The 144,179-nt window shown below is 44.1% G+C and overlaps 4 protein-coding genes across 5 annotated transcripts; 3 read left to right on the top strand and 1 right to left on the bottom strand.

Annotated features, from left to right (window-relative positions):
• Positions 1-26,844: 26,844 nt before the first annotated feature.
• On the top strand, positions 26,845-105,577 carry LOC124043227 (tubulointerstitial nephritis antigen-like). Of its 2 annotated transcripts, none has more exons than XM_046361561.1 (12): positions 26,845-27,025; positions 32,778-33,083; positions 43,777-43,843; positions 63,342-63,434; positions 67,257-67,371; positions 73,663-73,789; positions 75,009-75,159; positions 75,445-75,631; positions 80,163-80,208; positions 91,449-91,572; positions 99,930-99,975; positions 100,092-105,577. In XM_046361561.1, the coding sequence occupies exons 2-12, from the start codon at positions 32,780-32,782 to the stop codon at positions 100,248-100,250; spliced, it is 1,419 nt and encodes a 472-aa protein (XP_046217517.1). In that variant the 5' UTR covers positions 26,845-27,025; positions 32,778-32,779; the 3' UTR covers positions 100,251-105,577. The 2 variants fall into 2 exon arrangements, with proteins under 2 accessions (XP_046217517.1, XP_046217516.1); XM_046361560.1 differs by having other exon boundaries at positions 32,773-33,083.
• A 3,492-nt stretch (positions 105,578-109,069) lies between these two features.
• On the bottom strand, positions 109,070-111,490 carry LOC124042711 (lens fiber membrane intrinsic protein-like). The gene is made up of 5 exons (XM_046360805.1): positions 111,274-111,490; positions 110,314-110,528; positions 109,718-109,867; positions 109,488-109,622; positions 109,070-109,168 (listed from the first exon to the last, which is right to left on the bottom strand). The coding sequence occupies exons 2-5, from the start codon at positions 110,486-110,488 to the stop codon at positions 109,104-109,106; spliced, it is 525 nt and encodes a 174-aa protein (XP_046216761.1). The 5' UTR covers positions 110,489-110,528; positions 111,274-111,490; the 3' UTR covers positions 109,070-109,103.
• A 4,521-nt stretch (positions 111,491-116,011) lies between these two features.
• Positions 116,012-128,567, top strand: LOC124043226 (ubiquilin-4-like). Its single transcript, XM_046361559.1, has 11 exons — positions 116,012-116,200; positions 117,369-117,520; positions 117,879-118,033; positions 118,197-118,459; positions 122,130-122,288; positions 122,479-122,704; positions 124,538-124,677; positions 125,762-125,845; positions 125,992-126,107; positions 126,405-126,606; positions 126,703-128,567. Exons 1-11 carry the CDS (start codon positions 116,057-116,059, stop codon positions 126,853-126,855), a joined length of 1,794 nt encoding a protein of 597 aa, XP_046217515.1. The 5' UTR covers positions 116,012-116,056; the 3' UTR covers positions 126,856-128,567.
• A 7,964-nt stretch (positions 128,568-136,531) lies between these two features.
• On the top strand, positions 136,532-143,094 carry LOC124042710 (ras-related protein Rab-25-like). The gene is made up of 5 exons (XM_046360804.1): positions 136,532-136,715; positions 137,650-137,845; positions 141,105-141,298; positions 141,634-141,714; positions 141,856-143,094. The coding sequence occupies exons 1-5, from the start codon at positions 136,661-136,663 to the stop codon at positions 141,981-141,983; spliced, it is 654 nt and encodes a 217-aa protein (XP_046216760.1). The 5' UTR covers positions 136,532-136,660; the 3' UTR covers positions 141,984-143,094.
• The last annotated feature ends 1,085 nt before the right edge of the window (positions 143,095-144,179 follow it).

The raw sequence follows: 144,179 nt of genomic DNA, 5'->3' as shown, positions 1-144,179 counted from the left end.
TTTCAATGATTTGATGAAGTTACCCGTTGGAATAATAACGATATTCAGTGTTTTTATTTTCTAATGCACACCTGATTTGGTTTTTAAAAGTGAAACCATAAAATGCTCACTACTTGTTGAGAATAATTCAATTTACTAATTTATTACTTTTTTTCAATAATGATTTAATTGAATGTTATGCTGTCTCTCATTTGAGTAACGCAGAGTCTTCTTTCTTCTGCCTGCTTTAGCCTATTGATGATGATGATGATGATCAACGATCCTCGTACCATTTTTGGATCAAATCAAACTTTGTTGACTCAGTTTCTAATCTTTCCAGAGTGGACTATGTTATTATCAACCACTTAACATTAACGTCGTAGCTTTATGAAATACCCAATGTACAGTAGGGACCAATTCAAAGACTCCAGAGGTCTACAGATACTTCCTTTCCCTGGATTTATCACATGAATGGCAGGATGTTCATGTATCATCTGGCCAGTGCAGCGTTTCCCCAACTTCAGGCCTCCAGTACACATTTATGTTGTAGCACAGGGACAAACTCACCTCAAGGTTTTGATGATTAGTTGACAAGTTGAATCAGGTGTGCTTGTCTGGGGCCACAACAAAAACGTGTACTGTTGAGGGTACTGGAGGACCGGAGTTGGGAAACACTGTTATAGTGGACGTGTGTGCGTGTTTAACTTCAGCCTGTAATGTAGATAAGTCCATCATTTGCTCCACAGGAATTCTATCCAGATACAGAATGTCTGACTACCAAATGGCACCCTATTCCCTATATCAAGGGTAGTCGACTTCTACCCGTGAGGGCTGGAGCCTGTTGATTGTCTGTTCTACCTGATAATTAATTGCACACACCTGTTGTCCCAGGTCTAAATCAGTCCCACGTATGTATATAGTACAGGTAATTATATGAAAAATAGTACACTTGCCTGCCAAATTATACCAGTATGCTAAATTACAGGGTGATGATAAATTATTTTTTAATTAACAAAAGGTTTATAGTGGTATTGACATGGTTAATCCAGTCAAACGATAAAGCAGCATATCTTCTCAGTCCAGCCCAGCTCTCACTTGATTCAGTTTTGTTTAAGGTCTCTTCATCACTTTGTCCGTCCTATTAACCATACCCCCACATTCTTGGAAGACATATAATAACCTAAAGGTAATGACACAAATGGATGTTTTTGCACTTTGAGCCCAGACCAGACTGTCTCTAGTTACAGTGGAGAGCTACAATACATAGTAGTTTAGCTACAAATGTTATTCTCATATTGTTTTCATTGTCTGTTTGATTTGAGGTCATTTCCTGATTCCTGCTTGTTACCTATTGGGGATAGGGTGGCAGGAAAGGGTGCATGTGCGATGATGTAATTGCTGCGGAATGCAGGGAGTTGGAATGCTAAAGGCATTGTGACTTCAGCTGTGGCAAACCACCACGTGGCAAACCACCACGTGGCAAACCACAACGTAAGGCTTGTCGATGGAACGCTCTCTCGCTCTCCATTTCTCTCTGTCTCCCTCACTCTGTTTCCCAATGCTTTTCTCTCTCTGTCTCTCTGTTTCTCTCGCGCTCTCTCACTGACCACGTTTACATGCGCACAGCATTCTGGATAGTACTTCATACTGTATCATGCTTAAGGTCTAATTCGGGATAAACTGTTTACATGAAACTTATTCCGCTCACGAGTTTCACTGTTTACATGAATAAACATAATATTCCTCATTTAAGTTCATATGGATTAATTGAATTGTAACTGAAATATGGACACAGACTGTAGGGCTGCAACTTCACATGTAGGATAATATCATGTTAACTCCTGCAAAATTTGGCATTTTTTCTCGGAACAGGTGCGGAGAAATGGTATTTCTTTCTTTCAGCATCTCTTATGAAAATGCATGTGTTATCTTTGACATGCAAGTAGACAGTATTTCAACCACATAAAATATGCACCCAAGATTTTGGGCTCCAGAGTGGCGCAGCAGTCTAAGGCACTGCCTCTCAGTGCTAGAGGTGTCACTACAGACCTGGTTCAATTCCAGGCTGTATCACAACCGTCCATAATTGGGAGTCCCATAGGGCAGAGCACAATTGGCCCAGCGTCGTCCGGGTTAGTGCTTGGCCGTGGTAGGCCGTCATTGTAAATAAGAATTGGTTCTTAACTGACTTGCCTAGTTAAATAAAGATTAAATAAACTGGGAGGCTTATCAGAATCATTTTCTCAGCTATTAATCTCCTCAAAACCAGTCAAACTGATGACATTTGGACATTTTGCAGAGGACCTATCTTTACACTGTTTTGAAATTATTGTGTTTTTCACCCAGGTCCCTGAACTAAACAGACAACTTTATCGGTGTTAACTAGATTACAAGTTCATTAATTCTATCAATGTAAGGCATTCTTCTGGTGAGTTCTACTTTATTTAGTTATAAAGGAGAGAAGCTGCATAACATATAGTGGCTTACCAAATGTCAGAAATTATCATATGGACTACCAAATGTCAGAAATGATCATATGGACTACCAAATGTCAGAAATTATCATATGGACTACCAAATGTCAGAAATTATCATATGGACTACCAAATGTCAGAAATTATCATATGGACTACCAAATGTCAGAAATGATCATATGGACTACCAAATGTCAGAAATGATCATTATGGACTACCAAATGTCAGAAATGATCATATGGACTACCAAATGTCAGAAATTATCATATGGACTACCAAATGTCAGAAATGATCATATGGACTACCAAATGTCAGAAATTATCATATGGACTACCAAATTTCAGAAATTATCATTATGGACTACCAAATGTCAGAAATTATAGGCAAAGCATTGTCTAAATTAGGGGTGAAAGTAACCAGTAGGCTATATGGTCCAGTATGGAGTAACAGCAACATAAATTATGGTGGATGAAACTGCACAGGTAGCCTACTTTTTGAAGTGATTTGTTTGACAATCAGATGAAAACATCATCACACAACACCCATGATATGCTAAACTGAGCCTGCGCAGACTGGTAAAATAACAGTAGCCTGAATGGGATAAGATGTTTACATGCCAAAGTAACCCGTCTAAGATCAGAATATCTCATAACCGGGATTACAAGCCTTTTCAGGTAATTGTAAATGGGATATGATGTTTATGTGTCAACTCAAAATCAGAATACTTGAGTATCGCAAATAATAATGGCATATTGGTGTGCATGTAAAGGTGGTAACTGACTGCACAATATGATATTGTATAAACATTGAGTGTCCACTAGAGAGCAGTCTTTCCCAACCCTGTGAGACACTGAACGACATTGCATTGGCAGATTGAGGCAATGAGAGACTCAGTCAGTGGCCCTGTTCACGATACCAAATTCTAAATGTTTTCAAAACGTTTGGCAATGTACACCACAACCATTGTCAGCAAGTTGTCCAAAGCAAGTGTCTGGGGCTTAAACATCTTTTTCTGAGCCCTCAGCACTATCCCGGAGTGTTCTGATATGAGGGTAAGAGGCATGATTGGTGACATGGTATTTTATTTACCAGATGGTCAACCACACTACTTTGTGGTGGCCGCAGGGTATGCATGTCAGGGTAGTTAAGCAGGTATGGACATAGATGAGGTAACACGTTTAGTTAATAATGGTCCCACTGGGCACAAACCTCAAACCATGTTGATTCAACCAATGTGTGCCCAGTGGGGTGCTGTGTTCTACTTTGATGCCAAGGTTGAGCGAGACTGAGTCCATGGATATTTTGTGGAAGAGAGCCTTGAGGTAAACGAATGACCACAGCTACAATTCCCCCAATCTGGAAGTCAAGCTTTATGAATGGGATTAGGTGTGTAGGCCTGGTTCTGTTTAGACAGATGAGTGCTATTGTCTGCAAGGTACCGGCCAAGAGGGAAGCTTAGAAGGCAGCTATTGATTGCATCTCTCATCCTAAATGACATTACTTGCTATGGTGCAGTGTTGATACTCAGTGTTCCCATTCCCAAATGTCAATCACCTCATTGGATTATGCCTCACTTGGCTCCAGTTTTTAACAACAAGGTTAACAACACCGCTCCTGCAGGTCTTTTAGGCACTCTCTAAGTGGCACAGACAGTTCTAGAGAAGTGTTCCTCGATCCTGCTCTTGGGGACACATGATGTGCACTAATACACCAGATTCAACTAATGAATTTATCATCAAGCCTTGAGTAAGTTGAACTAGGGCTGGAACCAAAGCCTGCACAGCCAGATGGTCTCCACAACCAGAATAAATGAAATTGTTGTTGATGGTGAAAACCTTAGGTTGGGCTATATCATTGGCTCACCATTAGGGACCTTTTTACTTGAAGAAACCTTTCCTTATGATGTCATCATTACTCTGTATTGATATTACATTCTGAAACCTTTCCTAATGTCATCATTACTCTGTATTGATATTACATTCTGAAACCTTTCCTAATGTCATCATTACTCTGTATTGATATTACATTCTGAAACCTTTCCTTATGATGTCATCATTACTCTGTATTGATATTACATTCTGAAACCTTTCCTTATGATGTCATCATTACTCTGTATTGATATTACATTCTGAAACCTTTCCTTATGATGTCATCATTACTCTGTATTGATATTACATTCTGAAACCTTGCTTTATGATGTCATCATTACTCTGTATTGATATTACATTCTGAAACCTTTCCTTATGATGTCATCATTACTCTGTATTGATATTACATTCTGAAACCTTTCCTTATGATGTCATCATTACTCTGTATTGATATTACATTCTGAAACATTTCCTTATGATGTCATCATTACTCTGTATTGATATTACATTCTGAAACCTTTCCTTATGACGTCATCATTACTCTGTATTGATATTACATTCTGAAACCTTTCCTAATGTCATCATTACTCTGTATTGATATTACATTCTGAAACCTTTCCTAATGTCATCATTACTCTGTATTGATATTACATTCTGAAACCTTTCCTTATGATGTCATCATTACTCTGTATTGATATTACATTCTGAAACCTTGCTTTATGATGTCATTACTCTGTATTGATATTACATTCTGGAATCTTTCCTTATGATGTCATCATTACTCTGTATTGATATTACATTCTGAAACCTTTCCTTATGATGTCATCATTACTCTGTATTGATATAACATTCTGAAACCTTGCCTTATGATGTCATCATTACTCTGTATTGATATTACATTCTGAAACCTTGCCTTATGATGTCATCATTACTCTGTATTGATATTACATTCTGAAACCTTTCCTTATGATGTCATTATTACTCTGTATTGATATTACATTCTGAAACCTTGCTTTATGATGTCATCATTACTCTGTATTGATATTACATTCTGAAACCTTGCCTTAAGATGTCATAACCTTTTTAGCACCTTTTGTGTTGATCCAGAAAAATGAAAACCAGACATGTTTTATGTTGTAGGTGTGCTATGCAATTGTGTGCATGTGGTGTTTGTGCTCACAATTCCTCAGTGCAGTTTTTTTTACTTTGGCGTGTGATGATTAAAACCCACCAATGCCACCACTATTAGGGAACATCAGGAGGGATGTTATGTCTTTCTCTTGGCTCGCTCCCCTCTTTTGGTTTTCTCTCCTTGAGATACTCTTATCTGAAGAATCCCGGGAATTCTAGACAGAGGGACCATGCAGGAACACGCCTGAGTAGGAATCAAGAATAGCATTGGGGAGGGGGAGAGGTGGGACAGGTGGAGCTGCACAGGTAAGGCTGAACATTTGGACTCCCTTTATTGTGTGTTAACAGTGGGACGGAACAAAAGTCTGCACACCTTCCACTGGTCTACTGAGTCTGAGACATGAGGTATCCTCATTGCTGTACTGACCAGACCTCAATGCCACTTCTTAGTTTTCTACCCATTGATACTTCCCCTTAACCCAATGCTTTCAAAGGCTGAACAAGTTCAAACGTATCGATGGGAAGAATAGCAGGTGCTGTTGCTGAGTATTGATGGCCTCAGCAGGGATCAATGGTATTGACAGGGAGGGCCTTTTAAAGGGAGTTTCAGGGGTGAGATGACTGGTGGGCCAGGGAGATTCAGGAGTAGAGATGACTGGTGGGCCAGGGAGTTTCAGGAGTAGAGATGACTGGTGGGCCAGGGAGATTCAGGAGTAGAGATGACTGGTGGGCCAGGGAGATTCAGGAGTAGAGATGACTGGTGGGCCAGGGAGTTTCAGGAGTAGAGATGACTGGTGGGCCAGGGAGATTCAGGAGTAGAGATGACTGGTGGGCCAGGGAGATTCAGGAGTAGAGATGACTGGTGGGCCAGGGAGATTCAGGAGTAGAGATGACTGGTAGGCCAGGGAGATTCAGGAGTAGAGATGACTGGTGGGCCAGGGAGTTTCAGGAGTAGAGATGAGCCACCACATTCCACTGTTATTGCCTTAATGCAAATGTAGTTGACATATCCTCTCTACATTGGGAATTTGAAGATGAAGGAGGCCTACAGTATTTGGGGGGATTAGGGGGGGGGGGATTATGGTTGAGCCGGGGTGCCGACATGAAGCTAGGGTAAAGGGTTGGGCTATGGCTGACCCGTATGTTCAACCCTAACCCTAACATTGTCCTTAATCCTAATCCCTAAACCTGCTTTTTTGAAGACTGTTATTCAAGATTCAGCCATTTGTTAGCAAAATGTTTTGAGGATTTGATATTTAATATATTTGAAATGTATTTCAAAGGGTGATTATAGACTGAATTTTAAAACATCTCATTTTTAACTTGTGTTAATGCCTCTAGTTCCTATTGAACTTCATTATGCGAAGACTACTGAACACAGGCTTACAGGCCTTTTAGCCTCTCAGTGACTTATTAAACCCCTGTTATACAGCCCCATCTCTTCTCGGTCACACATTAAACCCCTTTTATCAAAAACACCTCACACTACTTTTCAGGAACATTCTGTTTGGAGCTGGTCCCTGACATGGAACATGGCAGTGGATGTTCCACAATCAAACATGTTCAGCCTCAGCCTGCCAGAGTTCCTGACTGTGACACTGCTGGCCTGAAAACAAGGAATGTAGTCTACAGAGCACAACTCCAGCTGCCACCTCTTGAACCCAACTGGGGGGGGGAGCGGAACACAACTCATGGACTGAACCAAGGGATCTAAGATGGGGGAAACACCTCTCATGGATTGAACCAAGGGGTCTAAGATGGGGGTAATAAAACATCCTCAAATGTCCCACTGCTTAGGAACGCAAACACTAAAGAATAGTAAAGTGGTGGGTCATCAAATGTTTGGATGAGAGAGTGTTTGTTGTCTAATTTCTTTTTTATTTGAACAATAAAACATATTTTGCATCTTCAAAGTGGTAGGCATGTTGTGTAAATCAAATGATACAACACCCTTTCCCAAAAAATATATTTTAATTCCAGGTTGTAAGGCAACAAATAGGAAATATGCAAAGGGGGTGAATGCTTTCACAAGCCACTGTATTGGTAAATGGTGCCTTAGCACAAATACTGTAGCAATGTTCACGCAGTGTATTTTATTTACAATATTCATCCCGTGCCCACACACTTTTAATTCTGAAAAGTGAAAGTATACTTGTGAGGATGGTCGCCCTAGTAGTAGTTGTAGGTTTTTATACAGTACCCAAGACCAATCCATGAGTTCATTTGACCATTGGAAAAGAGCTACTGTGTAATTACTGCAATGTGGGTTTGATTGAATTAAGCCCTAAGTTATTATCCAATCTTTCCTGAGATCTAATGTAAAGTCTTCAGTCAGCAGCCTCAGCCATCATACAGTTGTCAGTCAGCAGCCTCAGACATATTAGAAACACTAAGATGATGATGAAAGTGCAAAGCTGGCCTCCTGAGTGGCCCAGCGGTCTAAGGAGCTGCATTGCAGTAGTCGTCTGGGTTAGGGGAGGGTTTGGCCGGGGGGCTTTCCTCCTTGGACATATATATATATGATATTATATTGGTGTTAAGAAGCAGCGAGGCTTGGTGGGTCATGTTTTGGAGGACGCATGACTTGATCTTCGCCTCTCCAGAGACCGTTGGGGAGTTGCAGCGATGAGACACGATCTCAACTACCAATTTGGATATCACGAAATTGGGGAGGAAAAAGGGGGTCAAATTACAAAAAAAGAAAGTGAAAAGCTTGACTTCCTCATTTTTACTCATAATATTTAATTGACTTAGCCTGAGAATTTGAGACATTTTACATACATCACACAGTGGTGCAAGGTAAGTAACAGCCTGTGAGTTATTCAGCCTTCATGACAACATATCTGAGAAAGATTTACAAGATTGAGACATGAGGATGCTCTCAGGAGTCTAGTGGAGTGGCGCTGGATGTTTTGGGCTCCAGTGAGGGGAGGGAGGATGAGTAAATGACAGGTATTGAGCGATGGTGTGACAGACCATCAAGGCTGGGTCAGTCCCTATGGGGATGGAGGAGTGGATGGAGGGAGGAGAGGTCTGGTGTGAGCCACCTGAGACCCACTCTCTCAACACTCATCCAAAGATGAAAGGATGACATCCTTAGGGGCAGGGTGGGTGAGGAGGGTGAAGGAGGAGGAAAGAGGGGGAGGAGACTGTCTTCTTCCTTCCCTGTAGACACACAGAATCACCAGAACATACATGTATCTGGCCACTCCTCTCTGTCATCATAAGAGTTCATTTTTGTCCCTTTCCCTCTTAAAGTTAAAACATCCCTTCTCTCCCCAAAAGGGACCAACCATCTGTCTTGGAGACTCAGTGTTGTGAATTGAATTCAATTTGATTCATGTAGCTCTTTTCCCACATTCAAAGCACTGTACATTACATTGGTGTCCGCAGAAAACGTAGACCGTTTAGTTTGTATTCACTTTGGTTATTGTGGCTGAGTATTATGTTGTTGTGTAATTGCAATATTGCCAAACCCCAAGGCAGTAAGTGCTCTCCCGCTGACAGCGTCAACAAACCATTACCACACACACACATACAGCATCAACCAGTGGTGTAAAAATACTTTAGTAGATTTGTTTTCCTTTACTTTACTATTTATATTTCTGACTACTTTTACTCCACTACATTCCTAAGAAAATAATGTACTTTCTACTCCATACCCAAAAGTACCCGTTACATTTTGAATGCTTAGCAGGACAGGAAAATGGTCTAATTCCATTTACATTTACATTTACATTACATTTAAGTCATTTAGCAGACGCTCTTATCCAGAGCGACTTACAAATTGGTGCATTCACCTTATGACATCCAGTGGAACAGTCACTTTACAATAGTGCATCTAAATCTTAAAGGGGGGGGGTGAGAGGGATTACTTATCCTGTCCTAGGTATTCCTTAAAGAGGTGGGGTTTCAGGTGTCTCCGGAAGGTGGTGATTGACTCCGCTGTCCTGGCGTCGTGAGGGAGTTTGTTCCACCATTGGGGGGCCAGAGCAGCGAACAGTTTTACATTTACATTTAAGTCATTTAGCAGACGCTCTTATCCAGAGCGACTTACATTTTGACTGGGCTGAGCGGGAGCTGTACTTCCTCAGTGGTAGGGAGGCGAGCAGGCCAGAGGTGGATGAACGCAGTGTCCTTGTTTGGGTGTAGGGCCTGATCAGAGCCTGGAGGTACTGAGGTGCCGTTCCCCTCACAGCTCCGTAGGCAAGCACCATGGTCTTGTAGCGGATGCGAGCTTCAACTGGAAGCCAGTGGAGAGAACGGAGGAGCGGGGTGACGTGAGAGAACTTGGGAAGGTTGAACATCAGACGGGCTGCGGCGTTCTGGATGAGTTGAAGGGGTTTAATGGCACAGGCAGGGAGCCCAGCCAACAGCGAGTTGCAGTAATCCAGACGGGAGATGACAAGTGCCTGGATTAGGACCTGCGCCGCTTCCTGTGTGAGGCAGGGTCGTACTCTGCGGATGTTGTAGAGCGTGAACCTACAGGAACGGGCCACCACCTTGATGTTGGTTGAGAACGACAGGGTGTTGTCCAGGATCACGCCAAGGTTCTTAGCGCTTTGGGAGGAGGACACAATGGAGTTGTCAACCGTGATGGCGAGATCATGGAACGGGCAGTCCTTCCCCGGGAGGAAGAGCAGCTCCGTCTTGCCGAGGTTCAGCTTGAGGTGGTGATCCGTCATCCACACTGATATGTCTGCCAGACATGCAGAGATGCGATTCGCCACCTGGTCATCAGAAGGGGGAAAGGAGAAGATTAATTGTGTGTCGTCTGCATAGCAATGATAGGAGAGACCATGTGAGGTTATGACAGAGCCAAGTGACTTGGTGTATAGCGAGAATAGGAGAGGGCCTAGAACAGAGCCCTGGGGGACACCAGTGGTGAGAGCGCGTGGTGAGGAGACAGATTCTCGCCACGCCACCTGGTAGGAGCGACCTGTCAGGTAGGACGCAATCCAAGCGTGGGCCGCGCCGGAGATGCCCAACTTGGAGAGGGTGGAGAGGAGGATCTGATGGTTTACAGTATCGAAGGCAGCCGATAGGTCTAGAAGGATGAGAGCAGAGGAGAGAGAGTTAGCTTTAGCAGTGCGGAGCGCCTCCGTGATACAGAGGAGAGCAGTCTCAGTTGAATGACTAGTCTTGAAACCTGACTGATTTGGATCAAGAAGGTCATTCAGAGAGAGATAGCGGGAGAGCTGGCCAAGGACGGCACATTCAAGAGTTTTGGAGAGAAAAGAAAGAAGGGATACTGGTCTGTAATTGTTGACATCGGAGGGATCGAGTGTAGGTTTTTTCAGAAGGGGTGCAACTCTCGCTCTCTTGAAGACGGAAGGGACGTAGCCAGCGGTCAGGGATGAGTTGATGAGCGAGGTGAGGTAAGGGAGAAGGTCTCCGGAAATGGTCTGGAGAAGAGAGGAGGGGATAGGGTCAAGCGGGCAGGTTGTTGGGCGGCCGGCCGTCACAAGACGCGATAATTCCCACTCTTAAAGATAAATTCCTGTTCATCCCTACTGCATCTTATCTGGCGGACTCACTAAACACAAATGCTTATTTGTAAATGATGTCTGAGCGTTGGAGTGTGCCCCAAACAAAAAAATTGTGCTGTTTGCTTATAAGGAATTTGAAATTATTTTTACTTTCACTTTTGATTCTTTAATTTGAGCAATTACATTTACTTTTGATACTTAAGTATATTTACATGTCAAACCAAATAATGTTTTACTTTTACTCAAGTAGGATTTTACTGGGTGACTTGGGTAGTTTTTCCACCACTGGCATCAACAAAGCTTATTACAACAAAATGAAGGAGCTGCCTGCCATAGAAACTAAGTGTAATCAGAGACTTGAAGACTGAGTGCTGTGATCAAACATGAAGGGAATATCAAACGAGCAGCAGGTCTCTACACGCCAGACAATATATTTTCTGGTACTATAAGTCTGTATTGTACTGCTCTCACAAAACATAGGACAGGAAAATACTTTTAAACACACACAGAATGAACAAATTCATCTCTAGCACCTATCCATTAACAGTACTATAAGGGAAATTCAGAGTGAAAAGATGGAAAGCCTTTATATTTAGTTTGGTCACATTCTACCTTCAACAACTGATGGTTGACCGGCCTTCCAGTCACACTGGTTGAAACGTTTGGACATGTCAAAATGTAGGGATGCTGCTGTTATTGAAGTCTTGTTTGGTACGTTAGAACTATGTTCAGTGTTGCATGAGTTACTCTATGCAGACAAAGAAGTCTGCTTGAATGGGTCTGATTGATAGGGAGAGGTTGGTGTAGCAGGGCAGGTTGTGTGTGTGTGTGTGTGTGTGTGTGTGTGTGTGTGTGTGTGTGTGTGTGTGTGTGTGTGTGTGTGTGTGTGTGTGTGTGTGTGTGTGTGTGTGTGTAGTCCTCCCATTCCCCGTTCTGAGAGATGGTAGAAAGGAGAGTATGAGTCTGCCTGCACTGATATGGCCAATAGAGTCAGACAGACCCAAACATACCTTGAGGGAGTGTGTGTACGGGGCCTGTCTGCCATTGCAGTGTTGGGACAAAAAAACTGTCATCTTTGTTGTTATACAGTAATTTCTATCTCATTCACAAGTCATATTTTTAAAGTCCCTTTAAACATATGCCAAGATAGTGTCACATTGAATCCTATAGACAGATACAGCTGATCTAGGGACATTTTCTCTTTGGCAAAGCAGAGGCTGATTCACACTCACCACTTTGCTACCTCCTCTGTCAGCAAGAAACCAATCTGTGGTTCCTCAATCAATGGGAATAATATGTCAGACATATGAGACGTGAGAGAGGCAAAGGTGACAGAGGATTGTTCTGAGAGAGTTTGCTGAATGTTCTGTGATCTTGTCAGGGTTAGTAGGCTTGAATGAAAGAAATCAGTAAAAGTACTGGTTTTAAACTATTAAGTTGTTCCTCCGTCTTCTGACATATAAGAGGAAAGAGAGGAGAGCCGTGAAGTAAATATCTAACACGTCCTATACAGCACACCTGACACCTTCACTATCTCCGACACCCTCACTATCTGCCCTTTACATGGAGACAGAGCGATAGAGGTGTTTTGTCTATGGCTCTACATCAGCCTGCTATCAAAGCAATGTGTGATTTAATGGATAAGAAAGAGGCAGACTGAAAGATAAAAAGAGAGCGAGTTCATGTTCCTGGCATTATATATTATACACCAGAGGAATGGAGTGCACTATATAGAGACTATGGTGCCATTTGGGACATATAGTCTGTGCTCAAGGACTCCGACTAACCGCACAAACCGGGCTCCAGAGTGGCACAGCGTCTAAGGCACTACATCTCAGTGCTAGAGGCGTCACTACAGACCCTGGTTCGATTCCAGGCTACATCACAACTGGCCGTAATTGGGAGTCCCATAGGGTGGTGCACAATTGGCCCTGCGTCATCCGGGTTAGGGTTTGGCCGGAGTAGGCCATCATTGTAAATAAGAATTTGTTATTAACTGACTTGCCTAGTTGAATGAAGGTTAATAAAAATACATTTATAAAACTACGATTTGTGATGTAAATTGAGTATATAGTATGCTTATTGGTCATAGAATGGATATAGTTAGTATGCCAAAATGTCCCCGATGTCGTACTACATTTGACAAAATAGGAAGTATACAAGCAGTGGACACTATTTCTGTGCTTTTAGGGCCCATAATGCAATTCTTCCAAAAACGGGCGTGGCTTCATATTGTTTTCAGATTTCAAGAAAATTGAGGAAAATATGCAGAGCGGATACAAATTCATTGCTTTAACTAATTATGACAAATGTTACGAAAATGCTGAGCAATGTAATAAAGTAATGACTTTTCAAATAAGTTACCTTACACATTATGTTGGCTGACAATCCTTACAAACCACATCATTACAGCAGTATGTACCGGTATGCTAGCTAGGTATTTTAGCTAAAATGTTAGATTAAATGGCACTGAAGGATAGGGCTGCCGTGCTTCTAGCTCTTAGGAAACTTTGCAATATTTTCTTTTTTTAATGTGTTATTTCTTACATTATTAGCCCAGGAAATGTTTTGTGTTATTACATTCAGCCGGGAAAAACTTTTGGATATCAGAGCAGTAACTCACCAGCATTACCAGCAGTATGACCAGGAATATGACTTTCCAGAATCGGCTCCTTTGTTCATACCCCCCACGGCAATTTAACTGACTCCAGAGGCTGTTCCAAAACACTGCCGGCGGAAAAGAGGTACTCCGAGTGGACTTTTGGTCCGACTCAGGATGCGTGCACACCACTTCCGAGTATATTACTCGCTAATGTTCAGTCTCTGGATAATAAAGTTGACTAGATCAGGGAGAGGATTTCCTTCCAGAGAGACATCATGGATTGTAACATACTCTGTTTCATGGAAACATGGCTCTCTCGGGATATACTGTCTGTGTCCATGCAGCCAGTTGAGTTCTCAGTTCATTGCGCAGACAGGAATAAATGTCTCTTCAGGAAGAAGGGCAGGGGTGTATGTTTCATGATTAACTACTCATGGTGTGATTGTGATAACATGCAGGAAGTCAAGTTATTTTGTTCACCTGATCTAGAATACCTCACAATCAAATGCCGACCGTATTACCTCCCAATATAATTCTCTTGGTTATTTGGTTATTGCCACAGCCGTGTATATTCCTCCTCAAGCCGATACCACAGCGGCCCTCAAAGAACTTCACTGGACTTTATGCAACCTGGAAACCACATATTCTGAGGCAGCAACTTCTGGGATGCCCACAAAACCCTTCCCCGCCAACCCTTTATAATCACTACTTCATTTTGCTCCTCCCTTTCTCTAGGCAGAAACTCAAACAGGAAGTACCTGCACTAAAGACTATTCAACGCTGGTCTGACAAATCAGAATCCATGGTTCAAGATTGTTTCGATCACACAGACTGGGATATGCTCCAGGTAGCTTCCGAGAACAACATAAACTCAGTCACCATATCAGTGTATTCGTCTATCAGGAAGTGCATAGGAGATGTTGTACCCTCTGGGACTATTAAAACCTACCCTAACCAGAAACCATGGATAGATGGCAGCATCACATTTAACCATGGCAAGGTGACTGGGAATATGGTTGAATTCAAATAGTGTAGTTATTCCCTCTATAAGGCAACAAACAGGCAAAACGTCTGTATAATTTCAAAGTGGAGTTGCAATTCAACGGCTCAGACATAAGACGTATGTGACAGGGTCTACAGACAATCACGGACTACAAAGGGAAACCAGCCATGTCCGGACAAGCTAAACACCTTCTTCGCCTGCTTTGAGGAGAACACAGTGCTACAGACGCGGCCCGCTACCAAGGACTGTGGGCTCTCCTTTGCTGTGGCAAACGTGAGTAAGACATTTAAGCATGTTAACCATTGCAAGGCTGCCAGCCAAGACGGCATCCCTAGCCGTGTCCTCAGAGCATGCGCAAACCATCTGGCTGGAGTGTTTACGGACATATTCAATCTCTCCCTATCCCAGGCTGTTGTCCCCACATGCTCAAGATGTCCACCATTGTTCGGGTACCCATTAAAGCAAAGGTAACTGAACAGAATTACTATCGCCCCATAATACTCACTTCTGTCATCATGAAGTATCATATCACCTCTACCTTACCTGACACCCTAGACCAACTTCAATTTGTTTACCGCCCCAATAGATCCACAGACGATGCAATCACCATCACATTGCACATTGCACACTGCCCTATCCCATCTGGATAAGAGGAAAACCTATTTTAGAATTCTGTTCATTGACTATAGCTCAGCATTCAACACCATAGTACTGTATTGTCTTTGGCTATGCCGGATTAAGTGATATGACATGCTATTCAATAAAATAATTACTCCGTAATTAACATTACCTGTTTGAGCTAATCATGTAAATGTAATTAACCTGAGTTGGGCACCACAAAATAATATTTATAGAGCTGTTATCTTCCGAATAAACTCTTAAAGACCTAGTAATATTTTACATCAATAGCAGTCAATATTAATCGTCACCTTAATTCAGTCTCATCTGAAAGTTGTAAATTCTTGTAAATTCTTCACGAACCCTGGCTAACAAGTTGAATCAGCAATACAAAATTGGGTTTAATTATTTATTTACTAAATACGTAACTAATCACACAGAATTACACATACACATATTTAAATCATAACTTGATTACAAATTCCGTCATAAAGGAAAACGTCCGGGAAGACTGAGGAACAAAGGAAGAAGCTGTGCTATCGTAAATACAGTATCTTATGCATTCTAAATTACCACCCATTTGGAAAAGGAAAATGAAATAAATATTTACTCTGAGCTGCATTTCGGTAGGTTGGTGGTAGATGGAAGGCCGTGTTGCCCAACCGAGTCCTTTGAAGAATGTCTCTGCTGGTATATTGAATACGTTGTAGTAATGTCATTGTGTGGTAGACGGGATACTCTGTCTGTTCCTTCCTAACCCTCGTTTGCAGCGGCTGTTGCTAACTCAACGGCTAGGAGGTATCACTTCTGTAGTGAATAAGAGTTCAAAGTTCATACCATTCGCAACCAAAGCTCACGCTGATGTTGGCTTCTTTCTGTAGTTATTATCTGAACCATTCTGACATTGGACCGTTGTCCTCACGTCCTCGGAACAGGAAGTTATATTGTCATCAAGGGCTTACATAGGAAGGGAGAGGAGGGCATGTTTGAAAAGTTTTATAGCCCCTGTCCCTTCACAGGGGCGGGCCACTGATTGAGCAGAGCCCTATCTTATGAAAACCCAATCTCAAATTTTAGAAGCTAAAATCACATTTCATCCCATCAAAAATAATTTCATATTCAAACATTTAAATTGAACAACAATTCCATGTGAATCCGATAACTCTGATGTGTAGACTTTACACCGTAGAGTTTGTCATCTTATCATCGATGATAATGTCTCAGATGACAATCGAACTGACATCATATTCATTAAGTACCACTGCATATGTTCAATTGGTCGGATTACCAGAATATAATTCATTTCCCCACACCTTTTGATGTTCCCAGAATCTCTATGTTAAAACCTGTTATGGATCATGCGCATTTTCGCAGCTTTTTGTTAAAAATCGCGCAACATTTCAGCGCCCTGCTACTCATGCCAGGAATATAGTATATGCATATGATTAGTATGTGTGGATAGAAAACACTCAGACGTTTCTAAAACTGGTTAAATCACGGCTGTGACTATAACAGAACGTGCGTTTCATCGAAAAGCGCAGGGAAATCTGATCACTGAAAACTGGAAAATATATCAATGCGCCACTTGAATGTATTGTTGAAAATAAACCACATTAAATGGGGCCGAGGTTGCAATACCTACAGCTTCCACACGATGTCAACAGTCTTGTCATTTGTCTCGGATTTGTTTCTTGGTCAAACGGACACGAGGCAGCGCATTTCTTCAGGTCTCCGACCGGATGTTTTGGTTGAGAAATATTTGGACATGATATCAGGACGTGGAGCTATTGAATACACATCGCCCCGTGATCATTTTGATAGATTATTAACGTTTACTAATACATAAAGTTGCATTACAAAAGTTTTTCGAAGTGTTTTGTGAAAGTTTATCGTCGACTTCCTTCATTTAAAAAAATGACGTTGCGTTATCAAACTCAGTTTTTTCCTTGATTACACAGTCTTCATAGATCGATATCTATGCTATATATGGACCGATTTAATCGAAAAAAAGACCCAATAGTGATGTTTATGGGACATCTAGGAGTGCCAAGAAAGAAGCTCGTCAAAGGTAATGAATGTTTTATATTTTATTTCTGCGTTTTGGGTAGCGCCGGCTACCGCAAAATCTGTCGTTTTAGGTGACTTTGCAGTATTTTGGGGGTGCATGCTATCAGATAATAGCTTCTCATGCTTTTGCCGAAAAGCATTTTACAAATCTGACTTGGTGGATAGATTCACAACGAGTGTAGCTTTAATTCATTACCTTGAATGTGTGTTTTAATGAAAGTTTGAGTTTTATCAAAAACTATTGGTGGCGCTCTGAATTTCCGCTGATTGATGTTCCTGCATGGGAACTATATTCTGCGTCATCCTTAAGAAGTTTAACCAAAGGGTTTGCAAATGTAACATCAGTAGGGTGGAGAGAGGAAAAAGGGGGGGGAAGAGGTATTTATGACTGTAATAAACCTAACCCCAGACCAACATCATGACAGTACCTTCCAAACTCATCATTAAGCTCAAAGCCCTGGGTCTGAACCCTGCCCTTTGCAACTGGGTCTTGGACTTCTTGATGGGCCGACCCCAGGTGGTGAAGGTAAGAAACAACAACTCCACTTCGCTGATCCTCAACACTGGGGGCCCACAAGGAAGCATGCTCAGCTCCCTCCTGTACTGTCTGTTCACTGTGTGGCCACGCACGCCTCCAATGCAATCATCAAGTTTGCAGATGACACAACAGTAGTATGCCTGATTACCAACAATGATGAGACGACCTACAGGGAGGAAGTGAAGGCCCTGGGAGTGTGGCGCCAAGAAAATAACCTCTCACCCAACGTCAACAAAACAAAGGAGCTGATCGTGGACTTCAGGAAACAGCAGAGAAAGCCCCCTCCCATCCACATTGTCGGTACCGCAGTAGAGAAGGTGGAACGCTTCAAGTTTTTCAGTGTACACATCACTGACAAACCACCCACACAGACAGTGTGGTGAAGAAGGCGTAGCAGCACCTCTTCAACCTCAGGAGGCTGAAAAAATGTGGCTTGGCACCTAAAATCCTCAAACTTTTGCAGATTTACAATTGAGAGCATCCTGTTGGGCTGTATCATCGCCTGGTATGGCAACTGCACCGCAGGGCTCTCCAGAGGGCGGTGGGTGGCATCACCGGGGGTAAACTACCTACTCTCCAGGACACCTACAGCACCCAATGTCACAGGAAGGCCAAAAAGATAATCAAGGACAACAACCTATCATCCAGAAGGCGAGGTCCGTACAGGTGCATCAAAGCTAGGACCGAGAGACTTCTATCTGAAGGTCATCAGACTGTTAAATAGCCATCACTAGCATATTAGAGGCTGCTACCCTATATACATGGACTTGAAATCACTGGCCACTTTAATAATTGGATCACTAGTCACTTTAATAATGTTCACATATTTAGCATATACTGTATTCTATCCTATTCTACTGTATCTTAGTCTATGCCGCACTGACATTGCTCATCCAAATATTTATATATTCTTAATTCCATTCCTTTACTTTAGATTGTGTGTATTGTTAGATACTACTTGTTAGATATTACTGCACTGTTGGAGCTAGAAACATAAGCATTTCGCTACACCCGCAATAACATCTGCTAAACAGTGTACGAGACAAATTCAATTTTGATTTGAGCTACCTAATGTTAGTTGGCTACTAATACATCAAACTTGCCAGTAATTTTAACTATATCCTATCTTTAACTAACTACCCAACATTTATTGACTTGATTATTCCCGTCATGCTTAGCTAAGTGGTATAGTCAATGTGCGTTCTCAATGGACATTCGGGTGTTTTCGTAAATTCGCTCTGATTATCTACTCCGATTTCAGAGCACTCTCGTCTGAGTGTATCAGTACGCAAAATAACTGATGAATTTACCAACGCTCAACTCCCGTTGAATATGGGAGTCAGTACACTTCGGCAAAAAAGCATAATTAAATTGTTGCCAGCAGCACATTTAGTCACCAACGCTCTGGATAACCAGCTCTGCCAGGGCAAGTAAAATTGTCAGAGTGAGGTATTCTCTCATTTGTGTCTGGAAGTAGTTAGCAAGCTAGCTAACGTTAACCAGCTAACTTAACCAGACTGCCCTTGTGAGATCGGAACGCTCGGAACAACCCTTCTCCTCAGCCAGTGTGTCCGAGAGCTAAACGCTCTGAATTTACGAACGCCCAGAGGGGGCTCTGAGTGCACTCTGGCACTCCAGATTGAATTTGGATGCACCCTACTCATCGGCCAGAATGTCCAGTGTGCGCTCTGAACGCTCCGAGAGCGAAACACTCAGAATTTACAATTGGACAATCTGACAATGCTCTGAATTTACAAACGCTCAGAGCACACTCTGGCACAGATAGTATGCTCCATTGTTTATCTACTGACAGCATATGGATCTGACTGGAAGGTCCAAGTTGACGGGAGCCGGCGTGGGCCGTAGTCACTCTGAGTCTGAACACAACCCAACAACATTCCGACTGAACAAAAACAAAACTGAATTCAAAGAAAGGTAAACCGATAAAATAAAAAACGTTTATGTTGAAACTGCAATTTCAACACACAAGGAATGTCCCAACCCACTTTTCTAAATAAACAGTACACTACTAGATACAGTGCCTTGCAGAAGTATTCATTCCCCTTGGCGTTTTTCCTATTTTGTTGCATTACAACCTGTAATTTAAATGTATTTTTATTTGGATTTCATGTAATGGACATAAACAAAATAGTCCAAATTGGTGAAGTGAAATGAAAAAAATTATTTGTTTCAAAAAATGTAAAATGAAAAGAAAAGTGGTGCTTGTATATGTATTCACCCACTTTGCTATAAGATCTGGTGCAACCAATTACCTCCAGAAGTCACATAATTAGTTAAATAACGTCCACTTGTGTGCAAGCTAAGTGTCACATGATCTCAGTATATATAAACCTGTTCTGAAAGGTCACAGAGTCTGCAAAACCACTAAGCAAGGTGAACCACCAAGCAAGCGACACCATGAAGACCAAGGAGCTCTCCAAACAGGTCAGGGACAAAGTTGTGGAGAAGTACAGATCAGGGTTGGGTTATAAAAAAATATCCGAAACTTTGAACATCCCACGGAGCACCATTAAATCCATTATAAATAAATGGAAAGAATATGGCACTACAACAAACCTGCCAAGAGAGGGCCATCCACCAAAACTCACAGACCAGGCAAGGAGGGCATTAATCAGAGAGGCAACAAGGAGACCAAATATAACCGTGAAGGAGCTGCAAAGCTCCACAGCGGAGATTAGAGTATCTGTCCATAGAACCACTATAAGTCATACACTACACAGAGCTGTGGCCAAAAAATGCCATTGCTTAGAGAAAACAATAAGCAAACATGTTTAGTGTTCGCCAAAAGGCAGATGAGACTAAAATTGAGCTTTTTGGTCATCAAGGAAAAAGCAATGCCTGGTGAAAGTCATCTATATCAAGTGTCACATTTTCAACCTGTTCAATGTGTCAGTCATCAGGGGACTATTAAATGATCCATATATCATGAGTTTTGTTTCCAGTGAACACACAGCAGAGTCTCCATCTGGGATTTCCGATCTTGGTGCGTCAAGGCCTGGGAGGTTTACCGCTTTTGGGAGCCGCTCCCATCCCGGGGGAGAAATACAAGGATTGTTTTTGTTCAGTCGCAGTGTTGTTGGGTTGTGTTCAGACTCAGAGTGACTACGGCCCACGCCGGCTCCCGTCAACTTGGACCTTCCAGTTAGATCCATATGCTGCCAGTAGATAAACAATGGAGCATACTATCTGTGTGTGTGTGTGTGTCTGTGCAGTGTGTACAGTATGTATAGGCCCTCTATTGTTGCCATGGCTCTAGTGGCCATGGTTCCCCTTTACTTCTGCTCCTGAGGAGAACGGACAGTCTAATGTTGAGCATCTGGAGGGCCTGGCTCAGACCTGAGTCATTATAGAACAGGCCCAGCCTCTCAACACACACACACACACACACACACACACACACACACACACACACACACACACACACACACACACACACACACACACACACACACACACACACACACACACACACACACACACACACACACAAAACGTCTTGTGAAACATATAGCTCCCTCTTTCACAACTCGTCTTGTTTGTACATTCAGTGATTCCTCCTCGGTTCCTCTGCTGACACATATTTTGTGAATCCCACCAGTCGTGTGACTTCCTCCTCTGATTCAGGGGCCTAATTGGGGGGAGGTTATAGGGGGCCCCTTGGGACACAACCGGGCCCTCACATGTGGCTGCAATCACTCTCCTTTACTGAAAGAATGTCACTACTGTATTGTACTACATTGATGACTCACTGTGACCCCATATTATAGAGAAATGTGAAGTGTGACTGCGTATGAATCAGTGTTCACTGGAAACAAAACTCATGATATATGGATAATTTACTAGTCCACTGATGACTGACTAGTCCCACATGCCTTTTGGAGAACACCAAATGTGTTTGCTTATTTTTTTCTCGAAGCAATGGCTTTTTTTTGGCCACTCTTCCGTAAAGCCCAGCTCTGTGGAGTGTACGACTTATAGTGGTCCTATGGACAGATACTCCAATCTCCTCTGTGGAGTGTACGACTTATAGTGGTCCTATGGACAGATACTCCAATCTCCGCTGTAGAGCTTTGCAGCTCCTTCAGGGTTATATTTGGTCTCCTTGTTGCCTCTCTTATTAATGCCGTCCTTGCCTGGCCCGTGAGTTTTGGTGGGCAGCCCTCCCTTGGCAGGTTTAGTGTAATGCCATATTCTTTCCATTTTTTAATAATGGATTTAATGGTGCTCCGTGGGATGTTCAAAGTTTCGGATTTTGTTTTATAACCCAACCCTGATCTGTACTTCTCCACAACTTTGTCCCTGACCTGTTTGGAGAGCTCCTTGGTCTTCATGGTGCCCCTTGCTTAGTGGTGTTGCAGACTGTGGCCTTTCAGAACAGGTGTATATATACTGAGATCATGTGACACTTAGTTAAATAACGTCCACCTGTGTGCAATCTGTGACTTCTGGGGGTAATTGGTTGCACCAGATCTTATTTAGGGGCTTCATAGCAAAGGGGGTGAATACATATGCAAGCACCACTTTTCCTTTTATTTTGATTTTTATTTAACAAGTATTTTTTTTCATTTCACTTCACCAATTTAGACTATTTTGTTTATGTCCATTACATGAACTCCAAATAAAAATACATTTAAATTACAGGTTGTAATGCAACAAAATAGGAAAAACGCAAAGGGGAATGAATACTTTTGCAAGGCACTGTATCTAGTAGTGTACTGTTTAGAAAATTGGGTTGGGACATTCCTTGTGTGTTGAAATTGCAGTTTCAAACGTTTTTTATTTTATCGGTTTACCCTTCTTTGAATTCAGTTTGTGGCACTGCCTCTAACTTGTGTTAGCACTCTTTCGGGGATAGCCCTCTCCCCCTGCTGTGTGTGGTATTGATTGTGTCTTTAACAATACTTATTGGTTACACTAGGCGGCAACTACGGAAACATCCGTGTGTCTGGAGATCTCTTGCTCTCTCTGATCCTTTGTCACTTCCAATTTATACGGTCTTCACTGACAGACCTCTGCTCCATCCATCTCAAGCTGGGGACAGATTTTGGATCAGTGATGTTTTGGGGTGACGAAGCTACCTAGGAACTACTATAGAGAAGAGATGAAAAGTAAACCATTTAGATAGTATCAGGACCCGGTTACGAACCCAGGTCTCTGGTGAGAGAAATAGTCACTTAGCAAACTGAGCCACGAATAGTGAGCAGAACCCAGAAGATGAGGCAGACACAGCAGTACTTGAGACGGTGTTTTAATAAAGTAAAAGGAAAGTAATTCCAAGAGAACAAGGTGGTAGGTACAGCAGAAAAAAGCCTCAAAAGATAATCAAAAATAAATAAACAAGAACAAAAAACAGAGTACCACAAGAGAGTCCAACTGGAGCAACACATGTTCACAGCATCACTGGGGCTGGGTGTCAACATTCAAACAGAGCAAATAATTGAGGAAAACTAAGGGTTCAAATGCAATCAAGGGAAACGAGGCACAGGTGCAAATAATAACTGGGAACAAGGGAAAACAAAAGGGTCAAAAAGCACAATGGGGGCATCTAGTGTCCAAAACAACCCTGGCCAAATCCTGACAGAACCCCCCCCCCTAGGAACGGCTCCTGACATTCCTACCAGCTTTCTCGGGGTGGAGGGCCCTGAACTGTCGAATGAGGTCAGGGTCCAGTATGTTTTTGGCAGGAACCCAGGAGCGCTCCTCGGGACTGTAGCCTTCCCAGTCCACCAGATACTGCCAGGACCGCTGCACCCGGCGGGATATCCAGTATCCGATGGACGGTATAAGCCAGCTGGCCTCCGATGACACGGAGCGGAGTGGGAGGTCTGCCTGCCGGGACAAGGGGAGAAAAAAACAGGTTTTAATAAGGAAATGTAAAACGTGGGATTATTCTTAAGGGATCTGGGTAAGTGTAGGCGATATGACACGGGGTTCACTCTACTGGCAACCTTAAAGGGACCGGTGTATTTCTGGGACAGCTTGCGAGACTCCACCCGTAGCGGTAAGTTTTTTGCGGAGAGCCAGACTCTCTGGCCTGGGTGCAGAGTAGGCCCGGGACGGCGACGTCTGTTAGCTTGATGTTGGTACCGCTGTGAGGAACGCTGAAGATTAAGATGGGTCTTCCTCCATGTAAGCCGACAGTGTCTGACGAATTTCAAGGCTGAAGGCACTCCGACTTCTACCTCCTGGTCCGGGAACAATTGAGGGGCATAGCCAAACTGACTCTCGTGCGGGGACATACCAGTGGAGGAGGAGCGCAAGGTGTTGTGTGCGTATTCCGCCCAAACAATGAAGGACGACCATGTGGACGGGTTGTTAAGGGCCATACATCGGAGGGTGGTTTCCAGCTCTTGATTCATCCTCTCTGTTTGGCCGTTGGACTCCGGGTGGTACCCTGAAGATAGACTGGCAGAGGCCCCTATGAGTTGGCAGAAGGCCTTCCAAAACCTTGAGGCGAACTGGGGACCTCTTTCGGAAATCATATCTTGAGGAATGTCGAAGACTCGGAACACATGGTTAATTACCAACTCAGCCGTTTCCTTGGCAGAAGGTAACTTAGTCAGGGGGACGAACCTGGCCGCCTTAGAAAACCTGTTGATGATGACTAGGACAGTAGTATTACCATGGGATGGAGGAAGGCCAGTAATAAAGTCCAATGAGATATGGGACCAGTGTCTGTGGGGAACAGGTAAAGGAGTCCTTGAGGACGGAGGTGAGAAGATTTGCCCTGGCAGCACACGGGGCAGGCCTTGACGAAAGTGGCAACTTCTTTTATGGTGGGTCACCAGAACTTTCGCTGGATGAACTCCAAGGTGCGACCTTCGCCCGGGTGACAGGTGAGGCGAGAGGAGTGCCCCCACAGAAGGACCTGGGTCCTCGCTGCCTTGGGGACAAACAACCGATTGGCAGGACCTCCTTTCGGACCCGGTTCGATAGCTTGAGCTCGTCTCACGGTATCCTCAACTTGCCACGAGATCGGGGCCACGATCTTAGCAGCAGGAAGGACAGGCATGTCAGTGTCGTCTCGAATGGCAGGAGCGTAGACTCGGGACAAGGCATCTGGTTTGAGATTCTTCGACCCGGGCAGATAGGTGAGGATAAACTGGAATCGATTGAAGAAAAGAGACCATCGAGCTTGTCTGGAGTTCAACCGCTTCGCCTGCTGGATATACTCCAGATTTTTCACTTGAAACGGGTGAGAAGCCCCATCGAGCCAGTGTCTCCATCCCTTCAATGCCATCTTAACCTCTAGGAGTTCACAATCCCCCACATCGTAGTTCCTCTCGGCCAGGGTAAGCCGGTGTGAGAAGAAAGCGCAAGGGTGGGGCTTCTTGTCTTCTCCCCTCTGAGACAGGACAGCTCCATCACCAACCTCCGATGAGTCTACCTCCACAACAAAAGGTTCATCCGCAGTCGGTAGAGTCAGGATGGGAGCAGAGAGGATGCGCTGCTTGAGTCCTTGGAAGGCCATCTCAGCTAATTTCCCCCACAAAAACCTTGCATTGCCACCCTTGGTTAAAGCTGAGAGAGGGGCTGCCACCAAGCTGAAGTTCTTGATGAACTTGCGGTAAAAGTTTATGAAGCCCAGGAAACGCTGAACTTCCTTAACGGACTTGGGGGTGGGCCAATCCGCTACCGCCCCTACCTTCCTGGAGTCCATTTGGACTCGACCGGGTTCCACTACAAATCCCAGGAATTGTACTCTGGATGAATGGAATTCACATTTTTCCAGCTTAACGTACAAATGGCTGTCTAGTAGGCGTTTGAGTACTTGTCTGACATGCTTTGTGTGTTCTTGAAGGGAGCTCAAAAAGATGAGGATGTCATCCAAGTAAACAAACACGAATATGTTAAGCATATCCCTAAGCACATCGTTTATGAGCGCTTGGAACACAGCCGGGGCGTTGGTCAGGCCGAAGGGCCTCACCAAGTATTCGTAGTGACCAGTAGGCGTGTTCCACTCATCACCGGGTCTGATCCGCACAAGATGGTATGCGTTCTGCAGGTCAAGCTTGGTGAAGACAACTGCTTCCTGGAGCTGCTCAAAGGCTATGGCCATAAGGGGTAGCGGGTAGCGGTTACTGACGGTTATGACATTGAGTCCCCGGTAGTCGATCCAAGGATGTAATCCACCGTTTTTTTTGGCCACAAAGAAAAACCCTGCTCCCGCCGGAGAGGTGGATGGACACATGAGGCCTGCTGCCAGAACGTTGATGTAGGTATCCATAGCAGCTCATTCGGGAGGAGATAGGGAAAAGATCTGACCCCTGGGGGGGGGGCAGGCCTCAAAAGATAATCAAAAATAAATAAACAAGAACAAAAACAGAGTACCACAAGAGAGTCCAACTGGAGCAACATATGTTCACAGCATCACTGGGGCTGGGGGCCAACATTCAAACACAGAGCAAAGAATTGAGGAAAACTAAGGGTTTAAATACAATCAAGGGAAACGAGGCACAGGTGCAAATAATAACTGGGAACAAGGGAAAACAAAAGGGTCAAAAAGCACAATGGGGGCATGTAGTGTCCAAAACCGGAACAACCCTGGCCAAATCCTGACAGATAGTGGACATATTGTAAAGGTGTGTTCATGTTGTCTGGCTACCCAGACTCCTTGGCTGACCAAACGCTACACCATGCCATTGGACATTAGTTTAGCGAACGACAGAGCAGCGGAATAATTTTGTAACAGTAATGCTACTGTTTTTACTGCAGCTGTGCTAACCATGGTACAGGTGAGTCTTTTCAAACCACCCTTTGTCAAGTTTTTCTAGTGACCACTAGGGGGTAGCGAGGTGGTCACTGTGCCAAAGGGAAACAAGTGGATGACCCTGTGATGATGTCACAAATTAAAAAAGCTTAATCACAGGGACAAAATAGAAAGAATGAGCTAAATGGCAGTTGCTTTTGAAAATAACTGTTTTAGGTTTATTCAAGAGAGAGAGAAAATAAGGATTAGGCTAGGAGTCAGAAGGATAGGGCAGAGAGAGAGTGTGAAGGAGGGGGAGGGAGGAGTGGTTTGTTCATACTTAGTGGCTGTACAGTATATATAACTCAGTTGTTTAGCCTGACAGTGCAGTGAATGATAAGAGAGTGAGGGAGAAAGGGAGACAGACTTTCTCGCTGTGTATGAATTACAGAGAAAGCAGCAGAAAATCATTTCATCATTTACAGGACTGGGTTTTTCTATTGGATTACAAACAAGAAGAGAGATTTTCACAGAACACACATACAAGGTAAAATGGATTACCTCTTTCCCTTTCTCTGAGCCAGATCAGACAGGTGCAGGATTCACATCATTATCTAAAAAATGTAACAAACATTTTGGAAGCAGGTTTGATGGTAAACAACTAAATAAATAAAGCTAGTTGGATTTCCTTGGCTATGCTAGTTTTGTTATAATGTGATTGTAATTAGCATTTACTGTGACTAGTTTCAGATATGTTCAGGCTTCCTAATAAGATTCTTAGGAAAGTTTGTTTTCAGAATTAGATTAGTTGTCTAGTTAAATAAAGGGTTAATAAAAAAAAGATTTAAAAACTATGATTTAACCCACATATAATACTACAAAATTAGACTTGATATGTGGAAAATGTCTGAAAGTGTAGTGTACATCTTATGTATTCTAGATACTAAGATTATTGTTAATTTTGTCTTTGGACTGTGTCTCCTGTTTTAAACCAAGGGAGATTTGTGTGACACCTGTAAAATAAATGGTTGCTTTGTTTAGTGTATCCTTGAGTTGAGAATAAAAGTAAACAGAACTCAAGGACTCCATGACACACTCTTAGAACTCTCTAGAAATACCTCACTCCATTGAAATGCTTTTAGACTGATACTGACTGTGAGTGATTGAGTTATCTAGTGGGTTGTGAAGCAATGTTTCAAAGTTCAGCTGATCCTATTTGTCTGTATGTGAAGAGAGGTGAGAGAGAAAAGAGAGTTGGTGTGTGTGTCTATGCGTGTACGTGTGTGGGTGTGTTTGTTTGTCTGGCTGTCTCAGCACAGGTGAATGATACTGCCCAGGTGAGATGAAACCAGGGTGTGTTGTGCTTGTTCAGTGTTCTACCCTCATGACTCCATACAATATGACGCAGACAGGCAGCCGGCAATGGACTCTGGAAGTTGTTGAGCAGCTGGTTCTAGGGCACTGCATCCCTCTGAGTTGCAGTCGTTATGGGTTATAATAACTGTGGAATGTCTATAAGTTGGTTGTGCGATGAGGCTTTTCTGTTACTGTTTCTGTTACTGTGCTGGAGGGATCAACAGCAAGGCTACAGCTGATAACAGTACTGTGCCATTCTGTATGTCTGAGGTGCTAACGTGGAACCAAAGCAAGGCTGACTACAGTACTGTGTCATTCTGTATGTCTGAGGCGCTACCATGGAACCAAAGCAAGGCTGACTACGGTACTGTGTCATTCTGTATGTCTGAGGCGCTACCATGGAACCAAAGCAAGGCTGATGGTGGTGTTGATGATACAATCACACACAATAAGATGTGGCTAAGGGCCATTGTTTGTCCGTCCCATGGCTGTGCAGAGAGTGAGAGTTCACACACCAGCCAAAAAGGTGTGGTCAAGATTCTCTCCATGTCGGAGTGGCATTGACTAAAATACAATAAAATAGAATACAGTATAAACATATGAAATGAGTAAAACAGTATATTCATAAACATTATTAAAGTGACCAGGGATTCTATGTCTATGTACAGTGCCTTTGGAAAGTATTCAGACTCCTTGACTTTTTCCACATTTTGCACATAGAGCCTTATTCTAAAATGTATCAATTAAATTAAAATCCTCAGCAATCTACACACAATACTCTATAATGACAAAGCAAAAACATAAAAAAAAAACATTTTTTGCAAATGAACAACAGGAAAAAGACCTTGTGAAGATGCTCGAGGAAACAGGTACAAAAGTGTCTATATCCACGGTAAAAAGAGTCCTATATTGACATAACCTGAAAGGCCGCTCAGTAAGAAAGAAGCCACTGCTCCAAAACTGCCATAAAAAAATCCAGACTACGGTTTGCAACTGCACATGGGGACAAAGATCGTACTTTTTGGAGAAATGTCCTCTGGTCTGTTAAAACAAAAATAGAACTGTTTGGCCATAATGACCATTGTTATGTTTGGAGTAAAAAGGGGGCGGCTTGCAAGCCGAAGAACATCATCCCAACTGTAAATCACGGGGGTGGCAGCATTATGTTGTGGGGGTGCTTTGCTGCAGGAGGGACTGGTGCACTTCACAAAATAGATGGCTACATGATGAAGGAAAATTATGTGAATATATTGAAGCAACATCATTAGTCAGGAAGTTAAAGCTTGGTCGCAAATGGGGCTTCCAAATGGACAATGACCCCAAGTATACTTCCAAAGTTGTGGCAAAATGTCTTAAGGACAACCAAGTCAAGGTATTGGAGTGGCCATCACAAAGCCCTGACCTCAATCCTATAGAAAGTCTGTGGGCAGAACTGAAAAAGTTTGTGCGAGCAAGGAGGTCTACAGACCTGACTCAGTTACACCAGCTCTGTCTGGAGGAATGGGCCAAAATTCACCCAACTTATTGTGGGAAGCTTGTGGAAGGCTACCTGAAACATTTGACCCAAGTTAAACAATTTAAAGGCAATGTTACCAAATACTAATTGAGTGTATGGGAACGTTTGACCCCATGGAAATGTGATGAAATAAATCAAATCTGAAATAAATAATTCTCTCTACTATTATTTTGATATTTCACATTCTTAAAATAAAGTGGTGATCCTAATTGACCTAAGACATGGAATTTTTACTTGGATTAAATGTCAGGAATTGTGAAAAACTGAGTTAAACTGTATTTGGCTAAGGTGTATGTAAACTTCCGACTTCAACTGTATATATTGTACATGTGTAGAACAGGAAAGAGAGAGGCATGGTCTGTAGGACAGGATAGAGAGGCGTGGTTTGTAGGACATGATAGAGAGAGGCTTGTTTGTAGGACAGGATAGAAAGAGGCCTGGTCTGTAGGACAGGATAGAGAGGGAGGCCTGGTTTGTAGGACAGGATAGAGAGAGGTGTGGTCTGTAGGACATGGTAGAGAGAAAGGTGTGGTTTGTAGGACAAGATAGAGAGAGATGTGTTCTGTAGGACAGAATAGAGAGAGAAGCGTGGTCTGTAGGACAGGATAGAAAGAGACCTGGTCTATAGGACAGGATAGAAAGAGGCCTGGTCTGTAGGACAGGATATAAAGAGGCCTGGTCTGTAGGGCAGGATAAAGAGGGAGGCCTGGTTTGTAGGACAGGATAGAGAGAGGTGTGGTTTGTAGGACAAGATAGAGAGAGATGTGTTCTGTAGGACAGGATAGAGAGAGAGGCGTGGTTTGTAGGACAGGATAGAGAGATGTGTGGTTTGTAGGACAGGATAGAGAGGCCTGGTCTGTAGGACAGGATAGAGAGAGAGGCCTGGTCTGTAGGACAGGATAGAGAGAGAGGCGTGGTTTGTAGGACAGGATAGAGAGCGAGGCGTGGTTTGTAGGACAGGATAGAGAGAGGCGTAGTCTGTGTAGGACAGGATAGAGAGAGAAAGAGGCATGCTCTTTGGGACATTTCCTGAAGATTGACAGATTAGCTCTGACAGACAGCAGGACATTTGTTTCCATGATGACGTGATAGCTTTATATTCTCATGTTGATGATAATAATGTCACAACCCCCCTTTTTGACTGAGCGGAGGTGGAATGTCCCTTTTTTAATAAACAGTGAAGTATTGCATTGAGTGCTATTTTAGTGTGGCCGCATCGAACAACGTATTATGCAAAGAGACCCCAGAGAGCCATATTTATAGCAGGCTTACAGGCTTTATCCCAAATGTCACTCTATTCTCTACATAGTGCACTACTTTTGACCAGGGCTGCACCCTATTCCCTATAAAGTGTACTACTTTTGACCAGAGTGCTATGGTCCCTGGTCAAAAGTAGTGCACTTTATAGGGAAAAGGGTGTCATTTGGGACATTGACACAGTCTAGTAATGTCTCAGACCTGAAACCATTGAAATACAGTGACAGTATTGGGCAGTTCAATCTTTGCAGCTTTACCTTTCTCTTCATCATAGTGAAGTGTAGATTTGCACTGTTCAAATTGAAATACAGTAGAACATTCTGTGAATGCTATAGAGTTCTTTGAAGAGTAGCGTAAGGATTTGTGGAGAGGTCCTTTAAAATCTTGACCTAACCTGTTAAATGTAAACGCCCCTAACCTGTTAGATGTAAACACCCCTAACCTGTTAGATGTAAACGCCCCTAACCTGTTAGATGTAAACGCCCCTAACCTGTTAGATGTAAACGCCCCTAACCTGTTAGATGTAAACGCTCCATTTGAATCTGTTTTGGATATGTGCGATATGTTCCATACTTGTTGATTTATAAACACTTATTACATGAAAAGGTGCTATGTTACTATTCTTACTAGTTATGTTGAAATAATCTAAACCCAAATGACAGGCCTTATTTAAAAAGTTCTGAAACAAGAGGTATTCTGTTGTCTTGAGACCTCTCATAGGAAGCGGTTTAAAGAAATAGGGGACTTTAATCATCCATTGTTACACTAGGTTCACCCTTTACATCAAATCAAATGTATGTTTGTATGTTATTACAGTTAGTTGATCCTTTTGATACACTGTATGACCCTGTTGAAGGATGTGAGTGGATTGTTTCATAAAGGAACCAGATGAACGTAGGTGTTATCACGGGTTGATATTTCAGTCAGAGCCCACTGTCAAGGGAAACCTTGCAGAGTTGGCATGCAGCTCAGGCCTCCTCCTCCTTCTCCTCATCCTCCTCCTTCTCCAGCTTCTCCTCCTTCTCCAGCTTCTCCTCCTTCCATCTTCCTAAGAACTCTCTCCAGCTGTTAAATGACCCACTGAGTGTGACTTTTGGGCTTGCTGTTAGATTTGAATAAATTATCCTACTGTTAGACCTACATATCTCACTTGTTGATCTCTAAGCAGGACTAGGCCTGTCATCTTATTCAAATCAAATTAATTTATATAGCCCTTCGTACATCAGCTGATATCTCAAAGTGCTGTACAGAAACCCAGCCTAAAACCCCAAACAGCAAGCAATGCAGGTGTAGAAGCACGGTGGCTAGGAAAAACTCCCTAGAAAGGCCAGAACCTAGGAATAAACCTAGAGAGGAACCAGGCTATGAGGGGTGGCCAGTCCTCTTCTGGCTGTGCCGGTTGGAGATCATAACAGAACATGGCCAAGATGTTCAAATGTTCATAAATTACCAGCATGGTCAAATAATAATAATCACAGGCAGAACAGTTGAAACTGGAGCTGCAGCACGTCCAGGTGGACTGGGGACAGCAAGGAGTCATCATGCTAGGTAGTCCTGAGGCATGGTCCTAGGGCTCAGGTCCTCCGAGATAAAGAAAGAAAGAGAGAATTAGAGAGAGCATACTTAAATTCACACAGGACACCGGATAAGACAGGAGAAGTACTCCAGATATAACAAACTGACCCTATCCCCCGACACATAAACTACTGCAGCATAAATACTGGAGGCTGAGACAGGAGGGGCCAGGAGACACTGTGGCCCCATCCGATGACACCCCCGGACAGGGCCCAACAGGAAGGATATAACCCCACCCACTTTGCCAAAGCACAGCCTCCACACCACTAGAGCGATATCTTCAACCACCAGCTTACCATCCTGAGACAAGGCCGAGTATAGCCCACAAAGATCTCCGCCACGGCACAACCCAAGGGGGGGGTGCCAACCCAGACAGGAAGATCACATCAGTGACTCAATCCACTCAAGTGACGCACCCCTCCTAGGAACAGCATGAAAGAGCACCAGTAAGCCAGTGACTCAGCCCCTGTAATAGAAAGAATCTATTAGGATTTTGACAAATGTCTGACCTGACACTCTATCAGTGTCTACATAACTTATGACCTGCTCACAGCATCCTAACAGATGTTCTTCTTTGTCCCTTCTGTCAGGGTAGAAATGAAGCTTCTAGCGGCCATAGCAGTGGTGCTCCTCCTGGTGGTGTCGGAGAGTATGGCGGCCAGAGGCACATCCAGGAGGACCAAGAGGGAGCTGATGAGCCCGCTGCACATGGGGGGAATCAGGGACCCGTTTGGGTCGTACTGCGAGCGGAGAGGGGGCTGCTGCCCGGGCCGGGACGACCAGTGTACGGTACCCTACCTGGACACCATCTGTTACTGTGACCTGTTCTGTAACCGAACCATCTCAGACTGCTGCCCTGACTTCTGGGGCCACTGTCTGGGCATCTCACCCCCTTTCATTGGTAAGTGAGAGGGTGTGTGTGGGGAGGTTGTATGGTGTGTGCGTGTGTATGGGCCTGCCACTTAGGATTCAAACAGAAAGGGCCAGTACAGTGGAGACCTGTAGAGTAGCCAAAGTATTCAGGTCCCACACTGAGTGTATGGGACTACTGAATGAATGGCAACTACCAACTGCTAATCCTACGCACAGGCAAAGTTATGTTTCAACTGTCACAGTACATTAGGTAGGAGGTCCCATTGGCCTGTGAAACCTTAGCACACTGTGGTAAAATAAAATGTTTGTCACATGCTTCACAAACAACAGGTGTAGTCTAACAGGGAAGTGCTTACGGACGCTTCCCAAAAATGCAGAAAGAAAAAAAGAGAAATCTTATTTTTCTATTAACTCAAAGAATAAATACACAATGAGTAACGATATCTTGGCTATATACATAGAGGACCAGCACCTAGTCGATGTGCAGGGGTACGAGGTAATTAAGGTAGATGTGTACATATAGGTAGGGATAAAGTGACTAGTTAACAGGATAGACAATAGACAGTAGCAGCAGTGTATGTGATGAGTCAAAAGAGATTAGTGGGTTCACTTTCTCTGCTTTCAAAGTAAAAACATGCTTCACATACACTATAACTCTGCTAGTTGTTGTGGAGGTGTAAAATGTTCTGCTGGCAGCAGGGCCCAACCTGAGAAGAGACCAGGAACAGTAGTCTTCTTATTAGTCTGAGACAGATGGAGGGGGAGGTCAGAGGTCAGGAGAAAGAATGCACACTATGCAGAGAGAGGGAGAGATAGGCGACGGGAACGGGACAGGAAGTAGGGACAGGTCGAGGTAGGTATGTGCTCGCTAGATGACAGGGAGGTTGCGTTTCCCAAAGAGGGACATAAACACACCTTAGCCTGTGGGAGACGGGGGAAAGAGAAAGGAGTGACACCTTCATTTCTCACTCTCTCTACCTCACTTGCTCTTTCCCATCTCTCAGCTCACCTTATCAGACAAACTGTAGGATAAATTCCAAAACCATTTCATTCAAATCATACACTCACCCCCCTTTTGACCTCCTCCTTTTCCACAACAACCAGTGATCCGGGTAAACAGCATCAATGTAACAGTATAGCTTCCGTCCCTCTCCTCGAACCAGGAACCTTCTGCACACATCAACAACAGCCACCCACGAAGCATCGTTACCCATCGCGCCACAAAAGCTGCGGCTCTTGCAGGACAAGGGGAACAATTATTTCAAGGTCTCAGAGCAAGTGACACCACCGATTGAAACGCTATTAGCGCGCACCCCGCTAACTAGCTAGCCATTTCACATCGGTTACACTAGTTCCCACTCCACAGAACCATTAGCTCAAGATAAGAGTTAGGGTTAGATCATCTCTCATAGATCACACTCCACAGAACCATTAGCTCAAGTTAAGGGTTAGGGTTAGGTTTAGGGTTAGGTTCACCTCTCCTAGTGCCCACTCCACAGAACTATTAGCTCAAGTTAAGGGTTAGGGTTAGGTTTAGGGTTAGGTTCACCTCTCCTAGTGCCCACTCCACAGAACTATTAGCTCAAGTTAAGGGTTAGGGTTAGGTTTCGGGTTAGGTTCACCTCTCCTAGTTCCCACTACACAGAACCATTATGGAGTAGTGATGGAGTTAAGAAGAGTTTCTCGATACACTCGTGAGTTAATATACTGTAAGAAACATAATAAACAAATCCCCATCAAAATCCATTCAGTTTAAGCTAGAGATATCTATTTTTTGCATGGGCTGCTTCTCAATGTTGGCCCACCGTATCTGCAGCTATGGCTGTGTTTGTCAGACTATGAGACATCCTGAAAATTGTTCTTCTCACGAAAACGTCTGTAGTATCATGGGACTCGTCTGAAGTCGGTAACGCTGATGTGCCAAGTGTCTGTACTGTGGCGTCTGAAACCGTGTGGGCTACAAATCAATATTTTGCTCTACGTGCCACAGGACTCATCTGAAGGTAACCCATACAAATCAATGGAAGTATGGAGATCGTTTTGTGCCAACAAAAATAAAGGGTGAAATATGTGTCCCCAAAAAATACAATATTTTCTGAGCTTTCTTATGTCTCCTAGATATAGGACAAACACTTCAAAACCTTTTGTTAACTCTCTCACTACACGTCACAGCCAGGGTGTTACTGTTAACTCTCTCACTACACACCTCACAGCCAGGGTGTTACTGTTAACTCTCTCACTACACGTCACAGCCAGGGTGTTACTGTTAACTCTCTCACTACACGTCACAGCCAGGGTGTTACTGTTAACTCTCTCACTACACGTCACAGCCAGGGTGTTACTGTTAACTCTCTCACTACACGTCACAGCCAGGGTGCTACTGTTAACTCTCTCACTACACGTCACAGCCAGGGTGTTACTGTTAACTCTCTCACTACACGTCACAGCCAGGGTGTTACTGTTAACTCTCTCACTACACGTCACAGCCAGGGTGTTACTGTTAACTCTCTCACTACACGTCACAGCCAGGGTGTTACTGTTAACTCTCTCACTACACACCTCACAGCCAGGGTGTTACTGTTAACTCTCTCACTACACCCCTCACAGCCAGGGTGTTACTGTTAACTCTCTCACTACACCCCTCACAGCCAGGGTGTTACTGTTAACTCTCTCACTACACACCTCACAGCCAGGGTGTTACTGTTAACTCTCTCACTACACACCTCACAGCCAGGGGGTTACTGTTAACTCTCTCACTACACACCTCACAGCCAGGGTGTTACTGTTAACTCTCTCACTACACCCCTCACAGCCAGGGTGTTACTGTTAACTCTCTCACTACACACCTCACAGCCAGGGTGTTACTGTTAACTCTCTCACTACACCCCTCACAGCCAGGGTGTTACTGTTAACTCTCTCACTACACACCTCACAGCCAGGGTGTTACTGTTAACTCTCTCACTACACACCTCACAGCCAGGGGGTTACTGTTAACTCTCTCACTACACACCTCACAGCCAGGGTGCTACTGTTAACTCTCTCACTACACACCTCACAGCCAGGGTGTTACTGTTAACTCTCTCACTACACCCCTCACAGCCAGGGTGTTACTGTTAACTCTCTCACTACACACCTCACAGCCAGGGTGCTACTGTTAACTCTCTCACTACACACCTCACAGCCAGGGTGTTACTGTTAACTCTCTCACTACACCCCTCACAGCCAGGGTGTTACTGTTAACTCTCTCACTACACACCTCACAGCCAGGGTGTTACTGTTAACTCTCTCACTACACCCCTCACAGCCAGGGTGTTACTGTTAACTCTCTCACTACACACCTCACAGCCAGGGTGTTACTGTTAACTCTCTCACTACACACCTCACAGCCAGGGTGCTACTGTTAACTCTCTCACTACACCCCTCACAGCCAGGGTGTTACTGTTAACTCTCTCACTACACACCTCACAGCCAGGGTGTTACTGTTAACTCTCTCACTACACACCTCACAGCCAGGGTGTTACTGTTAACTCTCTCACTACACACCTCACAGCCAGGGTGTTACTGTTAACTCTCTCACTACACACCTCACAGCCAGGGTGTTACTGTTAACTCTCTCACTACACCCCTCACAGCCAGGGTGTTACTGTTAACTCTCTCACTACACACCTCACAGCCAGGGTGTTACTGTTAACTCTCTCACTACACACCTCACAGCCAGGGTGTTACTGTTAACTCTCTCACTACACACCTCACAGCCAGGGTGTTACTGTTTATTTCTCTCACTACACACCTCACCGCCAGGGTGTTACTGTTAACTCTCTCACTACACACCTCACAGCCAGGGTGTTACTGTTAACTCTCTCACTACACACCTCACAGCCAGGGTGTTACTGTTAACTCTCTCACTACACACCTCACAGCCAGGGTGTTACTGTTAACTCTCTCATTACACCCCTCACAGCCAGGGTGTTACTGTTAACTCTCTCACTACACACCTCACAGCCAGGGTGTTACTGTTAACTCTCTCACTACACACTCTGTGTGTGGGTGTGTGTTTGTGGACACGTGGGTGCCTGCATGGCTGGTAGCTTGGGTGCATTTCCCTCTCCTGCTGGCGTTTGAGCACGCCCGTGTGCCCCTCATGCCTGCGTGCCTTTGTGTGTCTGTGTGTCTGTGTCTGGAGTGTGTAGTGTCGTGTTAATGGTCCATGGTATCACCATCTTAAAACAATTCCATATGTTAGCCCCCCGCCACCCCAACGGCTTAGGCTTTTAGAGTTAGACAGACAGACAGACAGACAGACAGACAGACAGACAGACAGACAGACAGACAGACAGACAGACAGACAGACAGACAGACAGACAGACAGACAGACAGACAGACAGACAGACAGACAGACAGACAGACAGACAGACAGACAGACAGACAGACAGACAGACAGACAGACAGACAGACAGCTGAAGGAGGAGTAGCTTCTGGAGTGTTACAGTGTTACTACCATAAATCACACAGCAGTCTCCTGCAGGGCCCAACACAGCGTTGGCAACTGAACCTCCTTCTACACAAGGGGAGTGTTAGAGGGAAGAGGTCAGCAGAGATGGTGTAGATATCTGTCCCAGTCAGTGTAGGACTTCAACTGAACATTGGAATGACCCTGTAAACATTTGAAAATGACAAACGACATTGGAAAGGAAATAGTGCTGAGAAAACGTTGAAAAAAGGACCATGAGGTTAATACATGGATTATACGTTTTGATTCAAACTCCATGGAATGTCTAATCCTATACTGAGGAGGTCTAGATGGAATTTAAATTGACCCCACCCTCGGAGGCCACACGGGGGGGGGGGTGGTTTGTCTTTGCCCAGTGAGGGGTGGGATGTGTGAGGTAGAGTGGCGCCCCTGTCCCCTGGAACCCCCTGGAGGTGGCAGGGTTTTCATTAAGTGTGTGTATAATTAAGCTTGTTAAGGCATGATGAGGACCTGTTAGCCCTGGGACACAGAGGACAGAAGCCAACAGGACATTCCAACAGAAGATTACTGCAGCTCAGGGTTCCCCAAACCCCAAATACAATACTACACACCTCACAGCCAGGGTGTTACGGTTAACTCTCTCACTACACACCTCACAGCCAGGGTGTTACGGTTAACTCTCTCACTACACACCTCACAGCCAGGGTGTTACGGTTAACTCTCTCACTACACACCTCACAGCCAGGGTGTTACGGTTAACTCTCTCACTACACACCTCACAGCCAGGGTGTTACGGTTAACTCTCTCACTACACACCTCACAGCCAGGGTGTTACGGTTAACTCTCTCACTACACACCTCACAGCCAGGGTGTTACTACTACACCTCACAGCCAGGGTGTTACTGTTAACTCTCTCACTACACACCTCACAGCCAGGGTGTTACTGTTAACTCTCTCACTACACACCTCACAGCCAGGGTGTTACTGTTAACTCTCTCACTACACACCTCACAGCCAGGGTGTTACTGTTAACTCTCTCACTACACACCTCACACCTGTTAACTCTCTCACTACACACACCTCACAGCCAGGGTGCTACTGTTAACTCTCTCACTACACACCTCACAGCCAGGGTGTTACTGTTAACTCTCTCACTACACACCTCACAGCCAGGGTGTTACTGTTAACTCTCTCACTACACACCTCACAGCCAGGGTGCTACTGTTAACTCTCTCACTACACACCTCACAGCCAGGGTGTTACTGTTAACTCTCTCACTACACACCTCACAGCCAGGGTGTTACTGTTAACTCTCTCACTACACACCTCACAGCCAGGGTGTTACTGTTAACTCTCTCACTACACACCTCACAGCCAGGGTGTTACTGTTAACTCTCTCACTACACACCTCACAGCCAGGGTGCTACTGTTAACTCTCTCACTACACACCTCACAGCCAGGGTGTTACTGTTAACTCTCTCACTACACACCTCACAGCCAGGGTGTTACTGTTAACTCTCTCACTACACACCTCACAGCCAGGGTGTTACTGTTAACTCTCTCATTACACACCTCACAGCCAGGGTGCTACTGTTAACTCTCTCACTACACACCTCACAGCCAGGGTGCTACTGTTAACTCTCTCACTACACACCTCACAGCCAGGGTGCTACTGTTAACTCTCTCACTACACACCTCACAGCCAGGGTGTTACTGTTAACTCTCTCACTACACACCTCACAGCCAGGGTGCTACTGTTAACTCTCTCACTACACACCTCACAGCCAGGGTGCTACTGTTAACTCTCTCACTACACACCTCACAGCCAGGGTGCTACTGTTAACTCTCTCACTACACACCTCACAGCCAGGGTGCTACTGTTAACTCTCTCACTACACACCTCACAGCCAGGGTGCTACTGTTAACTCTCTCACTACACACCTCACAGCCAGGGTGTTACTGTTAACTCTCTCACTACACACCTCACAGCCAGGGTGTTACTGTTAACTCTCTCACAGCCAGGGTGCTACTCACAGCCAGGGTGTTACTGTTAACTCTCTCACTACACACCTCACAGCCAGGGTGCTGTTACTCTCTCACTAACACCTCACAGCCAGGGTGTTACTGTTAACTCTCTCACTACACACCTCACAGCCAGGGTGTTACTGTTAACTCTCTCACTACACACCTCACAGCCAGGGTGTTACTGTTAACTCTCTCACTACACACCTCACAGCCAGGGTGTTACTGTTAACTCTCTCACTACACACCTCACAGCCAGGGTGTTACTGTTAACTCTCTCACTACACACCTCACAGCCAGGGTGTTACTGTTAACTCTCTCACTACACACCTCACAGCCAGGGTGTTACTGTTAACTCTCTCACTACACACCTCACAGCCAGGGTGTTACTGTTAACTCTCTCACTACACACACTCACAGCCAGGGTGTTACTGTTAACTCTCTCACTACACACCTCACAGCCAGGGTGTTACTGTTAACTCTCTCACTACACACCTCACAGCCAGGGTGTTACTGTTAACTCTCTCACTACACTACAGCCAGGGTGTTACTGTTAACACAGCCAGGGTGTTACTGTTAACTCTCTCACTACACACCTCACAGCCAGGGTGCTACTGTTAACTCTCTCACTACACACCTCACAGCCAGGGTGTTACTGTTAACTCTCTCACTACACCCCTCACAGCCAGGGTGTTACTGTTAACTCTCTCACTACACACCTCACAGCCAGGGGGCTACTGTTAACTCTCTCACTACACACCTCACAGCCAGGGTGTTACTGTTAACTCTCTCACTACACACCTCACAGCCAGGGTGCTACTGTTATCTCTCTCACTACACACCTCACAGCCAGGGTGTTACTGTTAACTCTCTCACTACACACCTCACAGCCAGGGTGTTACTGCTAACTCTCTCACTACACACCTCACAGCCAGGGTGTTACTGTTAACTCTCTCACTACACACCTCACAGCCAGGGTGTTACTGTTAACTCACTCACTACACACCTCACAGCCAGGGTGTTACTGTTAACTCTCTCACTACACACCTCACAGCCAGGGTGTTACTGTTAACTCTCTCACTACACACCTCACAGCCAGGGTGTTACTGTTAACTCTCTCACTACACACCTCACAGCCAGGGTGTTACTGCTAACTCTCTCAGTACACACCTCACAGCCAGGGTGTTACTGTTAAATCTCTCAATACACCCCTCATAGCCAGGGTGTTACTGTTAACTCTCTCACTACACACCTCACAGCCAGGGTGTTACCGTTAACTCTCTCACTACACACTCTGTGTGTGGGTGTGTGTTTGTGGACACGTGGGTGACTTTCCCTCTCCTGCTGGCGTTTGAGCATGCCCGTGTGCCCCTCAAGCCTGCGTGCCTTTGTGTGTCTGTAGTGTGGAGTGTGTGTCTGTGTCTGGAATGTAGAGTGTGTGTCTGTGTCTGGAGTGTCTGTGTCTGGAGTGTGTGTCTGTGTCTGGAGTGTAGAGTGTGTGTCTGTGTCTAGAGTGTAGAGGGTGTGTCTGTGTCTGGAGTGTCTGTGTCTGTGTCTGGAGTGTAGAGTGTGTGTCTGTGTCTGGAGTGTCTGTGTCTGGGGTGTAGAGTGTGTGTCTGTATCTGGAGTGTCTGGAGTGTAGAGTGTGTCTGTGTCTGGAGTGTCTGTGTCTGTAGCGAGGAGTGTGTGTCTGTGTCTGGAGTGTGGAGTGTGTGTGTGTGTCTGTCTGGAGTGTGAAGTGTGTGTGTGTCTGTGAAAATGTATCCACTCATTACTAAAATAACATTTTAAAAAGTGTGTGTAGTGTAAAGTGTGTGTCTGTAGTGTCGAGAGTGTGTGGAGTGTGTGTTTGTAGTGCGGAGTGTGTGTGTGTGTGTGTGTAGTGTAGAGTGTGTTTGCAGTGCGGAGTGTGTGTGTATGTGTGTAGTGTAGAGTGTGTGGATGTGTATTGTAGAGTGTGTTTGTGCGTGTAGTGCGGAGTGTGTATTGTAGAGTGTGTGTAGTGTAGAGTGTGTGTGTGTGTGTAGAGTGTGTAGTGTAGAGTGTGTGTGTAGTGTAGAGCGTGTTTGTAGAGTGTGTGTGGAGTGTGTAGTGTAGAGTGTGTGTAGTGTATAGAGTGTGTGTGTGTGTGTGTGTGTGTGTGTGTGTGTGTGTGTGTGTGTGTGTGTGTGTGTGTGTGTGTGTGTGTGTGTGTGTGTGTGTGTGTGTGTGTGTGTGTGTGTGTGTGTGTGTGTGTGTGTAGAGTGTGTAGTGTAGAGTGTGTGGATGTGTATTGTAGAGTGTGTGTGTAGTGTAGAGTGTGTGTGTGTAGTGTAGAGTGTGTGGATGTGTATTGTAGAGTGTGTGTGTGTAGTGTGGAGTGTGTATTGTAGAGTGTGTGTAGTGTAGAGTGTGTGTGTAGTGTAGAGCGTGTTTGTAGAGTGTGTGTGGAGTGTGTAGTGTAGAGTGTGTAGAGTGTGTAGTGTAGAGTGTGTATTGTAGATTGTGTGTAGTGTAGAGTTTGTGGGTAGAGTTTGTGGAGGGTGTAGTGTAGAATGTGTGTGTAGAGTGTGTGTGTAGAGTGTGTGGAGTGTGTATTGTAGAGTGTGTGGAGTGTGTATTGTAGAGTGTGTGGAGTGTGTAGTGTAGTGTGTGTGTGTGTCTGTTTGGAGTGTGAAGTGTGTGTGTGTCTGTGAAAATGTATCCACTCATTACTGTAGATTGTGTGTATTGTAGAGTGTGTGTATTGTAGAGTGTGTGTGGTGTAGAGAGTGTGTAGTGTAGAGTGTGTAGTGTAGTGTAGAGAGTGTGTAGTGTAGAGTGTGTAGTGTAGTGTAGAGTGTGTGTAGTGTAGAGTGTGTGTAGTGTAGAGTGTCGAGTGTGTGTGCAGAGTGTGTGTGTTGAGTGTGTGTGTAGAGTATGTGAAGTGTGTATTGTAGTGTAGAGTGTGTGTCTGTGTGTGACTGGAGTGTGGAGTGTGTGTGTGTGTGTCTGTTTGGAGTGTGAAGTGTGTGTGTGTCTGTGAAAATGTATCCACTCATTACTAAAATATATATTTTTTAAGTGTGTGTAGTGTAGAGTGTGTGTCTGTAGTGTAGAGAGTGTGTGGAGTGTGTGTTTGTAGTGCAGAGTGTGTGTGTGTGTGTGTAGTGTAGAGTGTGTGGATGTGTATTGTAGAGTGTGTGTGTATGTGTAGTGTAGAGTGTGTGGAGTGTGTGTGTGTGTAGTGTAGAGTGTGTGTAGAGTGTGTGTGTCGAGTGTGTGGAGTGTGTATTGTAGATTGTGTGTAGTGTAGTGTAGAGTGTGCGTAGTGTAGAGTGTGCGTAGTGTAGAGTGTGTATTGTAGAGTGTGTAGTGTGTGTAGTGTAGAGTGTGTGTGGAGTGTGTAGTGTAGAGTGTCTGTGTAGAGTGTGTGTGTAGAGTGTGTGTGTAGAGTGTGTGTGTAGAGTGTGTATTGTAGAGTGTGTGTAGTGTAGAGTGTGTGGAGTGTGTAGTGTAGAGGGTGTGTGTAGTGTAGAGTGTGTAGTGTAGATTGTGTGTAGTGTAGAGTGTGCGTAGTGTAGAGTGTGCGTAGTGTAGAGTGTGCGTAGTGTAGAGTGTGTGTAGTGTAGAGTGTGCGTAGTGTAGAGTGTGTGTAGTGTAGAGTGTGCGTAGTGTAGAGTGTGTGTAGTGTAGAGTGTGTGTAGAGTGTGTGTGTCGAGTGTGTGGAGTGTGTATTGTAGATTGTGTGTAGTGTAGAGTGTGCGTAGTGTAGAGTGTGCGTAGTGTAGAGTGTGTGTAGTGTAGAGTGTGCGTAGTGTAGAGTGTGTGTAGTGTAGAGTGTGCGTAGTGTAGAGTGTGTGTAGTGTAGAGTGTGTGTAGAGAGTGTGTGGAGTGTGTATTGTAGAGTGTGTGTAGTGTAGAGAGTGTGTAGTGTAGAGTGTGTAGTGTATAGTGTGTGTGTAGAGTAGAGTGTGTGTAGTGTAGAGTGTGTGTGTAGTGGGTAGTGTAGAGTGTGTGTGTAGTGTAGAGTGTGTAGTGTAGAGAGTGTGTGTAGTGTGTGTGTGTGGAGTGTGCGGTGTAGAGTGTGTGTGTGTAGTGTAGAGTGTGTGTGTGTATACATGGGAGTGTGGTGAGAAGATATAGTGGAGGAATCTGTATGAGTCAGCCTCTCAGATCTTCCGCCACAACTGGACTAAAAAGTTATCATTAATGTGATCCTATCGGCTGTCAGCATCTTTCTGAATTTCCTTCCTTTGTTTCCTTCCAGGCACCTGTGAAAGGAACAGCCACAAATTCCTCTCAGGACAGACATACAAAGAGAACTGCAACTTATGGTACGTGTCTCTAACCTCTTCCTCTCTTTTCTCCCTGTACAGTGCATTCAGAAAGTATTCAGGCCCCTTCATTTCCCCACATTATGTGAGGTTACAGCCTTATTCTAAAATGGATTCAATTTTTTTAAGTCCTCAGAAATCTACATACAATACTCCATAATGAGGAAGCAAAAACAGTTATTTTGTGAAATTTTGCCAAATGTATGAAAAATAAAAAACATAAATACTTATTTAAATAAGTATTCAGACCCTTTGCTATAAGACTCAAAATTGAGCTCAGGTGCATCCGGTTTGAATTGATCATCCTTGAGATGTTTCTTCAACTTGATTGGAGTCCACCTGTGGTAAATTCAATTGATGTGGACATGATTTGGAAAGGCACACACCTGTCTATATAAGGTCCCACAGTTGACAGTGCATGTCAGAGCAAAAACCAAGCCATGAGGTTGAAGTAATTGTCCGTAGAGCTCCGAGACAGCATTAGGTCAAAGTACAGATCTGTGGAAGGGTGAAAAAAAAATCTGCAGCATTGAATGTCCCCAAGAACACAGTGGACCGTCTTGACAAACTGAGCAATCAGGGGAGAAGGGCCTTGGTCAGGGAGGTGACCAAGAACCCGATGACGGAGCTCTAGAGTTCCTCTGTGGAGATGGGAGAACCTTCCAGAAGGACAACCATCTCTGCAGCACTCCACCAATCAGGCCTTTATGGTAGAGTGGCCAGAAGGAAGCCGCTCCTCAGTAAAAGGCACATGACAGCCCGCTTGGAGTTTGCCAAAAGGCATCTAAAGACTCTCAGACCATGAGAAACCAGATTCTCTGGTCTGATGAAACCAAGAATGCCAAGCATCACGTCTGGAGGAAACCTGGCACCATCCCTACGGTGAAGCATGGTGGTGGCATCATGCTGTGGGGATGGTTTTCATTGGCAGGGACTGGGAGACCAGTCAGGAGTGATGAAAAGAGGAATGGATCAAAGTACAGAGAGATTCTTGATGAAAACCTGCTCCAGAGCACTCAGGATCTCAGACTGATGGTTCACCTTCCAACAGGACAACGACCCTAAGCACACAGCCAAGACAACGCAGGAGTGGCTTCGGGACAAGTCTCTGAATGTCTTTCAGTGACCCAGCCAGACTCCGGACTTGAACCCGATCAAACATCTTTGTAGAGACCTGAAAATAGCTTTGCAGCAACGCTCCCCATCCAACCTGACAGCGCTTGAGAGGATCTGCAGAGAAGAATGGGAGAAACTCCCCAAATACAGGTGTGGCAAGTCTGAAGACTCAGTGCTGTAATCGCTGCCAAAGGTGCTTCAACAAAGTACTGACTAAGGGGTCTGAATACTTATGTGATATTTAAGAGTTTTATATGTTATAAATTAGCAACAATTTCTTAAAATCTGTTTTTGCTTCGTCATTATGGGGAATTGTGTGTAGATTGAGGGGATTTTTATTTTATTTTCGAATAAGACTGTAACGTAACAAAATGTGGAAAAGGTCCAGAGGTCTGAGTACTTTCCTAAGACACTGTATATCTCTGTCTCCACCTCTCCCCTCTCACTCCATTTCTTTACGTCTCTCTGTTCAAACAGTGATCACTCCTTCAAACACTTTGATCTGATGACGTGACCTTTCTGGTTGTACCACAGACAGACACACATTATCCATGGAGAGTTTTGGGACCCCTGTCCATTCATTTGGTTTAATGTAGCTGTCGCCTTCATGAGATGAAAGAGTATTGCATCTTATCAAACAAGCAGCAGACGAAAAGCAACCGCTCAATATGGTTGCACATCACCCTGCAAAACAACACTGAGCATTTGGCAACATTGGGAAACATTGCGCAATATTGGGTAACAGTGGACCTTTTGGGGCTAGAGACAGGGGTAGGATGGGTTACCTCTACAAGGGCTAGATGGGAACAACACATTCTTCAAATCCCCAGTGTCTGGCAACTCTCCTCCTCTTCTCCTCCCTTCCTCCATATGTTCCTCTCCTTCTCCTTCTGCTCTCCCAGTGTTGGGGAGTAGTGAACGACATGTAGTAATTCAGAAGCTCAGTGATAGTTATACAGATGGTAATACCGGCTAAACTACAGTAGCATCCCAGTTAGGTTTTAGTTAACTAATACCGGCTAAACTACAGTAGCATCCCAGTTAGGGTTTAGTTAACTATTGCAGGCTAAACTACAGTAGCATCCCAGTTAGGATTTAGTTAACTAATACCGGCTAAACTACAGTAGCATCCCAGTTAGGTTTTAGTTAACTACTACAGGCTAAACTACAGTAGCATCCCAGTTAGGGTTTAGTTAACTAATACCGGCTAAACTACAGTAGCATCCCAGTTAGGTTTTAGTTAACTAATACAGGCTAAACTACAGTAGCATCCCAGTTAGGTTTTAGTTAACTAATACAGGCTAAACTACAGTAGCATCCCAGTTAGGGTTTAGTTAACTAATACCGGCTAAACTACAATAGCATCCCAGTTAGGTTTTAGTTAACTAATACCGGCTAAACTACAGTAGCATCCCAGTTAGGGTTTAGTTAACTAATACCGGCTAAACTACAGTAGCATCCCAGTTAGGTTTTAGTTAACTAATACAGGCTAAACTACAGTAGCATCCCAGTTAGGTTTTAGTTAACTAATACAGGCTAAACTACAGTAGCATCCCAGTTAGGTTTTAGTTAACTAATACAGGCTAAACTACAGTAGCATCCCAGTTAGGGTTTAGTTAACTAATACCGGCTAAACTACAGTAGCATCCCAGTTAGGGTTTAGTTAACTAATACAGGCTAAACTACAGTAGCATCCCAGCTAGGGTTTAGTTAACTAATACAGGCTAAACTACAGTAACACTCCAGCTTGGTTTTAGTTAACTAATACAGGCTAAACTACAGTAACACTCCAGTTAGGTTTTAGTTAACTAATACAGGCTAAACTACAGTAACACTCCAGCTAGGTTTTAGTTAACTAATACCGGCTAAACTACAGTAGCATCCCAGCTAGGGTTTAGTTAATTAATACAGGCTAAACTACAGTATCATCCCAGCTAGGGTTTAGTTAACTAATACAGGCTAAACTACAGTAGCATCCCAGCTAGGGTTTAGTTAACTAATACAGGCTAAACTACAGTAGCATCCCAGCTAGGGTTTAGTTAACTAATACAGGCTAAACTACAGTAGCATCCCAGCTAGGGTTTAGTTAACTAATACAGGCTAAACTACAGTAGCATCCCAGTTAGGGTTTAGTTAACTAATACAGGCTAAACTACAGTCGCATCCCAGCTAGGGTTTAGTTAACTAATACAGGCTAAACTACAGTAACACTCCATTTAGGTTTTAGTTAACTAATACAGGCTAAACTACAGTAACATCCCAGCTAGGATTTCGTTAACCAATATACTGCACAGGCCAAGCCGAGTATGTTCATTCAGACTGGGGCTTCTGTGTTTGATAGGCATTAGAGACCCAATGCTGTATAAACCTTCCAGAAGATAATCACCGCTCAGCTGTGCATTACTCTAACCTGATGCTATAGCAGCACTGGTTGTGTCCTGTTTATCAAAAGTGTTGGAAAAACATGTCAATAATCAACTGACTGAGTTTGAGGTAGTCACCTCATACAAGTACTTGGGAGTATGGCTGGACGGTGCACTGTCCTTCTCTCAGAACATATCAAAGCTACAGGCTAAAGTTAAATCTAAACTTGGTTTCCTCTATCGAAATCGCTCCTCTTTCACCCCAGCTGCCAAACTAACCCTGATTCAGATGACCATCCTACCTGTGCTAGATTATGGAGACATAATATATAGATCGGCAGGTAAGGGTGCTCTCGAGCGGCTAGACGTTCTTACCATTCCGCCATCAGATTTGCCACCAATGCTCCTTATATGACACATCACTGCACACTATACTCCTCTGTAAACTGGTTGATGCTTATTTATAAAACCCTCTTAGGCCTCACTCCCCCCTATCTTAGATATCTACTGCAGCCCTCATCCTCCACATACAACACCCGTTCTGCCAGTCACATTCTGTTAAAGGTCCCCACACATCCCTGGGTCGCTCGTCTTTTCAGTTCGCTGCAGCTAGCGACTGGAACGAGCTACAACAAACACTCAAACTGGACAGATTTATCTCTTCATTCAAATACTCAATCATAGACACTCTTACTGACAGTTGTGACTGCTTTGTGTGATGTATTGTTGTCTCTACCTTCTTGACCTTTGTGCTGTTGACTGTGCCCAATAATGTTTGTACTATGTTTTTTGCTGCTACCATGTTGTGTTGCTACCATGTTGTTGTTAGGTTGTGTTGCTACCCTACTGTTGTTGTCTTAGGTCTCTCTTTATGTAGTGTTGTCTCTCTCTCTCTCTCTCTCTTTATATTGTATTTATTTATTTATTTATTTTAAACCCAGTCCCCCGTCTCCGCAGGAGGCCTTTTGGTAGGCCGTCATTGTAAATAAGAATTTGTTCTTAACTGAAGGTAAAAGAAAAATTAAAATGATGACTTATTCAGGGTTTTGTGCTTGTTTCTAGAAAATATATTTCGATTTGCCAGAGCAGAAATGTAGTTTACCTTATTGATAAATCACTCGAAATAGATCTAAAAAGACCAGAATGAGATATTCCACTAGGTTAAATCTAGAGCATAGACCTAGTGACCTATCTCATTCTAGTCTTTTTGCTTTTGTTTTAGTACCACTCTACTAGTACCTTACTACTACTACTATACTCTGTTCTACTGCAGAATACCTGTAAGTTGGTCTGTGATACAGTATAGGACTGAAGACAATTTGGCTCTTGAATAGCAGCATGACATACAGTTGAAAATGCATTTGGCCCAAGCCCCATATTGTGTGTGTGTGTGTGTGTGTGTGTGTGTGTGTGTGTGTGTGTGTGTGTGTGTGTGTGTGTGTGTGTGTGTGTGTGTGTGTGTGTGTGTGTGTGTGTGTGTGTGTGTGTGTGCGTGTGCGTGTGCGTGTGCATGTGCACGGGTCGCGTGTGCTGGTGTTTTGTGTTGGTGTCTGTGCCAAGCTCTCCAACAGTGTCTCCACACCACCCACTGAGTAAGACGGCTGCAATTAAAGATAATTGGGACAGAAATTCCTCTAACTGCCCAAGTGTGCAGGAACTTTGATCTCCAAAATCATGTCTAGTACACAAATACACCTGATAACCTCTTTCTAACACAAGAATATGGAGAACGACAATGCCCGGCTATCTCATAGACCCCTAACTCTTTGATTTGACTTATACATTGACTTCTTCTCACCTGTAGCTTTTCAATTGGACTAAATAATTGAGTGACCTTCATTATTAGCGTCAGGCTTTTTGTGTTACGAGATGGACTATTCAAGTCCTGATCACTTTTGTATGTATGGTATGGATGGTTTTCCTGTCTGGGGGATGTACAGTAGCTGAATATAACAGAGGAGGTAGTGGGTTGGGGTGAGGGCTCGAGGACAGTTCAAATCAAATAAAAAAATTCAAATCAAATTTGATTTGTCACATACACATGGTGAGCAGATGTTAGTGCGAGTGTAGCGAAATGCTTGTGCTTCTAGTTCCGACAATGCAGTAATAACCAACAAGTAATCTAGCTAACAATTCCAAAACTACTACCTTATAGACACAAGTATAAGGGGATAAAGAATATGTACATAAAGATATATGAATGAGTGATGGTACAGAGCAGCATAGGCAAGATACAGTAGATGGTATCGAGTACAGTATATACATATGAGATGAGTATGTAAACAAAGTAGCATAGTTAAAGTGGCTAGTGATACATGTATTACATAAGGATGCAGTAGATGATATAGAGTACAGTATATACGTATACATATGAGATGAATAATGTAGGGTATGTAAACATTATATTAGGTAGCATTGTTTAAAGTGGCTAGTGATATATTTTACATCATTTCCCATCAATTCCCAATATTAAAGTGGCTGGAGTTGAGTCAGTGTCAGTGTGTTGGCAGCAGCCACTCAATGTTAGTAGTGGCTGTTTAACAGTCTGATGGCCTTGAGATAGAAGCTGTTTTTCAGTCTCTCGGTCCCAGCTTTGATGCACCTGTACTGACCTCACCTTCTGGATGATAGCGGGGTGAACAGGCAGTGGCTCGGGTGGTTTCTGTCCTTGATGATCTTTATGGCCTTCCTATGACATCGGGTGGTATAGGTGTCCTGGAGGGCAGGTAGTTTGCCCCCAGTGATGCGTTGTGCAGACCTCACTACCCTCTGGAGAGCCTTATGGTTGTGGGCGGAGCAGTTGCCGTACCAGGCGGTGATACAGCCCGCCAGGATGCTCTCGATTGTGCATCTGTAGAAGTTTGTGAGTGCTTTTGGTGACAAGCCAAATTTCTTCAGCCTCCTGAGGTTGAAGAGGCGCTGCTGCGCCTTCTTCACGATGCTGTCTGTGTGGGTGGACCAATTCAGTTTGTCTGTGATGTGTACGCCGAGGAACTTAAAACTTACTACCCTCTCCACTACTGTTCCATCGATGTGGATAGGGGGGTGTTCCCTCTGCTGTTTCCTGAAGTCCACAATCATCTCCTTAGTTTTGTTGACGTTGAGTGTGAGGTTATTTTCCTGACACCACACTACGAGGGCCCTCACCTCCTCCCTGTAGGCTGTCTCGTCGTTGTTGGTAATCAAGCCTACCACTGTTGTGTCGTCCGCAAACTTGATGATTGAGTTGGAGGCGTGCGTGGCCACGCAGTTGCGGGTGAACATGGAGTACAGGAGAGGGCTCAGAACGCACCCTTGTGGGGCCCCAGTGTTGAGGATCAGCGGGGTGGAGATGTTGTTGTCTACCCTCACCACCTGGGGGCGGCCCGTCAGGAAGTCCAGTACCCAGTTGCACAGGGCGGGGTCGAGACCCAGGGTCTCGAGCTTGATGACGAGCTTGGAGGGCACTATGGTGTTAAATGCCAAGCTGTAGTCGATGAACAGCATTCTCACATAGGTATTCCTCTTGTCCAGATGGGTTAGGGCAGTGTGCAGTGTGGTTGAGATTGCATTGTCTGTGGACCTATTTGGGCGGTAAGCAAATTGGAGTGGGTCTAGGGTGTCAGGTAGGGTGGAGGTGATATGGTCCTTGACTAGTCTCTCAAAGCACTTCATGATGACGGAAGTGAGTGCTACGGGGCGGTAGTCGTTTAGCTCAGTTACCTTAGCTTTCTTGGGAACAGGAACAATGGTGGCCCTCTTTAAGCATGTGGGAACAACAGACTGGGATAGGGATTGATTAAATATGTCCGTAAACACACCAGCCAGCTGATCTGCGCATGCTCTGAGGGCACGGCTGGGGATGCCGTCTGGGCCTGCAGCCTTGCGAGGGTTGACACGTTTAAATGTTTTCCTCACATCGGCTGCAGTGAAGGAGAGTCCGCATGTTTTAGTTGCGGGCTGTGTCAGTGGCACTGTATTGTCCTCAAAGCGGGCAAAAAAGTTATTTAGTCTGCCTGGGAGCAAGACATCCTGGTCCGTGACAGTGCTGGTTTTCTTTTTGTAATCCGTGATTGACTGTAGACCCTGCCACATACCTCTTGTGTCTGACCCGTTGAATTGAGATTCTACTTTGTCTCTATACTGACGCTTAGCTTGTTTGATTGCCTTGCGGAGGGAATAGTTACACTGTTTGTATTCGGTCATGTTTCCAGTCACCTTGCCCTGGTTAAAAGCAGTGGTTCGCGCTTTCAGTTTCACCCGAATGCTGCCATCAATCCACGTTTTCTGGTTTGGGAATGTTTTAATCGTTGTTATGGGAACGACACCGAATCAGCGTATTCGTCAATGTTGTCGTCTGACGCAATACGGAACATATCCCAGTCCACGTGATGGAAGCAGTCTTGGAGTGTGGAATCAGATTGGTCGGACCAGCGTTGAACAGACCTCAGCGTGGGAGCTTCTTGTTTTAGTTTCTGTCTGTAGGCAGGGATCAACAAAATGGAGTCGTGGTCAGCTTTTCCGAAAGGAGGGGTTCCATGATGAGGGAAGTTAGAATTCCTCACCTATCTGCCAGAACGGTTTCTCACATCCCCGCCATGGATTATTTCTCAGAGAGGGTGTGTGTGTGTGTGTGTGTGTGTGTGTGTGTGTGTGTGTGTGTGTGTGTGTGTGTGTGTGTGTGTGTGTGTGTGTGTGTGTGTGTGTGTGTGTGTGTGTGTGTGTGTGTGTGTGTGTACTGGCGACGCAAAGGTGAGTGTCTGGTTGGCGTCTGCCACAATTCATGTATCCATATCATATTTACTTTCACACACATGCAAAGTATCCTGTGGGTTTTTCTCTAATCCAGTCTAACTCCAGTCTATTCCTACTGACCCCTGATCTGGTCCCTCCTGCAGGCTGAATAGCACACCTGGGCTCAAATACTGTTACACATCTTTCAAAGACTTTGAGTGTTTGCTTTAGCCTGCTTGGAGTGGTGGATGGTTGTGGTAGAGACCTATGGGTCAGATAGGAGCAGAGTTAGTAAAGGGGGAGCCTATAGGCGTCCAGTCTAACCTAATGTGTCTCCCACTCTCTTCCTCTCCTTTGAGAGAGACATTTGGAAGTTTAATAAGCACAGCCATGGTAGAAATAGACCCTGCTTTCAGTACAGCATGGTGCAGCATTTAAAGGAAGAGTTTTCTTATTTTTTTTACAAACAAATATCAATTTTTGGGGAAAATATATGGCATGTTATAGAAGGGTCCTGATGCCTTTTTTGTGATTTCACTTGTTTTTCAAAAAACTTACCCCAAACAGCAAATCAGTTCTTCATCCTCGTTATGTATAATGAGGGCCCTGAAAAACATGAACAAAGGCTCCAATAACACCCAGATACGTCATTTTAAACGGCAAAGCTCTCGGTATAGTGATGCAGGGCTTTAGATGTTGTACACCTAAATGGTGTCATTCCGAACTTTATCCGCAACGTTATATTTCATTTTGTTGCGGCTCGAGCGATAGGTCTGTTCTACAGTTAGTAAAGTATTTGAGTAAATTTGAGTAAATGAGGAAGTGATTTGCTGTTTGGGGCAAGTTTCTGTAAAACAAAGGAAATCCCCAAAAACCTGTCTGGACCCTTCTATAACATAAAAAAATGTAGATTTGTTTGTAAACAATAAAACTTCTCATTTAAGTCTAAACTCCCCTTTAACTGTTAAGTTCAAACAAATGGTCCCACGCAATAAACACCAATCATGTACTCGCATTCAAGCATGAAATCACATGCACACACACACTCCACTACTCTCCCCTCATTTCCCATGCTTGCATATTGTCCTTAACACTCCTACCCGTGGCGGTCGTTACCTTTTAAGATGAGGGAGGCAATAAAAAAATGTATGAGCATGGCCTTATTTCTATTACAGCAAATTGGATGACTGTCATTCATATTCAATTCACCCAGCTCAATGTAACATGGATAGGTTTAGGCTACTACATGATACTCACGTTTTCCCCATCATGAGGTTGCTACAACCTAGCATACGAATGAAGGTTTACAACGTAGGTGCACAGGTCCAGAGACATTTTTGTAATGAAGGTGACAGACATTGACTCATTCAATATCACCTGCACACTCTTGCCTGCATCCAGCTGATCTAGGGTGTAATTATTAGTCCAACAGTTGCAAACGAGAGCTTCTATTGGATATATTCAGATATGTTTATCCCTGTTTCGTTCCGTTTCCTTCCGTTTAAGAAATGTTTTTCATCAGAATTGGCGGAACGAATACTACCCCTGATCTCATGCAAACACAGTTCACTTTCAAAGCAGACACATACGTACTTGTGATGGTTCACATCATTATCAAGTGCCATCACCCTCTAAAAATATATTTTGGTTAGTTATTTTTGCAGTATAGTTCCAATATGATATTGTGAAGTAGCATGTGCATTAACAGTAACAGTAATACCGTATATAGTGCTGTAACTGAACATACTCAGCCTGCAAATGTTTCACCCGGTCGTTTCTCTCAAAAGGCACCAGGTAAATGTGTTTCATAGATACCTGGATGCCTCTTCAAAAGGTGTTGGCAGGCTGATGGATGACACATTGGCAAAGGTGTCATCATTCTCATCAATGGCCTGCTTTCTTTCAGACAGACGTATGTCATTCCTGGCCCTCATCATTTCCACCACTGCCCACTCCTGCTGATCAGTCAGCACACGGCCACCACCATGGGGTGGTAGAACAGAGTATACTGTCAATAGATCATACTGTAAGAATAGTGTAACATGTTTTGTGAATTGACATGCATTACAATATTCATTTACTGTAAATGTAATGGTAAAGCATAGTCCATATCCTGCAGACTTAACGGTTTTCTTGGCGAAATGTCCTCAAATGTTCTAATCTGGCTGCCTCTGCCATGGTAAGGCCTCTGTTAATCACATGGTCGCCGATGATGGCCCAGACTTCATTAGACACAACAGTTCCCTGCTGTCTGCCTCCCTCTCTCTGATGTCCATCTCTTTGACAGGGTCCATGCCCACCTCTCTGACCTCTTTGACAGGGTCCATGCCCACCTCTCTGACCTCTTTGACAGGGTCCATGCCCACCTCTTTGACCTCTTTGACAGGGTCCATGCCCACCTCTTTGACCTCTTTGACAGGGTCGATGCCCACCTCTTTGACCTCTTTGACAGGGTCCATGCCCACCTCTTTGACCTCTTTGACAGGGTCCATGCCCACCTCTCTGACCTCTTTGACAGGGTCTATGCCCACCTCTTTGACCTCTTTGACAGGGTCCATGCCCACCTCTCTGACCTCTTTGACAGGGTCCATGCCCACCTCTCTGACCTCTTTGACAGGGTCCATGCACACCTCTTTGACCTCTTTGACAGGGTCCATGCCCACCTCTCTGACCTCTTTGACAGGGTCCATGCCCACCTCTCTGACTTCTTTGACAGGGTCCATGCCCACCTCTCTGACCTCTTTGACAGGGTCCATGCCCACCTCTCTGACCTCTTTGACAGGGTCCATGCCCACCTCTTTGACCTCTTTGACAGGGTCCATGCCCACCTCTCTGACCTCTTTGACAGGGTCCATGCCCACCTCTCTGACCTCTTTGACAGGGTCCATGCCCACCTCTCTGACCTCTTTGACAGGGTCCATGCCCACCTCTTTGACCTCTTTGACAGGGTTCATGCCCACCTCTTTGACCTCTTTGACAGGGTCCATGCCCACCTCTCTGACCTCTTTGACAGGGTCCATGCCCACCTCTCTGACCTCTTGACAGGGTCCATGCACACCTCCCTTTGATCTGCTCTTTGACAGGGTCCATGCCCACCTGTATCTCTGACCTCTTTGACAGGGTCCATGCCCACATTAGATGTTTATAATTTACTCATCTGACCTCTTTGACAGGGTCCATGCACACCTCTTTGACCTCTTTGACAGGGACCATGCCCACCTCTTTGACCTCTTTGACAGGGTCCATGCCCACCTCTCTGACCTCTTTGACAGGGTCCATGCCCACCTCTTTGACCTCTTTGACAGGGTCCACGCCCACCTCTCTGACGGGCCCCTTGTCCACTAGCTCTTTGATTTCTTTCTCTCCCTTGCTGTCTATCTGCTCCATGTTGAAATAAATTACAAGTGTTCACCACAATTGGGGTTACTACTATGTGAATCCATCAGAAATAACCAGTAGTCATTATGTATGGTTATCATGTATCATACATGTCATTTAGATGTTTATAATTTACAGTAGTCATTATGTATGGTTATCATGTATCATACATGTCATTAGATGTTTATCATTTACAGTAGTCATTATGTATGGTTATCATGTATCATACATGTCATTAGATGTTTATAATTTACAGTAGTCATTATGTATGGTTATCATGTATCATACATGTCATTTAGATGTTTATAATTTACAGTAGTCATTATGTATGGTTATCATGTATCATACATGTCATTAGATGTTTATAATTTACAGTAGTCATTATGTATGGTTATCAGGTATCATACATGTCATTAGATGTTTATAATTTACAGTAGTCATTATGTATGGTTATCATGTATCATACATGTCATTAGATGTTTATAATTTACAGTAGTCATTATGTATGGTTATCATGTATCATACATGTCATTAGATGTTTATAATTTACAGTAGTCATTATGTATGGTTATCATGTATCATACATGTCATTAGATGTTTATAATTTACAGTAGTCATTATGTATGGTTATCATGTATCATACATGTCATTAGATGTTTATAATTTACAGTAGTCATTATGTATGGTTATCATGTATCATACATGTCATTAGATGTTTATAATTTACAAACACACATTTTATTTATGTAGCATATATAGTAGACAAACCAGTTTAAAACCTATACGTTTACCAAACGGTTTAGTGAGTAAGCGCAGTTGGATTATTTTATTGTCAAATGTATTTAAATAAATAAGAAGATAATTATGTTACTGAAAATGTTACTGAGGGATCATGATCTGTTTTCAGTTTTGTACTAAGATATTTTACCACATACTTGTGAAAATAGTACCAAAGTGATAAAAACAGTAACACACAGGGTTTTGGGTGGAGGACAGTACTTCTGTTCCGAGATAACCAAACACTCTCCTTGTCCCTCTCCCTCAGTGTGCCCCCCTCTCCCCTCTGCTCTGGTCAGCCCCAACTGTCCTTATCTCTTCCTCCTCCCCATTGTGATCTCCTTACAACAGTAGGCTACTATATCATAGCAGTCATGGCTGACACTACACTACTAACATGCAGTTCAACATCTGCTTGAGTATCTGCGAAAGCTTTGTCCGTGTGTAACAGTATAGCTTCCGTCCCTCTCCTCGCCCCAACCTGGGCTCGAACCAGGGTCCCTCTGAAACACATCAACAACTGCCTCCCACAAAGCATCGTTACTCATCGCACCACAAAAGCCACAGCGCTTGCAAGGCAAGGGGAACAACTACTTCAAGGTCTCAGAGCGAGTGACGTCACCAATTGAAATGCAATTAGCGCGCACCACCGCTAACTAGCTCGCCATTTCACATCAGTTCCACGTGACACGTGCATCCATTTGTTTTTCAATGTGTAGTGTGTGAAGTGTCTGTGGCACAGCTGGCTAGTGGCATCTTAACTGGGTAGGACAGGCTTATAGTAATTGTTAGAACGGAATGACTGGAATGGTAAAACCATGTGTTTGATACCATTACATTTCAGCCATTATTATGAGACGTCCTACACTCACCAGCCTCCTGTGGTCTGTGAATATCTGCATGTGTGTTTGTTAATGTTTATTTATCTATCACCATGTGTGTTTGTTAATGTTTATTTATCTATCACCATGTGTGTTTGTTAATGTTTATTTATCTATCACCATGTGTGTGAGAAGCGTTCGTGTCTGATAAGTCCAGGCTTTTGTGGTCATGATAGGATCTGCTACGGAGGCTTCGGGTAATTAAGCAGTTGGCCGTGATAATAACTCCTGATTACTCTTTGCCTAGTCGAGGCCATGTCTGTTGCTGACACCTCACTCTTTCAGTAGCTATCTCATTTATTTGGCTCTGTGGTCGTCTTCCTAATGGTTTGGCTGTAGTCGTCTTCCTATTGGTTTGGCTGTAGTCGTCTTCCTATTGGTTTGGCTGTAGTCGTCTTCCTATTGGTTTGGCTGTAGTCGTCTTCCTATTGGTTTGGCTGTAGTCGTCTTCTTATTGGTCTGGCTGTAGTCGTCTTCTTATTGGTCTGGCTGTAGTCGTCTTCTTATTGGTCTGGCTGGGGTCGTCTTCTTATTGATCTGGCTGTAGTCGTCTTCTTATTGATCTGGCTGTAGTCGTCTTCTTATTGATCTGGCTGTAGTCGTCTTCTTATTGATCTGGCTGTAGTCGTCTTCTTATTGATCTGGCTGTAGTCGTCTTCTTATTGATCTGGCTGGTCTGGCTGTAGTCGTCTTCTTATTGGTCTGGCTGTAGTCGTCTTCTTATTGATCTGGCTGTAGTCGTCTTCTTATTGGTCTGGCTGTAGTCGGTCTTCTTCTTATTGGTCTGGCTGGGGTCGTCTTCTTATTGATCTGGCTGTAGTCGTCTTCTTATTGATCTGGCTGTAGTCGTCTTCTTATTGATCTGGCTGTAGTCGTCTTCTTATTGATCTGGCTGTAGTCGTCTTCTTATTGATCTGGCTGTAGTCGTCTTCTTATTGATCTGGCTGTAGTCGTCTTCTTATTGATCTGGCTGTAGTCGTCTTCTTATTGGTCTGGCTGTGGTCGTCTTCTTATTGGTCTGGCTGTAGTCGTCTTCTTATTGATCTGGCTGTAGTCATCTTCTTATTGATCTGGCTGTAGTCGTCTTCTTATTGATCTGGCTGTAGTCGTCTTCTTCTTATTGGTCTGGCTGTAGTCGTCTTCTTATTGATCTGGCTGGCTAGTCGTCTTCTTATTGGTCTGGCTGTAGTCGTCTTCTTATTGATCTGGCTGTAGTCGTCTTCTTATTGGTCTGGCTGTAGTCGTCTTCTTATTGGTCTGGCTGTAGTCGTCTTCTTATTGGTCTGGCTGGTCTGGCTGTAGTCGTCTTCTTATTGGTTTGGCTGTAGTCGTCTTCTTATTGGTCTGGCTGTAGTCGTCTTCTTATTGGTCTGGCTGTAGTCGTCTTCTTATTGGTCTGGCTGTAGTCGTCTTCTTATTGGTCTGGCTGTAGTCGTCTTCTTATTGGTCTGGCTGTAGTCGTCTTCTTATTGGTCTGGCTGTAGTCGTCTTCTTATTGGTCTGGCTGGGGTTGTCTTCTTATTGGTCTGGCTGGGGTCGTCTTCCTATTGGTCTGGCTGTAGTCGTCTTCTTATTGGTCTGGCTGTAGGTCGTCTTCTTATTGGTCTGGCTGGGGTCGTCTTCTTATTGGTCTGGCTGTAGTCGTCTTCCTATTGGTCTGGCTGTAGTCGTCTTCTTATTGGTCTGGCTGTAGTCGTCTTCTTATTGGTCTGGCTGGGGTTGTCTTCTTATTGGTCTGGCTGTAGTCGTCTTCTTTGGTCTGGCTGTATTGGTCTGGCTGTAGTCGTCTTCTTATTTATCTGGCTGGGGTCGTCTTCTTATTGGTCTGGCTGTAGTCATTGGTCTGGCTGGGGTTGTGGGGTTGTCTTCTTATTGGTCTGGCTGTAGTCGTCTTCTTATTGGTCTGGCTGGGGTTGTCTTCTTATTGGTCTGGCTGGGGTCTTTCTTATTGGTCTGGCTGTAGGTCTTCTTATTGGTCTGGCTGTAGTCGTTCTTATTGGTCTGGCTGGGGTCGTCTTCTTATTTATCTGGCTGGGGTCTCTTCTTATTGGTCTGGCTGGGGTCGTCTTCTTATTGGTCTGGCTGGGGTCGTCTTCTTATTGGTCTGGCTGGGGTCGTCTTCTTATTGGTCTGGCTGTAGTCGTCTTCTTATTGGTCTGGCTGTAGTCGTCTTCTTATTGGTCTGGCTGTAGTCGTCTTCTTATTGGTCTGGCTGGGGTCGTCTTCTTATTTATCTGGCTGGGGTCGTCTTCTTATTGGTCTGGCTGGGGTCGTCTTCTTATTGGTCTGGTCTGGTTCATAGTATTTAAGGTTGAGGATAAGAAGTTAAGTCATCATCTTCCTTTAGATAGCACTGTATGTGACCAACCTGTGTGAATATGTCACTCATTATGAATGCATAGATTTTTATAATGAATGTATCAACAAGTCTTCTATTGAACTATGGCTGGCAGGCCCTAAACATATTATACACAGTTGGCTTAAAGAGGTGTTACCATGACAATGTACAGCTACATCACACACTCTTCCATACAGTATGTTATACAGTAGGCCTATCAGATTCTATGGCCCAAATAGCACCCTATTCCCTACATAGTGCACTACTTTTGACCTAGAACTCTACGGACCAATAGTGAACTATATGGGGAATAGCGTGCCATTTGGGGCACAGGGTATTACTTTACTGTACTATGTGTGGCTGCTAGTTATTTCTGGTGGTCTTGGCACACACACACATTCCCACAGCACAACACAGACAGTAGGAATGCTCTATATCAGTGGATCTCAAACATTTTAATGTGGTCATGTTTTAATATCCACCTAAGGAGTCCATTCAGACTGGTCAGTATTCACTCCCCCCTGGTTCCTCCTGACTAAAGATGGATATGTTTCAGTGCTCTGTAGCCTTAAAAGGTATCTTGTTCCTCCCCTTCATTCCCTCTCTCTCCCTCCTTCTGCCCCCCCCCTCTCTCTCCCTCTCTCTCTCTCCTTCTGCCCCCTCTCTCTCTCTCCTTCTGTCGCACCCCCTTCTCTCTCTCTCTCCCTCTCTCTCCCTCCTTCTGCCCCCTCTCTCTCTCTCCCCTCTGTCGCACCCCCCCTCTCTCTCTCCCTCTCTCTCCCTCCTTCTGCCCCCTCTCTCTCTCTCCTTCTGTCGCACCCCCTCCCTCTCTCTCCCTCCTTCTGCCCCCTCTCTCTCTCTCTCTCTCTCTCTCTCTCTCTCTCTCTCTCTCTCTCTCTCTCTCTCTCTCTCTCCTTCTGTCGCACCCCCCCCCCCTCTCTCTCTCTCTCTCTCTCCTTCTGTCGCATCCCCCTCTCTCTCTATCTCTCCCTCTCTCTCTCTCTCTCTCTCTCCTTCTGCCCCTCTCTCTCTCTCCTTCTGTCGCCCCCTCTCTCTCTCTCTCTCTCTCTCTCTCTCTCTCTCTCTCTCTCTCTCTCTCTCTCTCTCTCTCTCTCCCCCTCTATCTCCCTCCTTCTGCCCCCTCTCTCTCCCTCCTTCTGCCCCCTCTCTCTCTCTCCTTCTGTCCCCCCTCTCTCTCCTTCTGCCCTCATCTCTCTCTCTCTCTCTCTCTCTCTCTCTCTCTCTCTCTCTCTCTCTCTCTCTCTCTCTCTCTCTCTCTCTCTCTCTCTCTCTCTCCTTCTGCCCCTCTCTCTCTCTCCTTCTGTCGCACCCTCCTCTCTCTCTCTCTCTCTCTCTCTCTCTCTCTCTCTCTCTCTCTCTCTCTCTCTCTCTCTCTCTCTCTCTCTCTCTCTCTCTCTTGCTCTCTCTCTCCCTCTATCTCCCTCCTTCTGCCCCCTCTCTCTCTCTCTCCTTCTGCCCCCCCTCTCTCTCCTTCTGCCCCCCCCCCTCTCTCTCCTTCTACCATCTCTCTCTCTCTCTCTCTCCTTCGGCCCCCTCTCTCTCTCCTTCTACCCCCTCCCCCTCTCTCTCTCCTTATGCCCCCATCTCCCTCTCTCTCCTTCTACCCCCTTCTCTCTCTCTCCTTCTGTCGAACCCTCCTCTCTCTCTCTCTCTCTCTCTCTCTCTCTCTCTCTCTCTCTCTCTCTCTCTCTCTCTCTCTCTCTCTCTCTCTCTCTCTCTCTCTCTCTCTCTCTCTCTCTCCTCTCCTTCTGCTCCCCCTCTCTCTCTCCTTCTGCCCCCTCTCTCTCTCCTTCTTCCCCCCTCTCTCTCCTTCTACCCCCATCTCTCTCTCTCTCCTTCTGCCCCCCTCTCTCTCCTTCTACTCCCCTCTCTTTCTCTTTCTTTTCCCATTCTCTTTGCCAAGTCTCTTGTTCCACTTGTTCAGTCTCTCTCAGGGAATTAGAGTATACAGCATAGCTTCTTATTTATTTGTTATTCTTCAAACGTTCTCTGTTGACTGTTGGCTTCCTTGTCCCTTTTGTAATTTAGAAAAATGTCTTCACAACAGTGGACAACAATCAGTAAATTACATTGATCACTTGAACTTCAGTGTGTGCAAAACATGAATACACTTCCAGTTATTATAATTAAGCCCTAAAAATGTGTCACCATTAGTCATGAATCTAAAGCAAGTTCTCAGTTCTGACCCCTGTCCATTCTAACTTTACGTCTCCTGTATCCTCCCTCTGCTGCCCTCTTATTTTATCTTCCCCCTCTTTATCTGCCCCTTTCCCTGTCCTTTTTACCTTTCACTCTCTCTGTGTCTCTCTGTGTCTCTCTGTCTCTCTCTGTGTCTCTCTCTGTGTCTCTCTGTGTCTCTCTCTGTGTCTCTCTGTGTCTCGCTCTCCCCCTCCCCTCCTCTACCTCTCTGCTCTCTCCCCTCCCCTCCTCTACCTCTCTGTTCTCTCTCCCTCCCTCCTCTACCTCTCTGTTCTCTCGCCCTCCCCTCCTCTACCTCTCTGCTCTCTCCCCCTCCCCTCCCCTCCCCTACCTCTCTGTTCTCTCCCCCTCCCCTCCCCTCCTCTACCTCTCTGTTCTCTTCCCCTCCCCTCCTCTACCTCTCTGCTCTCTCCCCCTCAACTCCTCTACCTCTCTGCTCTCCCCCTCCCCTCCTCTCTACCTCCCTGCTCTCTCCCCCTCAACTCCTCTCTCTACTCTCTCCCCTCCCCTCCTCTACCTCCCTGCTATCTCCCCCTCAACTACTCTAACTCTCTGCTCTCTCCCCCTCTCCTCCTCTAACTCTCTGCTCTCTCCCCCTCTCCTCCTCTACCTCTGCTCTCTCTCCTCCCCTCCTCTACCTCTCTCTCCCTCTCCCCTCATCTACCTCCCTGCTCTCTCCCCTCCCCTCCTCTACCTCTCTGTTCTCTCTCCCTCCCTCCTCTACCTCTCTGTTCTCTCGCCCTCCCCTCCTCTACCTCTCTGCTCTCTCCCCCTCCCTCCCCTCCCCTACCTCTCTGTTCTCTCCCCCTCCCCTCCCCTCCTCTACCTCTCTGTTCTCTTCCCCTCCCCTCCTCTACCTCTCTGCTCTCTCCCCTCAACTCCTCTACCTCTCTGCTCTCCCCCCCCTCCCCTCCTCTACCTCCCTGCTCTCTCCCCCTCAACTCCTCTCTCTACTCTCTCCCCTCCCCTCCTCTACCTCCCTGCTATCTCCCCCTCAACTACTCTAACTCTCTGCTCTCTCCCCTCTCCTCCTCTAACTCTCTGCTCTCTCCCCCTCTCCTCCTCTACCTCTGCTCTCTCTCCTCCCCTCCTCTACCTCTCTCTCCCTCTCCCCTCATCTACCTCCCTGCTCTCTCCCCCTCAACTCCTCTAACTCTCTGCTCTCTCCCCCTCCTCTACCTCTGTTCTCTCCCCTCCTCTCCCCTCCTCTACCGCTCTGCTCTCTCTCCCCCTCTCCTCTACCTCCCTGCTCTCTCTCCTCTACCTCCCTGCTCTCTCTCCTCCTCCCTTCCTCTAACTCTCTGCTCTCTCCCCTCCCCTCATCTACCTCTCTGCTCTCTCCCCCTCAACTCCTCTACCTCCCTGCTCTCTCTCCCCCTCCCCTCCTCTACCTCTCTGTTCTCTCCCCTTCCCCTCCTCTACCTCCCTGCTCTCTCTCCCCCTCCCCTCCTCTAACTCTCTGCTCTTTCCCCCTCCCCTCCTCTACCTCTGCTCTCCTCCCCTCCTCTACCTCTCTGCTCTCTCCCCCTCCCCTCCTCTACCTCTGCTCTCTCTCCTCCTCTCCTATACCTCCCTGCTCTCTCTCCTCTACCTCCCTGCTCTCTCTCCCCCTCCTCTCCTCTACCTCCCTGCTCTATCTCCTCTACCTCTCTGCTCGTCCCCCCACCCTCCTCTACATCTCTGCTCCCCCCCCCCTCCTCTACCTCCTACAGTACGTGTGGAACAACTGGGCGTTGGGAGTGTGAGCAGCATGCCTGTCTGATAGAGAATGACATGATCCAGGCTGTCAACAGAGGAAATTATGGGTAAGAGCACTTAAACACACACACATGTATGCACATACACACAAACATACCCATGCGCGCTAGTGATGCACGGGGTTGACTTATAACCTGCGGGCGTGTTTACGGTCATGAAATATTGTGTGGATCAAGGGTGAGTGGTTGGGGGCGGGTTGAATAAAGAGTTAACTCTTGTGCAATTTATATCTATAGTCTACTGTGATGTTTTTCTTTCATCATCTGGCATTAATGCGTAAGCCTAAACTTCAGGGCCAAACTCTACGCGTGTCAAATAGTCTACACGCCAATCGCCAAATGCTTTCGGGAACAGGCAGAAAAAGTTAACATCAATCCACAGAGGTATAAAGGACAATGTCAGAGTTGAGTTCAATAAGGGAGACGCTGCTAATTCCACTCTTGAACATAAATATAAGGAAGGCCAGAAAAGTACATTATTTACATTTGGAAGATGCTCTTCTCCAGAGAGTCTTACTAGAGCATTTAGGGTTAAGTGCCTTGCTCAAAGGCACATCGACAGATTTTTTTCACCTAGTCGGCTCGGTGATACGAACCAGCGACCTTTCAGTTACTGGCCAAATGCTCTTAACCGCGAGGCTACCTGCCACCCATGAGTGGTAATAGAGGATGATAGCAGGGCCAGTTATGTTGTATGTGATCAAAATCAAATGTTAATGGTCATATACACATGGTTAGCAGATGTTAATGGTCATATACACATGGTTAGCAGATGTTAATGGTCACATACACATGGTTAGCAGATGTTAATGGTCATATACACATGGTTAGCAGATGTTAATGGTCACATACACATGGTTAGCAGATGTTAATGGTCATATACACATGGTTAGCAGATGTTAATGGTCATATACACATGGTTAGCAGATGTTAATGGTCATATACACATGGTTAGCAGATGTTAATGGTCATATACACATGGTTAGCAGATGTTAATGGTCACATACACATGGTTAGCAGATGTTAATGGTCATATACACATGGTTAGCAGATGTTAATGGTCATATACACATGGTTAGCAGATGTTAATGGTCATATACACATGGTTAGCAGATGTTAATGGTCATATACACATGGTTAGCAGATGTTAATGGTCATATACACATGGTTAGCAGATGTTAATGGTCATATACACATGGTTAGCAGATGTTAGTGGTCATATACACATGGTTAGCAGATGTTAATGGTCACATACACATGGTTAGCAGATGTTAATGGTCACATACACATGGTTAGCAGATGTTAATGGTCATATACACATGGTTAGCAGATGTTAATGGTCATATACACATGGTTAGCAGATGTTAATGGTCACATACACATGGTTAGCAGATGTTAATGGTCATATACACATGGTTAGCAGATGTTAGTGGTCATATACACATGGTTAGCAGATGTTAATGGTCACATACACATGGTTAGCAGATGTTAATGGTCACATACACATGGTTAGCAGATGTTAATGGTCATATACACATGGTTAGCAGATGTTAATGGTCATATACACATGGTTAGCAGATGTTAATGGTCATATACACATGGTTAGCAGATGTTAATGGTCATATACACATGGTTAGCAGATGTTAATGGTCATATACACATGGTTAGCAGATGTTAATGGTCACATACACATGGTTAGCAGATGTTAATGGTCATATACACATGGTTAGCAGATGTTAATGGTCATATACACATGGTTAGCAGATGTTAATGGTCATATACACATGGTTAGCAGATGTTAATGGTCATATACACATGGTTAGCAGATGTTAATGGTCACATACACATGGTTAGCAGATGTTAATGGTCACATACACATGGTTAGCAGATGTTAATGGTCATATACACATGGTTAGCAGATGTTCATGGTCATATACTCATGGTTAGCAGATGTTAATGGTCACATACACATGGTTAGCAGATGTTAGTGGTCATATACACATGGTTAGCAGATGTTAATGGTCACATACACATGGTTAGCAGATGTTAATGGTCACATACACATGGTTAGCAGATGTTAATGGTCATATACACATGGTTAGCAGATGTTAATGGTCATATACACATGGTTAGCAGATGTTAATGGTCATATACACATGGTTAGCAGATGTTAATGGTCATATACACATGGTTAGCAGATGTTAATGGTCATATACACATGGTTAGTAGATGTTAATGGTCATATACACATGGTTAGCAGATGTTAATGGTCACATACACATGGTTAGCAGATGTTAATGGTCATATACACATGGTTAGCAGATGATGGTCATATAGGTCATATACACATGGTTAGCAGATGTTAATGGTCATATACACATGGTTAGCAGATGTTAATGGTCATATACACATGGTTAGCAGATGTTAATGGTCATATACACATGGTTAGCAGATGTTAATGGTCACATACACATGGTTAGCAGATGTTAATGGTCACATACACATGGTTAGCAGATGTTAATGGTCATATACACATGGTTAGCAGATGTTAATGGTCATATACTCATGGTTAGCAGATGTTAATGGTCACATACACATGGTTAGCAGATGTTAATGCAAGTGTAGCGAAATGCTTATGCTTCTAGTTCCAACTGTACAGTAATATCTAGCAATTGATGATTGTGAAGAGCCGTACAAGACGGGGACTTCAAACAGGCCTATGACACATGAAGGGAACTGTAGCCTGTTCAGATGGGTTAAACGGAAACTGAAATCTGCACACTGACTGGAGGTCTATAACCTCTCACACAACCTTAATACTAACTCTTACAGTAAAATGATACACCAATTGTAGGCTACATTTTTACTCAGGAACAAGAGTGGAGAAACATGATTTCTTTCTTTCAGCATCTTGAGAGAATGTGAATGTGCAGTTAGATACCGTATGTAGAGGTGCTGTCTATATCAGCATCATAAAAGCTGATCGTATTTCAACCACAGAAAATATACATCCAAGCAGAACTGAAATCTATCAGAAACATGTTGGGTCGTTTTTACAGCTTTCCTATCTCCTTACAACCAGTCAAACTGATGTCGTTTGGACATTTTGCACAGGAAATCTTTCCCTTAGTTCTATTGGTTGTTGCTACATTCTTTCCCCGGGCCTTACGTCTTGGCTCCCTGAAAGAAGCAGAGATGACAGAGAAAACTTTGCCGATGTCAACTAGATTGAAGCTTTCATTCGATCAATTTATGACATTATTCTAGTGAGCAAGGATGTATTTAGTCTTCTAGGGCAGGATACTGTATACGACAGAAGAGAAGCTGCATGTATCTAATTCTAGACAAGTTGACTAACAAACAGCCTCTCAAAAAATCATTCCACTGTCTGACTGTAGACAACAGTGCATTTTCTATATTAGCTGGTTAGTGTTGGGTGTGGGCCTCAGATTTCCACTTTATCACATATAGTCGGGTGGTTGCAGGTGGGTTATTAGCAATTGCGGGTGGGTGCAGGGGAACAAACAGCTGACCCGTTCACCACTTCCTCAATACTGCCTCTCAAGTCTGCGCAAAGAACTACACGTTGCGTTCCCAATCTTTTGGGGGCGTTCTTGTTCGTAATACATAAAAGGACACTGCAACACTCTGTTGGTGCCGTTTACGTAAACTGTGTGGCTGCCTTAATGCACACACACACACACACACACACACACACACACACACACACACACACACACACACACACACACACACACACACACACACACACACACACACACACACACACACACACACACACACACACACACACACACACACACACACACACACTCACTGTTTGGACTTTCCTCTCCTCTGCGTCCCTAGCTGGCGGGCAGCAAACTACAGCCAGTTCTATGGCATGTCTCTGGACGAGGGCCTGAGGTATCGCCTGGGGACACAGAGGCCCTCCAGGACTATCATGAGCATGAACGAGATGCAGGTGAGAAGACCTGTCTGCTTGGTAGGGAAAGGGTTGGGCTGGGTGACTCATGGGATGCATCTCGAATGGAACACTATTCCCTATATAATGCACTACTTTTACCGGGGCCCATACATGGGATGCAGATATGCTGACACAGCCTTGAGAGAGAGGAACAGTCCAGGCTGCTTTTTAAATTGCGTGTGCATCAAGAAGGACCCATGACATAACATTTTATATAAAGATTCTGCTGGCCTGGCCTGTGTCATTACCAGCTATGGCTACCAGGTGAAGCCTGTTATTGGTTTGTTGATAATTCTTTGTCTGTCTGGATCTTGGAAGCCTACTCTCTGCTATGTGCCATCTTTAGCTTTGTTTACATCTAACCAGACAGATTATGTAAGAGCCTATCAGAGACAGGTTTAGGAGAGAGAGGATGTGGGATAGGATAGGGGTAGAGGATGGGGTAGAGGATAGAGGTGGAGGGGGGGTGGAGGGGATAGGATAGGTGTGGAGGGAAGGATGGGGTGGAGCCATCTCCATTTCAGACAACACAACTGACTGGCCTTCCTCTCTCCCCCTTACCCTTCCCAGCCACCGTCCCCACCTCTCCCCCTACATCCTCCAGACTTAACTCCCCCACTCATCCTCCCTTCAAATTGCTTCTCTCCAATCCCCCACTCCCCCAGCCCAACATGCCCCTACCTGTACCAGGAGCCAGATCTAAGCAGGAGAGCTTATTCATAGATCTCTATGTCTGTTGTCTGTCTCCTAACTCAGTCCCCACACGTCTAACAGTCATACTGGGTAACGGATAGGCCCACTCCTAACTCCCTAACTCACTCCCACTCCACTCCTAAATCCTGGGGGGTTGGAGCCACACACACACATAGATATTAGCGGGGAGGAATGTGAGGAGGACGTATCAGCCGCTGTGCTCTGTCTAAACAAAGATTGAGTTACATGCTAATGCTACACAACGGCAGCGTTACGCATGCCTCCCACCTCCAGACCTGGCCTGTCTACGTCCCAAATTACACCATATTCCCTATACACTGTAGTGCTCTGGTGAAAAGTAGTGCACTATGTAGGGAATAGGGTTCAATTTGGGATGCAACCCTTTTAGTTAGATGACTCATGACACATACAGCAGAACCTCTTGGACTGGTGAGGAATATGTGAGGCAGCATAGAAATTCCCCTTCATGACTTAATGTGATAAGCATTATGATAAGCTTGCTATACCAGGTATTTGTCTGAGGTATTATCATAGTGATTTAATTCTGAAGTTGGAGGCTTCTCCAATGAGTCCATATTTGGCATTTAGATTAATCACATAGTTGCATATTATTTCCAGTGAGAGCAGATATTTTTCCTTCCCCGCTTTCAATGTCTTTGTTACACTGAGGCTGTCTGTTAGTGTAGCTTCCCTCAGTCAGTTCAATCAGTTCTATGTTATCTGTTACACTGAGGCTGTCTGTTAGTGTAGCTTCCCTCAGTCAGTTCAATCAGTTCTATGTTATCTGTTACACTGAGGCTGTCTGTTAGTGTAGCTTCCCTCAGTCAGTTCAATCAGTTCTATGTTATCTGTTACACTGAGGCTGTCTGTTAGTGTAGCTTCCCTCAGTCAGTTCAATCAGTTCTATGTTATCTGTTACACTGAGGCTGTCTGTTAGTGTAGCTTCCCTCAGTCAGTTCAATCAGTTCTATGTTATCTGTTACACTGAGGCTGTCTGTTAGTGTAGCTTCCCTCAGTCAGTTCAATCAGTTCTATGTTATCTGTTACACTGAGGCTGTCTGTTAGTGTAGCTTCCCTCAGTCAGTTCAATCAGTTCTATGTTATCTGTTACACTGAGGCTGTCTGTTAGTGTAGCTTCCCTCAGTCAGTTCAATCAGTTCTATGTTATCTGTTACACTGAGGCTGTCTGTTAGTGTAGCTTCCTCAGTCAGTTCAATCAGTTCTATGTTATCTGTTACACTGAGGCTGTCTGTTAGTGTAGCTTCCTCAGTCAGTTCAATCAGTTCTATGTTATCTGTTACACTGAGGCTGTCTGTTAGTGTAGCTTCCCTCAGTCAGTTCAATCAGTTCTATGTTATCTGTTACACTGAGGCTGTCTGTTAGTGTAGCTTCCCTCAGTCAGTTCAATCAGTTCTATGTTATCTGTTACACTGAGGCTGTCTGTTAGTGTAGCTTCCTCAGTCAGTTCAATCAGTTCTATGTTATCTGTTACACTGAGGCTGTCTGTTAGTGTAGCTTCCCTCAGTCAGTTCAATCAGTTCTATGTTATCTGTTACACTGAGGCTGTCTGTTAGTGTAGCTTCCCTCAGTCAGTTCAATCAGTTCTATGTTATCTGTTACACTGAGGCTGTCTGTTAGTGTAGCTTCCCTCAGTCAGTTCAATCAGTTCTATGTTATCTGTTACACTGAGGCTGTCTGTTAGTGTAGCTTCCCTCAGTCAGTTCAATCAGTTCTATGGTCTGGAGACAGATCAAAGTTTCTGTTTCCATTCTAACTCATTAGGCCAAATGGTACGAATTGTCTGTGAGTAAGTCCTCTATAATAGAATAACTTAACAGACACTCTGATTAGGCCATCTGACTCTATTACATTCATGAATGTTTTATTGTGGATAAATAATCAACGTTGCACGTTCCGTACAAAAGTATCATTAGGAACTTGTTGCTGTTGGTTTGTCAGTCTCCTCTTGCTGTTGGTTTGTCAGTCTCCTCTTGCTGTTGGTTTGTCAGTCTCCTCTTGCTGTTGGTTTGTCAGTGTCCTCTTGCTGTTGGTTTGTCAGTCTCCTCTTGCTGTTGGTTTGTCAGTCTCTTCTTGCTGTTGGTTTGTCAGTCTCTTCTTGCTGTTGGTTTGTCAGTCTCCTCTTGCTGTTGGTTTGTCAGTCTCCTCTTGCTGTTGGTTTGTCAGTCTCCTCTTGCTGTTGGTTTGTCAGTCTCTTCTTGCTGTTGGTTTGTCAGTCTCTTCTTGCTGTTGGTTTGTCAGTCTCTTGCTGTTGGTTTGTCAGTCTCCTCTTGCTGTTGGTTTGTCAGTCTCCTCTTGCTGTTGGTTTGTCAGTCTCCTCTTGCTGTTGGTTTGTCAGTCTCCTCTTGCTGTTGGTTTGTCAGTCTCTTCTTGCTGTTGGTTTGTCAGTCTCTTCTTGCTGTTGGTTTGTCAGTCTCTTGCTGTTGGTTTGTCAGTCTCCTCTTGCTGTTGGTTTGTCATTCTCCTCTTGCTGTTGGTTTGTCAGTGTCCTCTTGCTGTTGGTTTGTCAGTCTCCTCTTGCTGTTGGTTTGTCAGTCTCCTCTTGCTGTTGGTTTGTCAGTCTCTTCTTGCTGTTGGTTTGTCAGTCTCTTCTTGCTGTTGGTTTGTCAGTCTCTTCTTGCTGTTGGTTTGTCAGTCTCTTCTTGCTGTTGGTTTGTCAGTCGCCTCTTGCTGTTGATTTGTCAGTCTCCTCTTGCTGTTGGTTTGTCAGTCTCCTCTTGCTGTTGGTTTGTGTGTCTCCTCTTGCTGTTGGTTTGTGTGTCTCCTCTTGCTGTTGGTTTGTCAGGCTCCTCTTGCTGTTGGTTTGTCAGTCTCTTGCTGTTGGTTTGTCAGTCTCCTCTTGCTGTTGGTTTGTCAGTCTCCTTTTGCTGTTGGTTTGTCAGTCTCCTCTTGCTGTTGGTTTGTCAGTCTCCTCTTGATGTTGGTTTGTCAGTCTCCTCTTGCTGTTGGTTTGTCTGTGTCCTCTTGCTGTTGGTTTGTCAGTCTCTTGCTGTTGGTTTGTCATTCTCCTCTTGCTGTTGGTTTGTCCGTCTCCTCTTGCTGTTGGTTTGTCAGTCTCCTTTTTCTGTTGGTTTGTCAGTCTCCTCTTTCTGTTGGTTTGTCAGTCTCTTGCTGTTGGTTTGTCATTCTCCTCTTGCTGTTGGTTTGTCAGTGTCCTCTTGCTGTTGGTTTGTCAGTCTCCTCTTGCTGTTGGTTTGTCAGGCTCCTCTTGCTGTTGGTTTGTCATTCTCCTCTTGCTGTTGGTTTGTCAGTCTCCTCTTGCTGTTGGTTTGTCAGTCTCTTGCTGTTGGTTTGTCAGTCTCCTTTTGCTGTTGGTTTGTCAGTCTCTTCTTGCTGTTGGTTTGTCAGTCTCTTGCTGTTGGTTTGTCAGTCTCCTCTTGCTGTTGGTTTGTCAGTCTCCTCTTGCTGTTGGTTTGTCAGTCTCCTCTTGCTGTTGGTTTGTCAGTCTCCTCTTGCTGTTGGTTTGTCAGTCTCTTCTTGCTGTTGGTTTGTCAGTCTCTTCTTGCTGTTGGTTTGTCAGTCTCTTGCTGTTGGTTTGTCAGTCTCCTCTTGCTGTTGGTTTGTCATTCTCCTCTTGCTGTTGGTTTGTCAGTGTCCTCTTGCTGTTGGTTTGTCAGTCTCCTCTTGCTGTTGGTTTGTCAGTCTCCTCTTGCTGTTGGTTTGTCAGTCTCTTCTTGCTGTTGGTTTGTCAGTCTCTTCTTGCTGTTGGTTTGTCAGTCTCCTCTTGCTGTTGGTTTGTCAGTCTCCTCTTGCTGTTGGTTTGTCAGTCTCCTCTTGCTGTTGGTTTGTCAGTCTCTTCTTGCTGTTGGTTTGTCAGTCTCTTCTTGCTGTTGGTTTGTCAGTCTCTTGCTGTTGGTTTGTCAGTCTCCTCTTGCTGTTGGTTTGTCAGTCTCCTCTTGCTGTTGGTTTGTCAGTCTCCTCTTGCTGTTGGTTTGTCAGTCTCCTCTTGCTGTTGGTTTGTCAGTCTCTTCTTGCTGTTGGTTTGTCAGTCTCTTCTTGCTGTTGGTTTGTCAGTCTCTTGCTGTTGGTTTGTCAGTCTCCTCTTGCTGTTGGTTTGTCATTCTCCTCTTGCTGTTGGTTTGTCAGTGTCCTCTTGCTGTTGGTTTGTCAGTCTCCTCTTGCTGTTGGTTTGTCAGTCTCCTCTTGCTGTTGGTTTGTCAGTCTCTTCTTGCTGTTGGTTTGTCAGTCTCTTCTTGCTGTTGGTTTGTCAGTCTCTTCTTGCTGTTGGTTTGTCAGTCTCTTCTTGCTGTTGGTTTGTCAGTCGCCTCTTGCTGTTGATTTGTCAGTCTCCTCTTGCTGTTGGTTTGTCAGTCTCCTCTTGCTGTTGGTTTGTGTGTCTCCTCTTGCTGTTGGTTTGTGTGTCTCCTCTTGCTGTTGGTTTGTCAGGCTCCTCTTGCTGTTGGTTTGTCAGTCTCTTGCTGTTGGTTTGTCAGTCTCTTGCTGTTGGTTTGTCAGTCTCCTCTTGCTGTTGGTTTGTCAGTCTCCTTTTGCTGTTGGTTTGTCTGTGTCCTCTTGCTGTTGGTTTGTCAGTCTCCTCTTGCTGTTGGTTTGTCAGTCTCCTCTTGCTGTTGGTTTGTCTGTGTCCTCTTGCTGTTGGTTTGTCAGTCTCTTGCTGTTGGTTTGTCATTCTCCTCTTGCTGTTGGTTTGTCAGTCTCCTCTTGCTGTTGGTTTGTCAGTCTCCTTTTGCTGTTGGTTTGTCAGTCTCCTCTTGCTGTTGGTTTGTCAGTCTCCTCTTGATGTTGGTTTGTCAGTCTCCTCTTGCTGTTGGTTTGTCTGTGTCCTCTTGCTGTTGGTTTGTCAGTCTCTTGCTGTTGGTTTGTCATTCTCCTCTTGCTGTTGGTTTGTCCGTCTCCTCTTGCTGTTGGTTTGTCAGTCTCCTTTTTCTGTTGGTTTGTCAGTCTCCTCTTTCTGTTGGTTTGTCAGTCTCTTGCTGTTGGTTTGTCATTCTCCTCTTGCTGTTGGTTTGTCAGTGTCCTCTTGCTGTTGGTTTGTCAGTCTCCTCTTGCTGTTGGTTTGTCAGGCTCCTCTTGCTGTTGGTTTGTCATTCTCCTCTTGCTGTTGGTTTGTCAGTCTCCTCTTGCTGTTGGTTTGTCAGTCTCTTGCTGTTGGTTTGTCAGTCTCCTTTTGCTGTTGGTTTGTCAGTCTCCTCTTGCTGTTGGTTTGTCAGTCTCCTCTTGCTGTTGGTTTGTCAGTCTCTTCCTGTTGGTTTGTCAGTCTCCTCTTGCTGTTGGTTTGTCAGTCTCCTCTTGCTGTTGGTTTGTCAGTCTCTTCCTGTTGGTTTGTCAGTCTCCTCTTGCTGTTGGTTTGTCAGTCTCCTCTTGCTGTTGGTTTGTCAGTCTCTTGCTGTTGGTTTGTCAGTCTCCTCTTGCTGTTGGTTTGTCAGTCTCCTCTTGCTGTCTGGCCATTGGAACACCTACTGTATGTTTTTGGGAGTAATTAGAAATTGTATTTTACTTCCAAATAAAATATCAAGGTGGTCAAGTACATTAAAACAGGATTGAAATTGTACAGTAGCGAATTCCTGTTTTCCTCCTTCTCTCTAACCCCCTGCTCAGCTGAATATGGACCCTCAGAATGACCGTCTGCCTCAGTATTTCAACGCAGCAGAGAAGTGGCCTGGAAAGATCCACGAACCTCTGGATCAGGGCAACTGCGCTGCCTCCTGGGCCTTCTCCACTGCAGGTGAGACACTACATGATAGTAAAATACTGGCAGAATACTGGTACTGGCATTTTGTTAAAATTCATTTTCATTGAAAATATTTTTTTAAATCGCAATATTGCAAATATTGTAAAAACATTTATTGTAAAATGCTTTCAAAATTACATTTAAGTACCAGAACATCCCCTAATCATTTACATACCAGAACGTCCCCTAATAATTTTCATACCAGAATGTCCCCTTATCATTTAAGTACCAGAACGTCCCCTAATCATTTACATACTAGAACGTCCCCTTATCATTTACATACCAGAACGTCCCCTAATCATTTACATACCAGAACGTCCCCTAATCATTTACATACCAGAAAGTCCCCTAATCATTTACATACCAGAACGTCCCCTAATCATTTACATACCAGAACGTCCCCTAATCATTTACATACCAGAATGTCCCCTAATCATTTAAGTACCAGAACGTCCCCTAATCATTTACATACTAGAACGTCCCCTTATCATTTACATACCAGAACGTCCCCTAATCATTTACATACCAGAACGTCCCCTAATCATTTACATACCAGAACGTCCCCTAATAATTTACATACCAGAACGTCCCCTAATCATTTACATACCAGAACGTACCCTAATCATTTACATACCAGAACGTCCCCTAATCATTTACATACCAGAACGTCCCCTAATAATTTACGTACCAGAACGTCCCCTAATTATTTACGTACCAGAACGTCCCCTAATAATTTACATACCAGAACGTCCCCTAATCACTTACATACCAGAACGTACCCTAATCATTTACATACCAGAACGTCCCCTAATCATTTACATACCAGAACGTCCCCTAATCATTTACGTACCAGAACGTCCCCTAATAATTTACATACCAGAACGTCCCCTTATCATTTACATACCAGAACGTCCCCTAATCATTTACATACCAGAACGTCCCCTAATCATTTACATACCAGAACGTCCCCTCATCATTTCTTTAACATCCCTTAGAATATTTCCCAGAAGTTCACTCTCTCTCTTTCGCACTGTCTCTCCTTGTCTCTTTCCCTCCATCTCTATTTCCCTCCATATCTCTCCATTTCTCTTTCCCTCCATCTCTCTTTATCTCTCTTTCCCTCAATCTCTTTCCCTCCATCTCTATTTCCCTCCATCTCTATCTCTTTTTCCCTCCATCTCTCTTTCCCTCCATCTCTCTTTCCCTCGCTCAGCGGTGGCATCTGATCGAATCTCCATCCAGTCGATGGGTCACATGACCCCTCAACTGTCGCCCCAGAACCTAATTTCCTGTGATACACGCAACCAAGGGGGCTGTGCTGGAGGCCGTATCGACGGAGCCTGGTGGTACATGAGGCGCATAGGGTAAGACATATTTTATTGCAACACCAGGCACAATATTAGGAGCTTTTTAAATGATCAAATGAAGAGTGAATTTTTGGTTCTTTAGCTGTGAATTGATGATTCTCTTTACACTCTCTCTCTCTCTCTCTCTCTCTCTCTCTCTCTCTCTCTCTCTCTCTCTCTCTCTCTCTCTCTCTCTCTCTCTCTCTCTCTCTCTCTCTCTCTCTCTCTCTCTCTCTCCATCTCTCTCTACTCACCATCTCTCTCTACTCTCCATATCTCTCTATCTTTCTGTCTTTCTGTCAGTGTGGTGACAGAGGAGTGCTACCCGTTCTCTGCTCCCCAGCAGACACCAGCAGAGGTGGGCCGCTGTATGATGCAGAGTCGCTCTGTGGGCCGTGGAAAGAGACAGGCTACTGCCCGCTGCCCCAGCACACACACCTACCACAATGACATCTACCAGTCTACACCTCCCTACAGGCTCTCATCAAACGTATGTACACACACACACACACACACACACACACACACACACACACACACACACACACACACACACACACACACACACACACACACACACACACACACACACACACACACACACACACACACACACACACACACACATACCGTTTTTTTATCACTTTGGTACTATTTTCCCAAGTAGGTGGTGAATTTAAAAAACTCCAAACTGGTAACAATTGTAACGCAGCCAGTCTTACATTCAAAACCTTTCATTGTGCATTAATTTTGTTTGTAGACATTTTTCACCACACGATCATTGATCCAAAATATAACTTTGCTGTGAGATATAATGAGTACATTGATTTAATCACCAAAACCCAACATAATGATGTGCTCTCAATTTACTAATTTTAACAAACAGTCAATCCAATAGCAAACATTTGTAGATACATGTTTTAAAATGTAGTATGCTACAGTACTGACAATTACAGTACATTACACTGTTTTCACATTAGGCAATACACTTGCACTACCCCCATTAGTAGGGTAGAAATGATGGACATTTTATGTACTGATCATAAAATGTCCATAATTTCTACCCTATGTGTGATCAAAGGTGTGATAACTGAAGACATCTTTCACATCTTCACATCTTTCACAATGTAATCAAATGAAAGAAATGAAAGAAACATAACGTTTAGCCGGCACTAGTTTGCATCAAACCGGTCTTGAGCATTTGGCCATAGGTTTTCATCCAAGTCGCAGTAAATATCCTCATTGTTCGTGCATCTGGGGAAAGACCTTTTGACACGGTGAATCCCAGCCTGACATACAGTCCCAGTCAAAAGTTTTTCTTTATTTAGACTATTTTCTACGTTGTAGAATAATAGTGAAGAGATCAACACTGTGAAATAACACCTATGGAATCATGTAGTAAGCAAAAAAGTGTTAAACAAATCTAAATATATTTTATATTTGAGATTCGTCAAAGTAGGCACCCTTTGCCTTGATGACAGCTTTGCACAGACAGCCTATTCCCCCTCAGGAGACTGAAAAAATACTGCCTGGCAAGTTCAATGTATTAGTAGCCAACTAACGTGAGGTAACTAGCTAACATACCAGTACATACTGCTGTAATGCTATGCGGTTCGTAAGGATAGCGTAGCTAACAAAATTTTAGCCAACATAACGTGTAACTTATTTGAAAAGGCATTACTTTATTACATTTTTCAACATTTTCTTAACATTTGTCATAATTGGTTAAAGCAATGAATTTGTATCCGCTCTCATCGGACTTTGGCTGCATATTTCCACAATTTTCATCAAATCTGAAAAGTTATGAAGCCACGCCCATTTTCAGGAAGAATTGCATTATGTGCCTTAAAAGCACAGGAATATTGTCCACTGCTTGCATACATCGAATTTTGACTAATTTAGTAGGTCATCCGGAAACTTTTGGTATACTAACTATATCCATACTATGACCAATAAGCATACTATATACTCAATTCACATCACAAATAGTACAGTTAGTATGAGTATTTGAACACAGCTAGGGTTTCCCAAACTTGGTCCTGGGGCCCCCCCATGTTTTGGTTTTTGTCCTAGCACTACACTACTGATTCAAATGACCAACTAGTCATCAAGCTTTGATTATTTGAATCAGCTGTCTAGAGCTAGGAAAGAAACAAAACGTGTACCCAGGAGGGGTCCCAGGACCGAGTTTGGGAAACCCTGATCTAAGACACAAGAAGTGGTAGCAGTAGAGAATGTTATAACTCCTTCTCTGAAGTAAGCTACAGTAGATCAACTGGAAAGCCTGTATCTATTACATTATGGTGGTGTCCCAAATGGCACCCTATTCTCTACAAAGTACACTACTTTTGACCAGAGCCCTAGTCAAACTAGTGCGCTATTTAGGGGCCCATTTGGGACTCCGCCTAACTATTTCCAGAGGCCATGAGCAGTAACAGAATCCACATGCATCCACTTGTTTCATATCCTAATCAAAGTATACCCACCGAGTTACAGCGTAGGCTTTATTACCTCTTATTATCAAGCATTCTAAATTATGCTTAATGTTGGAAATCATTACAGCATGTTTATCTTCCTCTTTTTATTTTTTATTTAACCTTTATTTAACCAGGAAGGGCTCAATGAGATTAAAATCTCTTTTTCAAAAACGCCCTGGCCAAGATAAGCAGCACCAAGTCATTACAAAAAAATTACAGACAGACAACATGAAAAACTACAAGTAATCTAGTAAAAACCATTGAATATACAAGAGTATAAAACAGCAAATTAAAAACATTGACAGGTCAGGGAATCAGCCTCAAAATCCTTCATCGGTGATTTAAAAACACCAATCGGGACAAGTTCCTCCAGTTTAAAAGTATTTTGTAAGGCGTTCCAAGAAGATGGCGCAGAGTACATAAAAGCCCTTTTACCAAATTCAGTTCGGACATTTGGAACAGTTAGCAGGATAAAGTCCAGTGAACGAAGAGAGTACCCACCACATTTCTGAACAATAGAAATGCACAAATAAAAAGGTAGTAAACTCAAAATGGCTTTGTAAATAAAAGTATACCAGTGACTGAGCCTACGAGTGACGAGAGAAGGCCAGCCAACCCTGGTATACAAAGTGCAGTGGTGCGTAAGGGTTTTGCAGTTTAAAATAAATCTCAAAGTGCCATGGTAAAGAGTGTCACTTGATCTGAAACACTGAGCGGAAGCATTCATATATAAAATATCCCCATAGTCTAGTAAAGGCATAAATGTAGCTGATACTAGCCTCCTTCTGGCTTCAAAAGACAAACAGGCCTTATTCCTCAAATAAAATCCCAATTTCAGCTTCAAGGTCATCATCAATTAAAATTCCAAGATATTTACATGAGGTTACAACCTCAATCTCCTTGCCCTGACAGGTAGTAATATGTGAACGGTTCAGAGGTCTATTTCTTGCATTAGAAAACACCATTAGTTTAGTTTTGTCAGTATTGAGGTTAAGCTTCAATTGACACAAGGTATTTTGAATAGTATAAATAGCAGTTTGCATGTTCTGGAAAGGTTTTGTAAGAGACGAGGCACAACAGTAAATAACAGTATCATCAGCATAAAAATGAAGTTGTGCATTTTAGACATTTTTGTCTAAATCATTTATATAAATAGTGAATAAGAGAGGACCAAGTACAGAGCCTTAGGGCACACCATTCAAGACAGACAATTTAACAGACATAAGCCCATCAAATTGAGTGCACTGAGTTCTATCAGACAGATAGTTAGCAAACCATGCAACTGCATGCTCCGAAAGACCTACACTCGACAATCTCTGCCTTAGAATAGCATGATCAACTGTATCAAAAGCCTTAGAGAGATCAATAAAAAGTGAGACACAGTGCTGTCTTCTGTCAATGGCTTCAGTGATATAATTTACAACCTTCATGTCTTCTGTAATTGTGCTAAGCTTCTTCCTGAAGCCGATTGGTACATTGATAAAATAGAGTTAGTAAATAAAAACTATTTTAGCTGTTCACTTGCAAGGGTTTCAAGTATTTTCACCAGGGGTGACAGTTTTGAGATTGGCCTATAATTATTTAAAATAGTTGGATCTCCCCCTTTTAAAAGTGGCAGGACAAATGCAGATTTTTCCAGATCTTTGGAATTTCATTACATTCCTGGGTTAGATTGAACAGAGATGTAAGTGGTTCAGCTATGAAATCAGCTGCCAGATTTAAAAAGCAGGGATCCAAAAGATCAGGACCTGCAGGTTTTCTCTGATCTAAGGATTTCAGGGCTTTATGGACCACCTGCACTGAGAATGGCAAAAAGCTAAAAGTTTGACCAGCTCTCACTGGTTCATCCACACAGGGTTGTACAGACCTCTCAAGTCACCAAGCCATGCATCTAGAGATGTGGAGCTGTTCTACATGGTCAAACAATTTATGTTGCTATCCCCTCCACTTTCTCTGTCCTTTTATTTCATTACATATCTGTCCATCTTTTTCCTTTCATCTAATCACAGTTCTGTCCATCTATTTCCTTTCATCTAATCATAGTTCTGTCCATCTATTTCCTTTCATCTAATCATAGTTCTGTCCATCTTTTTCCTTTCATCTAATCACAGTTCTGTCCATCTATTTCCTTTCATCTAATCATAGTTCTGTCCATCTATTTCCTTTCATCTAATCACAGTTCTGTCCATCTATTTCCTTTCATCTAATCATAGTTCTGTCCATCTTTTTCCTTTCATCTAATCACAGTTCTGTCCATCTTTTTCCTTTCATCTAATCACAGTTCTGTCCATCTATTTCCTTTCATCTAATCACAGTTCTGTCCATCTATTTCCTTTCATCTAATCACAGTTCTGTCCATCTATTTCCTTTCATCTAATCACAGTTCTGTCCATCTTTTTCCTTTCATCTAATCACAGTTCTGTCCATCTTTTTCCTTTCATCTAATCACAGTTCTGTCCATCTTTTTCCTTTCATCTAATCACAGTTCTGTCCATCTTTTTCCTTTCATCTAATCACAGTTCTATACATTTTGTTTCTTCACAGGAGAAGGAGATCATGAAGGAGATTATGGATAATGGCCCAGTACAAGGTAGGATGATTTAGAAGATGACTGTGTGTGTGTGTGTGTGTGTGTGTGTGTGTGTGTGTGTGTGTGTGTGTGTGTGTGTGTGTGTGTGTGTGTGTGTGTGTGTGTGTGTGTGTGTGTGTGTGTGTGTGTGTGTGTGTGTGTGTGTGTGTGTGTGTGTGTGTTATTGCCATTAGCAGCTATAAAATAATGAGCTACTGGAACCATGTGTGTTTGCTGTAGCGTTCAGAGCAATCTCTTGGTTTTAGGAATGAATTCAGAAGGGCAACAAAGCCTTGGGTTTTGCTTAAAGATCAGGATTGGGTATGAGAGATTCTTTGTCAGTGATTGGAGTCAGGCTACAGAATGTGTTTGTTTTCATAATATAGTGGAATTTAATTAAGCAATAATGCCATTAAACCACAGCTAAGGGCTGTTCTTATGCACAACGCAACGCAGAGTGCCTGGATACAGCCCTTCGCTTTGGCATATTATATACCACAAACCCAGAGGTACCTTATTGCTATTATAAACTGTCTACCAATGTAATGAACTTCGTCTGCTGTTAGAAGAGAGGCAGACCGAAATGCAGCGTGTAGGTTACTCATGACCTTTAATAAAGATAAAGCGGTACATGAAAATATAGAAAATACAAAAACAACAAACGAGTGAAACAAATTACAGCCTATCTGGTGACTAACACAAAGACAGGTACAATCACCCACGAAATACAACGCGCACTCAGGCTACCTAAATACGGTTCCCAATCCGAGACAACTAGAATCAGCTGACTCCAATTAGGAATCGCCTCAGGCAGCCAAGCCTAACTAGACACACCCCTAATAATACACACTTCCCAATTAATACAAACCCTAATACGAAATACAACATATAAACCCATGTCACACCCTGGCCTACCCAAATATATAACAAAACACAAGATACAATGACCAAGGCGTGACAGACCCCCCCCCCTAAGGTGCGGACTCCGGGACGCACCTCAAGAGCATAGGGAGGGTCCGGGTGGGCGTCTGTCCATGGTGGCGGTTCTGGTTCGGGACGTGGACCCCACTCCATAAATGTTCTAGTTCCTCCCCTACGCGTCCTAGGATAATCCACCTTCTCCGCCTATCATGGCCTAATAGTCCTCACCCTGATCCCCACATAACTGAGGGGCAGCTCGGGACCGAGGGGCAGCTCGGGACAGAGGGGCAGCTCGGGACAGAGGGGCAGCTCGGGACAGAGGGGCAGCTCGGGACAGAGGGGCAACTCGGGATAGAGGGGCAACTCGGGATAGAGGGGCAACTCAGGATAGAGGGGCAACTCAGGACAGCGGGGCAGCCCGGGACAGAGGGGCAGCCCGGGACAGAGGGGCAGCCCGGGACCGAAGCAGCCCGGTACTGAGGGGAAGTCCGGTACTGAGGGGAAGCCCGGTACTGAGGGGAAGCCCGGTACTGAGGGGAAGCCCGGTACTGAGGGGAAGCTCGGTACTGAGAGGAAGCTCGGTACTGAGAGGAAGCTCGGTACTGAAAGGGAGCCTAGTACTGAGAGGAAGCTCAGTACTGAGAGGAAGCTCAGGCAGGTAGTAGGCTCCGGTAAATCCTGGCTGGCTGGTGGACCTGGATGATTCAGGTTGTCTGGCCGATCTAGAAGATCTTGGCAGACTGGCACTTCTGGCAGACTGGCACTTCTGGCGGATCCTGGCAGACTGGTGACGCTGGGCCGACTGGCGGCGCTGGGCAGACAGGAGACTCCGGCAGCGCAGGAGAGGAGAAAGGCTCTGGCTGCGCTGAACAGGCGAGGCGCACTGGATGCGCTGGGCCGACTGGGAGCACTGGTGGCGCTGGACAGGCAGGAGACTCCGGCAGCGCAGGAGAGGAGAAAGGCTCTGGCTGCGCTAAACAGGCGGGAGACTCCGATAGCGCAGGAGAAGAGAACAGCTCTGGTTGTGCTAAACAAGCGGGAGACTCCGGCAGCGCAGGAGGGGAGAAAAGCACTGGCTGCGCTGAACAGGCGAGGCGCACTGGAGGCCTGGTGCGTGGTGCTGGAACTGGTGGTACTGGCGCGAGGACACGCACAGGAAGCCTGGTGCGGGGAGCTGCTACCGGAGGACTGGTGTGTATAGGTGGCTCTGGATAGACCGGACCGTGCAGGCGCACAGGAGCTCTTGAGCACCGAGCCTGCCCAAGCTTACCTGGCTCGATGCCCACTCTAGCCCGGCCAATAGGAAGGGCTGGTATGAGTCGCAGCTGGCTCTGCACCCGCACTGGAAACACCGTGCGCTCCATAGCATAACACGGTGCCTGCCCGGTCTCTCTAGCCCAACGGTGAGCACAGGGAGTATGCGCAGGTTTCCTACCTGGCATAACTATTCTCCCTTCTAGCTCCTCCCCAATACTTTTTTTGGGCTGTTTTTCCGGTTTCCAACCGCGTCGCTGTGCTGCATCCTCATACATACGCCTCTCCGCTTTAGCTGCCTCTATTTCCTCCTTGGGACTGCGATATTCTCCCGGCTGCTCCCAGGGTCCTTGACCGTCTAATTCCTCCTCCCATGTCCAAATCTCCAAATGATGCATTCTCTCCCATTGCAACTGCTCTTCACGATTAACAGGGAGAGTAGGCTTAGGTCTGTTTCCTGACTCAGCCACTCTCTCTCTGCGCTTTCCCCTGTTACCTTCAGTTTTCGCTCTGTATAGCAATGCTTTCCTTCTCGATTCCATACGTGTATAGCCCTCTTCGCATTGCTGTAGGGAATCCCAGGCGGGCTCTTGCACTCGCTCTGGGTCGGCTGCCCACCTGTCGATTTCTTCCCACGTCGTATAATCCCTGCTTCTGCCGTCCATATCGTCCTCCTTTAGCTCCTGCCAGTTCACACCGTCCTCCTTTAGCTCCTGCCAGTTCACACGCTGCTCGGTCTGTGAATCGTGGTGGGTGATTCTGTAATGAACTTCGTCTGCTGTTAGAAGAGAGGCAGACCGAAATGCAGCGTGTAGGTTACTCATGACCTTTAATAAAGATAAAGCGGTACATGAGAATATAGAAAATACAAAAACAACAAACGAGTGAAACAAATTACAGCCTATCTGGTGACTAACACAAAGACAGGTACAATCACCCACGAAATACAACGCGCACTCAGGCTACCTAAATACGGTTCCCAATCCGAGACAACTAGAATCAGCTGACTCCAATTAGGAATCGCCTCAGGCAGCCAAGCCTAACTAGACACACCCCTAATAATACACACTTCCCAATTAATACAAACCCTAATACGAAATACAACATATAAACCCATGTCACACCCTGGCCTACCCAAACATAAGATACAATGACCAAGGCGTGACAACCAACTTAATTAGCGCAGTACAAAGCAATGTTTTGTCATACCTGTGATATATAGTCTGATATTATTATTATTTATTTTTTACCTTTATTTAACTAGGCAAGTCAGTTAAGAACAAATTCTTATTTTCAATGACAGCCTAGGAACAGTGTGTTAACTGCCTGTTCAGGGGCAGAAAGACAGATTTGTACCTTGTCAGCTCGGGGATTCGAACTTGCAACCTTTCGGTTACTAGTCCAACACTCTAACCACTAGGCTACACTGCCCCTATATACCACAGGTGTCAGCCAGTCAGCATTCAGGTCTCAAACCACCCAGGTTATAATATTATATATAGTATGATATATTAAATGTATTATATTTAGTATTGCACTGTGGTCAGTGTTGGGGAGTAGTGAACTACATGTAGTTCAACTAGCAAAGGCCAACATCCCGGAGTCACCTCTTTAATGTTGACTTTGTGACTGGTGTTTTGAGGGTAGTACTTAATGTAGCTGCCAGTTGAGGACTTTACGACAGGCTCTGTCGTAAACGGCTGCGACCGGGAGGTCCGTGGGGCGACGCACAATTGGCCTAGCGTCGTCCGGGTTAGGGAGGGGTTGGCCGGTAGGGATATCCTTGTCTCATTGCGCACCAGCGACTCCTGTGGCGGGCCGGGCGCAGTGCGCACTAACCAAGGTTGCCAGGTGCACGGTGTTTCCTCCGACACATTGGTGCGGCTGGCTTCCGGGTTGGATGTGCGCTGTGTTAAGAAGCAGTGCGGCTTGGTTGGGTTGTGTATAGGAGACTTTCAACCTTCGTATCTCCCGAGCCCGTACGGGAGTTGTAGCGATTAGACAAGATAGTAGCTACTTGAAACAATTGGATACCACGAAATTGGGGAGAAAACAGGGTAAAAAACGGGGTAAAAAAAAAAAATATATATATATATATATATATATATATATATATATATATATATATATAAATAAATAAATGTGTCACCTGGAAAACACCTGGCTAAAGAAAGGTTAATGAATGGTTATGAATGGTCAGCAAGTATCAGCAAGTATCTGCTCTTATGTTAGGGATAGTATTAAAAAACAAAAAAAATCTGAACTACCTCTCCATTTCTAGAATGCAAAGCCGTTCTAAACACGGGCTTCACGTTGTCTTCAAAACACGGCTTCACGTTGTCTTCTAAACACGGGCTTCACGTTGTCTTCTAAACACGGCTTCACGTTGTCTTCGAAACACAGGCTTCACATTGTCTTCTAAACACTGGCTTCACGTTGTCTTCTAAACATGGGCTTCACATTGTCTTCTAAACACTGGCTTCACGTTGTCTTCTAAACACGGGCTTCACATTGTCTTCTAAACACGGGCTTCAAGTTGTCTTCATAACATGGGTGTCGTGTTGTCTTCTAAACACAGGCTTCAAGTTGTCTTCATAACACGGGCTTCACGTTGTCTTCATGACATGGGCTTCACGTTGTCTTCTAAACACGGGCTTCACGTTTTCTTCTAAACACGGGGTTCACGTTGTCTTCTAAACACGGGCTTCAAGTTGTCTTCTAAACACGGGCTTCACGTTGTCTTCTAAACACGGGCCTCTAGTTGTCTTCTAAACACAGGCTTCACATTGTCTTCTAAACACAGGCTTCACATTGTCTTCTAAACACGGGCTTCACGTTGTCTTCTAAACACGGGCTTCACGTTGTCTTCTAAACACGGGCTTCACGTTGTCTTCTAAACGCGGGCTTCACGTTGTCTTCTAAACACGGGCCTCTCTAGTGGTCTTCTAAACACAGGCTTCATGTTGTCTTCTATACATGGGCTTCACGTTGTCTTCTATACATGGGCTTCACGTTGTCTTCTATACATGGGCTTCACGTTGTCTTCTAAACACGGGCTTCTAGTTGTCTTCTAAACACGGGCTTCTAGTTGTCTTCTAAACACAGGCTTCATGTTGTCTTCTATACATGGGCTTCACGTTGTCTTCTAAACACGGGCTTCACGTTGTTTTCTAAACAAGGGCTTCACGTTGTCTTCTAAACACGGGCTTCTAGTTGTCTTCTAAACAATTTTCATCTCCTCCTCATGGACTGCACCAGATTTGCCAGTTCTTGCTGTGAGATGTTACCCCACTCTTCTTCCAAGGCACCTGCAAGTTCCCAGACATTTCTGGGGGGAATGGCCCTAGCCCTCAGACTCCGATCCAACAGGTCCCAGACGTGCTCAATGGGATTGAGATCTGGGCTCTTCGCTGGCCATGACAGAACACTGACATTCCTGTCTTGCAGGAAATCACACACAGAACGAGCAGTATGGCTGGAGGCATTGTCATGCTGGAGGGTCATGTCAGGATGAGCCTACAGAAAGAGTACCACATGAGGGAGGAGGATGTCTTCCCTGTAACGCACAGCGTTGAGATTGTCTGCAATGACAACAAGCTCAGTCCGATGACGCTGTGACAGACCGTCCCAGACCATGACGGACCTTCCACCTCCAAATCGATCCCTCCACCTCCAAAGTAAAGGCCTCGGTGTAAGGCTCATTCCTTCGACGATAAACAAGAAACCACGACTTGTCAGTGAAGAGCCCTTTTTGCCAGTCCTGTCTCGTCCAGCGACGGTGGGTTTGTGCCCATTGGTGACGTTGTTGCCGGTAAGGTCTGGTGATGATCTGCCTTTACGACAGGCCTTGAAGCTCTCATTCCAGCTTCTCTCAGCCTATTGAGGACAGTCTAAGCACTGATGGAGGGATTGTGCATTCCTACTGTAACTCGGGCAGTTGTTGTTGCCATCCTGTACCTGTCCCGCAAGTGTGATATTCGGATGTACCGATCCTGTGCAAGAAATTGATAGAAAGGAAATCCTGATGATCTAGACCTCCGCCTCCTACACCTAGCTGCAGACATCATTGCTCCCCCGTAACATGTTTTTTTATTTTATTTTATTTTCAATTTGACCCCTTTTTCTTCCCAATTTCGTGGTATCCAATTGTTTAGTAGCTACTATCTTGTCTCGTCGCTACAGCTTCTGTACGGGCTCGGGAGAGACGAAGGTTGAAAGTCATGCGTCCTCCGATACACAACCCAACCAAGCCTCACTGCTTCTTAACACAGCGCCATCCAACCCGGAAGCCAGCCGCACCAATGTGTCGGAGGAAACACCGTGCACCTGGCAACCTTGGTTAGCGCGCACTATGCCCGGCCAACCACAGGAGTCGCTGGTGCGCGATGAGACAATGATTTCCCTACCGGCCAAACCCTCCCTAACCCGGACGACGCTAGGCCAACAGACCTCCCGGTCGCGGCCGGTTACGACAGAGCCTGGGCGCGAGTCTCTGGTGGCACAGCTGGCACTGCAGTACAGCGCCCTTAACCACTGCGCACCCAGAAGTTATGGAAATCTGCTTTTGTACTGCCTCTCCTGGAAGGTGGAGATCCTTGGCTACTTGACAACTATCGGCTCATATCAAAATTGTCTGTACTGTCTAAGGTACTGGAGTCCTTTGTTAGTAGGCAGCTGAAGGCCTACCTCCAAGAAACAACATCTTAAATGGAATGCAATCAGGTTTTAGGTCTGGCCACAGCACTGTTTCAGCAACATTGAAGGTTTTAAATGACATCCACTGGGCTCTTGACAAGAAGTTACATTGTGCGTCTGTCTTTATTGAATTGTCGAAGGCATTTGACACCGTGGACCATGCTGTGTTAGTGCAAAGGTTAAAATGTTGTGGAATTGTTGGTCATGCTCTAGATTGGTTTATAAATTACCTTTCAAATCGTACACAATGGGTAATAGTAGATGGTTGTAAATCTGAGTCCATAGAATTGTGCTCAGGTGTTCCCCAAGGTTTTATTTTGGGCCCACTGTTGTTCATTTTGTAAATCAAAAACATTGGGGATCAAATTAAAACAGCGGATGTTCATTTTTATGCAGATGATGCTGTTCTTCATTCAAGTGGTAGTAGTTTATCTTTATCTTTTGAAAATGCCCAAGATCATTTAACAACATACAACAGAAATCTGTATCATTTGATGCTGGTTCTGAATTCAGGTAAAACAAAACGTATGGTATTTTCAAATGCCAGGCATGTTACTAATCTTTTCATTGCTATATTGGATGGACATACTATAGAGCAAGTCAAAGTGTATAAATATTTGGGAGTGTGGGTGGATGACAAGCTGAGCTTCACTGTTCAAATGGAGAGCTCAAGCTGAGAATAGGTTTTTACTATCGGCATAAGTGTTTGTTTTTCTCTGGAGGCCAGGAAGGAGCTGGTACGATGTACATTACTGGCGGCTTTAGATTTTAGTGATGTTATATATATGCAGGCCTCAACCACCACCCCGAGAGCACTTGATTCAGTATATCATGTGGCCCTCAGGTTGTGATCTCTACAGCATTGTTGGCTGGTTGTCATTGACCTTGCATAGTCTTAAACACTGGTATACACTGATTTATAAGGCCATATTGGGTAAAATGCCACTATCTTTTTTAATCAGGTCAGTAAATAAATATAATTTACGGTCCCATTCTCATTTGCTTTTAACAGTACCAAGAATTAGAACAGGTCATGGTAGAAATAGTTTTAGTTACTCAGCTTGATGGTAGAAATAGTTTTAGTTACTCAGCTTGATGGTAGAAATAGTTTTAGTTACTCAGCTTGATGGTAGAAATAGTTTTAGTTACTCAGCTTGATGGTAGAAATAGTTTTAGTTACTCAGCTTGATGGTAGAAATAGTTTTAGTTACTCAGCGCCGTGGTCCTGGAATTCTCTCCTGAACATTTTACAATTGTATGATCTAGTCACGTTGGTGGATTTTTTTTTACACTTGGTTGATGTAAATATCATAGAACAGTATAATTGTCTTTAGGACAGCTGTTTTTAGTTATGACATTTGGGTTTCTTTATGTAATATGTAATTGTTGTACTGTATGTGTGTTTATAGTTTTGTTCAATATTGTGTATGTAAGTTGTTTTGTTTCATCTCAATGAGAAAAACCTTTATAAATGAAGGTTAAATCAAATAAAAAATATATTTGTGTATGTGTACGTGTGGTTGTGCAGAGATAGTCTGTGAGCCTGTGCCAGCCTTGTTGTATTGTTCCAAACAGCAGGACTGAAACATTGGCCTTTTGTCACATTTTCCTCTTTTCTTCTCCCTTGAATTTCTGTCGTTACCTTTGCCAGAGAGCAGTGTGTGTCCTTGTTTGTCCGTAAGAGACAAAGAGAACGGTAGCTCAGTAAGAACAGGTAGTCCTTCCAAATGTGGAAATGACTCAGTGAGCGTTCCAGATTGTTTATCCCAGGTGGGTTACTAATGAGAAAGTCACAGGGAGTTCAGAGTTTATAAAGCACAGGTTCAAAGTGGCCCAACACCACAGCTGCACTCTGATTTTTGGATGTTTTCTTCTCAGGGGGAAATGGGAAACCGTGCTCGGAAAAAGTAAAGAAATTAGGAAATTGAATGAGCTTTTGAGTTTGTTTTTTCCTAGTGGTGTATTAATTTCAGTTTAGTGCAAGAAGGAACTTATATGGCTGAACTCTCTTTGCTATCAGTCAAGCATAGAAACTATATGCCTGATGTACAAAGTTGGAGTCTAAATTGGTTACCTTCAAACTACAGCTATGCTTTAACATGTTTTACTTAAGTACATGTTGAGTCTCCTTATCTTAAGTCTGAATTAGGCCCTACCTGACTAGGATTAATGGTCAAGTTGATTCTATCTATGTTTTTCAACAATATTGAGGCATGACACTGCCTTTGGTTGGTCCTTTTATAACCACCTGCAAAGCTATAGATTGGTTTGGTTTGGCTGTAAAAAGTGTGTGTATCTGTGTGTCAAGTTAATCTATAATCTGTTTTTATTCTTGTGTATCCAGTCCATTGATAGTGTTTTTCCCCCTGTGTATCCAGTCCATCAATAATGTGTTTTTATTCTTGTGTATCCAGTCCATTGATAATGTGTTTTTATTCTTGTGTATCCAGTCCATTGATAATGTGTTTTTCTTCCTGTGTATCCAGTCCATTGATAATGTGTTTTTATTCTTGTGTATCCAGTCCATCGATAATGAGTTTTTATTCTTGTGTATCCAGTCCATTGATAATGTGTTTTTCTTCTTGTGTATCCAGTCCATTGATAATGTGTTTTTCTTCTTGTGTATCCAGTCCATTGATAATGTGTTTTTCTTCTTGTGTATCCAGTCCATCGATAATGTGTTTTTATTCTTGTGTATCCAGTCCATCGATAATGTGTTTTTATTCTTGTGTATCCAGTCCATCGATAATGAGTTTTTATTCTTGTGTATCCAGTCCATCGATAATGAGTTTTATTCTTGTGTATCCAGTCCATTGATAATGTGTTTTTCTTCTTGTTTATCCAGTCCATTGATAGTGTTTTTCCCCCTGTGTATCCAGTCCATCGATAATGAGTTTTTATTCTTGTGTATCCAGTCCATCGATAATGAGTTTTTATTCTTGTGTATCCAGTCCATCGATAATGAGTTTTTATTCTTGTGTATCCAGTCCATCGATAATGAGTTTTTATTCTTGTGTATCCAGTCCATCGATAATGAGTTTTTATTCTTGTGTATCCAGTCCATCGATAATGAGTTTTTATTCTTGTGTATCCAGTCCATTGATAGTGTTTTTATTCTTGTTTATCCAGTCCATTGATAATGTATTTTTCTTCTTGTTTATCCAGTCCATTGATAATGTGTTTTTCTTCTTGTTTATCCAGTCCATCGATAATGTGTTTTTCCCCCTGTGTATCCAGTCCATCGATAATGTGTTTTTATTCTTGTGTATCCAGTCCATCGATAATGTGTTTTTCCCCCTGTGTATCCAGTCCATCGATAATGTGTTTTTATTCTTGTGTATCCAGTCCATCGATAATGTGTTTTTATTCTTGTGTATCCAGTCCATCGATAATGTGTTTTTATTCTTGTGTATCCAGTCCATCGATAATGTGTTTTTCCCCCTGTGTATCCAGTCCATCGATAATGTGTTTTTATTCTTGTGTATCCAGTCCATCAATAATGTGTTTTTATTCTTGTGTATCCAGTCCATCGATAATGTGTTTTTATTCTTGTGTATCCAGTCCATCGATAATGTGTTTTTATTCTTGTGTATCCAGTCCATCGATAATGTGTTTTTATTCTTGTGTATCCAGTCCATCGATAATGTGTTTTTCCCCCTGTGTATCCAGTCCATCGATAATGTGTTTTTATTCTTGTGTATCCAGTCCATCAATAATGTGTTTTTATTCTTGTGTATCCAGTCCATCGATAATGTGTTTTTCCCCCTGTGTATCCAGTCCATCAATAATGTGTTTTTATTCTTGTGTATCCAGTCCATCGATAATGTGTTTTTCCCCCTGTGTATCCAGTCCATTGATAATGTGTTTTTATTCTTGTGTATCCAGTCCATTGATAATGTGTTTTTATTCTTGTGTATCCAGTCCATTGATAGTGTTTTCCCCCCTGTGTATCCAGTCCATTGATAGTGTTTTTCCCCTGTGTATCCAGTCCATTGATAGTGTTTCCCCCCTGTGTATCCAGTCCATTGATAGTGTTTTCCCCCTGTGTATCCAGTCCATTGATAGTGTTTTCCCCCTGTGTATCCAGTCCATTGATAGTGTTTTCCCCCTGTGTATCCAGTCCATTGATAGTGTTTTCCCCCTGTGTATCCAGTCCATTGATATTGTTTTCCCCCTGTGTATCCAGTCCATTGATAGTGTTTTCCCCCTGTGTATCCAGTCCATTGATAGTGTTTTTCCCCCTGTGTATCCAGTCCATTGATAGTGTTTTCCCCCTGTGTATCCAGTCCATTGATAGTGTTTTCCCCCCTGTGTATCCAGTCCATTGATAGTGTTTTCCCCCCTGTGTATCCAGTCCATTGATAGTGTTTTTCCCCCTGTGTATCCTGCAGCCATCCTGGAGGTCCATGAGGACTTCTTCGTCTATAAGAGTGGAATCTACAAACACACAGACGTCAGCTTCACCAAACCACCACACTACCGCAAACACAACACACACTCCGTCAGAATCACAGGGTAAGGCTGTCAATCATCTCCCATCTGATAGAGCTTTTATCCATTGTACAGTATGTTAGAGGCAGCACTTATAGGAAAATTAATGTATTACTTTTGATCTCATGGCTTCAGTGTTAACCTTTCTAAATTCTGGAATAAATCCATGCATTCATATTTTATTATATTTTAATTTTTTTAGATTATCAATATCTAAGTCTAGTATTTGTTTACATATACCAAATGATCAAATAAAAAAACATCAACCCGTCAACATTCCCAGACCTGCATACTACCACAGGTGTGTTGTGTTCAGTGTGAGTAAGAGATTCCATCTCTGTCGGTCTGTCGGTCGCTCTGAGTCTCTGAGACACACCTTGGCTTCAGTCCTCTGTCACGCAGACAGACCGCGGAGACCACAAAAATGTAGGCTGGCAGACACTACACCCCTGGATTGCCTAGCTACCCACCCCTCTCCTGCCCCATCTCCCCACCCCAATTCTTCTGGCTCACCATCCCCACCCCCAATCCTTATATTTCCTCACCCCCACCCCCAATCCTTATATTTCCTCACCCCCACCCCCAATCCTTATATTTCCTCACCCACACCCCAAATCCTTATATTTCCTCACCCCACCCCCAATCCTTATATTTCCTCACCCCCACCCTAATTCTTCTGGCGCCCCACCCCCAATCCTTCTATCTCCCCACCCCCACTGCAAATCTTCTGTCTCCCTAGAAGGAGAATGAAGTCGTCCCTAGACGATGATGAAGGGTCAGTTTAGATGTTTATGATTCAATATATGTGAGGGTAGGTTTGGGGGGGGGGGGGGGGGCTGATCTTAGATCTGTGCCAAAGGGCAATTTCTCCCAACCCCTCTGACTCCCAACCCCCAACCCCCAACCCCTTCCCTCTCTGACTCCCAACCCCCAACACTCCTTCCCTCTCTGACTCCCAATCCCCAACACTCCTTCCCTCTCTGACTCCCAACCCCCAACACCCCATCTCTCTCTGACTCCCAACCCCCAACACTCCTTCCCTCTCTGACTCCCAACCCCCAACACTCCTTCCCTCTCTGACTCCCAACCCCCAACACCCCATCTCTCTCTGACTCCCAACCCCCAACACTCCTTCCCTCTCTGACACCCAACCCCCAACACTCCTTCCCTCTCTGACTCCCAACCCCCAACACTCCTTCCCTCTCTGACACCCAACCCCCAACACTCCTTCCCTCTCTGACTCCCAACCCCCAACACTCCTTCCCTCTCTGACACCCAACCCCCAACACTCCTTCCCTCTCTGACACCCAACCCCCAATCTCTCTCTGACTCCCAACCCCCAACACTCCTTCCCTCTCTGACACCCAACCCCCAACACTCCATCCCTCTCTCTGACTCCCAACCGCCAATACTCCTTCCCTCTCTGACTCCCAACCCCCAACACCCCATCTCTCTCTGACTCCCAACCCCCAACACTCCTTCCCTCTCTGACACCCAACTCCCAACACTCCATCCCTCTCTAACTCCCAACCCCCATCCCTCTCTCTCCCAACCCTCAACCTCCAACACCCCATCCCTCTGACTCCCAACCCTCAACCCCCAACACCCCATCCCTCTCTCTCCCAACCCCCAACACCCCGTCCCTCTCTAAATCCCAACCCCCAACACACCGTCCCGGCCAAATACTCTATTGTTTAGTCTACTCTGAGTCATCAGGTATTCGTTGAGTACTGTCTGACTGGGCTGTCTATTCTAGACATGAAAACATGGGTGACTAGGATTAGGAATGATAAGGTTTATGAACACACCTTCCCCTTGTACAGGCAGCAGGTAGCCTAGCGGTTAGAGCATTGGGCCAGTAACCCAGAAGGTCAGTGGTTTGACTATCTGAGCCTACAAAGTGAAAAATCTGTCAATGTGCCCTTGATCAAGGCACTTAACCCTATTTATAATGTTAAAGCCACATAATAAAAACTGGAGTTGGAAGGTTTGCTGTTGTTGGCTTGAACAACTATAAGCAGAGCTGCTAAGAGCTGTCATTGAGGCAGTTTATCTGCTCCTTATCTGATCGGCCATTGAGCAATGGGGGATCCACTTCCGGCCCTGTTCTTCTGATTCAGTTTGGGTCTCATAATATGATGATGTGTCATTTAACTTTTCATAATGTGTGTGTGTGTCTGTGAGTATAAGGTCAAAGTGGAATTATGTTTTAGACATTTTTACAAATGAATAAAAACTGAAAAGCTGAAATGTCAATTGAGTCAGTAAGTATTTAACCCTTTTGTTATGGGAAGTCTAAATAAGTTCAGGAGTAAAAATATACTTACCAAGTCACATAAGTTACTCACTCTGTGTGCAATAATAGTGTTTAACATGTTTTTTTAATGGCTTCCTCATCTCTGTACCCCACACATACGTGTAATTACCTGTAAGGTCCCTCAGCTGAGCAGTGAATTTCAAACACATATTCAACCACAAACCCCAGGGAGGTTTTCCAATGCTTCTCAAACAAGGGAACCTTGAATACCCCTTTGAGCATGATTAAGATATTAATGACCCTTTGGGTGTCAATAGACCCACCCACTACAAAGATAGAGGCATCCTTCCAAACTTAGTTGGCGGAGTGGAAGGAAACCGCTCAGGGATTTCACAGAGGCGAATCGTGACTTTTAAACAGTTACAGAGTTTAATGGCTGTGATAAGAGAAAACTGAGGATGATCAACAACATTGTAGTTACGCCACAATACTAACCTAAATGACAGAGTAAAAAGAAGGAAGCCTTAAACAAATATTCCAAAACATGCATCCTGTTTGCAATAAGGCACTAAAGTAAAACTGCAAAACTTTATGTCCTGAATACAAATACAACACAACACTGAGTACCACTTAGTGGAGGCTGCATCATGTTATGGGTATACTTGTCTTCGGGAAGGACTAGGGCGTTTTTTAGGTAAAAAAAAAACAGAATAGAACTAAGCACAGGCAGAATCCTTGAGGAAAACCTGGTTCAGTCTGGTTCTGTCTGCTTTCCAACAGACACAGGGAGACAAATTCAACAGGACAATAACCTAAAACATAAGGCCACATATACACTGGATTTACTTACAAAAGAAAACATTGTATGTTCCTAAGTGGCCAGGTTACAGTTTAAACTTAAATTGGCTTGAAAATCTATGGAATAACCTGCAAATGGCTATCTAGTAATGATTTGACAGAGCTTGAAGATTTTTTAAAAATAATAACTTGCGAATATTGTACAATCGAGGTGTACAAAGCTCTTAGTGACTTACCAATTCTAACATGTATTGACTGAGGGATGTGAGTACTTGTGTAAATTATTCTCAATACATTTGAAAAGATTCAAAAAACATGTTTTCACTTTGTCATTAATTGTTAATGGTGGGTCATGGGTCGCGACGTAAATGTATAATTATTTCATTAATTACTGGAATTGATTTGACCAAGTGCAACTGCGCTCTCTGCTCAGTTTGGCTGCTGCGCGCGTGGCAGAGGTAAAGGTAGGTAGGGGGGAGATGCCAGTGTGCTTCGCGGTTTACCGGATCTTTTTTCTGAGGTGTTGTTGATGATCACTCCACGACCCACACGCTGCAGCGTTGTCGTTCAAGGCACTGCCTTGTTATTCCCACTCGCCATCATGAAATGGACTCATGCTAGCCACAAATTCCGACTGAGCTCAATCGTCATGAAACGCAAATACAGTGATTACTTTTTGTATCTTTCATACAGACTTTGAGAAATAACGAGGAGCTCCCACAATGTGTTTTGTGTGGGGAAGTGCTTAGTAATGAGTCTCAAACGAACAAATTAATAAAACGACACGTCCTGACCAAACATCCAGAATTAGTATTCTGAACTGGAATAAACTGACTGAAGGAAGATGCTTTTTGAGGCAAACACTCACAGTTCTGGGTCGCTCATCTGCAGCAGGAAGCAGTCTCCTGTTCTGATCCAGTTTGGCACCACATACATGCTCGTTGTATACTTCAACCAGCCACATACCTCTCATTAGGCACCACATACATGCTTGTTGTATACTTCAACCAGCCACATACCTCTCATTAGGACTGTGTGTATGTGTGTGTTTTCTGGTCTACATCTTTATTCCAGTTCAGAATTTAAAAAAGATGTATTAAAACAGCAACAGTTCCAACCTAGACTTTCTATCAACAATCATTTCTACAGTAAGATGTACAGTAGGCCTGATCATTTCTACAGTAAGATGTACAGTAGGCCTGAATGTTTTATCTGTACTGTTACTTAGAGTTGCACAATCAAAAAGCCTGTGTGTGTGTGTGCTTTTATTTGTGTGATGTGATCAATCTGTTTATTCCAGTTAAGAATTAAATGATTTATTGTATTTTAACAGCAACAGTTCCAACCTAGACAGGTATGTAAGAGTGTTTTAATGGGAAAAAATAAACATGAAAAGATATTTGTGGGTATTTCATTGTTATTTGTTTTTGTCTATATAGCATTTTTCTTTAGGCATAAAGGCAATGAAATGTACTGATATTTACATATAGTTGCATTTTTTCCTAAGCTTGTGTCCCAGGAAAACACAGAATTTCAAATTTGGGTCCCAGGTTGAAAAGGTTTAAGAACCCCTGGTCTAGGGTCTTGGTATATCGATGCCAATTGCATAAGGCTGAGTCCCAAATAGTACCAAATTCCCTTTATATGGTTCGGCGCAAAAGTAGTGCACTATATATACACAGTCCTGGCACGCTGTTAGTGTCTGGTCTGTCCTGGCATACTGCTGGTGTCTGGTCAGTCCTGGCACACTGCTAGTGTCTGGTCTGTCCTGGCATACTGCTGGTGTCTGGTCAGTCCTGGCACACTGCTAGTGTCTGGTCTGTCCTGGCACGCTGCTGGTGTCTGGTCAGTCCTGGCACACTGCTAGTGTCTGGTCTTTCCTGGCATACTGCTAGTGTCTGGTCTTTCCTGGCACACTGCTAGTGTCTGGTCTGTCCTGGCACACTGCTAGTGTCTGGTCTGTCCTAGCATACTGCTAGTGTCTGGTCTGTCCTAGCATACTGCTAGTGTCTGGTCTGTCCTAGCATACTGCTAGTGTCTGATCTGTCCTAGCATACTGCTAGTGTCTGGTCTGTCCTAGCATACTGCTAGTGTCTGGTCTGTCCTGGCATGCTGCTGGTGTCTGGTCTGTCCTAGCACGCTGCTAGTGTCTGGTCTGTCCTGGCACGCTGCTGGTGTCTAGCCTGTCCTAGCATGCTGCTGGTGTCTGGTCAGTCCTAGCATACTGCTAGTGTCTGGTCTGTCCTAGCATGCTGCTGGTGTCTGGTCTGTCCTAGCATACTGCTAGTGTCTGGTCTGTCCTGGCACGCTGCTGGTGTCTGGTCTGTCCTAGCATGCTGCTGGTGTCTGGTCTGTCCTAGCATACTGCTAGTGTCTGGTCTGTCCTAGCATACTGCTAGTGTCTGGTCTGTCCTGGCATGCTGCTGGTGTCTGGTCTGTCCTGGCATGCTGCTGGTGTCTGGTCTGTCCTGGCATGCTGCTGGTGTCTGGTCTGTCCTGGCATGCTGCTGGTGTCTGGTCTGTCCTGGCATACTGCTGGTGTCTGGTCTGTCCTGGCATGCTGCTAGTGTCTGGTCTGTCCTAGCACGCTGCTGGTGTCTGGTCTGAGCAGCATGCTCCACTGATGATGATGACGGTTGAAGCTAGTCTCCCCCCTCCTCCGCTGACACTGCGGTTCTTTCGCTGGTTTGGGCTGCAAACGTGAGGCTCGGGGGCACCAAGGGTATGGATTTAGGGATGGGCTGGGGAAAAGAAAGGAGGGCCAGGGTGCGTAGAGCTTGACCATCACACCAATCACTGTTTTTACAGCCGAAATCCCTCTGCAGTGCATTCTATTAAGCCAAGGGCCTGGGAAAGTTTGTGTTTAGCACATAGAGGTCCAATCTGGTGGAAAAGGCATTGTCTGGGGCGTTGATCCCAACTGTACGGGACAGAGAGAGGATCAGGCCCATGGAGCAGGTCAGAGGTAGGGGAGGGGAGGACTGGTATGTCCCTCATTGTCCTGGAGGAACAATGCTAACTGAGGGAGATAAGGGCTCCGTTGTGGTCCATTTCTGTCTGGCTCTCTGGCTTTGCCTGTATATACACACACACACGCACATAAGCACCCACACCCACAAGTAGGTGCATGCACATACACACACACACACACACACACACACACACACACACACACACACACACACACACACACACACACACACACACACACACACACACACACACACACACACACACACACACACACACACACACACACACACACACACACACACACACACACACACACACACACACACACACATGCGTGCGCACACACACAGCCCCAAATCCTTGACCCCCAGTGTGTACAGCTGTTTGTATTTGCCTATTCAGAGAATGATGACCCTTGAACTCTTGTCCGAACCAGACTCGACTTATAAAGAAACTTGCTGATTGAAGGTTGGCATTATTCACCAATGTTTTGGAAACGACTGAAAATATCACATCTCTTTCCCAGCATTCCTTTTCTCTTATAAAAGGAGAAAGTCTCCCTTGGAGGCTCCTAGAGGCCCTAGGGCCTGGTGTTCACAAAACAGGATGGGAATAGAACTGGAGCGAGGAAGGGGAGGGAAGTTCGGTTTGGGACGCTGGGCCGCCTCCGACTGGGGGCAACTGCCAGATAGGACCAGAAGCTGAGGATGATGTGCATGTATGGGCCTTGGACTTCTTGAGATCAAAGCATGCTGGTTAGGGAAGGAGCGAGAGAGACAGGGAGAGAGTAAGAGATTCCTCTGCAGGGGTAAGGTTTATTTATGAGAGCCTCGCTCGACCTTCAGCAATGTTGTTGTCTGTGAGATGACAGGAGTCGGGCGGTGACCACTTCCTCCCTGGCAGTCCCTCTCCTTCCTGTTTCCTGTGCTGCGAGGGGAAGTGGCAGAGGGGGGAATCTGTGCTGCTGAGGAATCTGAATGATGTAGGATGTAGGGGAGACATGTACATGTACATGTGTGTGGGTAATATAACTGCTCTGGTGTTCCTTAGCCATGGTCATAAATAACCTCTTGTTTTCAGGATACTATTTAAGAGATGTAAGATGTTTTGTACCCAGTACATCAGCTCTACTTGGCTGTTCCTAGAATTCACCATCAGTTGTGTCAAAAGCTCTCAGGTTTAACATTCCTATAGGGTGGGATATATTTAAAAAGTAAAAATACACAACATTTTAACTATATATGTAAAAAAAAAAATTAGCATGATTTGAAAATTCAGTGGATGGTTCCATGGAATTAGTGCATTTTGAGTCCCTTTCATATTTAAGTAGAAATTGTGCACATTATGACATTTCATATAAAATGAGTGCCCTTTTAATATTGACCATATGGAAAATTGACATGTCCCTCTCTGCATCCCCTGTGTCTTCTACACTCTTAGAAACAAAGTGCTATCTAGAACCTAAAAGGGTTCATTGGCTGTCCCATTTCCACAGAGGGTTCTACACTGGAACCCAAAAGGGTTCTACCTGGAACCAAAAATAGTTCTACCTGGAACCAAAAAATGGTTATCTTATGGAACAGCCAAAGAACCTGTTGGAACCCTTTTCTTCTAAGAGTGTAGAAAGATTTGAACCCTCTTAACCCCAACATTTCTCCAAGTTTTCACCATCATTGTGAAGCCCTACTTATTTTGATGCTTTGACAAAGTAATTTCTAATGATTAATTTTTATTTAATCTGATTAGTGATTCAAACTGAGCGGGTCAAACATATTATGCCAACCCTGTTACCCATAGATAGGCTAGAAATGTTTTCACAATTTAACATTTTTTTGTGAAGCTTGTATTCAATTTCCCCTCTCTGTTCACACAAGAAACTTACATTTACATTTACATTTAAGTCATTTAGCAGACGCTCTTATCCAGAGCGACTTACAAACTTCCATCCCCCCTGTCACAAGGGGATTTATGGCGGATCTAAGATTCATTCGTCAACACTTTTACGGTCGACCCTGTTATTTTATTTTGTACTTAATTAATGAGCACTGTCATTTTTATTTATTTAACCTCTTGAGATGGAAAACTGTTTTTAAATGAAGTTAAACATGTGCTCTATATGACAGAATGTTCAAATTAGGTGAAATAAAAAATACAAAATTACACTATTCAAAGGGCACCTAATTGGTGGAACAGCCTGCATGCATATTATGAAGATCAAAGATAATATTTTTTTGGCCCCTTGTGTGTTTGTGTTCTCACACATCTTCATTGTCCGATTGTTCTTAGTTCCAGTTTGTGCCCTTTAGTGGAAAACAATCATGTCCGTAATCCATCTCGGTGTGTTCTGTTCCAGGTGGGGAGAAGAGAGGAACTATGATGGGACAACAAAGAAGTTCTGGGTAAGAAAGGATTCCTAACGAATCACATATTCTCTCTCTTGTCTATTATGTATCAACTATATCTACAGCACATTCTAACCCATGCCACTCTTCCTAATAACGCTTGACTTTTCCAGATCGCTGCCAACTCGTGGGGGAAGAACTGGGGGGAGAACGGCTACTTCCGTATCGCTCGCGGTGAGAACGAGTGTGAGATTGAGGCATTTGTGATCGGTGCGTGGGGTAGGGTCACTATGGAAGACATGCAGAGCCACCATCACCGCCGACTCAAGTAGAGACATACACTCCAGGAACTCAGCACCCTCTTCACCTACCCTGAGGGAGCAACTCAACTAGCCCCAGAGTGCCTACCCTTCAGCCCATACCCTCTTCCCCTCCCTACCCTGGGGGAGCAACCCAACCAGCCCCTGAGGCCCTGCTCTTACTCCTTTACCCCCACGCCAAAATTTGGGGGAACAACTCAACCAGTTCCCACTCTGACCTTTGGGGGAACCAACAACAACTACCCCAAGAACTTAAACTCTTAACCCCTTACCCCCTTGCACCCACCTCCCCTTACGGCAGCCTAGGGGTTTTGATACCCCAACCACCCCCCCAACCCAACTCAAGGTTGATGGCACCAAAACAAGCTCCAGGCCTGCAGGCTGAGAGAGGCTTCTCCATACAGCCTCCTCTGGCTTCAGGACACAGCAATAAGCACCTCAGGACTCATTATTCCAAAGACCATCCTTCCCCGACTCCTCGGCTTCAGCCTAGCATAGACTACTTCCTATTTCTGTTCTTAAGTCTTCACTTCCACTGCTATAATGATGACAGAACTGTCTTGATCTGAACTCTCTCACTCTCCTCTTTCTCATTGTGTAGCTCTTCATTTGGCTGCCATGACAGGAGGCTATCCATTTGGCTGCCATGACCGGTGGCTATCCATTTGGCTGCCATGACCGGTGGCTATCCATTTGGCTGCCATGACAGGTGGCTATCCATTTGGCTGCCATGACCGGTGGCTATCCATTTGGCTGCCATGACAGGTGGCTATCCATTTGGCTGCCATTACCGGTGGCTATCCATTTGGCTGCCATGACAGGTGGCTATCCATTTGGCTGCCATGACAGGTGGCTATCCATTTGGCTCCCATGACAGGTGGCTATCTATCTCTGGTCTTGGTTAAACCTCTCTCTGTGTTTCTCTGTTGTTGTGTATTTTGAAAGCCAACCCCTTAGGGACAGATTGGGATGGGGAGAACCAGAGTGATAGAGGGGTAGATGATACAGGCACCAGACTGGGCAGTTCCCACAACAAGAGACGATAGAAACTAACAATCTACTACAGTTTAGTTTAACGTTATCACTAACTCTTAGTCTAGCTACTTACATCGCGGATTAATGTATTCCTATTACTGTCAGCAGATCTAGTGCAGTTGCAGTAGCCTTGCATATCTTCACATGTTCCAAAAATGCAGAATCTCACACTGGAAAGGGTGTTGGGCTAGAGGTAGGTGGGGTTGAGGGTTTAGTGAGCTGTCCATTTGACCAATAATTCATTTCATTCATTAATTTACCAAAGATTGCTGTTTTCTTTTTAGGTTAATTGCACAGTACAGTATTGAGTTTAAGCAAGCTCTGGAAGTGAAACTCAATGCCAAATTTCTCTTGAGTTTTCAGTACCTGTTTATGGAAGAGATGGTGTCAATCTTCCAATGATATCAAATCAACTTCGATCTCATGACCATGACAGCTCTTGACTGAAACCAACTGCTTGAACACAACTTTTCATTAGAAATAATATTAGTGGATCAGCCGTTTATAAATCTCCCTTATTACTATTTATAAAGTACGTATAAAAGCAGAGATGAAGCTTGTTTAATATGTGTGGATGTGATTGTAGCAAGCGAGGAGCTTAAAAACAGCCCCTGAAAAACACATTCCGTTTATTAAATCAACTGGTTGATAAAATCATATCCTGGAAAAATATGAGATCGATTGAAATAACAGTGTTGTCCTTTTGGTTTGAAGAAGGTGAAATGGTCACCACCAGATGATGCCAGAGACAGAAGAGAAAGAGAGACACTAGACTCCCTAATTCTTTTCTGATGGGGTGGAGCCACTTTGGGCTACTTATTGGCCCGTCTCACTTTTTCTGGTTTGGTGGGTGGGACGAGCAAGAGTGGACACTAAGTAGACCAGAGCCAGCTCTTCCCTCTCTCACTTGAGCATGCCATACATTATGGAGAAGCTGTGAGGTCACACAGGAAAGCATGTTCACGCAAGAGAGGGAACCGGGACAATTTTTTTTCAATGGTAAACAGCCTGAGGAAACCATCTAAGTTATCCACTATCTTTGATGATCCTTCAACATGATAACTTTATAGGTTATCAAATGCCTTAATGAAATAAGTGCAGTTTTTTGGGGAGTCTCTGGTTGAAAGATTAAACCCATTGTGTATTATAGTCTTAATCTATTTCATTCTGTGTATTTACATTTTAGTGATTTAGCAGAGGCTCTTATCCAGAGCAATTTACAGGAGCAATTAGGATTAAGTACCTTGCTCAAGGGCACACCAGTAGGTGTGGTTACAACCCCCATTGCAACCATCACCTCTGAGAAAAGGACAGAGGCGCAGGAAAACAGACATGTGTGGATGGACAAGCAATGTTCAATGTGGAGGAAGGTGAGGCTATAGGAGGTAGGGCAGACATAGCCACATGTTGTGTGAACCATGCTGTATACAGAATATTTACTTTCACTTCAAACGGAGCGAGAGAGGATGAGTATGATCAAATGGGGGGATGGTGAGGCGCATCATGTGTTCACGAGGCATGACAGTGCAGAAAGAATGGAGAACAGAAGGGAGGTGGGGGATGAGGGGGGGACTGGGGAGGGAGTCAACAGAGCTGAAAACAGATACGATGTCATTGTGTTGTTTAGAAAAGAGTACACCAGAAAACTTTACCACTATTTAGGGCTTTGTTAAGCCAGTATCGCTGAAGCGTTATAGAACGCTTGATTTTCTGCAATATGTATTGAATAGAGCCCTCAGTTGTGTTTTTCACTTGACTTTTAATCCTTTATAGGTTCTAACCCCTGATGCTTCAATAGTCACATGATGGACGGACTCATGCCAAACATAGCCACAGTTCACAGGAGGTTGGTGGCAACTTAGTTGGGGAGGACGGGCTTGTGGTAATGACTGAAGCAGAATGCTTCAATAGTCACATGATGGACGGACTCATGCCAAACATAGCCACAGTTCACAGGAGGTTGGTGGCAACTTAGTTGGGGAGGACGGGCTTGTGGTAATGACTGAAGCGGAATGCTTCAATAGTCACATGATGGACGGACTCATGCCAAACATAGCCACAGTTCACAGGAGGTTGGTGGCAACTTAGTTGGGGAGGACGGGCTTGTGGTAATGACTGAAGCGGAATGCTTCAATAGTCACATGGTGGACGGACTCATGCCAAACATAGCCACAGTTCACAGGAGGTTGGTGGCAACTTAGTTGGGGAGGACGGGCTTGTGGTAATGACTGAAGCGGAATGCTTCAATAGTCACATGGTGGACGGACTCATGCCAAACATAGCCACAGTTCACAGGAGGTTGGTGGCAACTTAGTTGGGGAGGACGGGCTTGTGGTAATGACTGAAGCAGAATGCTTCAATAGTCACATGATGGACGGACTCATGCCAAACATAGCCACAGTTCACAGGAGGTTGGTGGCAACTTAGTTGGGGAGGACGGGCTTGTGGTAATGACTGAAGCGGAATGCTTCAATAGTCACATGGTGGACGGACTCATGCCAAACATAGCCACAGTTCACAGGAGGTTGGTGGCAACTTAGTTGGGGAGGACGGGCTTGTGGTAATGACTGAAGCGGAATGCTTCAATAGTCACATGATGGACGGACTCATGCCAAACATAGCCACAGTTCACAGGAGGTTGGTGGCAACTTAGTTGGGGAGGACGGGCTTGTGGTAATGACTGAAGCAGAATGCTTCAATAGTCACATGATGGACGGACTCATGCCAAACATAGCCACAGTTCACAGGAGGTTGGTGGCAACTTAGTTGGGGAGGACGGGCTTGTGGTAATGACTGAAGCGGAATGCTTCAATAGTCACATGATGGACGGCCTCATGCCAAACATAGCCACAGTTCACAGGAGGTTGGTGGCAACTTAGTTGGGGAGGACGGGCTTGTGGTAATGACTGAAGCAGAATGCTTCAATAGTCACATGATGGACGGCCTCATGCCAAACATAGCCACAGTTCACAGGAGGTTGGTGGCAACTTAGTTGGGGAGTACGGGCTTGTGGTAATGACTGGAGCGGAATCAGTGGAATGTTATCAAATACACTTGGAAACCAAGTGTTTGATGCCATTCCATGTGCGCCGTTCCTGACATTATTATGAGCCGTTCTCCCCTCAGTAGCCTCCACTGCCATAGCTATGCAACAAATCAACAAGTGAAAGCTGATGTGCAACATCATTTAGTTTTTTGGTAGACATTACATCATTTTATTGCATTCATAAAATTAATAAATTAATAAAAACAAATCAATTGTTAAAATTGTGACTTCTAAAAGCAATATGAAAGGAATCTGCTAATGCGTTGCTAGGCAATAAAGAAGGCTACATGTCATTGTGTCATTTCTTACATTTTGCAAAGTATTAACAAGTAGAATTGGGAGGTGTTTCCGCATGATTAATTTATTCTAGATTTTACATTACCGTTATAAGCTACCATAACTGTTCATAGACCTAGTAGTTTATTGGTGCAAGTCAAATCAGTTTTATCCTTTAAAATAATGTTATAGTACTATCCCATTAGACTATGAGATACAGCCCCTAGCCAATGAAAAACCCCAGGGCTCTGTCCCAAATGAAACCCTATTCCATATACAGTAGTGCACTACTTTGACCAGTGCCCTGGGACACAGCTAGGCCTACTGTATACGGTTATTGTCAATATGTTGGCTAACCAGATGGATCCTCATTCCCATGCAGTCATCCAGATAGTTATGTCCTTCTAGGGATAAACCAGTGATAGACAGATAAGCCTGTCTGGATCAATGGGACGAGATGAGAAGGCAATTGGATCCAAGTCATGCGGAGGAAAGGAATTTGGCCAAGGCTGGATCCAAGTTGGTCTGACTGTTCTTTTTTAGTTTGAGTGAATCATGAGTGTGATGATTCACTGGGTTCCATCTTTAGTCTGCCTATTCAAGGTGCCCAGATCTGTAGAAGACACTGTCTCGAGTCGACTAACAATGAGATCTTTGTCAGTCTTAAAAAATGATTTGGATGGTATTCAGGGGTTAAAGTTACTCTAACATTAAAGAGCCACTCACTCAACCAAACATGTATCTTATACTATAGGACTCCTTCAAAACCACAGAACCCCAGTCAGAAGTTGTGTATTCAAAGTCAAAGACCCACTTCATATTCATTGATACATAGACTTTATTTATGACAAGATGTATAAATGACATATTTTATTTTCTGTGCAATGTTTATTATTATGATCTGTCTCTTGTATTGTGTGCACTAAATGAAACCCCCCTGTAGTTTTTACCTGTGTGGCACAATAAAGTCTCTTAAAACAACCATCCCTGTCTGACTCATTGTCTAATAATGGAAGACAATACTGAGATAATACAAAGGTAAGGGGGTGGGGGTATCGACACCGAGTGGCTCATGGGACGGGCGAGGGTGGGATGAGGACAGTTTGAGTAGGACAGTGCTGTAGCAGTCCTTTCCACATCTGAGAGTCATAACTCAGACAAACAGATAGGAAGGCCAAGGAACAGGGAACGAGGGTGAGTTCATTTGCATACACTACCAGTCAAAAGTTTTAGAACACCTACTCATTCAAGGGTTTTTCTTTATTTTTACTATTTTGTATATTGTAGAATGATAGTGAAGACATCAAAACTATGAAATAACATAATGCCATGTAGTAACCAAAAAGTGTTTAAAAAATATTTGAGATTCTTCAAGTCGCCCCCCTTTGCCTTGATGACAGCTTTGCACACTCTCATCCAGCTTCATGAGGTAGTCACCTGGGATTCATTTAAATTAACAGGTGTGCCTTGTTAAATGTTAATTTGTGGAATTTATTTCCTTCTTAATGCATTTGAGCAAATCAGTTGTGTTGGGATAAGGGGGTGGGGGTAAAAGTCCATATTATGGCAAGAACAGCTCAAATAAACAAAGAGAAATGACAGTCCATCTTTACTTTAATACATGTCAGTCAATATGGAACTATTTCAATAACTTTGAAAGTTTCTTCAAGTGCAGTCGTAAAAACCATCAAGCGCGATGATGAAACTGGCTCTCATGAGGACCGCCACAGGAATGGAAGACCCAGTGTTACCTCTGCTGCAGAGGATAAGTTCATTAGAGTTACCAGTCTCAGAAATTTGCAGCCCAAATAAATGCTTCATGGAGTTCAAGTAACAGATAAATCTCAACATCATCTGTTCAGAGACTGTGTGAATCAGGTCTTCATGGTCAAATTGCTGCAAAGAAACCACTACTAAAGGACACCAATAAGAAGAAGAGACTTGCTTGGGGCATGAAACACAAGCAATGGACATTAGACTTGTGGAAATTGGAGTCCAAATTTGAGATTTTTGGTTCCAAACGCTGTGTTTTTGTGAGATGCAGTGGGGGTGAACGGATGATATCTGCATGTGTGGTTCCCACCATAAAGCATGGAGGAGGAGGTGTTATGGTGACACTGTCTGTAATTTATTTAGAATTCAAGACACACTTAACCAGCATGGCTACCACAACATTCCGCAGCAATACACCATCCCATCTGTTTTGGGCTTAGTGGGACTATCATTTGTTTTTCAACAGGACAATGACCCAATACACCTCCAGGCTGTGTAAGGGCTATTTGACAAAGAAGGAGAGGGATAGAGTGCTGCATCAGATGACCTGGCCTTCAGAATCCCCCGAATCCCACAAAACCCAATTGAGATGGTTTGGGATGAGTCGGACCACATATTGAAGGAAAAGCAGCCAACAAGTGCTCAGCATATGTGAGAACTCCTTCGAGACTGTTGGTAAAGCATTCCAGGTGAATCTGGTTGAGAGAATGTCAAGAGTGTGCAAAGCTTTCATCAAGGCAAACGGTGTCTACTGTGAATAATCTCAAATATAAAATATATTTGGATTTGTTTCACACTTTTTTTGGTTACTACATGATTCCATATGTGTTATTTCATGGTTGATGTCTTCACTATTATTCTACAATGTAGAAAATAGTCCAAATAAAGAAAAACCCTTGAATGAGAAGGTGTGTCCAAACTTTTAACTGATACTGTAATATTTGTTTATTTTGTTTCTTATATGTAGCTAGGGAACTGACTGTTATTGGTGATATGAAGACCTTCACGCTGAGATGGCTGTTAAGCCAAAACAACAGATATGTTATCCATGATGCATTGAAATTCATTTAATAAAAGTAAGATTTATGTCATGTATTTTGCAGTGCGGACACATTACATTTTTGCTTATTTAGATTTCCTGTTTTTGGCAATTAATAAATCTGTCCAGAACAGTACACCGTGTGTACCAAGAGGGCCAAGTAAGGAAATGTGGACAGAGGCATGCATTCGATAACAACATATTTACATTTCTCCCATTGTTCCTGGTTCAGGAATAGCCCAATCACCCATTACCTCAACGCTTACTGTTTCTTTAACCTTCCAGATTATGACAATTGCCAAATATCTCAATCGAGGTGTTTTTTATTTTTATTTCACCTTTATTTAACCAGGTAGGCTAGTTGAGAACAGGTTCTCATTTGCAACTGCGACCTGGTGTAAGCTGTGACTGTGGACATAGGCATTGCAACAAACACATCGCCACCCCACCCCAGTGGTCCAGGAATTATCCATCACATTCTGTCCAATTCTTCTCTCATTGTCTACAGGGTGTTCTAGAACCCTCCATGGGTTCCTTCAGTAGTTATGTGAAACCTAGAGTATTCTTGAAGATGTCAACAACTGTAAAGGACAATAGAAGTTTCCACGGGATGAGGGTTGGGGTTCGAGGGAAGCCTTTTCTCACAAAAGAAACTAAGTTGTGAAATAAAGGAGACTGGTTTCCCTTAACGTGTGGGATTCTTATCTCCTATTAGTGTTGACATCATGCCAGTTAATGTAGCCCTAGGGAATTGTTTTCCACTTGGTTATGCAGTAGTTTCTTCATTACAAACTATACATAACAATGCAAAAACATGTCCTGGAGGTCTCATGTATTCGTTTGTGACTGGGGCCACCTTGGGTCCACTTCTTAGCTCTTTGCCTTGGGGAAAGTAAAACATGATTAATTGTGGTAGATATTGAAAAGGGAAAATCTGCATAAAGCCAGTCAATCTTACAGAAAATGAATGAAAAATCTTTACCTTTTGCAAGATGTGGCCCTCTCAGCTTCAGGCAGTTGCTTTGGCTTTGGGATTTGCCTGGCAACAGAAGCATCCCAGGCAATGGAAGCAACTTGTCTAGCAGTATGTGCAAAGAAGCCCTGCTAATAAAAGCTGGTTTAGGGCCGCCATCTTGTGGTAAAACTTTGTGTGCATCATGTATAAGACAGCCATCACTAAATACAACCTGAAAAGGTGGACTGTGCACTAAGTATCAACATAGAGACAACAGAGCATTTAGAGAGGAACTTTATTGGAAAATATGAGAACTTGCCTAGTCAGCATGGCTCCACCTGCCCATATTCCTAACCAAAACTACAATAGGCTACATTTGCATGTACAAAATGCCTGTTCTCATCTCGCATATATGTTTGAAAAGGGCACTAAGGAGATACCATAACCATTGCAGTGCTAGCCATTTGGAAACATGTTTTCCTGTTTACTGTACATAGATAAAGAAGCTAGTGGAATTGTCTTTCTAAATAAAGTTGTTATCATTCTTCTTTTCATGTGAATGGCAGAAAGCTGTTGTATATTTTTCTATCAAGTCTTTATTTATCCAGGAAATCCATTGGAAGCATCAGGGGATGGAGGCCCATGTAGGCACGAAGGCTTTCTGTCATATGTTAAGGTCATTCATTCAGTGTTAAATGTTGTTTTTCTAAACAGTTTGTGCGATTTGCTGTGTCTTTCTCTCTAGCGTGTAGGGCCGCCTCCTCTCCTACATTCATGCATTCTGTAGGCGCACATGTAAAATATCCCTGGAACACACAGAGCACGCACAGGTTAATGGACAATGGACCAGCTGTAGACACCCAAAAAAACACAAGCCTCCCATCAGCACCTACACTATCTATCAGGTCTGAAGGTTCAGCACTATGATGGAGCAAGCCCCCCCTAACCCATTGGAAGGCTAGGGGAAATCATCACCATATTGCTTTCACCAGACTCTTCAGATCTGCTAATGCTGGTGGACTCAGGGCTTGTGAGGTTTTTTTGGACCGGGCAATAGAAATATTGGGCATGTTGGTATGGAGCCAGTTTTGAGTACTGTGATTGATCCTGTATGTCAGTTCTTACCTGCAAAGAAGGTCATGAGCAGTGCCACCCAGCCCAATATGTAGGACCAAGAGAAACGCCAGTCACCGAAACGCTTGCCCAGAAAGTTCACTGTCACACCCGTGTAGATGGCCATTGCCAGAAGAACAAATAAGGCTGGGAGAAGGCAGGGGAATATAACATGTATAAGGCAGGTAAATATGCTGTACTAAACATGTGTGTGTGAGCGTGTGTGCATGTGTGAGACTCACTGGAGACGAAAAACATGATCCCTGCAGCAAAGGAACGGTTGAACCTCTCGAAGGCGGAGAAGTGGGCGAAGGAGAGGATGCCTGCGATGATGCCCGCAAAGCACGACATCCCTGACAGGATCATAAAGGCCCGGGTGGCATTCCAATATGCTAGAAGGGGACAGACAGAGAGGTGAGCAGGAAGACAACAACAGAGCCCCAGCATCCCTCCTTCAGGCAGTTTGACAACTAAACCTAGTACCATTCTCAGCCTCTAGATGGCGCCATATTTCTCCTCATGTGCAACATTACTCTAAAATACATTCCAGTAACGGGTTTGTGACAACAGGATTGTACCATGAAACAAAGCAGCCATTGATGAGATGTCTCTGAAAAATTACTTTAACTAGACTAGGAGGAAGCCTCTATTAACTACTGAGATGCTGCAGGTAGCCTATTCTCTTGGGCCATGTACAGGAGTGGTAAACATAGTTTTAATTACTATTGCTCTCTTAGTCTGTGTCCCAAATGGTACCCTACTCCCTATATAGTGCACTACTTTAGACCAGAGCTCTATGGGTGCCATTTGGGAGGTTTTGCTTGATGTGTGTTCTCACCGATGCTGTCCGTCTGCATGTAACACTTTCCCGACATGCAGTACCTCCACAGGCCCTGGTGGGCGAAGCTGCCCGACAGACGGTACTGCATCCAGTAGTCTGTTGCTGTGGAGACCACCAGCAGGATGTTCCCCACCATGGCACAGAACAGGCCCCCTCCCATGAAGCTGTACATCCTAAGAGAAGCTGCTGTGGCCACTGTGTGGTACCTGATACTGCATGGGAAGACGAAGGAGGGTGGGTAAACACACCTGGATTATACAATGTTTTGTATGACACACACTCAGTTTGCTCTGGCCACTTCGTAGTTCTTCATACTGGGGAGCGAGATGATGAAGCTAGACAGACACACCTGTACCTATCTGGTATGATCTACGTATGTAGAACACACTCAATTTTAATCATTATTATTCCATACTGGAAATAATGTAATAGACACAGAAATAAGTTCAGTACAATTCTTGACACAGGAAATAACTGTTACATGGACAACAATATTTGAAAGCCAATCTACAAATTGCTGAATCACAGTAGTCTCAAAATACTGGTAATTTTGGGATCATATATATTACAGAGTTTATAATTATTATCAGTTGAGCTCACTCATAAGCACTACTTCATATGATTCTATGGCACAGACAATAAGTCAGATACAATCTAAGCTTTATACGACACCTGTTAACATATATGAACATTTGCTCCATATAGCATAAACAAACACGCATGCATTTTTTACATTGTCATAGAATGCACTTTTACAACTAGTACCCTTAAACAGCTCTTTTGCCAAGTAAGTTCTGCCAAGCACTTAATTGAGTTTGATCAGTGTTTATTCAACCACTAGTTCACTATTGTCTTCTTTTCAGACTTCAGTTTATGAATAACTGTGTCTTTGGCACAACTATACATTTTTATCAAGGGAACATTATATAGATATAATGTATTTAGGATGCCCCTTACCTTGTTTCTTCAGTAAAAACACCCTCTTAATCGTTTACCTTTCTGGGGAGAAAGGGAGAGAGGGATAGAGGGAAAGAGAGAGAGACGTTGCAAGCCTAGGAGAGATAGGAGAGTGGAAGAGGACTCCACTGGGCTATCCCCTCTGTTGATGGAAGCCAAATTCTTAAACAATCAGTCCCCATGTAACAGATGCAATTGAACAAGCCATCACTAGTGGCACGGGATCATGTGACCCCCACAGCCCTTTCAGTGTAGGCGGCTGGGAGGGGGTCAGGGGGTTAGAGTAGGGGCTTTGGCTGGTTTGTATTTGGTATGTTCTAGAATTGTGGATGTGCATAGGTATGCAGTACTGTTGGAGTCAATGCAACATGCTGAAGCCAACATTTTTTCTTTCAATGGATGTGTGGCTATGGCGACGTGGATAGACTGTTAGACACACATACAGTATAGGGATGGAAAGCCCCTCTGTCTATCTGGTCGTCCTCTCTCTAATATACAGAATACATCTGTAATATGTTGCTCACCTGCTTCCTCATAATACTGTTTTTAAATACATTGTAAATTGAATACTCTGCAATCATAGTTTTCCATGCCAGTATTTATACAGTGAATGTTTTAGACACACACACACACGCTCACAAACTGACACCTAAAGACAGATACAGACAGTCTGTGAGGTCTGATTAAGGGATAGGCCATCTTTCAGTGACAGAAATGTCATACCCTTCTTCAAAAGCCAACATCATTGTGTCAATAAACAGAATCAGTGGATCAAAACATAGCAATTATGACTCTGCCATTTAATTTCCCAATACATCAGTATTAGCATTTATGTCCAGAGGATGCAGACGCCAAACATGCAGATAAGGTTCTGTTTATGACTGCTTCATTATGCAAGGTGAGTGGTGGGGATAATTTAAAGTAAAAGCGCTGGTTGACAATTTCAGGGCATGTTTTGACGGTGTGAAAAGTGGTGTGAATTTATTTTTTAAAGGCTGTACATATGGAGGTACATATGCTATCTGCTTGGTATTTTTCTTTAAAAAATTAGGCTACAACAGCTTTTTCAAACTGGAACTCCAAATCACACTTGGTTTGTGTGGTCGGCTACAGACACCATACTCTTCTTGTTTGCAAGACAGACTCATGAGCTTCTCCTGGGGCACTTGTTGTGTCAGCAGCTGTGGGAAGAGATTAACACAATAATACATGTTTATATTATAACAGTTATATATTGATTATATTGACATATACGAATTAAAAATATTTATTTGAATAAGTTTGGAACACAAAGAAAACTTTGCCAGTCAAATCAACATGTAAGATAGTTATCAGGACCAGGTACAGCCTTGTGGAGTGAAATAGCTATTACATTTGTCATCCGGTCTGGTGCATTTAGGTAGCCTTTGCACGGTATACATCATTGCTGTCAACCTGCAATTGTATATTTTTGTTTGAGGATGGCTTACCCCCTGTTGCCAAGTGTAGTGTATATATTAAATGTTGTGCATTTGAATATTTCACTAGCCTACCATAGACGACAATGCTAAGGCAGCGGCTTTATCGTCCCTGTGCAAAGGCATGTATTTTTTAATTTTTTATTTATTTATTTTGTATTTTTCTATTTTTTTATTAACAACAAATCAATACATAAAGCACATGAGGGAACACAGGCATACATAGATTACAAACAATGGACAATCGAGCTAGGGGGTACAATATCACATTACAATTACACAAGGACCTTAAGGGACATGCATATACTTACAATTCTAACAGCTTTTTTGTTAGTAGAGCATTTAACCGTCTTAAAATACAGTTCAATTTCTTTTTGTAGGATACGAAAATGTGGTTTTCTGTTTGTAAATTTACATTTGTGTATATGAAATTTGGCCAAAAGAATAATGAAATTAATTACATAAAAATGATTCCGCTTATTTCTATTGTATGTAAAGAATCCAAACAGTACATCTCTCCACAATAGTGTAAAATCTTCATAAATGTGTTCAATTATAAACCTACTGATGTCTTGCCACAGTTTTCTTACATGCATACAATGCCAAAAAAGATGCACAACTGTTTCTGGGTGGTCATTACAAAAGGAGCAATTTGAGTTGATTTTTCCTTAAACTTCTTCATATAGTGGTTGGCAGGATAATATTTATGAATAATTTTAAAGGAAACTTCCTTAATTTTGTTAACAAGTAGGTATGTTTGTGGCAACATCCAAACTTTTTTCCAACAGATATTATCAATAAATCCATTCCAATAAGGCATGACATAAGGTATAGATACAACATCCTGCTGAAACAAGGATCGTATCGCTCTGTTGTTGAATGGACCAAAAGAGAAACAAATCTTTCCTACTGATGAGTCAACTGGGTCAATAGAAGGTAGGCTCTGAGGGTCAGGTCTTGACATGTTCCTGAATAACATAGCAACACCTGAGGGAATGGCATCTAAAACAATTGCAAAATCTTTAGGTGTTACAGGGACCTTGTAAAGTGATAAGAATTCTTTATAACTGAGTAAAAGACCCTCTGCATTTACCAGTTGGCTCACCAATAGGATATTATTTCTGAACCAATATTCTAAAAACAGAGAGGTATTTTTATACAATATATCCCGATTATTCCATATATAATATCTGTGTGGAGAAAAATTGTGTTTATAAATTAAGGACCATGACAAGAAAACCTGCCGATGAAAAGCGGAAAGTTTCACTGGAACTTTGTCAATATTATAATTGCAAAACAACATGAAGTTAAGGCCACCAAAAGTAGAGAAGACATAATGAGGAAGAAGTGGGTCTTCTTAGGAATTGTTTTATCCAATTGATCTTGAAAGTATTATTTAAAGTAGTAAATTAGGTTATTAGGACTCTACCTTTTAAAGGTAGAGTCCCTCTGTAGCCATTGATTTAGTTTCTTCTGGGTTTTTTTAATAAGAGGGTTAAAATTTAGTAAGCCTCTAGACTTCTGATCCTTTGTAATGGTTATGCCTAAATATGTAAGTTCTTCTTTTACTGGAATACCATAATATGAAGGTGTCACACAATCTTTGACAGCCATGAGTTCACATTTCTTAATGTTAAGATATAGACCAGACGCTTTGGAAAAGGATTGTATCACATTGATCGATATGGGAATTTGGTTAGCGTCTTTCAGAAAAAGTGTAGTATCATCAGCCAGCTGGCTTATAATAATTTCTTTACCAGCTATGGAAATACCTTGTACAGGACTATTATTTAAAGAATTTGCAAGAAGTTGGGTGATTAATAAAAACAGATACGGAGAGATAGGACAACCTTGCCTAATTCCTCTCTTTAACTCAAATCTAGGTGAGGTACCATATTTCATTTTGATAGAGCTGTTACCATTTGCATAGAGAGTCTTAATAGCCTTACAGAAAAAAATCCCCAAAGCCAAGTCTCTCAAGGCAGTGGAAGAGAAACTGATGCTCTACTATGTCAAATGCTTTATAAAAATCTAAAAATAATATGAAGCTATCCTCAGTTATTAGGTCTGAGTAGTCAAGTACGTCTAATACTAGTCTGACATTGTTAGAAATATGTCTGTTCCTCATGAAGCCAGACTGTGTTTCATCAATGATTGCATCCAGAACTTCTTTAATTCTTTTTGCAAGTAGTGAGGCTAATATCTTATAGTCATTATTAAGGAGACAAATTGGACGCCAGTTATCGATGAGCAGCACTTCTTTTTTTAGGCTTAGGTATCAGTGTTATTAACCCCTGACTCATTGTAGGAGGGAGAACATTGTTTTTAATCCTCTCTAAAAAGACTTCGAATAGGAAGGGAGCTAATTGTTCAGAAAATAACTTGTAAAATTCTGATGTAATTCCATCAACACCTGGTGATTTATTGTTCTTTAGATGTTTGATACTCTATAATCTCTTCAACTTTGATGGGTTCATCACACTGTTTAGATTCTATATCACTGATAGAGTGAACATTATTCAGTGAGTTAAAAAACATATCTGTGGATTCCTGACAGTACGTAGAGCTATACAATTTTCTGTAAAACTTGCTGCAGTATTTAGCGATTAATTTTTGGTCATCTGTAATAACACCATCAATGTTTAACTTATGGATAGTGTTATTTTTAGAGTGAAATTTCTCAAGTCTAAAGAAATAGGATGAATTCTGTTCTCCCTCCTCAATCCATTTTTTTCTAGATCTAATAAAGGCTCCTTCTGCTTTTAATTTATATATATTATCCAGTTTATTTTGTAACTCAATTAGTTCCATCTTCTCCTCCCCCAAGAGGTCAGCTGGGGACCTCTGAGAAAGGGAAGTTATCTTAATGATCACATTTTCCTCCTCGGCTCCTCTGGTCTTAGCAAGATTACTACCATATTTTCTAAGATATTTGGACACCTCAAATTTAAAGAGCTCCCAGTTCTTGCAATAAGATTTTTCTTCACAAGCCCTTTCCCAAAAGTGTGAGAGCAGATCTTTAACCTCAAATGTAACTATATCATTATTTAATAATGAGCTATTTAGCTTCCAGTAGGATGCTCTACCAAGGTTTGTATCAGGGGTAAATATTTTGATATCAATGTAAATAGCCTTATGGTCTGTGAGGGGAGTAGTACAAATATTTGTAGTAACACACTCACTATCAATATCAAAGGCATGTACTGCGGTCTGTGTTTGGTTCAAATTTCCGTCATCATGAGGCAAATTTTCTGGATAGGAAGTGGTGACCTATGTTGACCCGGAATTGGACGCCAAATCCGAGCGATTCTATCGGAGGAGTAAAAATGGAGGACAACGGCGGTGAAGATCCTGTTAATAACAACAATGATACAACGGTATCTTCGGATGGATCTATTATTAAGGTTACAGTCAAAACCCCGAAAGATAAGGAAGAAATCGCCATATCGGAAGATGCCTCGGTCACTCAGGTTCGTTTATTTTGTTAATCCGTAGCTTGCTAGCGAGCGGCCACAAACGTTAGCTGCTATGCTACATCATCATCATGCCCACTGGTGGGTGGGTGTGTGTAGTTAAGTGTAGTGTAGTTAGTTAGCGAGCTAATATTCCAGAATTGGACGGTGTAGCGATATTTATAGCTATTTACTTAGCAAACTATTCACTAACTTTGTTATAATACCACTCTCAAATACTCTAGTCCTCCATATTGTTAGGTGCTTAGTTGTTTTATGTAGCCTAGCTAACGTTAGCTAACCGGCTTTCCAACTCAACAAATGACAGCTGATTCCCTGCACAGTCAAGGCAATGTATCGTGTGACTTTTGTATGTTAGTCATAAAAAAACAATATTTTAACGAAGTAGTTAGCTAACTAGGTAAATTGTTAGCTAACGTTGGATAAATGTTGTTAGCTAAATGCTAGCTATCTAGTTTCTTAGCTGTTTCTCCAGAAACAACTTTGTGCTCTATAAACAGTCTTCTTCTTCAGAATGTAACGGAACCTTATTGTTCTGAATATCAGTTAATGGACTTTAGATTTCTGTCCATGTGAATCATCTCTCCCATACACAAGTCCCCCTGTTACATTCAAGCTGATGTGTTATGAATCTGTCAGCTAATGTCTCTTTTCTCCCTGTCACTCCAGTCCTGATTTGATATCCTGAACAGCTAAATGGCCTACAGCTTATTTTTTACTCCTGTTTAATGTGCGTCTCATATGTGTAGTATTCTTGTGCTCACTGGAGGCACAACACTAAGAGTGATTTGGTATTTGTGATCGGGTAGTATGATTCTTGTAATAGGATAAGCAGTGAGCATTTACCCAGAGATAAGCAATGAGGATTTACCCAGAGATAAGCAATGAGGATTTACCCAGAGATAAGCAATGAGGATTTACCCAGAGATAATCAATGAGGATTTACCCAGAGATAATCAATGAGGATTTACCCAGAGATAAGCAATGAGGATTTACCCAGAGATAAGCAATGAGGATTTACCCAGAAACAAGGCTTTAGAATTAAAATCAGTTAATTTAGAATTGTTTGACTACATCACTCTGTTTCCCTTTCTTCCCTCATCTTCCGCCCTCTTTCTCTTGCTGTCCATCCCTCCTCTCTCTATATATCTTTCTCCTTTCCCAGTTTAAGGAGGAGATCTCGAGGAGGTTCAAAGCCAAGCAGGATCAGTTGGTTCTGATCTTTGCAGGGAAGATACTGAAAGACGGGGACTCGCTCAACCAACACGGCATCAAGGACGGCCTGACAGTCCACCTGGTCATAAAGACGGCACACAAGTAAGATGATGCAAAATGGATATTGTGTTTTAGTTGGATACTGTCGTCTTCTTCTGACATTTGGCAGGAAGGGAAAATTGGAATTGGAAAAGGAATTGCTTGGTCAACTTTTGAATAGGTGAATAGGCTATATGTAGTGTCTCCACTTGCATCGCCGAATAGCTTTCGGTAACGCAACTGGTTAGTATGTATTAAAGTGGGCGGTCACGTGTTTTGCAGAATAGTATTGCAAGTTTGAGCCGACAGATCTATAACTGACATTTCTATGTGAATTTGGTCTGGTCGCCAAATTCATATTGCATATTGTAGCTTTAATGTGAATTTGGACAAATAACTGATCAGTGCATTGTCCCTCCAGGGCAGGAGATGGTGCTAGTTCCTCCACCTCCTGCACCTCCCAGGTAGGCAGCAGTAGTGGCAGCTCCTCGGGCCCCAGTTCTGCAGCCCACTCCTCCACAGTAGGGTCCACTGGAGGCCCTGCCTCGGCACCCCCACAGACCCCCAACATACTGAGTGAGTTTACAAAGCTAAATAAGTACACACTTCTAATCTTATCTATCCACCCCCACACACACCCCCAACAGTTTATACTGAAAAAGACATCCGACAACAATTTCCAAAGATCATTACTATCACCATCACGACCTCTGACCATGCCCCTCTCCCTCCCTCCTAGCCGGGTTCGGTGACCTGTCCAGCCTGAGCAGCATGGGCATGGGCTCAGCTAACTTCATGGAGCTGCAGCAGCAGATGCAGAGCCAGCTGATGTCCAACCCAGAGATGCTGTCTCAGATCATGGAGAACCCCCTGGTGCAGAACATGATGTCCAACCCAGACCTGATGAGGCAGATGATCGTGGCCAACCCTCAGATGCAGCAGCTGATGGAGCGTAACCCCGAGATCTCCCACATGCTCAACAACCCCGAGCTTATGAGACAGGTGAGGGACCTTACAGTGAAATGCTTACTTACGAGCCCCTAACCACCAATGCAGTTTTTTAAAAATACGGATAAGAATAAGAGATAAAAGTAACAAGTCATTAAAGAGTAGCATTAAAATAACAATAGCAAGACTATATACAGGGGGTTATCGGTACAGAGTCAATGTGCTGGGGCACCAGTTAGTTGAGGTAGTATGTACATGTAGGTAGAGTTATTAAAGTGACTATGCATAGATGATAGCAACAGATTAGCAGCCGTGTAAAAGAGGGGGGGGCAATGCAAATAGTCTGGGTAGCCATTTAATTAATGTTCAGGGGTCATGGCTTGGAGGTAGAAGCTGTTTAGAAGCTTCTTGGACCTAGACTTGACGCTCCGGTACCATTTGCAGTGCGGTAGCAGAGAGAACAGTCTGGCTAGAGTGGCTGGAGTCCTTGACAATTTTTAGGTCCTTTCTCTGACACTGCCTGGTATAGAGGTCCTGGATGGCAGGAAGCTTGGCCCCAGTGATGCAATGGGCCATTCGCACTACCCTCTGTAGTGCCTTGCGTTTGGAGGTCGAGCAGTATCTATACCAGGCAGTGATGTGTACCAGTCAGGATGCTCTCGATGGTGCATCTGTAGAACCTTTTGAGGATCTGAGGACCCATGCCAAATCTTTTCAGTCTCCTGAGGGGGAATAGGTTTTGTCGTGCCCTCTTCACGACTGTCTTGGTGTGCTTGGACCATGTTAGTTTGTTGGTGATGTGGACACCAAGGAACTTGAAGCTCTCAACCTGCTCTACTGCTGCCCCGTCACTGAGAATGAGTGTGTGCTCGGTCCTCTTTTTCCTGTTATCCACAATCATCTCCTTTGTCTTGATCACGTTGAGGGAGAGGATGTTGGCCTGGCACCACACGGCCAGGTCTCTGACCTCCTCCCTATAGGCTGTCTCGTCATTGTCGGTGATCAGGCCTACCACTGTTGTGTCATCGGCAAACTTAATGATGGTATTGGAGTCGTGCCTGGCCGTGCAGTCATGAGTGAACAGGGAGTACAGAAGGGGACTGAGCACGAACCCCTGAGGGGCCCCCGTGTTGAGGATCAGCGTGGTGGATGTGTTGTTACCTACCCTTACCCCGTGGGGGTGGCCGTCAGGAAGTCCAGGATCCAGTTGCAGAGGGAGGTGTTTAGTCCCAGAGTCCTTAGCTTATTGATGAGCTTTCATGGCACTAAGGTGTTGAATGCTGAGCTGTGGTCAATGTATAGAATTTTCACATAGGTGTTCCTTTTGTCCAAGTGGGAAAGGGCAGTGTGGAATGCAATAGAGATTAGTGCTTGACCAATTAATCTGCATGGCAGATTGATTAGGGCCGATTTCAAGTTTTCATAACAATCTGTAATCTGCTTTTTTTGGACGACGATTACATTGCAATCCGCGAGCAGATTGCGTGGCAGGCTGGAGTGTACTGTGACTGGAGTGTACTGTGTAATTGACAGGCTGGGATTGGCTGGAGTGTACTGTGTTTATGACAGGTTGCGATTGGCTTTGGGATTGGCTGAAGTGTACTGTGTTACTGACGGGTTGGGATTGGCTGAAGTGTACTGTGTTACTAACTGGTTTGGATTGGCTGGAGGGATCACTGACAGGGTATTGTTGGCTGGAGTGTACTGTGTCACTGACAGGTTGTGATTGGTTGGACTGTACTGTGTCCCTGACCGGTTGTGATTGGCTGGAGTGTACTGTGTCACTGGCAGGTTGGGATTGGCTGGAGTGTACTGTGTCACTGACAAGTTGTGATTGGCTGGAGTGTACTGTGTTAATGACGATTTGGGATGCCTGGAGTGTACTGTGTTAATGACGATTTGGGATACCTGGAGTGTACTGTGTCACTGACAGGTTGTGATTGGCTGGAGTGTACTGTGTCACTGACAGGTTGGGATTGGCTGGAGTGTACTGTGTTAATGACGATTTGGTATGCCTGGAGTGTACTGTGTTAATGATGATTTGGGATGTCTGGAGTGTACTGTGTCACTGACAGGTTGTGATTGCCTGGAGTGTACTGTGTTAATGACGATTTGGGATACCTGGAGTGTACTGTGTCACTGACAGGTTGTGATTGGCTGGAATGTACTGTGTCACTGACAGGTTGTGATTGGTTGAAGTGTACTGTGTCACTGACAGGTTGTGATTGGCTGGAGTGTACTGTGTTAAAGACGATTTGGGATTGCCTGGAGTGTACTGTCACTGACAGGTTGTGATTGGCTGGAGTGTACTGTGTTACTGACAGGTTGTGATTGGCTGGAGTGTACTGTGTTAATGACGATTTGGGATGCCTGGAGTGTACTGTGTTAATGACGATTTGGGATGCCTGGAGTGTACTGTGTTAATGACGATTTGGGATGCCTGGAGTGTACTGTGTTAATGACGATTTGGGATGCCTGGAGTGTACTGTGTTAATGACGATTTGGGATGCCTGGAGTGTACTGTGTTAATGACGATTTGGGATGCCTGGAGTGTACTGTGTTAATGACGATTTGGGATGCCTGGAGTGTACCGTGTTAATGACGATTTGGGATGCCTGGAGTGTACTGTGTTAATGACGATTTGGGATGCCTGGAGTGTACTGTGTTAATGACGATTTGGGATGCCTGGAGTGTACTGTGTTAATGACGATTTGGGATGCCTGGAGTGTACTGTGTTAATGACGATTTGGGATGCCTGGAGTGTACTGTGTTAATGACGATTTGGGATGCCTGGAGTGTACTGTGTTAATGACGATTTGGGATGCCTGGAGTGTACTGTGTTAATGACGATTTGGGATGCCTGGAGTGTACCGTGTTAATGACGATTTGGGATGCCTGGAGTGTACTGTGTTAATGACGATTTGGGATGCCTGGAGTGTACTGTGTTAATGACGATTTGGGATGCCTGGAGTGTACTGTGTTAATGACGATTTGGGATGCCTGGAGTGTACTGTGTTAATGACGATTTGGGATGCCTGGAGTGTACTGTGTTAATGACGATTTGGGATGCCTGGAGTGTACTGTGTTAATGACGATTTGGGATGCCTGGAGTGTACTGTGTTAATGACGATTTGGGATGCCTGGAGTGTACTGTGTTAATGACGATTTGGGATGCCTGGAGTGTACTGTGTTAATGACGATTTGGGATGCCTGGAGTGTACTGTGTTAATGACGATTTGGGATGCCTGGAGTGTACTGTGTCACTGACAGGTTGTGATTGGCTGGAGTGTACTGTGTCACTGACAGGTTGGGATTGGCTGGAGTGTACTGTGTTAATGACGATTTGGGATGCCTGGAGTGTACTGTGTTAATGACGATTTGGGATGCCTGGAGTGTACAAAGAGGTTAGATATGGCTAATACTTGAGCAGCTGCTGTTTTTTCTTCCCGTTTAAAAAAAAACTGTTGTAAGTCGACTGCTTTTTGAGAGGAATCTTTATTTATTTAAAGATATAGGTTTCTCAGACACAGATTAAGTTTAGTCCTGGACTAAAAAGAAAGCTCAATTGAGAAAATTGAAAATTATTTTTGTCCAGAATAAGGCTTAGCCTTATCTGTGTCTGGGAATGGTGTTTGGGTCTATCTTACCCTTCTAGTCCCTGTACCCCAGAACCCAGCCTAGCTGAAAAAATCCTGTCCACCCCTTCCTGTTCCCTTCTCCTCAGACCATGGAGCTGGCCAGGAACCCTGCTATGATGCAGGAGATGATGCGTAACCAGGATCGGGCGCTTAGCAACCTGGAGAGCATCCCAGGGGGCTACAACGCACTGCGAAGGATGTACACAGACATCCAGGAACCCATGTTCAGTGCCGCACGAGACCAGGTACCCACTGATGACAATGATTTAAAATCAGTTGACATCACGACTAAGTTAAATTTCAAACCAGAGATTCACCCATTTAAAAAAAAAAAGTTTTTCAGCCTTAGAAACGAACTCTACGCTATCCCGTGGAGAGTGCTGAACATAAACTCCATTGGTATTCAAGAAGTTGATAATTACTTATTTCTCCCAGTTTGGAAACAACCCTTTCTCAGCCCTGGGGGGCAACTCTGATGGGGGGGTGCAGCCATCGAGGACAGAGAACCGGGAACCACTGCCCAACCCATGGGGCCCCCCCAGCTCCACCAACCCCTCTGAGGGAGGAGGGGGCACGGGCACCACAGGCTCCTCTACCACTGGCAGCACCAACCCCAGTGTCTCCAACCCTCTGGGTGTCAACTCTGCCAGTCTGGGAAATGGTACGGTAATACATAGACTGACTTCCTGTTAAAGTGACAGCATTCAGTTGATATACTACAGCTTCACATACTGCAATATCACATGGACGTGAATTCCTAAATGCATACTTAATGCATACTTATCAGTCCGTGACACCCATACATACAGTGCATTCAGAAAGTATTCAGACCCCTTGAGTTTTTCCACATTTTTTTACGTAACAGCCTTATTCTAAAATGGATAAAATATGTGTAGACAAGTGTAGACATTTTTGAAAATGTATTCAAATTAAAAACGGAAATATCACGTTTACGTAAGTATTCAGACCCTCTGTACTTTGTTATAGCACCTTCGGCAGCAATTACAGCCTCAAGTCTTCAAGCTTGGTACACCTGTATTTGCAAAGTTTCTCCCATTCTTCTCTTTAGATCCTCTCAAGCCCTGTCAGGTTCGATGGGGAGCATCGCTGCACTATTTTCAGGTCTCCAGAGATGTTCCATCAGGTTCATGTCCAGGCTCTGGCTGGGCCACTCAAGGACATTCAGAGACTGAAGCCACTCCTGCGTTGTCTTGGCTGTGTGCTATGGGTCGTTGTCCTGTTGGAAGGATAATCTTCGCCCCAGTCTGAGGTCTTCAGCGCTCTGGAGCAGGTTTTCATCAAGGATCTCTTTCTACTTTGCTCAGTTATCTTTCCCTTGATCCTGACTCGTCTCCCAGTCCCTGCCTCTGGGGAAAAAAAAATCCCCACAACATGATGCTGCCACCACCATGCTTCGCCGTAGGATTGGAGCCAGGTTTCCTCTAATCAAATCAAATCAAATTGATTTATATAGCCCTTCGTATCAGCTGATATCTCAAAGTGCTGTACAGAAACCCAGCCTAAAACCCCAAACGCAATCAATGCAGGTGTAGAAGCACCTCTAGATGTGACGTTTGGCATTCAGGCCAAAGAGTTCAATCTTGGTTTTATCCGACCAGAGAATCTTGTTTCTCATGGTCTGAGAGTCCTTTAGTTGCCGTTTAGCAAACTCCAAGCGGGCTTTTATGTGCCTTTTACCTCCGTCTGGCCACTCTACCGTAAAGGCCTGATTGGTGGAGTGTTGCAGAGATGATTGTCCTTCTGGAAGGTTCTCCCATCTCTACAGAGGAACTCTGGAGCTGTCAGAGTGACCATCGGGTTCTTGGCCACCTCCCTGACCAAGGCCCTTCTCCCCCGATTGCTCAGTTTGTCAGGGCGGCCAGATCTAGGAAGAGTCTTGGTGGCTCCAAACTTCTTCCTTTTAAGAATGATGGACGCCAATGTGTTCTTGGTGACCTTCAATGCTGCAGAAATTAGTTGTGTGCCTTTCCAAATCAGGTCCAATCAATTTAACTTACCACAGGTGGACTCCAATCAAGTTGTAGAAACATCTCAAGGATGATCAATGGAAACAGGATGCACCTGAGCTCAATTTTGAGTCTCATAGCAAAGGGTCTCAATACTTATTCAATAAGGTATTTCTGTTTTATTTTTAATACATTTGCTGAAATGTCTAAACCTGTTTTCGCTTTGTCATTATGGGGTATTGTGTGTAGATGATGTATCCTAACAGATTTTTGGGAAAAGTCAAGGGGGTCTGCATACTTTCCGAATGCGCTGTATGTCAGTTTGGGGATTGTAAGCACACGCACACACAACGGTACTTACCCAACCTCCCTCTGTGTGTGTGTGTGTGTGTGTGTGTGTGTGTGTGTGTGTGTGTGTGTGTGTGTGTGTGTGTGTGTGTGTGTGTGTGTGTGTGTGTGTGTGTGTGTGTGTGTGTGTGTGTGTGTGTGTGTGTGTGTGTGTGTGTGTGTGTGTGTGTGTCTCCCAGGCATGTTCAGCAGTCCAGGCATGCAGAGTCTGATGCAGCAGATTTCAGAGAACCCCCAGCTGATGCAGAACATGCTGTCTGCTCCCTACATGCGCAGTATGATGCAGTCTCTGGCCCAGAACCCAGACATGGCCTCCCAGGTCTGTAGCAACAGAGTAGTGGGGGTTATCATGGTTCATAAAGTCACTTTAAGTGTGTCATACGGCACCCTATTCCCTTTATTGTGCACCCATAGGGGCCATGGTTAAAAGTAGTGCACTATAAAGGGAATAGGGTGACATCTGGGACGCAATTAATCTGAACGCAGGGGGATCCATAGGAATCGATGGGAATGGGTTGTCTGTAATTCATTGGCAGCTGTATAGAACAGGTCCAGCTGGCAGTGCTGTACCTCGAGGTATCTAGAACAGGTCCAGCTGGCAGTGCTTTACCTCGAGGTATCTAGAACAGGTCCAGCTGGCAGTGCTGTACCTCGAGGTATCTAGAACAGGTCCAGCTGGCAGTGCTTTACCTCGAGGTATCTAGAACAGGTCCAGCTGGCAGTGCTTTACCAGGAGGTATCTGGAACAGGTCCAGCTGGCTGGCAGTGCTGTACCTCGAGGTATCTGGAACAGGTCCAGCTGGCTGGCATTGCTTTACCTCGAGGTATCTAGAACAGGTCTAGCTGGCTGGCAGTGCTGTACCTCGAGGTATCTAGAACAGGTCTAGCTGGCTGGCAGTGCTGTACCTCGAGGTATCTAGAACAGGTCCAGCTGGCTGGCAGTGCTGTACCTCGAGGTATCTAGAACAGGTCCAGCTGGCTGGCAGTGCTGTACCTCGAGGTATCTAGAACAGGTCCAGCTGGCTGGCAGTGCTGTACCTTGAGGTATCTAGAACAGGTCCAGCTGGCTGGCAGTGCTGTACCTCGAGGTATCTAGAACAGGTCCAGCTGGCTGGCAGTGCTGTACCTCGAGGTATCTAGAATAGGTCTAGCTGGCTGGCAGTGCTGTACCTCGAGGTATCTAGAATAGGTCTAGCTGGCTGGCAGTGCTGTACCTCGAGGTATCTAGAACAGGTCTAGCTGGCTGGCAGTGCTGTACCTCGAGGTATCTAGAACAGGTCCAGCTGGCAGTGCTTTACCTATCTCCATATAGATAGACCGATGTGAGGAGGAGGGTGAACAGCAGGTTGCAGCTGGCGAACGACAGGACCCTGATCTTCTCTCACCTTCTGTGTCTCCCGCAGGTGTTGATGAATAATCCCCTTTTTGCTGGAAACCCCCAACTGCAGGAACAGTTCAGGAGCCAGCTGCCTGTCTTCCTGCAGCAGGTATATACACATACACACATACATACATATCAAACAGAGAGCTGAACCTGTCCCAAGGACTTGATTAAATTGAGTCTGGACTGGATGATTTGTTTCAGAATGTTAATTGAGTCATTGTTAGTTTGATTGTGACTGATGTTGTTTAGATGCAGAACCCAGAGGCGCTCTCTGTCATGACCAACCCCCGAGCCATGCAGGCTCTCCTCCAGATACAACAGGGTCTACAGACGCTGCAGACAGAAGCACCGGGACTCATGCCCAGGTACACACACACTGATATATACACACACACACTTGTGTATATATATATACACACACACACCCCACAGGAGGTCGTGGCACCTTAATTGGGGAGGATGGGCTCGTGGTAATGGCTGGAGCAGAATGGTATCAAATACAGCAAACGCTCTGTTCCAGCCATTATTGTGAGCCGTCCTCCCCTCAGCAGCCTCTGCTGACAAACACTGACAAACACACTGAGACACTTTGGGTAGTAGCCTGAATCCTCTGTTAGTACAGACTCAGAGAACATATTGCCTAACACCTTTGTGTCTCCCAGTTTGGCACCGGGTGGGCTGCCAGGTGGTCTACCAGGGGGGCTAGTAGGTGGATTACCAGGTGGAATACCCACAACCCCCCTGTCCGTAGGAGGGAGTGTGGCTCCAGAGAACCCCGCCTCTTCGCCGAGCGCTGGAACAAACCCCGCCCAGCAGCTGATGATGCAGCAGATGCTCCAAATGTTCGCAGGAGGGAATGCCTCGGTATGTACCACACACATCCTGTCTTCCCTCATTCTGTTTTACTGTTTGATTGGTTGACTGATTTGATTGAGTGATTGTGACTGGTCCCCCCTACAGAGCCAGACCCCGGAGGTGCAGTTCCAGCAGCAGCTGGAGCAGCTGGGTGCTATGGGCTTCATCAACCGAGAGGCCAACCTGCAGGCCCTCATCGCTACAGGAGGAGATGTCAACGCTGCCATCGAGAGACTGCTGGGCTCTCAGCCCTCATAAAGACACATTCGCACACACACAGTTACGTATATAAGCATACGTCGATACAGACACACGCATACACACTATCCAGCTCTGGGTAGCAAGGGATAAACACACACACATACTGTCTACAGAGAACCAAGAAGTGAAATGAACCGTCCCAAACCGACACAGATGAGACCCGGTCAGGATATGTACCATTCTAAACATCCACCGCAGCCTCCTGTCAGATCATGCCCCCCCCCCCAACTCCCCCTCCCCACACACCCATATCCCCTGTTCTTAGCCTCATCCACAGAGCTCTGCCCAGCAGAACCAGACTGACCAGACCTCCTCAACAGAGGGGTGCGAAAGGGAAGGGGGCGAAAGGTACCCTCTCTTAAACAGAGATGCTTTACCCGACAAGATTCATTCATCCATCTTCCTCTCTAATAAATCTGAGGGGTTTATTCAATGAGATGAGATGAGAGTTCAGAGTGCGGCAGATAGAAATGCATTCACTGCATTGCATAGAGCTGTTATGACGCATTTGTTTCCTGTCTATATGTTGCATTTCTGTCTACAGTGATGTGAACAATCCACCATTTTGACCAAACCCCTCACCTGCAGGGTATATGGAGAGGGAAGGAAGAGAGAAATACAAAATAGTTTTGTCAATCTCACACGGATATCAGGCTCCAATCCCTTCCCCCTCTTTCCACTACTTTAACCGTCCAAAACCCTTTCTATTTATTGCTAGTGCTGAAAAGAAAAGATCCCCCACACTTCCACATCCCCCACACTTCAAATCAAATGAGTCTGCCGGTGCTGGTGTAGATTGACTTCACACAGGCGGTGCCACAAGATTGAGACCTTTGATAAGATTGAGAAATGTCATGATAATCGTTAATGAAGGAAGAAAGGTGTGGTTCTGAGGAAGACAAAGACGAGACAGATTTCCTTTTCATTTTAATCCGATTCATTATGTATTTTAATTTGAGGTGTAAGTCGTACCTAACTATAGATAATCTGTTTTGTCTCATTAAACAAAACTTCCTGGAAAATGTATGAATAAAATATTATGAAAAAAGGCTTTACATTTTTGGTATGGTGTGGCACCATACGTTGTTGTAAATTTAGGTTCTGGCTTTTTGCTTTTATTTTAGCATTGTAGTTGTGGTAACCTTGGCAATGGCTTCCATAGCTGTGATTTGTCTTGTTGGCCTCAGCTAAAAATCCATACCCAATTCAACATGTTTGAACTTACTTTTAACAGTACTGTACTACAAAATAAAACTAAGTTGGTCAATAAGAACCCTATTTCACATTGTGACCATCCTGACTTGTAGTATGAAGAACAGAATTATACTGTGCGTTCCATTCAGCAGTCCACTCCACTTATACATCACTTATTCTGGAAGTAGTGAAACAGTTTCATTTAAGTTGAATGAATAATGCATTTTCCTGGTAGCCTGGAGGCTCCTCGATGTTATACTGTTGTCTACTGTAGTATCTACCTGTCAAGTGAGGATTTGTCACGGTGCATTGGGAAGACGGTGCATTGAAACTGTCATTTAGTTTAGTGCACCTCTGTAGTCAGGGCCGTGCACAGACCTTTCAGTGGGCAGGTGCTCAAAATGAAAAATGGGCACCCCCCATCCCCGCTTGATAATTATTTTCAGAATATCTCGAAATTCATAACATACCAAATGCCTCTGTAGTGAAAATAAAAAATAAAAAAACTACAAATAGCATAAGCCTATTTATTTCTGCAACAACACACTAATCATCACAAATTGTAAGCAAGCTATTTACTTAATGCCTCCTAAAGACATGACTGACCTTGGGGAGAAGAGTGTGGGCTGTCAGCTGATCGTTGTTGATTGATTCACATGCTCTTTTACGAATTGTGAATTAACTCTTGTCTTTTTGCATCTCTTTGCTGTGGATATCAGCCAACCAGACCAAATATTGATGATGTAGGCGAAATCAAATGTTAAACAAATGTCATGCTGCCGTGGCAGTACTGTTGATATTTACTAGTTAGCTAGCAACACACACTCGACTTGTGACCGCAAAGCTCAAGCCATGCAAGTTTGGATACCGGGTGCGTGTGAGCTCCCTACAGGGTGGCCAAGCAGGAGAAACCAGAGCCATATACACAACATGGCCAAAAGTAGTTGACCGCTACATGGTCAATTAGTGGATTTGGCAATTTCAGCCACACCTGTTGCTGACAGGTAGATAAAAATTGACCACACAGCCATGCAATTTTAATTAATTTTAATTTTACCTTTATTTAACCAGGCAAGTCAGTTAAGAACATATTCTTATTTTCAATGACGGCCTGGGAACAGTGGGTTAACTGCCTGTTCAGGGGCAGAACGACAGATTTGTACCTTGTCAGCTCGTGGGTTTGAACTCGCAACCTTCCGGTTACTAGTCCAACGCTCTAACCACTAGGCTACGCTGCAACCCCAGCGTAGCCCAATCTCCATAGACAGACATTGGCAGTAGAATGGCTTAACTGAAGAGCTCAGGGACATTCAACGTGGCACCTTTTTATAGGATGCCACTTTCCCAACAAGTCAGTTCAATTACTTTTTGCCCGGTCAACTGTAAATGCTGTTATTTTGAAGTGTAAACCTAAGAACAACGACGGCAAAGTGGTAGACCACACAAGCTCAGAACGGGACTGCGGAGTGCTGAAGCATGTAGCTCGTTAAAATCATCTGTCCTGGGTTGCAACACTCACGACAGAGTTCCAAACTGCCTCTGGACAATAACTATTAGTGGGAGCTTCATGAAATGGGATCGCCAAGCGCCAGCTGGAGAGGTGTTAAACTCGCTGCCATTGGACTCTGGAGCAGTGGAAACGTGTTCTCTGGAGTGATGAATCACGCTTCACTATCTGGCAGTCCGACAGATGAATCTGGGTTTGGTGGATGCCAGGAGAACGCTACATGCCCCAGTAAAATAGTGCCAACTGTAACGTTTGGTGGAGGAGGAATGATGGTCTGGGGCTGTTTTTCATGGTTCGGGTTAGGCCCTCTTAGTTCCAGTGAAGGGAAATCTTAACACTACAGCATACAATGACATTCTAGATGATTCTGTGCTTCCAACTTTGTGGCAACAGTATGGGGAAGGCCCTTTCCTGTTTTTGCATAACAATGCCCGCGTGTAGAAAGCGAGGTCCATACAGAAATGGTTTGTCGAGATCGGTGTGGAAGAACTTGACTGGTCTGTACCGAGCCTTGACCTCAACCCAATCAAACACAGTTTAGATTAATTGGAACCACGACTGCAAGCCAGGCCTCATCCCCCAACATAAGTGCCCGACCTCACTAATGCTCTTCTGGCATAGATATTATAAACAGTACCAGTCAAAAGTTTGGACACACCTACTCAAATGTGTTTTTTCCCCTCATCAAGCTACACACAATAGCCCGAAATGACAAAGCAAAACATGTAAAACTGAAAAAATTAATGTACATACGTTTTCAGACCCTTTACTCAGTACTTTGTTGAAGCACCTTTGGCAGTTATTATAGCATCGAGTCTTCTTGGGTATGACGCTATAAGCTTGGCACACATATATTTGGGGAGTTTCTCACATTCTTCTCTGCAGATCCTCTCAAGATCTGTCAGGTTGGATGGGGAGCATTGCTGCACAGCTATTTTCAGGTCTCTCCAGAGATGTTCAATCGGGTTCAAGTCCGGGCTCTGGCTGGGGCACTCAAGGACATTGAGACTTGTCCCAAAGCGTTGTCTTGGCTGTGTGCTTAGGGTCATTGTCCTGTTGGAAGGTGAACCTTTGCCCCAGTCTGAGGTCTTCAGCGCTCTGGAGCAGGTTTTAATCAAGGGTCTCTCTACTTTGCTCCGTTCATCTTTCCCCTGATCCTGACTAGTCTCCCAGTCCCTGCCACTGAAAACATCCCCACAGCATGATGCTGCCACCACCATGCTTCACCGTAGGGATGGTGCCAGGTTTCCTCAAAATGTGACGCTTGGCATTCAGGCCAAAGAGTTCAATCTTGGTTTCATCAGACCAGAGAATCTTGTTTCTCATGGTCTGAGTCTTTAGGTGACTTTTGACAAACTCCAAGCAAGCTGTCATGTGCCTTTTACTGAGTAGTGACTTTGTCTGGACACTCTACCATAAAGGCTTGATTGGTGGAGTGCTGCAGAGATGGTTGTCCTTCTGGAAGGTTCTCCCATCTCCAGAGTGACCATCAGGTTCTTGGGGACTTTTAATGCTGCAGAAAATGTTTGATATCCTTCCCCAGATCTGTGCCTCGACACAATCCTGTCTCTGAGCTCTACGGACAATTCCTTCGACCTCATGGCTTGGTTTTTGCTCTGACATACACTGTCAACTGTGGGATCTTATATAGACAGGTGTGTGCCTTTCCAAATCATGTCCCATCAATTGAATTTACCACAGGTCGACTTCAATCAAGTTGTAGAAACATCTCAAGGATGATCAATGGAAACAGGATGCATCTGAGCTCAATTTCGAGTCATAGTAAAGGGGCAGAATACTTAGATAAATAAGTGATTTCAGTTTCTTTTTTATATATAAATGCAAATTTCTCAGCCTATTTTTTCTTTGTCATTATGGGTTATTGTGTGTAGATTGCTGAGGAATTGTTTTATTTAATCCATTTTAGAATAACTTAACTGTGGAATAAGTCACGGGGTCTGAATACTTTCCGAATGCACTGTACATTGAGTGATCAACAGTATGGAAAGCCTTTGTCAGGTCTATGAAGAGGGCAACAAAATGTTGCCTTTTATCCATACAGTTAACCACATCATTTATAACTAAGGATGCAGCAGTGCTATGACCTGGTCTAAATCCCAACTGATGTACATCTTAGCTGAGAATGAATCAAGGATTCAAATATTTTAGCTAGGCAAGAAAGTTTAAAAATAGGCCAATTTAATTATTTAGGTCACAAGGGTCACCACCTTTGTGAAGGGGGACCACACTGGTCGTCTTTCAAATCTTGGGGAAAGTACCAGATATAATCGTCAGGTTAAAAATATGAGTTAATGATTCAGCTATCGGGGGGCAGAGAGCTGCAGCAAAAATGGATGAATCATATCAGTGCCAGTGGATATGGATACACAGTATTGCAAATGCTGAGCAATAAAATGTCTGTCTAGTAAATTGTTGAAATATAAACAAAGATTGACTTGAAGTTGACGGGTTAACTGTGGAGTCAGCTAGAGGCTGGCAGAGAAAAGAGCAGTTGATTGACTGACCAGGGTCAACTACATCACCGTTTCTCTCAAATAAAAAGCCTGCCGAGATAAAAATGATGATTAAAAGCATAACTTATCCCATTCATCTCAGTTATGATGCCAGAGTCAGACAGAACATGCTTAGGCAGGGAAGATGAGGAATTTCTACGCTTCAGTGCATTTACTGTTTTCCAACATTTTTGAAGGATCACCAGCAGAGTCAGAGAGAGCTTAAAAAGTAGCTTGATTTAGCTTTTATAATCGAGATAGTACATCTCTCTCAATTGTCTGAAAGATTGCCAGTCCACTACGGAGACAGTTTTCCCTTGCCTTGTCCCAGGCCTGATTTCTCATCTGAATGAGCTCAGATAACTTTGAAGAAAACCAAGGCTTCGATCTATCTCTGACTGTTAATTGTGTAAAAGGGCCGTGCTTATCTGCCAGAGAAATAAATATGGATTATACATTTTTTGTAGCCAACTCAGAGTCAGAAATACAAGAGAACGTGGTTAAATCAGAGAGCAGACTATGTCATGTAAAAACCCTTGAGCAGAAAACATTTAAAAAATGTATTTTCTAAAACGTAGATAAGTGTTTTGGGTGTTTTGTAACTCAAAATGCCCTCAAACTCAACTCTGGACCTCGAAACCAGTTCCACTGGATTAAAAAAAAAAATTCCCCTCTAATCAGGTACTGAGTTAGACCTGGGATGCCAGGTGTTTGCAATTCATTATCAGGTAGAACAGAAAACCAGCAGGCTCCGGATCTCGTAAGGTAAGAGTTGAGTACACCATACACCAGAATGTCAGGATATAAGTCCTGTACCCAAATGTCAATTGTGTCCATTTTTTAAATCATACTTCACACATTTAGGTGCATTAGTCCAAGCCCCCTGTGATATTTAAAGTCAGAGGGGGTTTTCAGAGCCTTCCCATAAGAGCTAACAGGCAAATGCTCATCTGCAGCTATTTGTTGAGTGAGCTGAGACTTTGCCATGGTCCCTGGCCTTGGCAACCAACGGTGTGTGGAGTGGCAAACTTGACAACTTGCGTGCAGTGGGTTCCGAACAACACGAGGCAGGTTTCCATTGACCAAGGTTTATTTGATAAAATCAATGTTGTGATATGTGTAATGGAAACAGCAGATAGGTCAATAGGAGAAATGTTATTAACAATATTTTCATCCGTTCGACGGGTATATTTTTCTTCTGTCTAACTTACTTTCTTTCTTGCGACAAATGATGGAAACGGTGTTTTTCGAATACATTATTATTGACAAATCATTTTGATGGTGTCATGTTTTGTCATTGGTTATCATGTCTTGTCTCTGTGCTTCCCTTCTATTCGTTTCCCTCTGCTGGTCTTATTAGGTTCTTTCCCTCTTTCTATCCCTCTCTCTCCCCCTCCCTCTCTCCCTCTCTCGCTCTCTCTCTATCGTTCCGTTCCTGCTCCCAGCTGTTCCTCATTCTCCTAACTAACTCATTTACTCTTTTCACACCTGTCCCCTATTTTGCCCTCTGATTAGAGCCACTATTTCTCCCTCTGTTTTCCGCTTCTGTCCTTGTCGGATCCTTGTATGATGTTCGCTGTTCTGTGTCCTTGTCTCGCCCTGTCGTGTTTTATCTTCTTCAGATGCTGCGTGTGAGCAGGTGTCTTAGTCTGCTACGGTCGGTGCCTTCCCGAAGCAACCTGCAGTCTATGGTCGAGTCTCCAGTCAGTCCTCGCTACTGACGAGTGGATTTAGTTTTCCTGTTTTGTTTTCTCCTTGATAAGTTCCAGGATTATCACTTTTGTCATATACTGGAATAAAGACTCTGTTTTCGTTAAGTCGCTTTTGGGTCCTCATTCACCAGCATAACAGATGGGTTGGCCTATGCGGGGCATGTGATGTCACCCTCGTAACCATAATGCTTGACTCCACAATTCATTCTAAATGCCTACCTCTTGCAAAATACATTTTTTTCAACTATAAAAATAATCTTTCTTTGCAGTACAGGGATTGTCCTGATTTTCAAGAATGGTAGAATTGCTTCGCCTTCCTTTTCTGGTTGGTTGGTAAGTTTCACCATCCAGGAGTGCAAGTTTCACCACCACACAGACCGTGGCGATACTTTGACACAATAGAATTAGAATATGTCAAATATTAGTCAATTCTTGCATTCTATCCATGCTGGCTTTCGCGGGCTACCTGAGACATGAAACTGATAGGTGGGAGGGCATACAGGCTGTCGCCAATTTATTAAGGAGAAACTTTCCTAAATGGATCATGGAAACACTTCAACCACTTAAAATGTACTTTTTTTTGGTGTGACATCATTACATCCAGCTGTTTTCATGGGAAAAAAATGGTGTTTGACCAGATACAATGATATTTTACATTAAACAAATTGACAAGACTTTCAGCACACTTATATGGAAGTACATCCAACAAGCACAGCACTTACACAAATGACTGATGATTGGCTGAGAGAAATATATGATAAAAAGATTGTAGGGGACTAAAGCAGTCTGTTTTGCTTGACTTCATTGCAGCTTTTGACATTATCGATCATAGTCTGCTGCTGGAAAAACGTATGTGTTATGGCTTTACAACCCCTGCTATATTGTGTATGAAGAGTTACCTGTCTAACAGAACACAAAGTGTTCTTCTTCCAACATACTCCAGGTAGAATCAGGAATTCCCCAGGGCAGCTGTCTAGGCCCCTTACTTTTTTTCAATATTTACTAACAACATGCTACTGGCTTTGGATGTGTTTATGTATGCGGATTACTCGACTAAAATCACTCCAACAATCAGAATGGGTGGCAAGGAATAAGTTAGTCCTAAATATTTCAAAAAGCATTGTATTTGGGACAAATAATTCACGAAACCCTAAACCTAAACTAAATCTTGTAATAAATCATATGGAAATTTAGCAAATTGAGGTGACTAAATTGCTTTGAGTAACCCTGGATTGTAAACTGTCATGGTCAAAACATATTAAGACAGTAGCTAAGATGGGGACAAGTCTGTCCACAATAAAGTGCTGCTCTACCTTCAACAATGCAGGTCCTACAGGCTCTAGTTTTGTCGCACCTGGACTACTGTTCAGTCACGTGGTCAGGTGCCACGAAGAGGGACTTGCAATTGTTCAGAACAGGGCAGCACGGCTGGCCCTCGAATGTACACATAGAGCAAACATTTATAATATGCATGTCAATCTCCCCTGGCTCAAAGTGGAGGAGAGATTGACTTCATCACTACTTGTATTTGTGAGAGGTGACATGTTGAAAGCACCTAGCTATCTGTTTAAATGACAAGTACACAGCTCAGACACTCATGTATACCCCACAAGACATGCCATCTGAGGTCTATTCACAGTCCCCAAGTCTAGAACAGACTACGGGAGGTGCACAGCACTACATAGAGCAATGACTATATGGAACTCTATTCCACATCAGGTAACTGATGCAAGCAGTAGAATCAGAGTTTTTAAAAACTGATAAAATTACACCTTGTGGAACAGTGGGGACTGTGAAGCAACACAAACATAAGCACAGACACATGCATACACACACATGATAACGTACGCACTACACACACACATACACATGGATTTAGTGTTGTAGATATGTGCTAGTGGAGAAGGGGCCTGAGGGCACACACTTAATGTGTTGTGAAATCTGTTATGAATGTATTGTAATGTTTTTAAAATTGTATAACTACCTTAATTTTGCTGGACCCCAGGAAGAGTAGCTAATGGGGATCCACAATAAATACAAACACAAGATACAGTAGTTACATGGAAACGCACCCTAGCAGGCAAATGTCATCTATTTTCAATGCAACTTTCTAAATGTCAACAGCAACAAAAATGACCAGACCAGTTAATGGAAACACAGTTAATGACAAATGTATACATTTTGGAGGAAATTATACCACCACCCAAAAGGACACTTTAGAGAGTGGAAAGGCAAAGGGGCAGAGCCCTATCTGTGCACGTGCATGTCTGTAGTAACAACCCGGGGTAAGAGTTGCCCTCAGGGTCAGCTGATCTAGGACCCAATTACCCTCTACAAATCATAACCTGAGGAGGAAACCAAAAATTATCTTAGATCAGTGTCTAAGGACACGTTTGTCCTATTCAACATAGCACTGCTTCACCTGCCATACACTGAAGATGCACCTGTCAGACGAGATAGACAGACTAGATGGGGAGGGACGGTGGAGTCTATTCTCTTGTGATAACTGTACATGCTAGTGGTTCTACCTGTTACACCTGCTCTGACATCAACTTTCCTCCCCCCGCCTCTGCCTCTCCCATGTGTCAGCTGAGCCACAGGAGGAATCGGCAGCATGGATCGTCTCTCTGTCTGTCCATAGACAAACTGCCCCCATCTACAGATGAAGAAAGAGGAGTGTCAGTGTTAGACTAGCCCTAACCTGTTCTCTCTCTTTCTCCTTCATTTTCACTTCTGTTACACTGTCTCACTACATTGGTGCCTTGGGAGACAAGAGAGAGGCTTGTCTCTGCTGTTCTCTCTCTTTTTCTCTCGTTCTCCCTCTCCTGGGACCTAATGCAGTAGTGCCCCTATACCAGGCGGAGGAGGAACCCACCATGGCTCAACAACGGCACAGTATGGGTGACGAAAGCTACAACTTCGTCTTCAAAGGTGAGCCTTGTTTGTCAAAGAAGCTGATTCTGTATGTAAACAAATCCCCTGAGTGGTGGACCATTCTTGAAACCATTCTTGAAACACACAGGAAAGTGTGTGAAAAACCTTGCAGCATTCCAGTTCTAGACACAAACTGGTGCACCTGGCACCTACTTCCATACCCCGTTCAAAGGCACTTAAATAGGTTGTCTTGCCCATTCACCCTCTGAATGGCACACATACATAATCCATGCTTATAAATCCTTCTTTAATCTTTCTCCCCCCGTTCATCTACACTGATTGAAGTGGATTTAAGTGACATCAATAAGGGATCATAGCTTTCACCTAGATGCACCTGGTCAGTCTACGTCATGGAACGAGCAGGTGTTCTTAATGTTTTATAAATTCAGTGTAGACGGTACTGTTGTACCTGAAACATCTAACATTGCACCCAAGAAATGTAATAATGATTCAAGTAACTGACTAAATAAAGGAGCCATCAACAAGATTCTACATGTTTCTGGATCTCTATTGGAGGGATACGACACCATTCTTCCCCCAGAAATTCCATCATTTGGTGTTTTGTTGATGGAGATAGAAAACAGTTTCTCAGGCACCGCTCCAGAATCTCCCATAGGTGTTCATTTGGGTTGAGATCTGGTGACTGAGACGGCCATGGCATATGACTTACATCGTTTCATGCTCATCAAACCATTAAGTGAACATTCGTGCCTGGTGGATGAAGGCATTGTCATCCTATGGGGGCATAGCCATGGTAGCCAAAATAATGGCTAAAATAATGGCCTGCCCAGCATTTTTATGACCCTAAGCATGATGGGATGTTAATTGCTTAATTAACACAGGAACCACACTTGTATGGCAGCACTTGCTTTCAAAATACTTTGTACCCCTCATTTACTCAAGTGCTTCCATGATATATGTCATCCTTTAGTGGTTCTGATTGGTGAGTCTGGTGTTGGGAAAAGCAACCTGCTGTCTCGCTTCACGAAGAATGAGTTTAACCACGACAGCCGCACCACCATCGGAGTGGAGTTCAGCACCCGCACTGTTCAGCTGGGTACCTTCGCCATCAAGGCTCAGATCTGGGACACGGCAGGGCTGGAGAGATACAGAGCCAACACCTCCGCGTGGGTACACACATCAGAACACACACGTGCACTCAACACACACATATGTGCACACACCAGAACGCATGCACGGACATACACACACACTCCTTGTACACAACAAATACATTAGAGCACTAGAGAGACAATCACCTCAGTGTGGATAGATACACACACTTAAAATGTGTTCGGGAAAGTATTCAGATCACTTGACTGTTTCCACATTTTGTTACGTTACAGCCTTATTCTAGAATTTATTAAATTATTTTTTCCTAATTAATCTACACAGAATACCTCATAATGACAAAGCTGTTATGCAGGTGAATGAGGACCCAAAAGCGACTTGGCGAAAACAGAGTCTTTATTCCAGTAAAGGAAATAGGCAATACTCCTGGACAATCAGAGCAGAAAACAAAACATAAAAAAACTTAATTCCACTCGTAGTGACGAGGACAGACTGGAGACTCGACCATAACTGTAGGTTGCCTCGGGAAGGCACCGACCGTAGCAGACTCAGACACCTGCTCACACGCAGCATCTGAGGGAAACAAGACACGACTGGGCGAGACAAAGACACAGCACGGCGAACAATATACAAGGATCCGACAAGGACAGAAGTGGAAAACAAGGGGAGAAATAGGGACTCTAATCAGAAGACAAAATAGGGAACAGGTGTAAAAAGACTAAATGAGTGAGTTAGGAGAATGAGGAACAGCTGGGAGCAGGAACGGAACGATAGAGAGAGGAGAGAGAGGGAGGGGGAGAGAGAGGGATAGAAAAAGGGAACGAACCTAATAAGACCAGCAGGGGGAAACGAACAGAAGGGAAAACATAATGACAAGACAATATATGACAAAACATGACAGTACCCCCCCACTCACCGAGCGCCTCCTGGCGCACTCGAGGAGGAACACTGGTGGCAACGGAGGAAATCATAGATCACAAACGGTCCAGCACGTCCCGAGAAAGAACCCAACTCCTCTCCTCAGGACCGTAACGGAAAACGATAAAAAGGGAAACTAGGGTACTACTCTAAAAAAAAAAATGAGACACGGGTAGAGAACTGAAAGCTTTAGAGCAAACAGGACCAAACAGGCCAGGAGAGTAACAACTAGGGACAGACTGAGACACAGCAAGGGCAGGAACAAGAACAGGAGAGATGCGGTGGCAGGGAACAGACTGAGACCCAGCAAGACCAGGAGCAGAAGCAGAAAAAAAATTACCAGACTTATTCTGCGCGCAGTCCGAACACGCAGCCACGAAACGGCGCGTGTCACGCTCCTGAGTAGGCCACCAAAACCGCTGGCGAATAGAAGCAAGCGTACCCCGAACGCCGGGGTGGCCAGCTAACTTGGCAGAGTGCGCCCACTGAAGAACAGCCAGACGAGTAGAGACAGGAACGAAAAGAAGGTTACTAGGACAAGCGCGCGGCGACGGAGTGTGAGTGAGTGCTTGCTTAACCTGTCTCTCAATACCCCAGACAGTCAACCCGACAACACGCCCAACAGGAAGGATCCCCTCGGGATCGGTAAAAGCCACAGAAGAACTAAAGAGACGGGATAAAGCATGAGGCTTGGTGTTCTTAGTACCCGGGCAATAAGAAATAACGAACTTGAAACGAGCGAAAAACAATGCCCAACGAGCATGACGCGCATTCAGTCGTTTGGCAGAACGGATGTACTCAAGGTTCCTTTGGTCAGTCCAAACGACAAAAGGAACGGTCGCCCCCTCCAACCACTGTCGCCATTTGCCTAGGGCTAAACGGATGGCGAGCAGTTCGCGGTTAGCCACATCATAGTTACGTTCCGACGGTGACAGGCGATGAGAAAAATACGCACAAGGGTGGACCCCATCGTCAGTATCGGAGCGCTGGGACAGAATGGCTCCCACGCCCACCCCCGACGCGACAACCTCAACAATAAACTGTTTAGTGACGTCAGGTGCAACAAGGATAGGAGCGGATGCAAAACGCTTCTTGAGGAGATCAGAACAACAATCATACGACCGGTGAGGAGGAAGGGAGTTAGTTCTGGACCGACTGAAGACCGTGCGCCGACCATGATATTCCTCCGGCACTCCTGTCAAATCACCAGGTTCCTCCTGAGAAGAGGGGACAGAAGAAACAGGAGGGATATCAGACATTAAACACTTCACATGACAAGAAACGTTCCAGGAAAGGATAGAATTACTAGACCAATCAAAAGAAGGATTATGACACACTAGCCAGGGATGACCCAAAACAACAGGTGTAAAAGGTGAACAAAAAATCAAAAAAGAAATGGTCTCACTATGGTTACCAGATACAGTGAGGGTTAAAGGTAGTGTTTCACATAATATACTGGGGAGAGGACTACCATCCAAGGCAAACATGACCGTGGGCTCCCCTAACTGTCTGAGAGGAATGTCATGTTCCCGAGCCCAGGCTTCGTCCATAAAACAGCCCTCCGCCCCAGAGTCTATTAATGCACTGCAGGAAGCTGCCGATCCGGTCCAGCGTAGATGGACCGGTAAGGTAGTACAGGTACTTGATGGAGAGGACCGTTTAGTAGCGCTTATCAGTCGCCCTCCGCTTACGGAACCGCAATAGAGACAGAGGCGGTTGGTGATTCTCCGTTCCCTCTCCTTAGTCGAAATGCGAATACCCCCCAGCTGCATGGGCTCAACGCCAGAGTCAGTGGGGAAAGATGGTAGTGTCGGAGAGAGGGGAGACACAGTTAACGCGAGCTCTCTTCTATGAGCTCGGTGATGAAGATCTACCCGTCGTTCAATGCGAATAGCGAGTTCAATCAAATAATCCACGCTGGATGGAACCTCCCGAGAGAGAATCTCATCCTTAACCTTAGCGTGGAGTCCCTCCAGAAAACGAGCGAGCAACGCCGGCTCGTTCCAGTTACTGGAGGCAGCAAGAGTGCGAAACTCTATAGAGTAATCCGTTATGGATCGATTACCTTGACATAGGGAAGACAGGGACCAGGAAGCTTCTTTCCCAAAAACTGAACGATCAAAAACCCTTATCATCTCCTCTTTAAAGTTCAGATAATCGTTAGTACACTCAGCGCTTGCCTCCCAGATAGCTGTGCCCCACTGCCGAGCCCGACCAGTAAGGAGTGATATGACGTAGGCAATCCGAAAACATAATGACAAGACAATATATGACAAAACATGACAAAAGCGAAACAGGCTTTTAGGTTTTGCAAATGTATAATAAAAAACACAGAAATAACTTATTTACATAACTCTCTCTCTCTCTCTCTCCGTTTCTCTCACCTTCTCTCTCCAGGTACTACAGAGGGGCGGTGGGGGCTCTGCTGGTGTATGACATCACCAAGCACCTAACCTATGAGAGTGTGGAGCGTTGGTTGAAGGAGCTGTACGACCACACCGACCCCCACATGGTGGTCATGCTGGTGGGCAACAAGAGTGATCTGGATACCCTGAGGACCGTGCCCACCGAGGAGGCCAAGGACTTCACAGGTGATAATTTACTTACCAGTTAGTTAAAAGTTACTAGTTACTTACTAGTTATTTACCAGTTATGAGTTACTAGTTAGTTAATAATTATGTACCAGTTACTTACCAGTTACCTGTAACTTAGTTACTAGTTACACAAGTGTGCAATATGCAGTCAATGACAGAAAGTGGCAGAATATTGCAAAATGTTTCATATAGCTTTTCCATAGAATAGCATGGTAATGTAAAAGAAATGACCAACTTTGCATCAATGAAAATGAATTCTATGGTTGCTTCTTAGCATGATTGAGTATGATCTATGTAAGAATATAGTCAACAAGGTATTCCTTCTCATGCAGAAAAGAATGGCCTCTTGTTTATGGAGACGTCAGCTCTGGATTCTACCAACGTTGAAGCTGCTTTCCAGGAAGTTCTCACAGGTTCTTATGTTGCTCTTCTACTTCATACCTTTATCTAGAAAACGTTAGACAACACCATGTCATGGTGTGTGTGTGTTTAAGTAAGTAAGTAAGTAAAAGACCAGCATCACTTTTTGACGTGATGATACCTGTTATCCCCAGCGATCCACAAGAAGGTGGCCAGTCGAGAGGTGCCCCGCGTGTCCATCACTGCCTTGACCCTGTCCAGTACTATTGGAACAGCTAGCGACGCCCAGGAGAAACGCAGTACCTGCTGCAAGAACCTCTGACTGGTTCTGACCAGGTTTGACCTGTTCTATCGGATTATCTTCAGTTCTACACAGAATCTTCCTACTCTGCCCTCATTCAGGTTAAAGGGAATAGTGTATAGGACTGTATAGTGTATAGGACTATAAGACCAGGCAAGTCAAATCAAGTCACATTTAATTTACAGTGCATTTCACAACTCTCAACAAGACAGATTTAAGAGACATGCCACATTTATGTACAGTTGATCAATGTTGACACTATTGGTGCTACTGCTTGGCTAAATGTTGCTGACCACAACATATTTGGGTGGATTTTTTCTTCTGTATGCTCGTTTTTAAACTTTAGCAGTAAATCTTGATTTGGTATATTCGAAAGGAGGAACTACATTATTTTGGTATATACATCATGTCAGGTTGACCACATTTAAAAAATCTCAAATGCGGAACAGCGGTATGAATTGCGTAATATTTGAGTGACAATGTAGCACACACACACACACACACAACTTCCCCTCCCGCTGCACTAAAAGAGCTAATTGAATAGCACGTAGCATAGTCTTTTGCCTCGCGCAAAATTTGGTGATGCAGAAACGAGAGACCACTTTTGTGGCTGTTTTATGAAAATCTGCAAATACTTGTTGGTCTCAGGGAATGTAAAACAGTTAGGATGGGAGACTTAAAACCTCTCTGGGATAGGGGGCAGCATTTTCACTTTTGGATAAATAGCGTGCCCAATGCATATTATTAGTATGAGTATAACAGAACTTATGTAGCAGGCAAAGGTCACTGTGTATTCAATGAGTTTTCATTGGGAAACAAGATTTCTAAGGCACGTGTTTGCTGTTCCTACCGCTTCCACTGGATGTCACCAGTCTTTCAAAATTGGTTGAGGTTATTCCTTTGTGTAATGAAGAAGTACAGCCATCTTGAATTTGTGTCATTTGAAGTGTACTTTTTGAGAAGGCGCATGACTGGAAAAGTAGCATGAGTTTGTTGTCTTCCCGTATTGAACACAGATTGTCCCGTCTATAATTTGATCGATTATTAAAGTTTAAAAATAACTCTAGTTGTATTACAAAAGTAGTTTGAAATGTTTTGGCAAAGTTTACAGATAACTTTTGGGATATTTTGTAGTGACGTTGCGCAAATTGGAAGCTGTTTTTTTCTGGATCAAATGCGCAAAATAAATTGACATTTTGGATATGTACTGATGGAATTATTTGAACAAAAGGACCATTTGTGATGGTTATGGGACATATTGGAGTGCCAACAAAAGAAGCTCGTCAAAGGTAAGTCATGATTTATATTTTATTTCTGCGTTTTGTTTGGTGCCTGCAGGGTTGAAATATGCTACTCTCTCTTTGTTTACTGTTGTGCTATCATCAGATAATAGCTTCTTATGCTTTCGCCGAAAAGCCTTTTTGAAATCTGACATGTTAGCTGGATTCACAACGAGTGTAGCTTTAATTTGGTATCTTACATGTGTGATTTAATGAAAGTTTGAATTTTATAGTAGTTTTTATTTTATTTGGCGCTCTGCATTTTCACACATAAAAGGGTAAACTGAGTTCATTTCCAGAAATCTCTCCTCCTTCAGCCTTCTTCTTCTTTGGACTTTATATGGCACTTGGCAATCAACTTTAAGGTGCATTACTACCCCCAGCTGGACTGGAGTGTGGACCTCAATTAATCTTTCAATCACCCACATTGGTATATGCTCCAAAAAAAACAATGAGGAGATGGGAGACTTGCAGTGCCTCAAGCTTCACTAATAAAACCACGTTCTATTTTAGTGCCTAGCTGTGCAGACACTCGTTGATGCGAGCTAGCAGTGTGTGTGCAACGATTGAATGACATGTATGTGTACATTTATTTTGCGACACAGGCTGTGTGGTCTGCATGTTAGAGATTGCTGAGTACTCTGTCATTCACTCTCACTATTATCCTCCAGAGGGCAGTGCTGTTTAAAATACATCTACGGTGATGCGAGGACTCAACAAAGTGGTGTCTCCATAGGTCTACATTTGATATGTAATTCCTTATCACACATATTTCCTTCAGTATTTTATGAATAAATAAACATCATAAACACAGATAAATGTTTGATCGGTCTTATTATGGGACTTTGACCTCATCTACATTTCGATTGAGTCAGTCTGAGCGTGGTGTCTAGGTAAGTGTTTGTGTTGGTCAAGGCCCATGTCATTGTCTCATAAC

This window comes from Oncorhynchus gorbuscha, linkage group LG09, assembly GCF_021184085.1.
Source record: "Oncorhynchus gorbuscha isolate QuinsamMale2020 ecotype Even-year linkage group LG09, OgorEven_v1.0, whole genome shotgun sequence".
In the NCBI taxonomy this organism is placed as follows: Eukaryota; Metazoa; Chordata; class Actinopteri; order Salmoniformes; family Salmonidae; genus Oncorhynchus; species Oncorhynchus gorbuscha.
Note: the sequence above shows the minus strand (reverse complement) of the source record. Positions and strands in the feature narration are given on the sequence as shown.

What these genes read in the sequence shown, in the direction of transcription:
- LOC124043227 (XM_046361560.1), top strand. Translation starts at nt 26,919, where the DNA reads ATGAATTACAGAGAAAGCAGCAGAAAATCATTTCATCATTTACAGGAC. An exon ending in CATCTCACCCCCTTTCATTG is followed by an intron (nt 33,084 to 43,776) that starts GTAAGTGAGAGG and finishes GTTTCCTTCCAG; the next exon opens with GCACCTGTGAAAGGAACAGC. An exon ending in AAAGAGAACTGCAACTTATG is followed by an intron (nt 43,844 to 63,341) that starts GTACGTGTCTCT and finishes TACCTCCTACAG; the next exon opens with TACGTGTGGAACAACTGGGC.
- LOC124042711 (XM_046360805.1), bottom strand. Translation starts at nt 110,488, where the DNA reads ATGTACAGCTTCATGGGAGGGGGCCTGTTCTGTGCCATGGTGGGGAAC. An exon ending in GATCATGTTTTTCGTCTCCA is followed by an intron (nt 109,623 to 109,717) that starts GTGAGTCTCACA and finishes GCCTTCTCCCAG; the next exon opens with CCTTATTTGTTCTTCTGGCA. An exon ending in GCTCATGACCTTCTTTGCAG is followed by an intron (nt 109,169 to 109,487) that starts GTAAGAACTGAC and finishes TGTGTGTTCCAG; the next exon opens with GGATATTTTACATGTGCGCC.
- LOC124042710 (XM_046360804.1), top strand. Translation starts at nt 136,661, where the DNA reads ATGGCTCAACAACGGCACAGTATGGGTGACGAAAGCTACAACTTCGTC. An exon ending in GGAGGCCAAGGACTTCACAG is followed by an intron (nt 141,299 to 141,633) that starts GTGATAATTTAC and finishes CTTCTCATGCAG; the next exon opens with AAAAGAATGGCCTCTTGTTT. An exon ending in TTTCCAGGAAGTTCTCACAG is followed by an intron (nt 141,715 to 141,855) that starts GTTCTTATGTTG and finishes TGTTATCCCCAG; the next exon opens with CGATCCACAAGAAGGTGGCC.
- LOC124043226 (XM_046361559.1), top strand. Translation starts at nt 116,057, where the DNA reads ATGGAGGACAACGGCGGTGAAGATCCTGTTAATAACAACAATGATACA. An exon ending in ACAGACCCCCAACATACTGA is followed by an intron (nt 118,034 to 118,196) that starts GTGAGTTTACAA and finishes CCTCCCTCCTAG; the next exon opens with CCGGGTTCGGTGACCTGTCC. An exon ending in TCGCAGGAGGGAATGCCTCG is followed by an intron (nt 126,607 to 126,702) that starts GTATGTACCACA and finishes TCCCCCCTACAG; the next exon opens with AGCCAGACCCCGGAGGTGCA.